This window comes from Camelus ferus, chromosome 3 (assembly GCF_009834535.1).
Source record: "Camelus ferus isolate YT-003-E chromosome 3, BCGSAC_Cfer_1.0, whole genome shotgun sequence".
NCBI classification, from domain to species: Eukaryota; Metazoa; Chordata; class Mammalia; order Artiodactyla; family Camelidae; genus Camelus; species Camelus ferus.
The window spans coordinates 7,099,104-7,220,999 of record NC_045698.1 but is presented as its reverse complement, the minus strand read 5'-3'; the positions used below and the strand labels follow the sequence as shown (position 1 = coordinate 7,220,999).

At 43.7% G+C, this 121,896-nt stretch overlaps 2 protein-coding genes and 1 long non-coding RNA gene across 4 annotated transcripts; 2 read left to right on the top strand and 1 right to left on the bottom strand.

Annotated features, from left to right (window-relative positions):
• Nucleotides 1-848: 848 nt before the first annotated feature.
• CCT5 (chaperonin containing TCP1 subunit 5) lies at nucleotides 849-12,761 on the bottom strand. Its single transcript, XM_006195256.3, has 11 exons — nucleotides 12,264-12,761; nucleotides 9,826-9,886; nucleotides 9,461-9,625; nucleotides 8,447-8,645; nucleotides 6,631-6,823; nucleotides 6,406-6,555; nucleotides 4,223-4,342; nucleotides 3,468-3,653; nucleotides 2,734-2,871; nucleotides 2,129-2,309; nucleotides 849-1,057 (listed from the first exon to the last, which is right to left on the bottom strand). The coding sequence occupies exons 1-11, from the start codon at nucleotides 12,366-12,368 to the stop codon at nucleotides 930-932; spliced, it is 1,626 nt and encodes a 541-aa protein (XP_006195318.1). The 5' UTR covers nucleotides 12,369-12,761; the 3' UTR covers nucleotides 849-929.
• ATPSCKMT (ATP synthase c subunit lysine N-methyltransferase) lies at nucleotides 12,664-28,405 on the top strand. Of its 2 annotated transcripts, none has more exons than XM_006195269.3 (5): nucleotides 12,664-12,814; nucleotides 16,945-17,234; nucleotides 19,360-19,497; nucleotides 20,807-20,857; nucleotides 27,441-28,405. In XM_006195269.3, exons 1-5 carry the CDS (start codon nucleotides 12,799-12,801, stop codon nucleotides 27,666-27,668), a joined length of 723 nt encoding a protein of 240 aa, XP_006195331.2. In that variant the 5' UTR covers nucleotides 12,664-12,798; the 3' UTR covers nucleotides 27,669-28,405. The 2 variants fall into 2 exon arrangements, with proteins under 2 accessions (XP_006195331.2, XP_032325830.1); XM_032469939.1 differs by having other exon boundaries at nucleotides 27,360-28,405.
• A 4,436-nt stretch (nucleotides 28,406-32,841) lies between these two features.
• On the top strand, nucleotides 32,842-79,089 carry LOC116660442. The gene is made up of 3 exons (XR_004315967.1): nucleotides 32,842-33,349; nucleotides 40,302-40,413; nucleotides 76,948-79,089. It is a non-coding gene; the product is annotated as an uncharacterized LOC116660442 (long non-coding RNA).
• The last annotated feature ends 42,807 nt before the right edge of the window (nucleotides 79,090-121,896 follow it).

The following is a 121,896-nucleotide window of genomic DNA, read 5'->3' as shown; positions in this document are numbered from 1 at the left end:
CAGGGAGACCTCAGGACACAGCGACGTGCACTGATCAAGGCCACCCTTCAGTGGGAGCAGCTTCTTAAGTAGGGGGAGGTGTTGAGGAACAGACTTAGCTGACTCGGGCTCGGGTGAGCTTTACCCTCACTGCTTCTGCACCATCAGTGCAACTGTCAACACGGCGAAAAAGGCAAATCAGCTCAGAGTGAGACTACCCCTGACCTCATGGCCCCTTGAAAGCCACCGCTGTCATCTACCCACATAAACACAACAGCTCTCAGGACATGACCCGCGTTCAACGGGCAGGACATCCCAGGACGGAGCCAGAATGGGGACAACGCACGGGGCCTCCGTGACAAGCACACTTAGGATGCTGGTACTCATCAGCACTGCACTCACACCGCAGCTTGTGCCGGTGTGACCTCACGGCAACGAGGACGTCCCACAACCCTGTGGTGGGAACAGGCAACTCTGACGGTGTCTACAATCAAAGATCCACCCACCGAGGCTGATGCAACACTTAAATACATTTAATAGGACCAAGCCCATATTCCTCTCAATGTTAAAATAAATCTTAAGAATGCAACATTTAAAGCAGTTAAAAATAGTTCCTACAGCTTATTAAAAAAAAATCAACTCAAACCCCTCCAATTAAGGCATTTGATGAAATGTTACAGTGAATGTTTCTTAAATTCGAAGAGCAGAATATAAAGGTTGTTCAAAGAGCTCCCTTTAATATAACGAATACAAAACCCGCGAGCCTGTGCCTCTGCAGCATCACGTCTCTGAACAAGTGAAACCACGGAAACCAAACAGCTATTAATGTTTTAGCATCTACAGTGTCTGAAAACAAACGGGATAATAAATAACTGCAGACGCACACGAGACACCATTTATTTAATCACAGCAGTGGATCTTACTCCGACATTTCATCCTAAAGTTTTTCCTTATTCTTCAGCTTCTCCAGGCTTACGGATGTCATCAATCTTCAAGATCATTCTAACCATTTGTGTTGCAAGAGATATCTGTTGCTTTTTGCCGATCAAGGTTTCTATGACATGTTGTTGCTTCATATCTGAAAAATACAAACAAATTAATTATCCCAAAACAGCATACACATTTTCTGCCAACACCTTGCTCTGATTTATGGAACCACAGTAAAACTTCATAAATACGAATTTGGGATTCATCAGACCCAGTTATATTTTCAGAGAAATCTACTTTCATCACTTCCCAGGACATTCTGGAATGTGGGGGGAAGGGTACCCCTCTCCAACGACAGGCTGAGTTTCTCAGGGACTTGCCAAAGGGAGAGTCGTTCAGCGACATCTCACCCACAGAGTGCTCAACACCGTACCTCAGTAAGCCCGAAGTGAGTAAAACCTGACTGTACCTGAAATGTAAAGTAACTCCAAGAAAGACCTAAGAATGGTATATTTTAGCAAACCAAGCATTCACGTTAAAGCAATTTAAATATCTGCCTGACAGAGTCACTACTGTTATTAAAATCTTTGGGGTGTTAACCTGAAAACCAGAACATACCTTTAAGAGTTCTAGATTTCTAAAAACAAAACCCAAAACAACCCGTTGGGAGACTCTGTGGTCAGGACTGACTGCAGAACCCCAGACACGCCTGGTGAGCACAGGAATCACCGGGACCACCTTCCCAACGAGCTCAGGCCGCACGCCCTGTCCAGCAGATGGACTAGTGAGAGCCACGGAGTCACAGGGCCCCTCGTGCATACGCACCCTTAATTACGGGCACAATCACTGAACCAGCTGTCAACCAGAAGTCAGCTTCAGAGCTGTTTTACATGACGTACAGGATCCACACTGACAAACGTGCACGAGAAAGTAAGATGGGGATTCTTTTCTAAAACTTGGGATTAAAATGGAAGTCACCTATAGAATAAACACCACACTGTAGTCTGTTATTACTAAAATTGGTTTTAGCTTGCCAAGACCAGCAGTGCAACAACTCCCAAGGTAATTAAATCAACCCTACAATCCAGGGCCTGAACACCTGAAGTGTGTACTAAAAAGACACGGTACTCAGGGCAGACACCACACACCACATGGCCACACAGCATGTGACTGCTCACTTTAAATCACACCACAGCCCCATGGAGCAGTGATGGCGCCTCACCGTTTGTTCCCTTGTGCAGACAGTCAATCCCAAGGGCAGGGTTCATCTCCTTCACTTGTCTGGCTCGGACTTCGGTCATGGTCTGGATGGGGTTCATGCCGCTGTTCTCAGAGAGGGCCATGGGGATGACCTCCAGGGCGTCGGCGAAGGCTCGCATGGCGTACTGCTCCAGGGTCGGGCACTGAGGGGACACGGGGTTGTTCACAGTCAGTGTACTTGAAAAAAACCCCAGCAGCTATTTGGAGTCATAATTAAATTACATGCTTTTAAAAGCTAACTTGTGAAGAATTCCAAGAACAGGCTGTCAATACAGGATCAGGCTGAAGAAGGTGTACGTATGAGAGCAAAGTCCAAACAAACCAGCACTTACTGCTTTATTCTCAGTTACAACGTTTAATTCTGAATTTCAAGTAACATTAAGAGTGTAGAGATTTACTGTCGAGGCCAGAGTGTCTGAGAAGGGCTGGGCTGGGCTGGTTCACAGTAACCTGCAGTGGCACACGGGCATGACACAGCGCACGAGCGCTTGCTCCCTGGGGGCCCCGCAGCCCGCCGGCCGGACGCCCCGCACAGCCCAGAGAGGGGAGCCTGCAAGTGCACCTCACCTTGTCGGCCTCCTGGCTGACGGCCAGAGCACAAGCGATCTCGGCAGCGCCGCCGCCGTACACCACGCGGTTGTCCCGGACGAGGTTCCGGATGACACACAGAGCGTCATGAAGAGACCGTTTTGCTTCCTCAATGATCTAGGGAAAAACAATTTTGCCTAAATTGACGTGGCCACACTTCAATCATTTCAGAGCCAAACACCGGGCACCTCTGGTTTAATCTCAGGGCTTGCTGGGTACTGGGAGTATTCCTACCCCGTCCCAGGAAAACCAAAACCCTTGGTTACAACAGAGGGCGAGGGCGTGCCGGAATACTTGTCAGACTGTTTCTTTATCTTCCTTTTCTTCCCTGTGACGCAGTTAGAAAAAAATAAAAAGACGCAGCCTCAACTCGTTCGGGCACACGAGCAAGTGAAGGGGTCAAACAAAACTGAAGGAGAATCCTCATGAGTCTCACCCACCACCACGCACTACACCCATCCTGGAGAAGGACGGGCGTCCAAGGTTACTGCCTGGGTTCCACTTCTGCCCAGGGATTGAGGAGAGGCAAGTGGGCCGTGCAGAACTGATCGTGGGCCGTGGTCTTCAGTCACTTCCACCACCATGTCACTGTCCCTCCAAAAAAGACGGCCCTGTCTCTTATGGTAACCATCTCTCAGTTAAATACACTATGGGAAAATCCAAATCACGTTCCCAAATCGGACAAAATGTAGGACAAACAGCTGAGTCCTCACCATCTTATTTCCTCCTCTGATGAAGATGGTGACCGCCCTGGAGTTCTTACACTGCTCAATGACCAGCATCTTGTCTTTAGTTGTCCCGAACGAGATCTCCTTCACTAGACCCGCGAAGCCCAGCTTCTCGGGCGTCAGCTCTGAGAACCGTGGGACGATACGCCCCCCGGTGGCGATGGCGATCAGCTGTGCAGAAGGCCGGGAAAGAGGCTAGTGAGTGCAGCCCAAGTTCCCACCATGATCAAGCCAAACCTGCCCTATAACCCGGTGTTCACTAGGACTGCTGCCCACTCTGGCCCAGAAGTTCCCGGGTCCACCCCAGAGGCCTTGTCCCATGACCAAGGTTCTGAAGAAATGGGCATTCTAGTCCCGCTCCAGTGGGCCTGGCACCCCACTCTGCCCGCCCGTCCTGGGCCGGGCCGCAGGGCAGAACAGCGAGGCTGGGACACTGGGGGACAGACCATGCCTGCAAAGGCTGTTAGTATTTCTGTGGCTGACAGAGGTGGGCAACCAGCCTTCTTGCCTGAGAGACCACGGAGACAGCCAGTGAGGACACAAGACAGGACTTCAAAATGCAATCAAACAGCAGAAATACATACAAAAACCTAAGAAAGGTCCCATATCCCCCCTCCCTAGCGCACCCTCCTGCCTCAGGAGCCCGGGCACAACGCGGTGATGTGCTCTGCCAGCACGCGGGCCCAGGAGCGCACCCCAGGCTCAGCCTGCGTTCAGTCTCTTCCCAGGGAGCTTCCTACCTCGATTTCAGGTCCTCCTACCCAGCGAACCGCAGGCAGGTTGTTCTGAAGAAGTAAATGGTTCGCTTCATCATCAAAGCCCCACTGGCAAATAGCCAGATTGGCGCCAGTTTCTTTAATCTGGGAAGACAAATGCCAGTCATGTTAATAAATATAAGTATTCTTTGTGCTCTAACGTTTGAAAAAGATTGAAAAAAGGCGTGAAACATAGTTGGGTGTGTAGGGCAGTGCGTTAAATAAAGCACAGAAAAGAAAAGGAAGCACCCACGTGTCTGCTCTCCGTCAGCTCTGAACATAAACATGAACACGCATCGCTGGGAAGCATCTCGTTTTTAAACAAGGCTTTAAAATTTAGCAGTTCGCGCGAACGCCCACTGCTGTCCCAGTGAAGCAACACAGGACGTGCCAACAGGGCTAGCGCCCTGCTCTGGGGAGACCAAGGTCAACAGCGCCGTCCCTCACAGAAACCTATGAAGCAGTTTATTTTTGTGTTTAACCAAAAACTGAATCTTACACTTTTCTGCAACTTGCTTTTCTCACCTGAGTGGACTATCCTCTGTGGGTCGAGACACAGGCTAATTCAGAGGCTGGCAGAGGCCCTCCTGCTTCTAGTCAGAACCCACCCCGGCAAATGGCTAAGCGACTTGTTCCAGGAGGGCGGCAGTGATCAGAACGGTCCATCCCTCCTCGCTGGCGATGACCACTGTACTCCTGTCTCTGCACTCTACACCCGGCTCTCTACCTCCTCCCTTCCTTCCTGACCCTCTGGAACCTACCAGGGGCCCCTGGAGCTCAGTCCATTATCAAACTCCTTCTGGGCAATGTTTCCTTTACATTCCTGCTGTCAACAAATGCTGGTTGTTCCCTGAAACACCAGCCTGCACTGGCATTCTCTCCAAGTGGCTGTTCTCCTCCCACAAGCTCAAAGTAGGAGGGGCCCTTCTTGCTCCTCTTGGTCACCCCGTGTGTCTCTGGGTCTGTCTCATTCTTCAAAATGTGAGCATCCATCCCCAGCACCATCCGTTACCATTCCTGGCAACCTGCACATCTATTGACACAATCCATCCAACCCTGTGAGCATCTGAATCCCTGTCATCTTTGCCTCCAGTGCACCTTGGTCAGTGATCCTGAAGCCCAGATGACAAGCTTTTATTTATACCACTCTTGCCAGCCCACTCAACCCCACCGCCTTGCTGTTCCCTGCCTATGCCAACCATGTTCTGGCCTCAGGGCCTTAGCACATGCTGCCCATGTCCACCTCACCTCAGCCTGGAGTGCTCCTCGCCCAAATATGCTGCTGTCACTTCTATGAGGCCTCTGCTCACATGTCACCTCCTTAGAGGCCTCTGTCCAGTGTCTTTAACACAGTCCTCACCCACCTGCCCCTTATTCTGCACCCCAAGATCAAGAGTTCTGCTTTATTTACTGCTGTATACCCAGTGCCTACAACAGGGCCTGGTATGGTTGGGCACAGAGAAGTATACCGTGAAACCACAAATGAAAACTCAACAACCCCCCTCCCCTCAAACACACTGAAAAAGCTTCCGGTTTGTTCACTGTGATAATGTTCTAACAGATGTCCACGTTCATGATCCTTGAGTCCTGGTGTTCTAAGCTCCCAAGAAGAGAGTCCTTGAAAGAGGAACTGCTCCTTCGGGGAGCAGGCACACGTGAAATGTTAACAGCCAGAGAAAGAGTTAATACGGTATTTATAAAATAATACTCTTGACCTGTTTAAGCAAAGAACTGGGATTACTATGACTGCATCCTGTTTGATTTCAGTTGTTCAGTAACTCTTGTCTAAATGTTTTATTTATAAATCTCAAACCTGTGCTAAGCCACATTAAACTTGTTCAAACCTTGAACGTACTGGCTTAAACGTGTCCAGAGCAAGTAAAATCAAAAGCACAGCTCCAGGTACCAAGCAACGCTGGGGCACCCCACACACGTTACCATTTGAAGACGCTCCTTCTCACGCCTTTCTGTGCCATTTGATTTTTCTCATTGTTTATCAATTTTATTAGTAAAAGTGAAGGAAAGAAGTATACATTGTTAATACCTTATTTGTAGCTACAAAAAATGTCAAGATAACACAGGTCGGCACCATGTGTATTCACTACCCACAGCTAACTACCGCACCCTCTGAGAGCTTAAACTTCACCAAGAGCCATGGTAAGACTTACTTGCCGAATCATCTCTTCAAACTTCTCCTTTTCATATTTCTGAAGGGCTTTAAAATCTTCTACAGAGGTCACATCCAGCTTATGCTTCGTCTTTGGTTTTGGTGGTTCAAAGGGACAGGTGAGAATTGCAATCTTGGCATCTTCCACTTGCTGTGGAGAGAAATAGAGCCCTGAAGTGCTGGGCCAACGAGTTAAAGGCCTGAAGCTGCGGGAGCCCCGACTTACTTTTGGCATCTGTGGGTGGCTGAAGTCCTTGTCTACGATCACGCCCTTGATCAGCTTAGTGTCCTCCAACCTCCCGCCCACTTTGCCTTCTACTTTAATGAGCTCAAAGTCAACGTCTCGGCGCTGCATGTCAGCCACAGTGAGGACAGCATTCACGGCAATCTCGGCCATCTGTCGGTGGCAGCTGTTAACCCTGAGGAAACACGAAACAAACCTTTTCCACTCTTCTTCAATGACGACCGCTGTCAGAAGACGTACACGCTAACTCGAACACGACCCAACATCCTGGAACTCACAGATGTACAAAACCATGTTCAGGGTCCTAGAGAAGAATGCCACCAAACTTGCACCTTCAATAGTCTGGGGAGGGATTACCAACAGTAACTGAAATGTACTATTTGTATCTATTATGAATGTTTCTAAGAGAACACTGAAGTATAGCAAGAACCAAAATTTTTCCAAGATTTGGTTACTTTTTAATACTATTAGCATTTCCAAATCTAAAATAGAATGGGAAAGACAGGAAACCCCCAGAGAGAAGCCAACCTTACCTACAGGAGGTGCTGCACTTAATGAGATACGGAAGGCCTGACCACATCAGTTACAGGGGGGGCTGGTACCTTTTTTTTGAAAGTTTTGAAACCTTTGAAAAGATTGCTCAATAATTTTACTTTTGATTCTGGAAAAACCAAAGGGAACTCTAGTACTTGAAATACAGTGCCTGAAATCTTGAGTCACCTGGAAAAGATAACCATGAAACTAAAATATTGTGTCCTAAGTGGCTGATTTATGTTTTATGCTGAATTTATTTGGCTCTTGTCAACCCATCTGAACGTTTTCTATGGTAAAGATCTACACATAATGGGGTTTTATAAAGACTTGCAAATAAAGCAGGGTCAACATACAAAGTCATTATAACATAGGATTTGTGCATCTCAGCGAAGTGTGATGCCCTCCTTCCAATAGCAAAACAGTGCCGTCCCTGTGCTGGAGGCCACCCGGGGGTCACCCTTGCACAGGAGCTAGTTTCAGCTCAGACCTGCAACAAGGGGACAGCTGGCGTCACTGAAGACCTCCTGGTTTAACACAGCACCGCAGGGGATGTCCTTGCCTGGGGAAGAAGGCAGCAGACATTTTTGTTGTACCTCCCCTGACCTCTGCGTTGAGACCACACCTTCCTTTTTGGCACAAATTAAAAAATTTCTCAAATTGGTATGAGTTAAGAACAATAGTGTAAAAAGGCACTGGATTGTTATGCCTCATTATGACAAGAGTCCATAAGTCTCTATTGTTCAAAGTGTGTCCCCTGGCAGAAGTTGCTTTGAGTTTCTAGGGGGCAAGAGCCTTGTGTCAAGACTTGGCCACAGGCCTGGCAAACAGTAGGTACTATGTAAACATGAAAATACCTGATGTAAGTCAATTGCAAGATTGACCTTCTACACAAATTAAAATTCTGATCATTAAGTTGCTTGTTAAATGGATAAGAACCCCCCCAACTCAGTGGATTCCTAGGAAAGAAATGATAGAAGGAATTTTATGAAAAATTAACATATCCCACAAGTAGGACTTTCTTCTAACACAGCTTATCCTGCTAAATTAAAGAACATACAGCTTACAAATATTATCAAGAGAACTTAATACTCAAAACTGGAAATTCAGCTTCCAACTAAAAACCAAGATGCAAATGTCTACACTTGCAGTCTTCTCATCAAATCAATACAAAACCACCACTGATAACTTTGAGGTGCCTTCAGAACAAGCACACGAACCCTGCCTCCCTGCAAACGCCAATCACAGCCCTGTACTGCACACGCACACTTTGGAGCCCAGCGTGGTCTTTGCGGTCTGGATCAGGGGCTCAGTGTCCTTTATGTCGACAAGGACGCTGTCACTGATCTTGTCTAGGTGCTCGATGGCGATGCGGGCAGCCTGCTCATAGCCGTCGGCGATCCTGATGGGGTGAATGCCACGGTCCAGCAGCTGCTCGGCCTCTTCCAACAGGGCGCCAGCCAGAACTGTGGATGAGACAGCACATAACTGGTTGAGGAAACTGCTAGAATGCAAAACCAATTAGATGCTGTCCTGGAAACATGAAGGTTCCAGAATTAAGCTGGAAGGATCTCAGAGGCTGAGGCCATCTAATCTATCTTTAAAAAGGGAGCCTCTTGTTTTGGTTCTAACAAACTTCTAACTGGTACCCCATATAGATAGATGTTCAATTCTCAGTGATGTACAGGATGTAACTAAAAAAAAAAAAAAAAAGAAAAAAAAGAATAAAAAGCATATAAAAAATTCCTCACAAGGGGAAAAAAACTTGTTTTCTGGACCAGGGACTTCTAGTCAATGAAATTTATGTTGGTGATAAGAGGATTAAAAAAATTCGTTTATCACTTCTCTCTCTGCCCCTCAACCTTCCCTTCTCCTCTCATTTCAGCATCACGACCACAGAGTTTGTTTTAATACTGCTGCACTCCAAGCACATCCAGAGCAGTGAGAACAGAGCTTGGTACCCAACAAATACTTGGCTGAATAAATGAATTCAAATCTCACCTACAAGAAAAGTAACATTACAGACACTAATCTCATCAACCTCCCTGGAACTTTTAATCTAGAACAGCTGCCTAACTCTACCCCAACCTGCTTCCTCTTTCATGATGGCGACAGTTTTGAAGAGTCTGGGCCACTTGTCTTGCACCGTGTCCTCCAGTTTGGATTTGTCCCACTGTCTCCTAATGACCTGATCCAGAGTAAATGTTCTGAGCAGAAGTGTCAGACCTGTAACAGTTAATAACACCTCCTAAATGAGAAAGCGTACTGTGCTCTTCCTTACCAACCACTCCAGTGGTTCCATCTCCGATTTCATCATCCTGTGACTTGGACAGCTCCACCATCAGCTTGGCGATCTGGTGATCGACATCCATCATACTTAAAATGGTGGCCCCATCATTGGTTACAGTCACATCGCCATCCTTATCCACCATCATTTTATCCAGCCCTAAAAGATACCAATGTTTAAAATGGCTCTGGGCAAAAAACCAAAACAAAACAGAAAACCTGTAAGAAAAAGTTACCTTGACCTCTTGACCCAGTTCCTATCTGGGAATTTATTATAAATAAAAGTCAAGAATACATCAAAAAGGACACTCCCCTTTCATTTCTTAACTTCTGTTAGAAAGTAGAATGTTAGTCTCTTACCATTTGGTCCAAGTGATGTTTTCATTGTATTTGCTACAGCCTTTGCTGCCATTATATGAGACTAAATGAAACAAACACAAATATATATAATTGTAAGTTACATATAATTGTAAGTTAAGAACATAGAGCTGATACGTTATAAAAATCACTTATGACAGATTCCATTCTCTAGAAGCTTCTACATTTAAGCAGCAGCAGACTGGTCCACATCTAACTGTGACAACTTCACAATTTTCCCTCCAAATGTCTGGTTTCCCGTCTTCCTATGTTACCATCGTCACCCCAACCCAGAGCAGGTCCACAGCACCTTACATATTTCCAGGGTCTCTTATCTCATCAATCCTTCAGATTTATCCTCCGTCCAGCTAAGCCATCCATTTTTCTCAAATGCGTTGCCAACCAGTCCCCAGACCTTAAATAACTCCCCAGTACCCCAACACTCAAGTCTGAAGCCGTTCTTCAAAGCCGTCCACGATCTGAGATCGAGCTCCCTCCCGGTGAGGACAGCCTATGCCTGTTCCCCTAACACACCCTCTGATCCCTGAAGCGCTGATGCACAGGAGACCCTCCTCTACCCATTGAAGCCCTGGCCAACTTCCAAAGCAGTTCAAACCCACACGTTCTCTGAAGCCTCCTTTCCCTTATAACCCCATCTACCAGGTAACAAGACAAAGCCCCTAGATTTGCGAAAGTATTGATAACCCTTAAAACACACTTTGATAAGTCTGTATAATGGAATTTTTAAAGGCTAATAACCATAGGAAGGTGGTTTTTAATCAGGGGCAGTTTTGACCCTCAGGAGAATCTGACAATGCCTGGAGACATCCTTGGCTGTCACCCTTAGAGAGGCGATCGTATTAGGGAGAGGGCAGGGATGCTGCCACACATCTTGCACAGGACAGACCCCATGACAAAGAAGGATCCAGCCCCAAGTATCAACAGTGCCAAGGCTAAGAAGTGGGCTTTAGACCACTGGCTGCCAAGTCAGACAGAGGTGGTCCTGGACCACGGCCCTGTTCTTTACTGGCTCTGTGACCTTAAGCAATTATTTAACTGCTTTGGGACCAAGCTTCCAATTCTATAAAATAATACCTGATTCAGAATGTGAGGACTACATGAGATGTGGCTGATGAAAAATAACCTGTAGCTTCGGTTACCTGGTTATTCTGGGTGCATGTACTGGGTGCTACTTTCTCTGCTGGTCCCATTAGTACGCAAGTGGCTTGACTGCCTACCATGGATCAAAGACTGGGTGGACACTCCCTAAGTTACCCCATTTAATTCTCATCCTCAGCTGATAGGGGTGTACTGCCCTCACTGAAAAAAGTCAGAGAGGTTGTGTTACTTGTCCTAAGTCAAACAAACAGCCCGGGGGAGAATTGAACTGCTTAATTTAAGTAAAACCCCAAGACACTAAGCAAAGAGGGACACCTCAGATCAGGGAACATGGTCTGTATACATCATGTCATAGATTCCACCCCAAATGCTACTTTCCTCTGGTATAGTTCTACTTAAATTGTGATTCTGTTCAAAACCCCTTCAAATGCGTGACTCCCCTCCTATCCCTTAGGATAACATCTTGATTGTGGGGCATTCAAGAACTTCCACTTTGGGAACTACTGTAACGTAAGGTAGACTGCTCTGTTAAAACCAGGCGGTTCCACTACGTGCCATGCATTCTCCTGCCCAGGTCTTTGCTTTTGCTGTTTTCTCTCCCTAAAATGCTAGCTCTCTCCCATTCAAAACCTTACTCCATCTCTGAACAAACGTCAACCTCTAGCGAATGTCTGAAGGACACCCTTCAACTTTTATCTGCATCCCATGACTGGTGGTGATTCCGGTCACACACTGCCTTGTATTGTGGTTATTAGTGACCAATTCTCACTCTTGCAGTAGTATTTTCTTCCTCAAAGGTGTACGTTTTCAATTTTTAAGATACTACATCCAGGAAAACGCCATGTAAAAAGATACTAAAAAAAAAATGAAACGCTGTAAATGACTAAGCCTTTAGGAAATGACAAAGAAAATGAACCTTATTTCTTCTGGGACTGTTGCAGGTACACCAACGGAAGATTAAGAATCAAGAGTCCTAACCCGCCAAGAGACCTGAGAATACCCTCTCCGCGTCTTACTGATGAAAACACTGTACGGAATGACTGCAGGCTGGAGAAATCAGCCGGGACGCGGGTGAACTGAAGCTGCCCCACCCAACTCTGTGAAGGGCGCTTGTGGCTCCAGCCTCACCCCAAATTGGGCCTAAAGGCTTGAACGGTGGCCTTTGCGGGCCCAAAGCGCCGGGTGCAGGACTGGAGGGGGGGGGGGTCCCCCGACCTTCCCCGGGAGCACATGGCAGAAGCGCTCCTAAGTTTGCGCAGGCGCAGTCACTGGGTTCGGCCGCCTCCCCTCATCCCGCTGCCTGTGTGTCCCCGTCCCGTTACCTTGAGGGCCTCAAGTCCCATAAGACGAGACTTGCGGTCCTGATCCTTGATGATGAGGAAAGGCCGGCCATATTCATCAAAGGCGAGGGTCCCCACAGACGTCATGGTGCAGCACCAGGCGTTACACTCCCTCAACCGCCGGCGTCCACTCCGGAACCGAGAGCACACCTTCCTCTCGCGGGACGGAGCGAGGGCTCGCGCATGCGCAGTACAGGCCGCCTGAGACTTATTTCTCACTTGGGACTAGTTTAACGCCAGAGAGTATCTTCTGGAATCGGCGGCCATCGGGAACGTCTATCATCCAGGAAGCTGTGGGGGGGGGAGTTTGAAGACATGGACGGGAACTTTAGAACCCACAAGTCAGGAGCAGATCGAGTCGAGACATTTATTAAAGCTACAAAGTGGAGAGTTTCTGGATAGTTGTCCCAATGAATAACTAATTTATTTAGAGCATTATTTTCTCTCTCCTTCCCACCCCCAGCTCCGAGGAGATGGTAGAATCCACTGCCTTTTCTTAACTGCGGGAAATCTCGCGATGGAGGGAGGAAGAGGTGAGGCCGGCGGCTCGTGGCGGGACTCTTTGGGCCTTCGGTGTGTGTGTGTAGCGTGGGGCTCGCGGCCGGTGTCCGCTGTGCAGCCGGTCCGTGTGGGGTGTCGGGAGGGGCGCCGCGGGTCGCTGCCCGGGCTCGAGGTCTGGCGTTCGGTGCCTCAGGGCTGCTGCCCACCCTTAGGCGCCTGCCGCGGGTGCGTGTGCTGCTCTTGGGATCCAGCCATTTTCACTGATAAAAAATACATATTTTATTGGATGGTGGTAGCAATATAGCCATATTTTGGACTTACATAGCAGCTTCAAAAGCTCGGACACATTTTTGTGAAGTGGGAAGCCTTGCAGGTGTAGAAATTTGGGGCAGAAATGTGTGTGGTAGCGTCAGGGAACACACTGCTGCTGGTGTTGCCTTTCTTAAACACAAATAATGTCGTGACTTCTCAAAAAGTTTCGTCTCCGTGCACACGAGTAAAACGCGTATTTAACCTGGCCCGCGAGGACTCCCTCCCTCCTTCCTGCTTTTCTGTCACCCTGAACGCAGCAAATGCTTCCCCTGCCTCCTGTGCCTGGGTTCCCAGGAGTCCTGAGAATGCTCCTTTTCCAGTACAGGTGTTACCAGCAAAAGGAAAATAAGAATTACCTCGGTTCTTAGTCACCCGAAAAAAATTTTTTGATGAGAGACAGAAAGCATGATACAAGCAAGATTTTTATTAGTGAAGTAAAAAAAAAAAATAGTGAAAGATGGTACACTCCCAAGAATTGGGAGCAGGCCAATCCAAGAGAGGAAAAATGGCGAAGCTCCTTTGTTTTTCTTGTTTTTATATCCTGGCTTCATGATTGATTGATTGATTGGTTGATTGGCTGACAATTCAGGTTGCCTGCGCTCAGGCACGCCCATCCCCTTTTGGGCAGGTTCACTGGGTCAAGTTATACTGGGTCCTTCTCTTATGGGCAGCTGCAGCGTTTTGATTTTGGCTGGCTTCTTTTGCTGGCCCTCATTTAGAGAAAGTATAAGTTTCTGGACTCCCTTATCCTAAGCGCAGAATACTGTTATTTTCTTGGTGGTTCCTTTGCCCTTCCTCTCCTGCCGAGTGCTCGTTTCTATCTAAACTGCCTAACATCCCAGGGGTCCTTCTGAGAAAGCTCTTTTTCCAGTACAGGTATCCTCATGTTTTTTGAAATTTCACTTTATACCACTTTGCTTTTATAAAAGACCTGCATTAGTACCTGTTTTCACAAACTGAGAGAAATCCAAAGAGGATTTTTAGGACAAAGAGAAGCTGTCCATCATCAGACACATGGATAAGCAAAATGTAGGCTATCTCCCTGATGGAATATTAGGCCATAAAAAAGAATAAAGTACTGATACATTGGACAGCATGGATGCGTCTTGAGAACATTATGCTGGGAGAGAGAAGCCAGTCACACGAAAACCACGTGCTAAGTGATTCCACCCATGAAAGTCTGCTCTGAACGGACAGAAAGTAGATTAGTGGTGCTTAGGGCTGGATGGTGAGGAGAAGGATGGGAGGGTGATAGCTAAAGCAGAAGTGGTTTCTTCTGGAAGTAATGAGAAAATTCTAAAGTTGACTGTGATGATGGTCTGTCTGAATATACTGAAGGCCTTTGAAGTGTACGTATTAGATGGGACATATGAATTAAGTCTCAATAAAGTTGCTAAAAATTATTGAGTCCCTCCTGCCTCCGTGATAGTCTTGAAAATAACAGTAGTGGCTAATAGTCATCACTTACTCTCTCAGGCCTGTGCTAAGGGCTTTGTATGCATTATTTGTTTAAATGTCCCGATAACCCTATGAAGATGTTATTTCTAAATCTTTTAGGTGAGGAAATCGAGCCTTAGAAACAACTTACCTAGTGTTACACCACTGTATATATACAACTGTATGCATGTATTTACACATAACTATATTGCTACCTCTGTTTCACAAAAATGTATTGCTTTTTCTTTTTTTATCAGTTCTGAGTCTTCAGAGCTGTGAGACTGAAATCTTCCTGACCACTATATGGTACAGTTGGAATGCCTGCGGGGTGATTTTACTCAAGGCATGAAAGATGTACCTTAACCTTTAAAAACAACTGATCTGATGCATGACTACTACTGTAGCCTGTATATTCCTCCGTACAATGCTGAGGTGTATAAATGAACATGTATCGAAAACTCTTTCTTCTTTGGGGGAGAGAGAGAAGTAATTTAGTTTATTTATTATTATTATTGTTTTTCTAATGGAGTTACTGGGGTTTGAACTGAGGACCTCGTGCATGCTAAGCACTGCACTCTACCACTGAGCTGTACCTTCCCTCCTGAAAACTCTTGCTTTCTATCAAACACCATCATCTTCCTAAACGACTTTTGTTTTACTCCCATCACCAGCACCAGCAGTAGACTTTCACTGTTGTTTCTAAGTTGGTTTTCCACCATGACACTAGTTTTTAAACTCACTTTAGAGGACCTTGGGCATCAGGAAGTACGAAGCCGCACTGAGCAGGAGATGCTGGGGTTGGTCAGCCGCCCTGGAGCAGTGACTCCCCACCGTGGGCCAGCTTCTGGTGTGCCCAGTGTTCACATTTGTGTCTCACCACAGTTGTAAAGGATTACCATGTTCCATGAGTGTGGTAGGCAGAAATAAGTCCATGCCCTGATCCTCGGAACCTGTGAGGACGTTACCTGAGCAACATTGCAGATGTGATTAAGGACTTTGAGATGGGGAAATTATGCTGGCTTGTCTGGGTGGCCAGTGTGCTCACAGGGACAGGATTCCTTTCCTGTAAAGGAAAGAGTTGGGTAGGGGTGTCAGAAGGTGTTATGATGGAAGCAGAGGTTGGAGGGATGTGGGGCCAAAGAATGCCTCTCAAAGTGGGAAAAGGCAATCAAACCCATCCTAGAGCTTCCAGAAGGAGCACAGCCTACACTTTCAGACCTGATCTCCCGAACTGTACGTTCATAAGTGTGTATTGTTTTAACTCACTAAGTTTGGGGTAATTTCTTACGGCAGCAAAAGGAAACTAATACAGTGGGCCTTTTGAGTGGCTTACAAATGCTGAAACTCTGATCACCAATGTCTTCGCGTGATAAGAATCTCTTGTCCTCCCTCCTCTTACTCTCCTTTTTCCTAGAGGTTGCTGTGGTTTTGGTCTTAGCCCCTCAGCTAGACCGTGAGCTAGTTCAGGGCGGGGTGGTCTTGTTCCTTGCGGGGTTCACGTGCTGGGCACCAAGTGCTCTGCCTGCTTCCCCTTGTTTCATCCTCACAACAACCCCACAGTCCCCACTTTGCAGAGGAGGAGCCAAGGTTTGGAGAGGTGAAGGGTCAGACATGGTTATGAGGCATGGAGCCAGAGTCATCATTAATCAGTTTCAAAATTAATTTCAAATCAGTTTCAACCTAAAAAACTTGAGATCCTATTAGGAATATATTCCAAATAAATAAAACTCAAGGGGAGGGTCTCTAAGGTACCCCTCATACCCTCTGTAATCAGTTGTTTGGAGTTTGCTCGCTTTATTCTGTATGTGTGGTAGGTAGCATTGAAATGATTATTTTATTTTTTTGTTCTTTGTTGATTTGCTTTAAAAATCTCCTTATTACTGTGATTATTTAAGATTTTTAGTAAAACCTGAATTTTGTCTCCTCTTTTACTTCAGAAATTGAATATATACAACTAAGGTATCGATGCCTGACCAATTTTGGTCTAGAATACTTTCATCCTGTTTGAAATAGGGTAATAACTAGACATTTTCATGGTTATTTGTTTGTGGGGCTCTGTTGGGAACCATAAAAATACGTGGTTCACATTTGTGTTAATGGATACTGCTTCATAAAATACCAAATAGATTTGAACAGGTTTTTTAAGGATGACTCTTAGAGAAAAAAAATCGTTGGAAAGAGAAGATTTTAGTCTTCCATCAGTATTGGGTAATTTTCTATAAAACACTTTAATTTAGTTGATGAAATTTAGAACTTATTTTGGGATTCTACATTTGTAATTTAGCTTGTACTGAGCTAAACCATGCTTCTTTAAAAAGCATGAGTTTATTTGTCAATAAGAATTGTAGGAAAAAACACTACTTTGGGTTTCAGCTTTGGGGCTATATGTCTTTTCTGCTTACTATCAATCCAGGGACACCCCCAGAAGCATTGAAAGAAGAAAGGCAGTCGGGATATGCTCTACCTGCAAGTCTTGAAGCCAACAGCCTGAAGAAAAGAAATTGGGGCTTCTTACTCACTGGCATCGTTGGCGGGACGCTGGTGGCCGTGTATGCTGTGGCCACACCGTTTATCACCCCAGCCCTCCGGCGTGTTTGTTTGCCTTTTGTACCTGCGACTTCAAAGCAGATTGAAAACGTCATGAAAGCGCTGCGGCGCAGAAGAGGGTCCCTGGTGGACGTCGGCAGCGGCGACGGGCGCATTGTGAGTTATGCTGAGACTGTTTTTTTAAAGGAAGAGATTTTCCATGGTTTATTCATTTTATTCCAGATGGTGTAGTGTTTTGTTTTGCAACATTCTTATAGTTTGTAATAGCTCCCATAACCTCATTCATCTGTTGAGGAAACCAGGTTGTATTTCTTTTGGTGACTTTTCGTTCCACGACTATTTTTAGTCATATCTTGTCAACAAGGTAGAGGAAGCCAGAATAGAAAGTCATCCAAAATATATTGAGGTCTTAGTCAATTTAAGCTTAAGCCCAAAAAAGTTCCAAAGATGCAATGCTGGGAATTTCTTTCTTCACATGCTCACACCACGGTGACCATGTTACTGGCAGCCTGGTGGCATCAGGTATAAATGGACTTCTAGGCTCTAAATTTTTTCTAAATTCTTTAAATTTCCCCAGGCCCTAATTGAAATATCTATTGGAATATGTTGGAATATATATGTGCATGTTAGAATATATATATATATATATATATATATATATACATATATATTTTATACACATTTATGCTGAGATGTTTTAAGGTTTACGTTTTTTAGGTTTTAAGGCTTAAAATTTCTGCTTCACATTTCTTATGAGGCTTGTGCAAAGACTTGCTAAATCTGACAGTTTAATAAAGTAGTCAGTTTGTTTGGCTGAACTATCGAGCCTTCCAGCAGGACTTTGGAATTTATTTTTTCTCAGATTTAATTTTTCTTAAAGGAGAAAGTGCTGTGTGGATCTACCAGGTAGAAAGGAATAGTAATTGGTAATTATGAGACTGTTCATTAAAAAACTTGGGCCAATAAAGGTGGCATATCCAGAGGAAACAACATATTAAGTCATAGTTTGACTGTTTTACATGTTTTGTACCATAAATATTAGCTTCTGAATTTACCTATATTTATATAAGTATGTCATGTATATATAAAGTATTGTAATTTCTGTGGGGTAATCTAGAGTGAAGATAGGGAAGGGCCAATGCATTAACCCCCACTTATCCAAAGGTCAGACTTTTGGTGGCCTCAGCTCACTTTGACCCCAGCTGGGAGCCTATAAACAAAGACTCACAGCCTCTGACTGGCCACCAGGGTCCCAGAGCAGGTTCCTCGCTGGGCAGGTGGCACCACCCTTAGACCTCCACCTGGAAGATGAGCGGAAAGTGAGGACAGCAGTAGTGAAGGCTTGTGTTCTGGAAACATTTCGTGTGAGACCAGCAGGGCACAGCACCTTTCACCAGCCCGCTGCAGATGTGGACCGTGCAGTCTTCTGGTGGTGACCCGGGATAATCAGGAAGAGATTAAAAAGCGACTTGTTTTGCTCTTAAGAAACCAGGAGATGTGTATGTTAACAAGGAGGATGTTTTAAAATCCAGATGTGGATGCTTTACATCTCTGGATGGTAGCTTTATGATTTCTAAGAAAATGGTTCCCTTCTCAAAGGGACGACACTACAGTTAATCGGGAAGTTGCGTAGATGGGACAGTTCCTTCAGGGGTGCTCGCTTGAAGAGTAGGGGCAGGACAGGCGAGCAGAGATCCTGGAGCAGCCCACCATCCCTGTCACCTTGGGAGGTGAGATGACAGTTCGGTAGTTGACTTTATTCTGACTCGTTCCATCGTACCTGTACCTGTTGTCAGGTTGGAGTGAGCGGTCTTTAAATACTGAGAAATACGTAATTAATGGCAGGTTATTCACCCACTGGTTGTTTTTTTATTATAATTACAACTGGTTCACAAAACGTCTTCCCAGGCACACTCGCTTCCTCTGAGGCTGTGTGTCCCAGTGGAGAGAGAACGCAGGTTTTCCGAAGCTTTTTGTTGGAGCTTCTGGAGGGTTGACCCATCCAGACTTAATTATGCAGTTGTCCAAAGCAAACCTGATCGTCTGTTCTGATGCTCAAGGTGAAATCTTTGACAAAAATGAGAAAACTGAGCTTAAATGGACTGGCATTATCTTGTCCACAAAGCCAGGTGACTTGAGAGCTCCACCTTTAAATGATGTTTTGAACAAACACCTTTTGATTAGATATTTTCTGTTTATAGACCACAAATAGGGAGTTTTCATATCACTTGACCATGTGAGTTGGTGTTTTTCTGATTTTGAGTACGGCCTCTCCCCACAGGTGATAGCAGCTGCAAAGGAGGGGTTCACCGCTGTTGGTTATGAATTAAACCCGTGGCTGGTCTGGTACTCCAGGTACCGCGCGTGGCGAGAAGGCGTGCAGGGCTCCGCCAGGTTTTACATCTCGGACCTGTGGAAGGTATGTGAGGCAGAGAGTGGGCCTAGAAAACTCCAACCCCCAAGCCTTTGTAATTCATAATTAGCATGACTGAAAACTGAATAACATATGAAAAGAAAAAAGAATTAAATACAAGTGTATATTTCAGCACAGTGAAATGAGAACAGCTTTTAAATGGATAGATTTTACAAATCAACTCTACGTTGGAAACTTAAGGTTTGTAACTTTTGGCCATGTGAATTCTAAGGATTTATTTGCTCAATTAAAAAAGTTCTCATTTCTATTTATTACACAGTGATAAGACTTTTATCTCATTTGGAAGTCTTATACATTGTCATATAGGTATTAACTTGCTAATGTCATTCCTGGTGAATAGTAGACTTTTGTGTGTACGTGTAAATGTGCGTGTGAGTGTGTGTATGTGTGTATGAATGTGTGTGAGTGAATGTGTATGTATGTGTGTGTGTGTGTGTATGTATCTAGAGCGAGACAGAGATGAGTGCAGGAGGAAAGAAACCGTCCACCAACCAGGCTGTCGTGGTTCCTTCGCATCCTCATAAAGTGTGAGATGTTTCCAAGTTTATTTGTTCTCTAAAAAATGTCCTGTAATTTTGCTTTAGGAATGCTCCATAAAATGCTTTTTCTTAAATAAGAATTTCCCGTTGTAATATTGTCATCAGTAGCTTATAAAAATTCACTTGAGTTTGCTTGCATTGTTTTTTATTCCATATATACATAAACGATCTCTCTCTAGAGTAAATAAGACTTTTATTGGGCAATAAGAATTTTGACTGGCAAAGCACTTTCCCCCCCCAGTTTTCCAACTAAAGACCATTTTATTGCAATTTTTACTTAGTATTTTAGAGGAGAGGAGGGGGACTAGAATTTTAAGGATGGCTCAACATAAAAAACAGGTGGTTCCGAAATCCCTTGAGCTCTCGCTGAGCTGGTGGTGTGTGCAGCAGCGTAGGAAGTGTGGACCCACAGTGCGCATGGCCCGCGGCCGGCTGGCCTCACTACCCGCTGCCCCTGGATCAGTCGCTGCCTTTCTTATAGATGCTCCCCGGGGCGGGTCCTGCATGGAGTGGCTGTGAGGATGAGATGGGATAACTTGTGAGGAAACTTCTGGAAAACTGTGACAGACTGAACTCACACAGATGAAGGTGTGAACATGGTGTTCTTTTCCTTGGGAAATCTTAAAAAGGGCCACTCTTTGTGAAAACCCGCCATTTGATGAAAGGGAAAATTGCCCCTCATTTTGAAATAAAAGTCAAGCTCATGTTTGGCTTTCAAAAATTAATCCATGCATGGTTTTCTCCCTCCCCTTTAGGTTACTTTTTCTGAATACTCAAACGTCGTGATTTTTGGGGTACCGCAGATGGTGAGTAGGCACCTCCCGTCCGCTGCTTGTTTGGGTTTGGTTGTGAGGGCACCTCCAGCCCTGACAGGCCGCCACTCTCTTGCCTGCCACCTATGTGCACAATGACAGCCTCCCAGAGATTCTGAGGGAACGTTGGACTTCAGATTATTGGTTTAACAAAATACCTCAGGGCCTTAAAAGTTTAATTGTAAAAGATTCAGTCACATTGTAGGACTTTTGCTTCACATGAAAGCCTCAATTGGCTACCTAAACCCTAAAAATTCCAGTCTAAAAACTGCCTTATGAGCTCCTGGTGTCTCGGGTGTTTGGAGACTTTCCCGCACAGTAGCTCGCATCCTGCCGGAATCACTTGGGAAGGTTAATGGGATGTTCCCTTTGAAGTGGTCATTCCTCGGATTTTGCAGTGAGATGATTTTCAGGGTGGACGAGCGCTGACTAGTTTCAGTTGACCTCAGTTGACTGATTTGTGTTGAACTTTGATTCCGTATCTTCAAAAGTGAAAATGCCGCAGCGTTGTACTTAAAATGGTCCTAAATTCAGCCTTTGGAAAGATGACTGGAATGGGATGCTTTCGTTGTAATTGCTGGTTTACAGATCATGGAAGGAAATCCCTCTTCACTTTTCAAAGTCTGTAATTGTAACCATAATAATCTTGGTAAAATTGGATGTTTGCTGAAATGCCACTATATAACTGATATGGTTTTTTTATTTTAAAAAAAAGAGAAATTTACTTTTTTATTGTTATGTTTTGTTATTCGTACTTGTCTAAGATGTCTCAGTACTTGAGAAATATATTCTTACTATTAGGACTTTCAGTGCAATGCCATTTTCTTTCTTTTTTTTAAAGTCTATTTAGGAATGCTTTTGTTAGATATTCTTGAATGTTACAGGATTCTGTACATTCATAATTCTCAGTAAGCCTAAAATTAAGATGAAACCTGGGTGTCTACACTTTTGTTATAGAAATTAAGAGAGATAGAAAGCCATCATCTCTGGTCATTAAAAAAAACCAATTTGGAATCATAGAATTGCTGTGGAGTTTGATGATTATTTACTACTTATTATGAAGTCTGGGCATTCTTTTGTAATAATTAGCATTTTAGGGCAAGTAACTTTAATTAGAAACCCATGCTTTATAAAAATAGAAAGTTGATATTTATTCCGTACTGTCTGGAGGGTGGGTGTCTGTGCGAGGCCGCAGCAGCTCTGCCCCAGCAGGGGGCAGCAGTGGTCTTTGCTGAGACCCAGGTCCTTGTGCTTCTAACCAGTCTGAAGTATAGTCAGTTCTTGGAACTGTTCACTCTAGGGAAATAAGTGTCCTGTGATTTTGATGAATGCTTTTGTGATCATTGTCCATTCCTCTGCACACAGAGGCATCTAAATAAGGAACTTGCAGCATTTCGCTGTTTCCAGCAAGAAGGGAAGCAGCTGAAATACACAGAGCACCTGCCTTCTCTGAATAAGAGGGGTTCAGCCAACTTGGAGTTTTCCAGGCTGGTGGATGGATCGGGGCGGGGATGGCCCAGATGGCTTCTGTTGGTCTGGAAGAGGCCAGATTTCATGGATGGGGAGCCTGCCTTCCCCCTCGTCAAGCTTCGCCTGCGTGGAGGCAGGGAGGGGAGAGAAGGTGCTGTTTGGGGGGTGAGGAGTCGAGTCTGCCCTCGGCGGGTTGCACGAGTCCTGGGAAGTCCTTTAGCCTGTCTGGGTGCAGTCCTGTGGTCTCCTGTTATGACTCCTGGCCCTTCTCCGAGCACTGGCCAGTATTCCGGCAGCGGCGGGGTGGCAGGAACCATTTCCCACAGCAGCTGGAGCACACACAGGCCGTGGGGGAGCCCAGGGGCACTCAGGGAGCTTCAGAGGTAGAGACCCTGGTGATGTCAGTCCTCTCTCTGCTTCTGGTACTGGACTCCTGACTCCTAACAGCTCTGTGCAGTGGTAGCTCGGAACTAGATCTGCCCTAACATTTCAGACAGGTCTGTGTCCAGTGGGGTAGGAATCAGGAGTCCCGCTTGGACCTGGTTGGTCCAGGGCGAGGATGGCAAATGTCCACGTTGAACACGAGCTTGTGCACCAAGAATGTCTTTTCAGGATGTGGGACAGATGAGTTGTGTCCTCGTTTAGGACCCCTCTGTGACCTCTTGCTGCTATAATGCAGGGAGGTTACTCCCAGCCATTGTCACGGCCCTGAGCGGCCCTGCTTCGCTCAGCTGTCTGCGCACCAGCTCTGTCCTCTCCGCCCCTGGACTGCACCGCGTGGGGCCGTGTCCTTCCCTGCGACCTCTGTCCCCCAGCTCTCGGCCTGGTTAGTGAAATCTTGACCACTCACAGGTCAGATGTCTCTTCCTCTGAGAAGCTGTCCCTGATTGCCCTGTGAGACAAGCCCCAACACCCCGAGCCCGTCCCCTTCTCTGGGGATGAGTGACTGCACTTTTCCTTGTGTGATGGCTTTGGTGGCGTCTGCCGTGTACACTGCACTGTGAGCTCAAGAATGAGGGCAGGCCCGTCGTCTCTGCAGCCAGGCCTGCAGCTCGACATGCCCAGCACAGAGTGATGGCCCAGGAAGTATTTGTTAGTGAATGAGCTAATGCGGTATAAGCGTACCCATTAAGTGCACTGTTCCCAGTGGGGAACTAAGTTTCATAACTTCAGAGAATGACTGATTTCATTTTCGTTACAAATTCTGTAATGAATTAATGAACAAAAATATTACCGTCGTGTGCTGATAAAGAAACATGACTCATAACCAAATCACTTATCCTTCCTTCATTCATTCAACAAGTGTTTTTTCAGGGCCCACTAAGTGCCAGACGCTGTTCTAATCAGTTGGAATACATTAGTGAATAAAAGAGAAAAAACCCCTGCCCTGAGGTACTTAATGCTAGTGGGGAGAGCAGACATTAAATGAGATATCTGTGTAAATTACGTCATACAGTGAAAGGGGCTGAGTGCTGTGGGGCCAACTAAAGCCAGAGTGGGATGGGGCAGACACAGTGTCCCTGAGAAGGAGACATGTGGAGGTGAGGGAGGGAGCTGTGTTGGGCAGAGTGGTCCAGGCAGGGGGAACAGCCACTGCAAAGGCAGAGGTGCTGAGGGTTTCCAGAGCAGCAAGGAGGTGGGCATGGTGGGAGCGGGTTGAGGAGGGGAGTGGAGGAGAGCTGAGATCAGAGAGGAAATAGGGCTGGGCGGGAAGGACACTGTGTCCCTGTGAGGTGGGAGCCCTTGCACTTGGGGCAGAGGAGTGGGGGACCCAGCTGTACGGGGAAGGCTTCCAGGCTGCTGTGTTGAGAGGAGATGGGTGGAGTAGGGTGGAAGGGTCGGGGAGGGAGAGGGGGTAGAAGCTGGGATGGAGCTCTTGCAGGCATACAGGCCATCGGTGTGGGAGGTTTGCCTCAGGCTGGAGAAGCTGGTGAGAAGTCATCAAATTCTGGAGGCATCATGAAGAGGGAACCAACACGGTGAGCCGCAGATCCAGTGTCAGCAGGAGAGGAAGAGGAGCCCAGGGCACCCCAGAGTGTTTGGCTTGAGCTGCTGGAAGTTGGGAGCTGCCGCTGCTGAGCTGGGGAAGCTGCAGGCAGAGCCGCCTGGGGGAAGATGAGGAATTCCACTGGCATGTGAATTCTGAGGCTTGTGGACGTGTCAGGTTGGAGGTGGTGGACTGAGGGAGTCTGGGGCTCAGGAGGGAGGGCGGGCGGGCGCAGGTGGAGTTTTTGGGCATCAGTGCCCAGGTTGAAGTCGAGGAGTGGCTGAGGTCACCTGGGGAGGGAGCGGAGCCTGGCAAGGCCTGAGCCCTGGCCTCCAGCAAATGAGGGGCCCCCAGCAGAGAACTCTGAGAGGAGGAGCTGGGGAGAAGGAAAGTGGGGTTTGGGTGGGGGTTACCCCACGAGCTGAGTGAAGCCAGTGTCTGGGGGAGGGGGTGATCCAGTGGCCCCAAGCTGCTGATGGGCATGGCTAGTCTGTCTTATGCCTTTGAACTGGTTTCAACTTCTATTTAAAAGCTTTGAAGACGTAATTAGAATGTGATGAGTTCAGTCACTTTGAAACATATAATTGTATGAATAATTTTGAATTTCATTAGGCAGACATGACACATCACTGCTTCTCTTTGTGTATGACATCAAGACCCAGGCTTGTTGCATATTTATGTGTAGTCAGTTAATTTCTTATGATTGAAATAGCGTCTTTCATTTGTAGGTTTATCTTGACTTAGCATATGACAGTCATTTGGAAATAAAAGATCTGAAAAAGAGAAAAGAGTGGTAATATGAATAAGTTTACAGTTACCCTTCTTATGAGCCAAATTACTGTAAGGAACCTGTGATATTTTGGGAAAACATATACTGTTTCATTCTTTCGCTTATTTAATTTTTCCCTCAAGGAGCAGAACTTTACCTTTTTTAAAAATAGTAATCTTTTACCAGCTGTTAAAAGAAAGGAATATTCCATCCTTAATGGAATTTATTCTTTGTCATCTTGGTATTGATTGCAATGAAGAAGCAGAATTTTGGCTCATTCCAGCCAAAGGTCATGTAGAGGAGTTTTTCCAAACCACTTTTCAAAGATGCACGTGAGGAGTAAAATCTTCACGAAAGCACTATTGGTTTGTTCACCTTGATTTAACTGGTTACTTTTAAAGGGGGAAGTTTTGCTCAGATCTTGGTTTCTAAATATCATTTCTCACTCAGAGGAACCAGGAATGTTTGAGAAATGACTTATCTGGGGCCGAGGAAGGGAAGATTCAAAAGCCTGGAACGACTTGTTGAGCCCACATTTAAGGAAGTGCTCAGAATGTTTGATGGGGCACATACACAGGAGAGAGAAGCCAGCCTGTGGAGGCTCCCAGGGGCCAAACCGGGCAATTAGAGTGTGAGAAGAAAGATGGACAATCATGGATTATAATCCATTGAATGAAATAAGTCTCCAGGAGTTCACACTTCCAATGGTAGAGACGGGAAAGTGCTTCCTTGAAGCTGAATGCTGACCACCAGTCTAGAAGGAATGATGGAAGTAGCGAATTGCCGCATTGCAATGCTTATTGTAAAAATCGAGTCCGGCAGAGCGACCAAGAATGCTACTTCTAGTGGGGAGACGATTTGCTGAGCAACAGGATTGTTTACATCTTCTCAAGCTCTCTCCCCACAATTACTTATTCATTATAAAGGAGAAATGTAACCACATTGTGGAGCGACCAGATCCCCTTTAACCAAGTGGTACATCCCCCTCAAAGCAGAAAACCCCATGGGGCTCAGGACTGTGGAGCCCTGCGAAGTCCCCAGCCCACTGCTGGGGGTTACTGGAGACACACAAGCTGAGTCCTCGTGACAAGACATCAGCGAGACCCCGGGTAAAGCAGCTGGCCTGTGTTCTTAAAGGATGTTCTTGTCATGAGAGACAAAGAAGGATCGAAGAACTGTTCCAGATTGAAGGAGACAGAGGAAACATTATAGCTAAATGCAGTGTGGGATTCTGATCTTGGGGACAATGGAAAGAACATTACTGGGACATTTGACAGAAGTGGGATGCTGCTGGAATTTTTATTGTTGGAATACAGTATTAAATTTCCTGAATTTGATTCGGTTGATATGGTTGTGCTGGGGCTCTTAGAAAACACTGAAGTACTAAGGAGTAAAAGGGGCATGTTGTATGCAGTCTATTCTTAGATGGTTTAGAAAAAATGTTCTTAGAGGAGGAGAGCGAGTTAGATAAAGCAAGTATGACAAACTTAAAAAAATTTGTGAATGTGGGTAAAGGCATATGGGAATTATTTGCTATATTCTTGCAACTTTTCTGTAAATTTGAAACTATTTCAAAACAAAGGAAGGAAGTAGAAAAATATTTTTAGGAGGTAAAGGTAGTAATATGTTTTTAGGACTGGAAGATAAAATTTTAAGTGGCTGTTAATTTGCCGATGTAATTACAGTATCAATACTTTTAGCGAAAAGTAAAACTCTTCACAGATTGGTAATAAAATTATGCAAAAGTGGTAAATAAGAGGATTTCACTTTTTATGTCGTATTAATTATCAGTATATCCTGGATATGCTTTTAAAAAGCTATGAAACATTTTATGTTTCAAGGTGGTAGAAGTGTATGTTTTTCATGGTCTAATTGTACCGTATTTAATTGACTCTAGATGCTAGTGATTTAAGATGTACCATTGTAATTGGGAAAGAAACATTGCCAATTATAGCTCTAAGGCCATGTCAATTGTAAGATGTATCCCGATTTCAGGGATATTAAGAAGGTGGACAAATCTGTGTTGGGGAGTTGAGGCGGGGGAGACTGAAGTGTTTAGGTTGGTAAGTAAGGCAAAACTGTGTCTCATTTTAATGACTGCCACATCATGACTTTAGTCAGAAAACTGGAAATGCGATACACCCCTGCTGAGAATGGCGCACTTTATAATTGATACCAGAAGGTATTCTTATAACTGTGGTTCACGTGACTTCTGTGTCTTAACAGATTGTGTGATGGTGTGTTTGTGCCCTGGGGTGGTCTTTTTACAGTCAGTGGACTCTGCAGGTATTCTCAGGGCCCCCTTGCCTCCGACTGCCCGCTCACCGAGGTGCTGCTGTCGCTCCCCGCAGATGCCGCAGCTGGAGAGGAAGCTCGAGCTGGAACTCCAGGACCACGCTAGAGTCATCGCCTGCCGGTTCCCCTTCCCGCACTGGAGCCCGGCCCAGGTCACCGGGGAGGGGGGTGACACCGTGTGGGCCTACGACGCCAGCTCTTTCCGGGCCGTGGAGAGAGGCCCTGAGGGTCGGTGTGCTTCAGTCGGTCACTCACGTAGAGACTTTATCGAGGATGGTTTCTGAAGCGTTGGGGTCTTTGATTTTATAGAGACTTAAGGCTGTGTCTTCAGCAAAGCATGTGTTTTTCCTTGCTGTGGAATGAGAAATTCTGATTGCTTTCCTTAACTTTTGGAGACAATAAACAGAAGTAAAAAACAGCAGGGAGATTTAAAGCCCCACTGTGTTGCATTCTGACAGACGTGCGTACGTGTTGGGAGCCCGCAGGTGTGTGGAGGTACCAGTGAGCGGCGGTCATGTCCATGGGTGGGAGGGACGTCAGCCGCCCTTCACATTGTGAAGAATCCGATTTGATGCCAAGATGAGAAGAGACAAATTTAAAGAGGGAATGCTTTTGTGCATGTTTGCAGCTTCCTGAAACTTTATTCATGCTTAAGATTTCTCTTTCTTTTCTGGACTTCATGGCAAAATTAATTTTCTAAAGGAGTTAGAGACACATTTATAACATTTATTAGGAATAATTTGTTCTGAGGCTAGTGGATTATTTTATTTTATTTTATTTTACTTTGTTTTGTTTTATTTTATTTGTTGTTTTGCTTTTTGGGAGGTGGGGAAGGAGGAAGTAATTTGGTTTATTTGTTTATTTTTAATGGCGTTACTGGGGATTGAATCCAGGACCTCGTGCATGCTAAGCATGGACTTTTACCACTGAGCTCTCCCCTCTCCCCTGATGACTGTATTTTATTGAATCTAAGACATATAGTGTATGTAAATGTGTGAGAATAAACAGACACATTTTAACATTTCTGACACTGCGAGTTGCCTTCCAGCTGATGGTGTTTTATGACTGGAATTGGCAGTGCCGTGCCTCATGACGTCCTAGCACATCAGCTGCCGTTGGTGGACCTCAGATCTGATGAACTGTGGTATTCAGAGAAGATGCATGGTGCAGTGGAGTAGTTGGTATTGATTTGACAGTAAAACAGTCATGAGCTTTGGAGTAAGCCAGACCTGGGTTCACATCCCTGCAGGAGGCTTTGGGCCAGTGGCTGACCCTCTCGAAGCCTTAGTTTCCTGAGCCTCCCTGTCACTGGGGTAATGAGACACTAAACAGGGGGCTGGGGACTGATTTGTAAAACTCAGCAGCACGAAGTTTTTGGTCTGTAAGCTGTGTTTATTATTTCAGGCACTTAAGAGAAGCTTGTTCGTAGAAGTTAAAGATTATTTCTGCTAGTCACTTCTTTATTTTATGAAAGCAGCCATTTATTTAATATTTCTCACTTATGAGAAGAGACTTGACTGATTCGGATAAAGACAAGTTAAGGAAAACCTTTAAATGTCAATAGACAAGCTCCATATATCTGAAAAATTAATATTGAGTGGTGGCTCGAATAATCCCTGCATGTCACAGAAGAGAATTAAACTCCCTATCATACGCCTGGAACCGAAATACCAAACCGTCGGAGCAGAGATGTGATGAAGGGAGGTGGTTTGCGTCTTTAACTGCACTGATAAAAGTGTGATCAATTTGCTAATCTTCATTTAAATGAGAAGCAACTGGGGACTCATTCATTCATTCAGCAATACTTACTGAGTGTCTGCTGTGTAACAAGCTTTCCTGATTCAGTGTGAATGATGTGCAAGGCCCCTAATCTTATGGGATTTATATTCTAGAAGAGCGACAAACAGGCGACTGAACGTCACTGTGTGTGAAGTTCTCTGGGAGAGATAAACAGAGTGATAGTAGAGAGAGAAACTGTGTGTTTGGGGTGAGGGGATGGCATGCTGTGACATCAGTCAGGTTTCACATCAGTCTGGCTGTCACCACTGATCCCCTTCCCCAAAGTCCCTGATTTCCTTATGAAGAATGAGTTCTCTCCCACTGTGTGGATTCTTGGTGCCTGCCCTTTGCTGCCTCCTTCCACCCCAGCCAGCCCTGGAATGTGGCTGAGCACGCCTGCAGAGGGACCCTTCATATGTAGCTCCCTGCCCAGAGGCGGGGTGGGCAGCGGCCGAGTTTTGTGGAACCTTGGAGGTATTCCCTAATTTCCTAGATGTATTCCTGCCAGATTTGCAGAGACATCAGGCTGTCTGCAGAGTCACATGCGACTTGCTGTGTTGGGGGGATGATGCTTGGTCCTGCAACCTCAGGAAAGAACAGCCCGTTTCATAGAAGTTCTGTGATTCATACAGCCTGCAGGTTCTTTAGTTACATTTTAAAACCGTGCCTGTAAGTGAAATGTACAGTGTGAGTTTTCCTGTAGAGGTTATTGTGGCTTCTCTGACTGACTGGTTTGAATTTTCATCAGTTACTAGGTTAAGGGACATTGATCAAATGTGCACACAGCACACAGCACACAGCAGGGAATGAGAGCTACTATGATTATGTCAAAAACAGGATTCAAGAACGTCTATACAGATTGAAATCAGGGGCAGCTTCTAACTTGATATAACTTAAAGTTGAAAAAAACAAGAATAGAAATACAGCTTAGGGGTATTGTAGCCTCATAGGTGCCGTTGTGAACAGACCTGGAAGTTCCATAGACACTCAGGTCAGTGACTTGAGCACGTTTCCACCTGAAAATGTCCTTCTCTGAAAGCGTGGCCCCAGGACTGCAATCCTTGCGTTCCCCAGATGTGCCAGGTGGGCACCTCGTCAGACCCTCGGCCAGCTGTGGCGTGGACTCCTTGAAACGCTTAGCTCCACCGAGTGCATGTGAAACCAAGTTTAGACGATGTTGGAAATGAGACTTTTCCACATACGCTGGTCAGCATTGCTGGGAGATACGTGCACCGTGACAGGTTATGGGCAGAACAGGAAGCACGCAGGGTTCCTGATACTTACCCCACACAGCTGGCACCACCCCACTGCCGAAGTGCTCTCCCTGAAGACCAGGGTATGAAGGACCTGCTGTGAAGAAGCAAATGTTCTCAAGCCCAGGTCTTCCGAGCTTGTGCGTAGCATGTATTTCCTGGCTTAGCTCTGGCTGAATGCATTCTAGGAAAGACCTCAAAGTCATTGCAGAGCACACTGCAGGAGTCTACTTAGTCTCGACAGACTGACAGACAGACAGACAGACAGACAAGAAGCACATCCCTTGGTTGTGTCTTGCTACTTACTGGTGCCATAGTGTGGTCAGCAGTTTGTTAAGATGTTGGAGTCCCCTGGGCCACAGTGGAGCGCTCCTGACCTGGCCTAGGCAGCAAAATGTGCAGGCCTCTGATCTGGGCAGCAGGGGCACCAGTGGGCCAGCCAAGGAGGTGCGCAGACTCATCTCAGTCCTGCCCAGCAGCCATCCCCCCTCTTCCTGGTGACACAGCCATAGGTCTTCAAGGTGTCAGGTGTCGATGTGTTCAGGCATAGTGGGCCCTGCCAGTTGTCTGATCCCATCCCCTGGGCATCAGGGTGGGCTGTGAGCAGGTAATCCAGGTCCCATCAGTGAGGTTGGAGGGGATGTGTGCTGGGAACTTCGGAAAAGGTTTTGTTGCAGTAATACTTGAAGTTTTAGCAGCCGTTTTGCAACCAGCAGGGGAAAAATGAAGATGAAACCCAAGATGCTGAGATTGGAGGAGCAGAAAGAAGGAAAGACGCTGGGTTTTTGATGATACACTAAGTTGCTGAACTGACCCAGAGCCTCTGACATCAAGACATAATAAACTTATGTTGTTTTTAAGCTACTTTTATGTGGGTGTTGTATTACTTGCACTTTCAACAGCCTGACGGAGATGGGAGGATGGAGGCTGCACTGGGGTAGGATGCCCAGCAGAGTGGAATGGCAGACCCGTGAGCCCACTCTCCACATCTGGAGGGCGCTAGAGGAGGGAGCACTTTCTAGCAAGGTTGGGCTCCCAGGGGCAGGGGGCCCCCCTCCCAGAGTAGCTCCCGGAGTGATGTTTGGGAATTGTACCAAGGCATGAGGGCTGTGAACTTGGACCTGGCCTTCACGGCTGACATCTCAGGAGAGCATCCTGTTCCTGGGGATGTGGGTAGGGGTGAGTAACAGCAGAGCCTCAGCTGTATCTCTGCACCAAGGGAGTCCTATAGAGGGAGAGATGGTTTCTCAGGATTAGAGAGGAATTAGGAAAAGGAAGGGAGGAGATCATCTCAGACTGCCCTCCTTGGCAGGTAGGGTTATCAAGTAGAGGACTGTGTTATGGGCAAAATTCCCATGTTGAAATCCTAACCCCCAGTGTGATGGTATCAGGAGGTGGGGCCTTGGCTTTAGGGCATGAGGGTGGGGCCCTCATCAGTGAGATTAGCGCCCTGATGAAAGAGATTCCAGCGAGCTCCCTTGCCCCTTCCACCACGTGAGGACATGTGAGGAGAGGGCCATCTATGAACCAGGAAGCCCTTACCAGACACTAGAGCTGCTAGCGCCTTGATCTTGGACTCCCCAGCCTTCAGAATTGTGAGAAATAGGTACTTGGTGTATGAGCCCCCCAGGCCATGGTGTTCTGCTCCGCTGACCGAGACAAGCTAGTAACTTAGGAGGGCTGCACCCTGCACTACCCAGACCTATCCGGGCTCTCGCCAGCACTTCCTTAGCCCTGGTGAGGAGAGGAAGTTAAAGGGGAGCCTAGAGGATTCTCCCATGTGCTGGCTGGCAAGTGCAGGGAACCATCCCACTGACCTGATGGTTGGGGCTGAAGAGGCTCCAGAAGTTCCCCTGGGCCTTTGGAGGGTGCGGTTGGCACCAACCTCCCGTAGGGAGGGGTCTCCTCGCCAGGTACCCCCCACCCTTTGCTCACAAAGAGGACACTTTTGGCATGACTTGTCCCTAAACTAACATGGGTGATGTAAAAACCTAGAACTGGAGAAAGGAACAGAAGAAACCGCATTGATAAGCAGAATGAATTCTAGATGGCAAAGGCTCTTGAAAGCATACCCTGAGAGTCACAGTTCAAGAGGTAGTGATGTTTACCCTGGATGAGAGAACGTTTGGAGGAAACAAAACAGAACTTTCAAATGTTGAAGGGTTGCCGAGCAGCAGCAGAAAGGAAAGTGATGACATGGCTGTGTGCCAGGGCTTCTGTGCGCTGGGGTCGTGTTCTCATTCTCAGGGGCGTGGCACCTGGCTTCGCTTATTTTTCTTTTTTAACAACGGGAGTCATCATGAACTTGCTCAGTTAATGGCATAAACTGACACTGGAGCACGAGGTTTTTACTACACTCAGTTGCTTCCCTGCAGTTCAGCCTGTTCTGTGGCTCTGGGGCGTGAGCGCGGGTCACGGGGTGGCTGTTAGAGAGACGTGGAGTTGACACTCAGGATGAAGGGACAGTCCTAATAAAGTCGTTTAAAGTCAGAGTGTGTTGCCTCTGGACACGGTGAGTCCCTTGTCACTGGAGACATTGGACCGAAGCTGGACGGCCACTTGGTGGGGCTGTTGCAGAAGGGATCCTTCCACAAGCAGGCTGGGTCCTAAAAGGACCTAAAATGACGATGAGTTTTCCAATCCCAGCAGGGCTGCTGCCTCCTCTCGGCTGATCCCCGGCTGATCCCCGTGGGTCTGTGAGGCATCAGAACAGCCTTCAGCAGTGAGGGCGTGTCACACAGCGAGCTCTGCATCCCCAAACACGGGAGGCTGTGATTCGCGGAACAAAGTAGCTAAGGAGAATTGGGGAGCTGATGAAATCAGAAAAGCAGTATGAGGACTTCAGCTGAGAAATGTGAATCATTGGAGAGGGAGGATGGAGTCTGTGAAACCCCAGAGGGCTCAGCTGCAGGGAGCACAGCTGTGTTCACCAGGTACTGATTAAACCAGGGGACCTTGAAGCGTCTGGTGGAAATAGGTCCCTAGTGATGCCTCCTCCCCTTCTGACACCACCTCACTCATCACTTTGTCAAGGGAGCAGCCTTATGAGGACCAGAAGCCCCCTGATCCTTCTCCGGTTTGTTGGATCACGGATGGGCATCTGAAGCAACTGGCAAATAGACCTGAGCTGAGCTATGTGATTCTATGTTGAGAATTTTAATTGGGGAACAGAAGGATTGGGGACAGTTAAGTGGGAGTTCAGGTCAGGAAGCTGAGGCCAGAGAAACTTGGAGGGCTGTGAGAGACCAGAGAGTGACAGGTTTCTCTCTGGGTCAAGGGCTCAGTGCTGGGAGCAGGCCACGGTACTAGAGGGTAAGACCCTGCCAGGCGCCTGCCCCCACCCACTGGGTGGCTAGAGCAGAGCTGTCACTGTCCCTGGAACATCTTAGCTGCCTCCTCATCGGATTCTGTTGAGAATCCCGTTTCTTGAAGATCTCCACTTAGGAACTAGGTTATTTTGTGATGAATGAAAAGACTTGTTATGGCAGGTATTAAATACGAGGACCTCATTTTTCCCAAAGATGGCACAGGCCATATACTTAAATATAAAAACGAATATTGATATAAAGACATCTCCATCTAAATAACACAGTACAATTGTTTAGCTAATGTTGATAATATTTTGTTAATAGACTTTCAGTCTTTTTTCTAACATCAAATTACATTAGTAAACTTTTGTGTCTAAAATGAATAAGTGGGGGGAGGGTATAGCTCAAGTGGCAGAGTGCATGCTTAGCATACACGAGGTCCCAGGTTCAGTCCCCAGTACCTCCTCCAAAAGATAAATAAGTAAACCTAATTACCTCCCCCCCAAATTTTTTTAAATTAAAAAAATAAAAATAAATCAGTAAATAACACAAAGTTTCTCACTCAGATAGAAAACTTCAGTCATCTGGAATCCTCTTAGGCAGAACTGCCCCCATTCGGAGTGAAGTGTTCCTGTAATAACAACGCATTATGGTTATATTGGAATTGGCACACTTGTGACCCAGTGGACGGATGCAAATTGAACATGAACAAAAAAGCACATAAATTTTATAGATGAGGGGAATTAGATGTCTTGCTTTTCTGAATTTAATATTGTGTGAACGTTATCCGAGAAGGATTGATAAAACAGTAGCTCGTCAATCCCTAGGTTTATTTCAAGGATACAGAGGAGGAATCAAGTTAGTTTTCTTCTCTGGGTATCATAGGATGAAAAATTGGGCAGCCGAATGTTTTTTTCTAAGAACGAATCCAGATGTCAGAATAATTTCACAAAATTCCATCTATAGCCCAAACCTGGTGGAGACGTTCGCGTGGTGAGGTCTTACAGGGTTTGCTCTAAATATAGCTTTGTGGTGGTGTTTGTGGGGAACGTAACAGCTGAAGAAGGGACAGTGTGTCACAAGACATTAGGCTGAATGCCAGGTACTCAATAGCTAGTAGTCAGCACGGTTGTAAGGCAAGTGAAGCTGCTACTGACTCAGTGATCTTCCCTTTCCGCTGCTCCTGCACCTGCCTTGTTCGAGTTCTCACCCTTTACCGTTTGATCTCAAAGCCCTTTTATTCACTCTTCTTGTTCATTCATCTCTGCTCATCTTTAAGTATAATATTTTTAAAGGCATTTGCATCTTATTAAGGAGTGTGTTAATATGAATTTGAATGGACTGAAAGAGATGAATTTGTACTGGAGAAGTGTCAGATTCCTTGTCTCCACCTGCCCTCACCCCAGTCCAAACTGCCCAGCTGGTGTGTCCACGCCAGCTCAGGAAGGCAAACTGCAGTCACCGGGAGTTTCTCTTGACCTGAACAGGTCAATTATGAATGGAAATCCAAAGACCAGAAACTATGACAGTAAGATGCTGCTCTATTGACTGTCTACTGTGTCATGGACCTTTTATATATGTTATTTTAAATTCTCATATTAGCTCTGCGGCATGGATATGATATTTTTTAGTGGGGTAAGCAGAGGCACTTAAAGAGTAATTTGTTTGCTAAGATCTGCACACTAATAAGCAAGCAAGGGAGCTGGTGCTCAGGCACAGGCCTGCCTGATGCTGAAACTGTGCAACTTTCCCCACTGCACTTGCTGGCTGGACGTGGGGAAGGCTCCGCTGCTCCGGAATCCATCCTGTCTACCCAGATGGCTCAGGTGTCAGCACCATCTGAGTAACTCTGAAGCGTGGGTTCCGTGTCTTTCTGAATCACAATAACTTTTTCCGTAGGCACAGGGTGGTCCTTGAGTAATAATACCTTCTAAGCAGAGCTGAATTATCTCCTGCCTGCCCCACCTACAGGTAGGCTGGTGCAGACATACCACCTATGTTTATGAATAAACAGCTTGTGAAAGTACACATTTGCCCTGGGCCACCATCACAGAAGACTGCAGACTGAGTGGCTGGAACAACAGACATTTATTTCGAGGTTGGACGTCCAAGATCAAGGTGCTGGCAGGGCGGGTGTCTCCTGAGGCCTCCCTCCTTGACTTGCAGTTGGATGTGTTCCCCCTGTGTCCTCACGTGGCCTTTCCTCTGTGCACGTGTGTCCTTGGTGTCTCTTCTTCTTCTTATAAGGACTCAGTCTTGTTGGATTAGGGCCCCACCCTAACAGCCTCATTTTAACTGAGTCACCTCTTCAGAGGCCCTGTCTCTGAGGTCCTGGAAGTTAGGACTTCAACATGTGAATTTGGGGAGGATGCAATTCAGTCCATAAGAACATCTTACCAAATTAATTACAGCATCATTTTTGTAAGTAAATAACTGGGCCCAGCCTAAACATGCATGAGTTAAGTCATTTTTGGTATATTTGTACGGAGCAGCTGTGAAACAGACTGCGGCAGAGTGACAGGTACCAATGCATGTGTGATTTCCAGACAGAGGTTCCAGCGCTATAACACGCGTTCTGCAATGGTGAACATTAAATGTAACCTGCCTGATGGAAAAGTAGGGTTAATGGGAGACCATTCAAAGCAGATGCAACTTTGAAATAGAGCATTAACAGAATCACTGGTACCTGGGGAGATTACCTGGACTGTCCAGACAGGCAGCTCAGTGGTGCTGGAGGCTGCCCCAGGGGATAATAATTTATAAAAATGGCGTGGGAATGCTGGTTTGGGGGAACGTCACAGCCTCAATGAGCCCTGGAGGGCTGATACCTGCCCAGGACTGTGCGAGGTGAGGGTGCCCCCTCAGGCGGTTTCTTAAAATACACAGAGAGCCACATCCCTTCCAGCTGAAGCTACCAATTCTATTATCATTCAAAGCTTAGCTTCCTCCCCTTGCAGGAAAAATCACATATGAACCAATGAGACTTCCAGGTTATTCTTTCCTCTGACCAATGGTATGCGAGCTAATTGGTGTTATAGCAGCAGGTGTTGTGACGGGGCCGTTGTCAGGTGCAAAGAGCAAGGGGCGGATGGTGATGTTTACTTCTGTTTATGTCGGCAAGGGGCAGACACGTGCTCACCACGCATTCTCTCTCTCTCTCATGTACACACACACTCACACACACGCTCACACACGTACCCTACCCAAAATAATCTATGAATGCATACCTGAAGTAATCTATGAATACACAAGAAACAGCTAATAGCTTTTGGATCTTGGGAGGGTGGCATTTGGGACTTAAGGTGAGAAGAGGACACCTTTCATTGCATAGTCTAGAATTTTTTTTTGCATTTTTTTACCCTTCATAATGACTTTGCAATGAGAAGTTTAACGTTTAAAAGTTCACATGCACTGATAGAAGATTAACTTTGACTCACATGAAATGCCCCTTTTTAAAGCACATTCAGGAGAGAGAACTACTCAGCGATGATCTGTGTGCTGGGCTGTCGCGACCGTGCACGCTGGTAAATGAGAGTGGGAGATCCGAGCGCTGGGTGTTTCAGCAGTCAGAGCTGAGCCCTGGTGAAGTTGGAGAGCTGAAATTCAGTGATCTGTATTGGATAAATATTGTTTGTGATTTTTTTTTTCACCTTCAAGTCTTTCCCTCTTTTCCCCAATATATATCTTTATCATAAAATGAAAGAGAGAAACACATGATTTGTGAGGTTTAACTTGACAGCTTAAAGAGCCCCAAAGTCTGAGGCTGGAATACGGGAGGTGGTGGGGGGGGGTGAGGTGGTGGATTCAGTGGGTTGGGGGATAGGAGGGCAGCTCTGGGCAGAGCATCCCTCCCTGGGTGAGACCTTGCTCTCCACCCTCCTTGCTGGCCTCTGAGGATCAGGGCCAGCCCCCGTCCCTCGCCTTCTCCCTCATTATCCTTTCTTGCCTTCTTTGGGAGATTGCCGCTAATTTTTAGAACTGGTTATGCCCAACACCAAATTTTGACAGCGAGTTAAAAGCCAAGATGCTTTCTCTTGCTTTTGTACTTTCTAAAAAAGGACACATCGGGTAGACTAGCAAGTGATGTACATGAAGCAGTGCTGATGGAGCTGTTCGGTTATTGATCCTAAATAACCATCAATCCTGCCTGAAACATTCCTTTGTGTCTAGGGAGCCCCTGGGCGAATGCTTCTGGGGACTGGCAGTTCACTCCCCGCCCTGCAGGCAGCGTGCCTACCTTGGGCACCCCTGTGAGAAATGCCTTCTGTAAACCCAGCTCACACCTGCTCCCTAGTGCTTCTCACCTACTGGTCTAATTTTACCCCCTGAGAACCCCCTGAACAAATCTAATGCTCCCTCCATGGCCTGGAACTTCAGAGATTTGAGGGGCTATCCCCTGTCCCCAGTGAAACTTCTGTTCTCGAAGTTCTTCATATAAACGAACATCCTGAGGCTAACTTCTCCTCTTAACAGAAGCTAGATCTTGTATAATCTTTCTAAAGTGTGGCTCCTGGACCTGGACACACCCCAGGTATGGCCCCACCAGCACAGAGTAGGATGGACCCCTCCCTCATCTTCAGGTTAGGACTGACATATGACACTCTCTCACGTGGAATTTTTAGTTAAGCTTGTAAGTCATCTGTTCCATATTATAATCTTAAATAAACCACTTGTGTGAATTTTTTTTGACCTAAGTAGGTTTTAGGTTTTTGAAACAAATAAAGAAACTTAAATATATTCCTTTTGAAATTTATCGTGTTTAATTTACCCCACTGCCAGGGGTTTTGAAAGGACTGCTGGATCCTAATCTCATCATCCAATCACTTGGTTGTCCCTGTGGACTTGATGCCACCCACAGCTGTAACAACCATGCTGTTAGTGTTCTCATCCACGTCGTTTGAAGGAACCAGCCACAAGCTTTGAATCAGGTGGAGCCCTGAGACTTCCCCACCTGTTATTTTGGGGGGAGGTACTTAGGTAATTAGGTGCTGGGGGTTGAGCCCAGGACGTTGTGCCTGCTGAGCAAGCACTCTGTCAACTGAGCCGTTCCCTTCCCCTGAGATCTTCCCACTGTAACCCATGTCTTTGCTCTTCCGGCCACACTCTTGGAGGCTGTTGGTCACTGAGTTTATTTTTTTATTTTTTATTTTCTTCTTCCCTTCCTTCTTTTCTCCCTTCCTTCCTTTCTCCCTTCCTTCCTTCCCCTCTCCCTCCTTCCCTCCCTTCCTCCCTTCCTTTCTTTATTTTTTATTGAAGTGTGGTTGATTTACAATGTTGTGTTAGTTTCAGATGTACAGCAAAGTGATTCAATTATACATATACATACATATAGATTTTCTTTTCATATTCTTTTCCGTTATATGTTATTACAAGATATTGAAACTAATTCCCTGTGCTATGCAGAAGATCCTTGTTGTTTATCTATTTTACATACAGTACTGTGTGTCTGTTAATCCCCAGTGCCTAATTTATCCCTCTCTGCCCTTTCCCCTTTGGTAACTGTAGTTTGTTTTCTGTGTCTGTGAGTCTGTTTTTGGTTTGTAAATAGAATTTGTATCATTTTTTTTAAGATTCCACACATAAGTGATACCATATGGTATTTGTCTTTCTTTGTCTGACTTACTTCACTCAGTGTGGTAGTGTCTAGGTCCATCCATGTTGCTGCGGATGCCATTATTTCATTCTTTTTTTATCCACTATAGGTTATTACAAGATACTGAATATAGTTCCCTGTGCTATACAGTAGGACCTTGTTGTTTATCTATTTTATATATAGTAATGTATATCTGTTAATCCCAAACTCCTAATTTACTCCTCCTCTCTTTCTCCTTTGGTAACCATGAGTTTGTTTTCTATGTCTATGCGTCTCTTTCTGTTTTGTGAATAAGTTCATTTGCATCACTTAAAAAATTCCACATATAGGTAATATTTGTCTTTCTCTGTCTGACTTATTTCACTTAGTATGATCATCTCTAGGTCCATTTCATGTTGCTGCAAATGGCACTATTTCATTCTTTTTTATGGCTGAGTAATATTCCATTGTATAAATATACCACAACTTTTTTAGCCAGTCATCTATCGATGGACATTTAGGTTGCTCCCATGTCTTGGCTATTGTAAGTAGTGCTGCTATGGACATTGGGGTTGTTCACTGAGTTTATACTCTGTCTACTCAGTGACACTCTCTTACAGCTTGTGTTTCTCTGTCTTGACTATAGGGACACATAGATGAGCATGTAGCCAGATTGTCACCTCCATGTGGCCTTTGTCACTGTATCCCAGCTTGGAGGACAGGGCCTGCGTGTCTTGGGAAGTCCTTAAGTATTTGTTGAATAAATGGGTGAAGGAAGGGTGTCGGGGGAGAGTTGGTCACATGTCTTACCTGAGTGCAGCTACACTACATTTTCCCTTTATTCCACACCCTGTGATGTTGGCTTTCTAGTTAAAAAAGAAAACTGTCCACCCTACCACGATTCATTCCTAGCCATCCATACTATCTCCTGTAGTCTCTGTTTATTTTTTTGACTCATTATTTATTACTTGCTTTCTCACATTTTTCTTTTCCTTTTAAAAACAGGTTTATTGAGGTCTAATTGAAATACAACCCCCAAGACCCTGGGCATATTTAATGTACAGTTTGATGAGTCTGGACACATCCACACACCTGTGAGACAACCACCGCCGTCTAGGTAATAAACATATCCATTACCTCCAAAGTTTCCTCCTGCTCTTTTGTTTTTTTCATTGCTATTGCTGTTTTGCTGGAAAGAGAACTTAATGTAAGGTCTCCCCTCTTAACAAACTGTGAAGTGTACAACCCTGAATTGTTCTCTAGTAGATCTCTAGAAGTTACTCTTCCCACACGACTGAAACTTTGCACCCACTGAACACAGCTCCCCATCCCCCTCCGCCCAGCCCTTGGCAGCCCCCGTTTCACTCTCTGCTTCTGTGGGTTTGACTGTTTTCGATTCCTCATGGCAGTGGAATCACGCAGTACGTGTGCCTCTGTGACCGGTTTACCTCACTCAGCGCAGTGTCCCCAGGTGCATCCCTGCTGTCACGTATGGCGGGAGTCTGTTCCATTTTGTGGGCGTGCAGAAACCTTCTGGGCCCGACTCTCTCCTGAGGTCCAGTTCTTGCTCACCCGCAGTTTCCAGAACTGCCCTTCCTCCTCTCTCCAGGACCAATATTTGCCACCACTCATAGCTCTCTGGCACCTCTCCTGTTCTACATGACGTCTGCAACATCCCCAGTAATCATTGCTGTCTCATTTACACAACGGCTCAACCTTCTGGACAGCATTTTATTCCGATGTGGATTCATTAAGAGCAGTTAACTGTCTCCTTGTAGATTCAAAAAGCCCAAAGTTGAATACACTTTTGCTATCCGTTCTGTTTTTTAAAATGACTATGAGATGCTCACAATGCTGGTTCCTTCCAGAGTAAATGAGTCTAAATTTGAAATTTCTAACGCAAAAGTTTTTCTTAGCATAATCACTGAGATACCATTTTTCTCTACTAACAGTTTTTCATTTATAATATTTTGATTAAAATCTAAGTATTTTGGGGGTGATGCGTTCTAAAAATGGACCAATGGATTTCATATTTACCATGTGTTTCTGCTTTTATTTACAATCTACAAATCATTTTCTATTTAATAGTTTTTTCCGTCCATCAGTTCAGCTGAGCTGACTTCTCCCCCCTCTGACATTCACCTTCATATTATTTTCCATCCTGTCTCTCTTGCATCTTGGGTCCTGGCATGTCCTGTGCGTTCTTTCTGTCCTTGATGGGGTCTCAGGTCTTTTCCTTGTACATTTTAATTTTTTCCAAATATAATTTTCAATTGGAAAATTCATGCCCTAATGAAGCCTCTTGTCATTTTGTCTTATTCACGTTTAACTAGGCTTCATCTTGGTTTTTTTTTTTTTTATGTTTTAGTTTGTAGCCTATCTGCTGATGCAGCATCACTTTTGTTTCCAGTAAATGAAAGGAAAACATTCCCATCCACTTAGTAGTTAGGCAAAAGGAAGAAAACAAGCTTGAGTGCTCAGCAATTCTCTGAGATGAGATAAGTTTGTGATGGCTTTACATTTTACTGTGTCTCACAATTTGATTCTCAGGTTGATGTTTTGAATCTTCAGTAGTTTGGTGATTATTTGTGAAGATTTTTACCTGATGCTTTTTAAGCCCTGAATTTTGATCCGATATAAAGAGTTTCCATTAAAAAAAGGTTCTGGGTTTTTTCAGGCGTAAAGAGTTTCTTTGCTACAGAGCATAGCGGGTCACGCTCAGACTGACGCAAACAGCGAATGTTTCATATTGTCCGCGTGACTATTGGTCAAATCCTACAAGCTGCTAGGAAACATGAAAATTGTTCAGACTGATTAGGATGAATTCTGTCCCAGAAGGAAATGAACTATTGCTGGAATTAAAACAAGAAAGAGGATCTTACTGCTCAATCTGTACATGGAGGGAAATGATGATGAAGGACAATGATTGGCTATTTAGTTTATTCCCCCGCAGCAGGAGAAAGTTTCAAAGGTTCAAAGTGGGCTTAATGTGTTTTTCTTTTGGTTTTCAACCCTTTGCTCAGAAAAACCAATATTCTGGCTTAAGGAAATAGAAATATCTTCCAAATGTAGGCCGATAATGATACCATATGTAAGTACCACGTAGAATGTTTTAACCGAATGCTTTAAAGTGTTAATGGTAAAGTATGAAAGCTATATGCTGTAAGAAAAATTGAGGTATAATTTACATACAGAAAAATAAATCCCTTTTTAGTTTACAAGGCTGTGAGTTTGGACAAGTGCATGCAGTCACTTAACTACCACACCGTCCAGATACGGAATAATCCCGTTAGCCACAAAATTCCCTTGTGCCCCTTTGTGGTCAGACCTTCCCCAGCTCCTACTCCCTGGCAGCTACTGACCTGTCTCTCTCTTGTCCCTAGATTTTCCAGAATATCATATAGATGGAGCATACAGAATGTTAACCTTTGAGTCTGGTTTTTCACTTAGCGTAATACATTTGAGATTCATCCGTGTTGTGTGTTTATTACTTTTCATTGTTGAGTGGGAGTCCATTGTATGGATATTCCTGACTGTGTTTCACCAGTAGAAAAACATTTGAATTTTCACCAGTAGAAAAACATTTGGATTTTTTTTTCCAGTTCTTGATGGTTATGAATGAAGTCACTGTAAACATTTGCAAAGTGTTTTTTTGTTTGTTTTTGTGAACACAAGTGTTTGCTGAAGTTGGGTACACACCTAGAAATAGAATTGCTGGGTGTATGTTAATGTTATAAGAAGCTGGTTATCAGCATACCCACCAGCAGGGTATGAGAGTTCCCGTTGCTGGACATCCTCGTCAGCACTTGGTTTTCTGAGTTTTCTCCCCTCATTCTAATAGGTTTGTACTGACTTCTTTTTTAAGGCATCATTTTGCGTTTTCCTAATGATGTAATGGGGAACATCTTTTCATAATTTTATTTGCTACCCATAGCAAATCACTTCTTTAGTGCCTGTTTTTAAAATTTTGTTAGCAGGGAAGGTAATTAGGTTTATTTATTTTTAATGGAGGTACTGGGGTTTGGAACCCAGGACCTCATGCATGTTAGGCATGCACTCTACCACTGAACTATACACTCTCCCATCTTTTGGCTGTTTTTAAAATTGGGTTGTTTGTTTACTTATTATTGAATTTTGATAGTTCTTTATATATTTAGTTTACAAATATATATCAGACATGTTTTGCCAATATTTTCTTCCAGTGTGTGGCTTTCTTTTTCCTTCATTAGCAGTATATTTTGCAAAGCTGAAGTTTTTAATTTTGATGAAGTCCAGCTTAATCAGTCTTTTACAAGTTGTACTTTCATGTCATGTCTAAGAAATCTTTGCCAAAGTCACCAAGATATTCTCCTATGTTTACTTTTAAATGTGTTATAGTTTTAGGTTTTACATTAAGGCCTATGATCCATTTTGGGTTAAATTTTATGGGGATGGGTATGGATTAAGTTTTATTTCTTTGCATATGGTCATCCAATTATTCATGCAGCATTTGTTGAAAAACCTGTTCTTTCTCTTTTGAATTGCCATCACATTTGTATTGAAAATCAATAGACAAAATGTATGTGAGTCTACTTCTGGATGATATATTTTGTTCCACATATCTATGTGTCTATCTTTTTTCAGTTCCTTACAGTCTCAAGTACTACAGCTTGATGTAAGTCTTAGCTTTGTTCTTTGTAAAAATTATTTTGGCTTTTGCAGTTCTTTTGCTTTTCCATGTATATTTTAGAATAAGCTCACCAATTTCTACAAAAATGAAGAGGTTTACATTAAGTCTATAGATTAATTAGCTTAGCAATACTGAGTCTTCCAATCCATGAACACAGTATATCTCACATATAACTCAAGTATTTACATTTTTTATCAGTATTTTGTAGCTTTCAGTATACAGATCTTACACATATTTTGTTGGATTTGTACCTAAGTATTTCATTTTGGGGGTCCTATTGTAAATAGTACTTTAAAAAACAGTACTTTTAAAAATCAATTTCCAATTTTTTTTTGCTGGTGTCTAGAAGTACAACTGATTTCTATGTATTGACCATGAACTTGCTAAACCCACTTATTAGCCCTTGTAGCTCCTTTTAAGATTCTTCGGGATTTTTAATGTGCAGAATCTTGTTGGTTGCATTTCATTTTTCACTTTCTCTTAAATACATGAAATGGACATATTAAAAATATGAAATGGAGATATTAATTTCTGATATCTACCTCCTTTTTATGGATTAGTGAGAGAATTCTGAAAAGCAAGCTTCCCATAAGAAAGATGTCATAACCATTATAATTGTAATGTATTTTAATTAAGAACTCTATTAAGATAACAGTTAATATATTTGATAATTATAATTCAAATCCAATATGGTCAGTGTCCTCTAAGATCTATTGCATATCCACAGTATCAGTGCCAGAATGATGTTAAACATAATGGAAATTTTATCCTCCAGTGTTTTAAACCTTCAGGAGCCTCTCTAGTTTTTAACATTACCATTTTATAAAGAATAATGGATTGATCTTTAGATTTGTGGGCCAATTTACATCAGCTGAGGTTATGAGATAATTGTCATAATTCTATAATTATCTTTTAAGAGTGATTTTTGTCTTAATGAGATTAGATTATGGTTAATTTCCTTGGCCTAGTTGCCATTTCTTTTCCAAAAATAAAAACACACATGCACGTACTGTTTTGAAAGGGACAATGGTGAAATTTTTGATGAATCAATGAGTAGTAAATGCAAAGTGGAAAAACTGGAGAATAAACCTCAGTGGTTGGAAATACTAGCCTTAACTTTGTGCTTTATTAAACTTCACTGATAAATTTTTTTTGTAAAATGGTAAACATGTTGAGGAAAGGGAGAAAGTGGAGCATTATCAGTGAATGAATGTGATTTACCTCCTACTGAAAAATAATCGTTGCAGAATATTTAATGACAATTATCCCAACAAAAGAAAGAGTGGGTGATTTTTGGTCATTTTATTAGCTATTATCCAATAGAAATATAGCTTTGATGTGATGTATTTTTACCTCTATGCTATGTAACATATAAAATTAATGACAAAATTATTTGTGTATTTAAGGAAAATAGATGCAACTTAAAGAAAAATATTATGATTTTTAGTGTTTTCATTTTTGTCTTAATTTCAGTAACTTTAATATAGTTTTTGAACATAATCAGATTTTCACATACCTTAGTGTTTTATCTGATGCTTTTTTTTTTTTTTTTAAAGGAACTAGTACTTTACTGTTAGGACAGATTTTTAAAAAAGTATACAATTCAGGGGGTTCTAGTATAGTCACAGAGTTGTGCAATCATTGCCACTATCTAAAGTCAGAACGTTTCCTATATCCCAGAAATAAACCCAATACCCACTAGCAGTAACCCCCTCTTCTACTTCCCCAGCCCTTGGAAACCATTAATCTATTCTGGAAACTTCATCTAAATGGACTCATACAGTATGTGGCCCTTTGTGCCTGGCTTCTTTCACTTAGCGTGTTTTCAGTGTTCATCTATGCTGTGTTATGGCTAAATAATATTCCACTGCATGGATATGCCAAATTTTATTATCCACTCATCAGTTGATGGACATCTAGACTGTTTCTGCTTTCTGGCTGTTATGAATAATACTGTTATAAACATTTGTGTAGAAGTTTTTTGAGGAACTGCCAAACTGTGTTCCAAAGTGGTTGCACTATTTTCCATTCGCACCAATGATGTTTGAGGGTTCCAGTTTCTCTGCATCCTCGCCAACACTTGTTATTGTCTATCTTTTTTTTAAAATAGCCATTCTAATGAGTATGAAGTGGTATCTCATGGTGGCTTTGATCTGCATTTCTTTAATGATGAATGATGTTGAGTTTCTTGTCATGTGTGTATTGGCCACATATATATTCTTTGGATAAGTGTCCATTCAGATCATTTGCCCACTTAATGCATTAGGTGAGTTGTAAGAGTTCTTTAATTGTTCTGGATACTAGACTTTTATCAGATATATGATTTATAAACATTTCCTCCCATTCTGTGGGTTATCTTTTCACTTTCTTGATAGTATCCTTTGAAGCCCAAATGATTTTAGCTTTGAAGAAGTCAAATTTATCTTTCATTGTCTTGTGTTTTTGGTGTCATATCTTAGAAACCACTGTCTAATTCATAGTCATGAATATTTACATTTATGGTTTCTTGTAGGAGTTTCATAGTTTTAGTTCTTACATTTGGGTCTTTGATTCCTTTGAAATAAATTTTTGTATATGGTGTGAGGTATATTTGCAACTTCATTCTGTTGTATACAGATACCCAGTTGTCCCAGCATCATTTGTTGAAAAGTCTTACTCTTTCCCTATTAAATTGTCATGGCACCTTTGTCAAACTCTATTGACCATACCATAAGTGGTTTAATTTCTGGACTCTCAATTCTATTTCATTGATCTATAAGTCTGTTTTTATGCCAGTACCACATAGTCTTTTTTGCTTTTAATTTATTTTTGTTTTTTTTTTTCAGTACCACACATTCTCGATTGCTGTAGCTTTGTAGTAAGTTCTGAAATGGAGAAGTATGAGTCTTCCAACTTTCTTCTTTTTCAAGACTGTCTTGGCAATTTCAGAGTCTTTTGCATTTCCACATGAATTTTAGGATCAGCTTGTCAATTTCTGTTAAAAAATAGTCATCTGGGGTTTTGATAAATATTTCACCAAATCTGAAGACCAGTTTGTGGAATATTGCCATCTTAACAATATTAAGTTATTCTTCATGAAAATGAGATATCATTCTATGTATTTAGATCTTTAATTTCTTTTAACTATGTTTTATAGTTTCCCATGTTACAAATCTTGCACTTCTTTTGTTAAGACTATATCTAAATATTTCATTCTTTTCTATGCTATTGTAAGTGATATTGTTTGCTTAATTTCCTTTCCAGATTGTTTATTGTTAGTGTATAGAAGTGCAGTTGATCCTTGTGTATTGATCTTGTATCTTGCAACCTTTCTGAACTCGTCTATTAGCTCCAATAGTGTATTTGTGAATCCCTTAGGTTTCTCTATGCACTATATCATATCATCTAATTTGGGTATTTCAATTTCTTTCTCTTGTCTAAGTGCCCTCCAGTACAGAAATGGTGAGAGTGAGCATCCTTGTCTTGTTCCTTAGGGGGAAAACTTTCAGTCTTTCAGCATTAAGTATGGTGTTATCTGTGGGCTTTTTTCATAGCTACCCTTTGTCAGAATGAGAAAGTTTCCTTCTATTCCTAGTTTATTGAGTGTTATGATGAAAGGTGTTAGGGTTTGTCAAATGCTTTTTCTGTATCTGTTCAGATGATCATGTGGTGTTTGTTTTTAATTCTATTAGTATGTTGTATTACTTTGATTGATTTTCATGTATTGAATCAACCTTGCTTTCCTGGGATAAATCTCATTTGGTTATGGTGAATGATTTTTTTCAAATATATATTTCTGGATTCAGTTTGCTCGTATTTTGTTGATGATTTTTGTGCCTATAGTCATAAGGAATGGCTTGGGGTTTTCTTTTCTAGTGAAGTCTTTATTTGGTTTCGGTATCAGGGTAATACTAAACTCATAGAATGAGTTGGGAAAAGTTCCCTCCTCTCTCTCTCTCTTTTTTTGTAAACTTTGTGAAGGAGTGATGTTAATCCTTCTTTAAACGTTTGGTAGAATTCATCAGTGAAGCCATATGGTTACCTGATGCTTTTGAAGAAAGCAAAATCTGTGTTTATTTTTACATGTATAGTATATTTAGTTTTACATATGTTAAGGACCAACGTATTAATAGTTTGTGTCATAGTTAGGTTATCACCTTAATAGTTTGCTTATTTAAATCTCTTTAGAAATAACTCATCTCCTCAAAAGAATTGTTAAAAAATCAGATCCACCATTACTTGATTAGTTGCAAATTTTACATCTTGGTCAGACCAGGGAGTTACGTTGGATAGACATAATTTTCTTTTAACTGATTAAAACCGTTAATTGAACATTCATTCAGTGGACATTTATTGCACACGTATTACGTGTTAGATTTAGAAGAAAGACTTTGACATGAGGATAATGTTCTAATTTGCTGCTGCTCATAATCAGCTGTAAAAGTGGAAGTTTCTGATCACCCAAAATAATTGTTTATTTGATAACGATCTTTTTTAAACTATGATTTTAATTTGCTCAACTCTTAATCCTGTTATTGGGCATTTAATTATTTATTCCTGTTTGAAAACCTGGCCACTGATTTCCACTTGATAGCCTCCTTGTTTGCCAAGATCTAATAAAAAACTACTTAAAATTTCTGTTCTTTCCAAGACTGTTACATATGATATTTTGTTCTTTCAGAAATTAATTATGAAATTATGATTCAACAAGGGTGAGTTGACCTCAGGACTTTAACTAAGAGACACTTGTTTTTAAGAGAATGCTTACCACCATGAATCAAGGAAGAGGAACATGAAAACAAGATCCTAAGAAAACTTGCTAATTTGATAGTTTCTTGTAGTTCACCTTATCATTGTCTCTCCTTTAAACAAAGCCAGCTACAAGAAAATATTCTTAGGTGAATAAAACATGTCCTTTCATGTTCTTAAAAAAATCAACTGAGGTTTAAAAAGTTTAATTTTAATTACCCCCAGTTCAGAGAATTTCAAAGCATTCCTCAGTCTGAAGGATATTCTCAGAGGTGGAAAAAAAAAAAAAAGGAAATTGTGTTACAGCAAAGCAAATGAAAGTCTCAAAGTGAAAAATCTGTAGTGAGATGAATCGTCAATCACTCTTCAAGGTCTAATTCTTCCTATTGAATTTTCTTCTTTTGGCCCGGTGACACATTCAGTGAAGGATCATGATTTTATATAATTAATTCCATGACTATAAGTACTGAAAAAAGAGAGGTTATTAAAACTCGGGAGACTTCTGAGTCCTAGTAAAACCATTAAGAAGGAACTAATGTGATAATAAAATGAAAAGCAATTCAAAACTTATCAGCCTAATAAAGAATATTACCAAATATCATATCATAATAAAAATCTTTGAAAATGAAACAAAGGAAAAAAAGCCCCACCAGCTCAGATTAACAATCTGTTATGATGGGTTTGGCCAGCATTAAACCAGCCATGGTACCTTGAAGAGGGTATTTAATTACCAAGTGATTTGCAACCATATTCACAGGAGAGTCATAAATACATATGAACAGTATACTGCACATTTTTTCAGTTTTCGTATATGTACTAATTATTGTTTCTAAGAACAGTAGATCTTCAGCTTTTTAAACTTACATAGTTATCAAAGGAATAAAGCCAACTACAAAATAAGAATCAATAGAATGTGGTAATCCAATCATAAATGACAGTCAAATGTACTCACCCATATTCAAGAAATCAAAGTAATAATTAGTTCATTTGTGTCCTTATTATTAATGTTATTATTTTTTAGATTTTTCATATAAATGATGTCATATGGCATTTTTCTTTCTCCTTCCGGCCCAGGACTTGTAAGCATCTTGACATCAACACCATACATGCAAAGTCTAGCCACAAATATTGTCTCTCCTCTGGTACTCACCTGCCTTTTCTGTGATCCAGTTAGAAGCAATTCTTTCCTCTGCAAGGCAGTGAGTTACCCATACAATGCATTGAAATAACACCATTCTGCCAAGAAGCACAGAATATTTCCTCTCTGTGAAGGGAGCTGGACATCAAGAAATGCTTTGTTGCAGTTGGCAATACATAAGGTCTGCCGCCCTCCATCTTTACAGTCCTGAAGGGAAGAGAGCATCGTGTCCAGCCTGGCCTCTAACTCCTTTCCCCTGAGGGGACCTGTGTGCATTCCAACTTGTTTCCACATGGGAGCACACAGCGATTCCATTTCACATGCACCAGAAAGCAGAAGATGAGCCACTGAGCAAATTCAGTGAATCAGAATCACAGAAACGTCAGGTGCTCTTTCCTACTCCGAGTGCCCGCTCTCACCATAACATCCCTCATCCATTCCTCTTCACACTCTTCCATTCCTGTTTTGCTTCCCTCTCCCTCATCTCCTTTCTTCAAGGCTCTCCTCCTCCCAGTGCCCATAAGTTACTTCTGGGTGCTGTCGACGGAAGAGAAATGCACAACCTAGAAGTTGAGAGTTATGTTTTATTCAGGGACCTTACTGAGAATGATAGCCCGGGAGACAGGCTCTCAGATCACTGTGGAACTGCTCCAAAGAGGTGAGGGGAGAGCCAGAATTTGTAGGAGATTTTGCTGAAAAGCAAAAAACAAAAAACAAAAAAACCACATAGTTGAACATCAAAATATTACTACTAATCACAGAAAACCCAGACATCTCAAGTTAATGATTTTAGTGCTTTACTATATATGGGATGATACAAGAGTCTGGGCTCACTGAAATCACTCCTTTGCTATGCATCTTAGCTGTCTAGGGCCAGGGTCCTTTTTTTTTTTCTCCATCCTGAGTTCCCCCAGGGCTCACCACTGGGATGGCAGCAGGGGCTGCTGGTTTGATGGCTGACAGACATTCTTTGTTTACTGAAATGGCAGGTGACATTCTTTGTCCACAGCACCCAACAAAGTCTTATGAATCTCACTGTTTTTGACTCCCCTCTCACAAAAACCGTGCTTATGAGGTTTCCCAGGATAATCTCCAGTAATTATAAAATTGGAATGGACTTTGAGAAAATTTAATCGAACTCCCTCAGGTTGGAAAAGCAGTGACTGAGAAAGTAATGTGCCCCAGGTCATGTAGGAGGCGGCTGGGCTGGCATGGGAACGCGGGTCCTTGGACCTTGCTCGATGCCTGATTAGTTAATTCACACCAGGCTGGTTAATAGCCAATGGTGGCAAGTTGTCAAGTCTCTAAAATGTTTTTCAGAATTGTATAGAGCCATTGGATGAATCAGTATGGTACATCTTCTTGAGCATCAATTCAGCTAGAGCTGATTTTGGAAAAAAAAATTGTACTGTGTTGATTAAGCTATTGTGTCTCAGCTCCCCCCACCTTTCCATGTTCAGGGTGGCAGTGTTGGGCTGAGACTCGGTGCTGCTTTGCAGCGGCTCCTTTTAAGGTTCTGCCAAAAAGGGGGCGCTAGAGGGTATCTGTGGGCTGGAGGAGGAAGAAGGGACCTCCTTCTTCCTGTTTGCTTCCTGTTAGGGACCACGCAGGGACTGACTGCCTGGTGACAGTTCCTTAGCTTGCAGCATCAGGTGTTCCAGTGGCAACGGTAGCTCTCGGTTTGCGGGTTTTCCCGCACACACAGAACCCGTCTCTTTGGTCCCTTAGAAACACCCCCACTGCTGTTCATGTCTCTGTGGCAGTGACCCGGATCCCCTTGGAGACTCTTCCTCTCTGCTTCTGGGTTTAATGATCCCAGCCTCTTCCTTTGTTCCTCAGCCCTGGGGTGTTAGTTGCTTTCTGCATTACAACCTCTGTGAACCTCAGTGCCCCCTATTTGCATTTTTTAGGTCACCAATGCTTGGTTATCAATGTTTTATGTTAAATTCTCAGTTAAAATAATGGGTGTGGTTTCTGTTTTCTGACCGTACTCTGACTGATACAAGTACTTTAATCAGTATTAACTATTATATTAAAATAATCATGAATATGTATGGGATAGACCACAAAATTAATTTACATTTAAAAGACAAAACAGGAACTGCTTCAGAGGAATTTGACACCTCTTAAGAAATGCCTCCTGCCTTCCCTTCCAAACACCTCCATTATCTTCTGTTGGGGTACCTTAGTGTGGAAGTTTAAGAAGCATGGGTTTGGGTTTAATGAGTTACTGCTGAGGGTGTAATAACACTGGAGTAGGGACTTCCAGAGACAATGCCTTCATTTAAAAAGATGGAGACGGCAGTATGGTTGGGAGGATAACTTTTGGCAGCTCTCCACAAACTTTACGTGTGAGCAAGTCAGAGATTAAAAGTGTGTGACTTTAAATGACACTATTCAAGTAATGATCAGAAAATGGCATTGGGTCTGTATCAGCAGCACTGTTTTCCTGAACTCTATAAAATTCTAACAGAAAGTTTCAGCCTGAGCTGAGTTGCCCACTCCATATGGACTGGGTAGTTCATGCATGAATCAGAGCTCTAACCAGCCCCTGGAGATGGCATAAGTTACAACTTGTGATTCGAGCTAGAGCTAAACCAGCAGCTGTGGTTTGTTCTGTTCACTGATCAGTGAAGCTTCTGTTTCACATTGGAACACCCGTGCATATGCTTGGCAGGCTGATGGAGTCTTGTTTGCAACTCCCAGAGAAGACATAACCACGGAGCATCACCCTTCTTGGGCAGGCTCCCAATGTTCTTCTTGAAGTAAACAATGCAAGAGAACAGCAAGAGAGGAAACTCATTCTTGAGAGCATATCAAACATTAATTCATGCATGATGCAGTTTAGTATCAGGAGATAAGTCAGTCTTGCATTTCTAAAGTTGTAAACACAGTGGTAACAGTATAAACAGGTACACAGCCTCTTGTCCTCCAAATAGAAAACCAGGGCATGGAAGTTATACTGTGGTCAAAAGCAAAGAACCCTCCAGTAACAGCTGGCTAAGACATGTGCAATAGGTTGGAATCAGTGAAGCTGCACATGTGAGTTTGAGTCAGACCCATGGAGGTTATGGGATGTAGGAGTACTTTCTTCTACTGTTAAATGAGTGAAATTGCAGTAATATGAATGACAAGATAATCTTTATGAGAAGGGAACTCCTGAAAGAGTGACCTGAGCCTAGAAGAGGACCCACCCTATCTTTTTGCCTGATTGATGGTCAGCAGTAGAGAGCAGAGAGAATCTGTGATAGGAGAATTACCTGTAAGAAAACATCTTCTTTCCATTCTAGCTGGCAGAAGCTTCCTTAAGTCATGGAAACACAGAATAGGAAATTCCAGCACACTGGAGCTGGTTCCATGGCAGAGATACTCTTACCTAATTACAGGTAACTTTTTGGATTCCATAGCTCATATCCTCAAAAATAACCAAGACTAATAGAGTTAATTCACTTGAGAAACAAAAACTTAAACACAACACAGAAATAATTCACTTACTGGGTTGTATTTTTAGAAATGAAAGCCATTTCTCCCCCAAAATGTATTTCAGTGTAGCCTAGTTCCATGAGGTGCTCCTGAGAAGTTCTGCAGTGAAGAAACCTGTTTAGCTCATGAAAATATGCTCAACATCACTAATTATCAGAGAAATGCAAATCAAAACTACGATGAGGTATCACCTCACACCAGTCAGAATGACCATCATTAAAAAGTCCACCAACAGTAAATGCTGAGGAAGGTGTGGAGAAAAGGGAACCCTCCTACACTGTTGGTGGGAATGTAAATTGGTGCAGCCACTACGGAAAACAGTATGGAGTTTCCTTAAAAAACTAAAAATAGACTTACCATATGATCCACCAATCCCACTCCTGGGCATATTTCTGGAAGAGATGAAAACTAATTTGAAAAGATACACACATGTAATGTTCATAGCAGCACTATTTACAATAGCCAAGACAAGAAAGCAACCTAAATGTTCATCAACGGATGATTGGATAAAGAAGATGCGGTATACACACACACACACACACACACACACACACACTTACACAACGGAATATTACTCACCCATAAAAAAGAATGAAATAATGCCATTTGCAGCAACATGGATGGACCTAGAGATGATCATACTAAGTGAAGTAACAATATAACTTGTCTTGTTTTTTCATAAGCCTCTATAACAAGAAAAGCCACATTCAGGACCAGTTTAGTCACTGAGTACCACCGCCTGCATGGACTGAATTGTGTCCACTGAAATCAAATGTTGGAGCCTTAATCCCCCAGGAGGCTACACCTGGAGGCTGGACCTTTAGAGAGGAGGTTAAGGCTAAACAGGATTATAAAGGTGAGGTGCTAATCCAACAGGATGGGTCTCCAGGGAAACTGTCTCTGCTGACCCCTTGATCTTGGCCTCCCAGCCTTCAGAACTGTGTGAAAGCAACTTCGGCTGTTTAAGCCTCTCCATCTGTGGTATTTTGTTACACCAGCCTGAGGAGACTAACACACCTCTGGATGAAGAGGCTAACATGCATACTGGAGCAGTGACTGACTGGGGTTTTTAAGTTGCATTTCTTGGGGAGGGAATAAGTGACTTTTGTTTAAAGGAAGAAAACTGAGCTGACTGGCCACTAGAGAGGCGGACTGCAGCCTTATGGTTAGGAGTCTTTAGAGCTGTTAAGATAGATTGTATTTCCATGGCCTCCCAAAGATCACATGGTCACGTGGCTCCTTTGGCCAATGAAACATGAGCAGAAGTGACAGGTGTTTTGTCCGTTAGGAGCTCATGCAGGATTTGCCATCTCGCCTTCCCTCTGCCACAGCATGTGACATTCCAGATGGTAGAGTGTCTGTCAACCTGTGTCCCTGAGTGCAGGTGACATGGAGCAGCGTCCCAGCCAATCTACAATAGTCACAAGCAGGGTGAGAGATAACATTTACAGCCATTGAGATTTTTGGGACCGTTTATTATCGTGACACAACCTGGTCTATCTCGATTGATCTAACCAATAATAAGGGTATGGAAAATTTCCAAAATTCTCATAGAAAGTTTGATTGTGAATATGATTAATTCAGTGTACTGGAGTTTGTCCTTCATGAGATGAAGTAGAGCATGTATCGGAAGATGTGGATCAATCACTGAGCTGTCCTTTGTACTCAAAGCCAATGCTATTGAATCATTGTGGGAAGACCTTGTTTTAAGTTAATTTGTCAGTAGTGGTAATGGAGTCTCAAAACCATTCACTCTCCTCCACTCCGCTGCCTCTAGTAAGGTGAGGGTTATACGTAATCATCCACCAGAGCCATCCTTGGCCTCAGACCCACAATGTCAGTTCTGTTCACTTTGTGCTGCAACAGATGGGCATGAACAGTTGAGAGCACCGAGGCAGAGTCATCAGTGCATCTTCAGGTCATGCTAGTTTCAACGTGAGCCACACATCAGGAGCAAGGAGTGGCCACCCACAGACTGCACGTTTGTAAGATCAAGGTATGGCGACCTGAGGAACACGTGTTGTGTACCTTCGTGAATAATGAGACTGGCAAGGAAGTTTTACCATGTGCAGTTTCAGTAACTCATTGATAAAATTCTAAGAATGTGGTCTGGTACACTGTTATAATAGGGAGTTAAGATGCTTAAAACATTCGATGGAATAGAATGCATGCTTGTCTGTTGTATAGTTGCATCTTTGTTCTTTAACAAGGTCTCAGAAAGCAGAATATATCAAGGCTGTGTGTGTGTGTGTGTGTGTGTGTGTGTGTGTGTGTGTATGTGAGAGAGACAGAGAGAGAGAGAAATCATGAAGAGGAAACTCTAGGGAAAGACTGCATATGAGAGAGAAGGTGGAGTTTCAGTGTTAAATCAAAGCAGTGTCCCTTTCTTCAGAAACTGTCTTCTGCCACATTTGCTTAGGAAGTCATTTTGTGCAGTGTGGCCCTGCTTTCCCTGCCACAACTGATTGCCCAAGGTGGGTCTTGACCCAAACCGGGCTCTTCTCTGGGCTTTTTTTTTTTTTAAACATTTTTTTATTGAGTTATAGTCATTTTACAATGTTGTGTCAAATTCCAGTGTAGAGCACAATTTTTCAGTTGTACATGAAAATATGTATATTCATTGTCACATTTTTTTTTCACTGTGAGCTACCACAGGGTCTTGTATATATTTCCCTGTGCTATACTGTGTAATCTTGTTTATCTATTCTGCATATGCCTGTCAGTATCTACAAATTTTGAACTCCCAGTCTATCCCTTCCTACCCCCAACCTTGGCAACCACAAGTTTGTATTCTAAGTCTATGAGTCTGTTTCTGTTTTGTATTTATGTTCTTCTTCTTCTTCTTTTTTTTTTTTTTAGATTCCACATATGAGCAATCTCATATGGTATTTTTCTTTCTCTTTCTGGCTTACTTCACTTAGAATGACATTCTCCAGGGACATCCATGTTGCTGCAAATGGCATTATGTTGTCATTTTTTATGGCTGAATACTATTCCATTGTATAAATATACCACAACTTCTTTATCCAGTCATCTGTTGATGGACATTTAGACTGTTTCCATATCTTGGCTATTGTAAATAGTGCCACTATGAACATTGGGGTGCAGGTATCTTTTTGAAGTAGGGTTCCTTCTGGATATATGCCCTTCCCTGGGCTTTTTGACTAAGGACCCAGAGTCTCTCTAGTGGCAGAAGTTGTAAGAGACAAAGCTTGGAGTTGCTGACAGGGTGGTCTTGCCCCTCTGGAAAGTCTGTGGTGAGAGAGGGAAGAGTAAAGCAGAGTGTGGAGGGGACAGGCTGCAGACAAAGACCCACAGGGCTCGAGGGCCTGGCTTCACGTGGTCCTGTCCTTGACTAGCACAAGACAATCCAGCATCCTTGTGTATTAGTTCCTCGTGGCTGCTGTAACAAAGTACCACAAACTAGGGGGCTGAAAACTGTGGAAATTTATTCTCTCAAAGTTCTGGAGGCCAGAAGACCAAGGTCAAGGTGTTGGCACGATTGGTTCCTTTTGAGGGCTCTGAGGGAGGGAATCCGTCCAGACCCCTCTGCTTGCTTCTGGTGATGGTTGGCAGTTCCTGGCATGCCTGCTGTGGGGCTGCATCACCCCGTCTCTGCCTCTGTTGTTGCATGCATGCTCTCACGTTGTCTCTGTGTGTGTCAGTCTCTGTCTCTTCTCCCTGTTTCATAAGGACATCAGTCATTTTGGACAAGGGCCACCCTAATGACCTCGTCTTAACTTGACCACATCTGCCAAAACCCCATTTTCAAACAAGGTCACATTTACGGGTACTACGGTGAAGACTTGGACACATCTTTTTTTGGTGGGGGACATAATTCAACCCATAACACCTTGTAATACGTCTTTTCCCTAAGCTTCCCGGAAGTGATCACTGTCTCTTGCAATTTCACTTGGATATGCAGGGGGGCCCACCTGAGGCAGAACTCGAGGGCCTGAAGGCAGAGTGAGTAGGAGGGAAGGAATGCTGAAGTGAGTTAAAGAAGGACTGATTCGTGTTGGGAGGGGATATTTGATTAGGATCTGAATTTGTAGAATGACTCAAAGGAGAGGTGTGTGAGGCTGCATATATTATATTATTGTCTCAGCAGAGGAGGTCAGACAGGATTAGAGCTGTTGGGAATCTTGTCTTTGGAAGAGAGAGAAACCCGGTTCAAAACTGCTTAAGTGAAAAAAAAAAGAGAAGTGGAATTAGTAACACATGTAACTGGGAAGACAGGAGATAATCTATATAAAGCAGAGTAGAACATAACCATTGCTCTTTTATGTGGAAATAGCAGAAAGAACCAGGAAATATCTTGTTACTTTGTTTAGAAATTAATAATAGCAATAAGAATATTTTAAAAAATGAGCACCCAACTATATTTGAATCTACGGGTGAATGGCTAACTTTTAAACTAAATAATTACTTAAATTATACATAATGTTACAGGAGTCTAAAAGAAAGAAGAAAGCTTTTTACTGAAATAGTTAGAAAAGGTTTCATGGAAGAGTTAAAATATCAACTATATTTGTCTGATGAATCACAGAAGATGTTTATCACAGGTCTGGGGTTGTAAATAAGTGATTGAAGGCTGGAATTTTTTTAGGGCTCATGATTTGAACTCCAGTTTCCATAGTGCTATTGGAATTCAGATAATCACCATTCAATGGGAGGGCATCCATTCAGACTTTTGATTTCTAGACAAAGATGAGAATGGTGAAAAAACTTAAAGAATGTGGATTTTATTCCTAGGTAGTCAAGGTACCTCGTTTTGTTTATTCTTCTTTGATGAGAGGTAAGATATGAGAACAATCAAACCAGTCTCTTAAATTCCTCAACCAAAAGACAGTAGGCACTTCAGCTCAGTCAGATAAAGTACATAGATTTGAAATTTAATTACTAATCCTATATTAGAATAAGACAAGGGAGCATTTAAGTCCCTTGGTTTAGTTTCTACCTCATTTTTGGGGGATAAGGAGAAAGCGTTAGAAAGTGTGAATGGATGCAGAAAATTAATCTCCTAAAAGGCAAATGGACATTATTCCAGAATAACAGGAAAGTCAAGTCCCCAGTTTGTTTTAAATTTCAGGGTAAAACCAAAAAACAGAGAAGGGAAGAAGGCACACTGTCCTGTTTGTTGATGCCTCACTAGCATTTCATGATGATTATGTCACCTGATTAACTAATTAATAGTTCCTTTTTTGAAATACATGCACATGATAGAACATTCTAGAGTAAAAAGGTAGTTGGGGTAATGTAGCTCTCCCTCCCACTCCTGATTCTTCAATGTTTCCTCAAAGGTACCCTTGGTCACTGGTTTCTTATGTATACACCTGGCAATCTACTTTGTATCTATTACACAAATGGTAGCATACACTGTAAACTAATTTGAATTTTTTTTATATTGAAGATCAGTCCAAAAGGATCCATGAAGCACTGTGCTTTTTAAATTTTTTTGTTTTTTACAGGAAATGGCACTCGATCATATAGATGTATCATGATATTTTTAATTATCCACCGTTGATATACTTTCAGGTTGTTTACAATCTTTTGCTATTAGAAATAATGACTTTTTTTTTTGTATATACATGATTTCATACATGTGTGAATTTACCTGTAGGATAAATTCGCAAAGATAAATGTGTCGGATGGGGGTTGGTCAGGACAGCAGAAGCCGGTCCACGTAGTTCTAGGGGTAAAGATTTTAATGAAGGGAATGAGGCAGATCCAGGTCAGCGAAGGTTAGGAAGATGCAAATACCAGTCTCAGGTTGAAACCCCTGAGTGGGTGGTCCTTGCAAACTCACTGCAAAACAGCTGTGGTTCCCAGGAAGCTCTCACCAAGATCTCACGGAGCAGTGCAATGTGGCAGCTCTCAAGAGCTTGCTGGGAGCAAGCGTCAAACTCATCCTCCATGCTTGGCTCCCCTGTTGTGGGAGGCAATGGTGGCGTCTCTCCTGTCTCTCATCTGCAGGGGCTTCTCATTGGAGGACGAGCTCAGAACCAACCTGGGAGGGGGTTCTGCGAATGTACCCCCTCCCTTTTCTTTTACAATTCAGAGACTTTAGAAGGGAGTGGGTGGTGATGAAGACAATGCAGTGCAAGCAGTGTGTAGGGAAGGGCTGGGTTGATGGGTATGTGAACTTCAAATTGTAATCGCTGCTGCCTAATTGCTGCTCAGAGAGGCTATACCAATTTACACCTCCAGCCAAGAGTGTAAGAGAGTATTTATAAGAATGCCTCTTTCCTTACACTCTTGCCAAGACAATGGATTATAAAAAAGTTTAGCTTTGTAAACCAAACATGGAAAATAATATTCTATTGTAGTTTCTGATTTGTATTTTTAAATGATGCGATTATTTTTCATAGTTTTAACAGCCGTTTTTATTTTTCTCCCTGTGACTAGTCTGTTCATGTCCTTTGCCCGTTTTTATATTACGTTGCTGCACTTTTTCCTATTGATCTATAGCGCCCTTTGTCATAGTGCCGCAAACGTCTACCAGCGCTGGCCTTTCGTTGGCCATGCATAACATTTTAATGTTTCTTACTCAGATTTAAAAAATCTTCCATTTATAGCTTTGGATTTTGTGTCATAGATCAGAGTCTTTCCCTACTTTGAGAACATGAGGAAATTCGCCCATCTTTTCTTCAACAATATTTGTGGATTTTTAAAAATGTAAATGACCCATTTGTGATTTATTTTGATAGGATGAGTGTGGTAGGTATTCAACTTGGTATTTTCCACCTGAGTTCAAGGAAAGCAGAGAGTTCTAGATTAAACTGTATTCTTCCTAGAAGTTACAAATTGCAGGCACTCCGCCTGTAGGCTCGAGTAGCCTCAGGCCAGGTTGGGCAGGCAGAGGACTGGGAAGGGCTTTCCAGGCTGGGGCAAAGCTGGAGACAAGTGAGCGTGGCACCTTCACAGCTGGGAGTAAGACGAGCGTAGGACGGAGAAGAGGGAGGGATAGGGTCGGTCCACCTGGAGGCAGCCAGACTGTGGAAACCCCTCAGGATCAGGCCCAGGTGGTGAGGAACCAGGCTGTGAGCAAGAATGGCAGTCACAGTGTTTTGGGAAGCCTGGCCCCACAGAGGACTGGGGAGGGCGGATGACCCAGCGGGGAGCCCGAGAGGAGGCGGCTGTCCCAGCCCCAGGCTGAGCCAACTCAGGGCTCCTTCCTCAGCGCTGAGTGAGCGGCTGAGGCAGAGGAGCTGCTTACTTGTCTGTTTCAAACCAGAATACACAGGAGTATCCCTGGGGTCCAAACAGAGCATCCTCAGGCGGCCTGGGGTTCCATTCTGCTCCAGCTCCAACCCTGAGAACTTCACATCAGACCAGGCATCCTTGTGGGATCCGTGGTTCAGTGATGAGACTTAACATTTGCACATGTCATCTCATTTAATCCTCACCTGTGATCATCCCCATTCTATAGATTAGGAAACTGAGGTTTAAATAAATCAGCCAACTCACTCAAAGTCACAGGGATTGAAAGTGGTGATGCCTGGCTTGAGAAGAGTTTTTCTGACTCCAGGACTGAGCTCTTCACTGCTCTGAAGTTCCCTCTGTGACTCAGGGTCAGCAAAAGGTTTTATCTGCTGTTGGTTATGAGCAAAGGGCAAAGATTCCTGTACATATGTAAATTGTTCCATTGTAATTAAAAACATACCTAGACATTGGGATGTACAAGAAAGTAATTCTGAATTGTTGACGTACATTCTGGTCTGAGCAGGTGGATGCCTACATAGATTTTTAGGAACTGCTTTGGGGAAGACATCCCCTGCCTCCCAAATTTCCTGTCCTGGCTTCTCACAGATGCCCGGTGTTCTTTCAAAAGGAGACAAGGGCTTTCATGGGAGATAAGGTTTGAACTAAAGCCCGGGCTGCTGTCTGTTCCTCTGTGCCCTTTACATTCTCTGCAGGGCATAGGAGGCAGAGATTTGACTTTTTTTTCTGGAACATGGGAGGAGAAAAGGTGGTTTTTAAAATAATGTTTGTCCTTCACATTCACTTGCTATTTTTGTGCAATTATTTGATAAGAAAACCAAAGTTATGGGGTTGGCCGTGTTTATATGAAAGGGAGGGAACTAAGTCTCTAAGCACAGCCTCTAAGCACTAAGCAGACGATGACGAAATCAGGTCTGGCTGTAGGGGCACCCGATCTGGGCGGTGGTTCAGGGTACTGCACCTAGAAAGGCCATGTGCTTCGTTTAATGCTCCACTGTCGTTGTCTTGGAATTCTTAAGAGTTTTTGAACAAGGAAACTTGCATTTTTGTTTTGTACTGAGTCCCACCAACTAGGTATGTGTTCCTGCCTGAAATAGTGTGGTGAGGAGCACTTGTAGAAACTTGGGAGAGAATACTTTATTGACGCCCAGTAATGTCCTGCATCTTAAGGATAGGTGATGAACTATCGGAGGCCCAGGTGCAGGGAGCAGACTGGTGAGGTTTTATATAGGGTTGCCACCCGCATCTCTCTGCAGGCGCCTCTGTAACGTTTTTGCGCTCTTCCGTGCTGTAACGATCCACAGCCCATAATTAAAGCAGCAGAGCTGTTATTGAGAGAAATGGGAGAACCAAGCTCGCAACAAGGACCTTTGCTCCAAACTCACGATTGTTTATCCTCCAAGATTCTGTGAGCCTGTCTCCTCGGGGCTCTTTGTATCTTGTGATATATGGTACCTGTCTATTAACATTGGAAGAATTTCCAGGTGGATCCTGTTTCTCCTGTCAGCCTGGTACCAAACATAGCACTTAGGTGAGTGGGTTTTGAACCTGGTTCATATTAAATCACTTGCTGAAGTCCAGGAAAGAAAACAAAATAAACTTGTGGTTGTTGAAGCAAAGATGCCTCAACGGCTGCATCCGCTTCCTTCCACCCTCCTTCCCTCCCACCTCTAGGGTCCTATGGAGCAAAGGTTTAAAAACTCCTGGCTTAGATCCATATATGGTTCTACCAATGTTGGTCCAGATCTAAGTTTACTTAAATCTGAAGCATTGCAGCTGAGAGCACAAAAATTACAAAAAGAGTGAAACTTCTCTATAGTAAAAGGTACTGCTGAGTATTAAAGTAGTTTAGAGGCACTGTTCAGCGGAACAAAGGAAGTGGAGAGAAGAGGGCAGAGCAGGCTGGCTGTGTCCTTGGGTGTTGCAGCTTAAATACCCATTACAGATTCCTCAGTTCTTCTTGAGTATCTACTTTTTCAATCTTGTCATTGTATTGCTTCATTCAGTTCTTTTTTTTTTTTTAATTTGAGGTAGTGGGGATTGAACCCAGGACTTCGTGCATGCTAAGCTGCCCTACACCCTCTCCTATTTCATTCAATTCTTGCAACAACCCTAGAAAGCAGGGTAGTGGGGTAGGTTGATCACATGAACGGGCTCAGTGAATGGCCCCGCCCCCTAACTTTTTAGACTCCTCCCACTCTGAGGCTGGGCTTGGCCACATGACTTGCTTTGACCAATGGGATGTATACGTAGATAGAGACAGAGATATAGAAGAGGAAATTTATTATAGAAATTGGCTCACATGGTTACAGAGGCTGAGAAATCCCCCAGTGTCTCTACAAACTGGAAACCCAGGAAAGCTGATGGTGTAATTCAGCCGCAGTCTGAAGGCCTGAGATTGCGGTGGTGGCGGTGGTGTAAGTCCCAGCCTGAGTCTGAAAGCCCAAGCGTCAGGAGTGCCTTCGTCCCAGGGCAGGAGAAGGTGGATGTGTCTGCTCAGGCAGAGGGTGAGGTCACCTTTCCTCCACCTTTTCGTTTCACTCAGGACCTCAGTGGCTTGGATGAAGGCCGCTGGCAGTGGTGAGGGCATCTTCCCTGCTCGGTCTGCTGATTCAAGTGCTGGTCTCTGCTGGAGACACCCTGACGGGAGCATCAGAGACCGTGTGTTACCAGCTCTCTGGGCATCCCTTAGCCCAGCCAGGTCGATACAGACGCCAAGAATCACAGCCTGGAACAGAAATTCTAGCCCTTTCCCCAGCCTTCCCATCTTCTGTCAGCACTTTCCACCCTTTTTGTCATTTTCTCATGGATTTCTCTCCATAACTCTAAATACAACACTTATACTGCGATTTCTTGACTTTCAGTTTTAGATTACAGTTTTATTACTGTTGAATTTATATTATGAAAAATCAGGATTTACCTGTAGTTCTCATGCGAATGTATTTCCCTCACATCTCCCCTTAAGATGCTGAACATATATAATCTGTATGTGTGTGTGTGTGTATGTGTGTGTATGTAATTCCCCTTTCTCCACATTCAAGATTTACCTGTCTAGTGTTTTCATTATTTTAGGTCTGAAATCTCATTTACAGATGAGACGAATTCCATTTTAGTGACTATATTTCATTTCCTGAGCATTTTTCGGTTCCTTCTATTGAAATTTGTTTTCTTCTTCTCCTCTTTCTCTCTTCATCCCTCTCTTTGACATTTTCTTTCCACACTTTCAACCAGCCATTTCTACCCCCAACTTTTATTCCAAGTTTCCACAAGGTCAAACCTCTCAGATAACCTCTCAGCTGTCTGTTTGAATAAGCTACTGAGATTTTGTGTTTTTCCTCCCAGCTTTATTGAGATATAATTGACATATCACATTGTGTAAATTTAAGGTGTACAGTGTGATGAGTTGATACACTTATATTTTGTAAAATGATACCACAAGGGGGTTCATTAATACCTCCATCACCTCACATAGTTGCCATCTTGTTGTGGTGAGAATGTTTAAGATCTACTTTCTTGGCAAATGTCACGTGTACATAGTACCAGCTGTATTTGACTACAGCCATCATGCTGTACGTTAGGTCCCCGGAACTGATTCATCTTATAACCGGACATTTGTATCCTTTAGTCAACGTCTCCTCATTTCCCCAACCCCACCCCGGCAACCACATTCTACTCTTTGTTTCTGTGAGTTCAGCTTTTTAGATTCCTCATGTAAGTGAGATCATACAATATTTATCTTTCTCTGTCTGACTTATCTCATTTAGCATAATGCCTTCAAGGTCCATCCATCCATCCATCCATCCATTTTATAGCAAAAGGCAGGATTTTCTTCTTTTTTAAGGGTGACTAACATTCCACTGTATGTGTGTGTATATGTATCTCACATCTTCTTTATCCATTCATCCAGAGATGGGCATTTAGGTTACTTCCATATCTTGGCTATTGTGAATAATGCTGCAATGAACATGAGGGTGCAGAGATCTCTTTAAGACACTGATTTCATTTCCTAAATATACACCCAGAAGTAGGATTGCTGGATCACATGGTAGTTCTATTTTTAATTTTTGAGGAATCTCCATATTGTTTTACATAAATTGGTTCTACCAACTTACATTCCTACCAACAGTGCACAAGGGTTCCTCTTTCCTCTACACCCTCGCCAACACTCTTCTAGGAATGTTACAGTTTCAGTTCTGTGTTTAAATCTTTAATCCGTTTTGAGTTAATTTGTGTGAGTGGTGTAAGACAGGGGTCCAATTTCATTCTTCTGCATGGGATCATCCAGTTCTCCCTACACCGTTTATTGGCGAGACTATCCTGTCCTTACTGAGTATCCTTGGCTCTCTTATCAGATGTTAGTTGACTGTATGTGTACAGGTTTACTTCTGGGCTCTTGATTCTGTTCCGCTGGTCTATGTGTATATTTTTATACATACTGTTTTGATTAGTATGACTATGTAATAAAGTTTGAAATCAGAAAGTGTGATGCCTCCAGCTTTGTTCTTTCTCAAGATGGCTTTGGCTATTTGAGGTCTTTTGTGGTTACAACAAATTTTAGGATTGCTTTTTCTATTTCTGTGAAAAATACCATTGGAATTTTGATAGAGATTGCATTGAATCTGTAGATTGCTTTGGGTAGTATGAATATTTTGAGAATATTAATTCTTCCAATCCATGAACACAGGATATCTTCCTATTTATTAGTGTCTTCTTCAATTTCTTTCATTAAAGTCTTGTCCTTTTCAGTGTACACCTCCCTGGTTAAGTTTATTCATAATTGTTTTTTTTAATGCTTTTGTTAAAGTATTATTGTTTTGTTTATTTTGCTGTTAGTGTATAGAAATGCAACTGATTTCTGATTTATAAAAAATTTTGTATCCTGCAACTTTACTAAATTTGTTTATTAATCGTAACAGTTTTTAGGTGATCTTTAGTATTATCTGTATGTAAGGTCACATCATCTGCAAAAAGAGACAATTTTACTTTTTCTTTTTCGATTTGGATGCATTTTGTTTCCTTTTCTTGCCTAATTGTCAGTCATGAGATTTTGTGGTTATTTGTCATGTAGGATTATTGTAGCAGTAGCTGAGTAATAAAGAGGCTTCCTTTATATGTCTAGATATCCTTGGCTGGTGGTTCACTTTGGGGAATGGAGCACTGAAAAGGTGCTCGAGACTGGGTGCATAGACGGGGCTTTTTGGCTGTATCGTGACTGTGCAGGGATATAGCCATTTGGTGGGGAGCCTTCAAATGTCAGTGTCTGCAGATCTTGCTATTGTGCCACCGCTTTTCCTGGATGTCCTTGTCCCTTTACTGGAATTTACGTCCACAACCTGGTGGATATCTATTATATCCTCGTATAGCAGAGAGTGAGAGGGAGAAAGAGGGAGAAAGCTCTTGGGTCTCTACTCATGAGGGCACTAATCCCATTCATGGAGGCTCCACCCTCAAGACCAGATCATCTCCTAAAGGTCTCACTTCCTAATTCCATCATATTTGGGGTTAAGATTTCAACATATGAATCTTGGGGAGGACACAAACATTAAGTCCATAATACATCATGAGATGAAGAGTCTGAAGTGGCTACTGCTGAACTCCAAGGGCCCTGATGCCGGCTTACCTCCCATACAAGTCAGCAGGTGCTTCCCTGATCTCCTTGCCTCTCCTGCTTGACCTGGAGGGGTCAGAAGCTGTGTTCAGCAAGCAGCGATAGAAGCACAAGCTTTGCTGTCCATCATTCCACTTAACAACACTGGTTTTAATTTTAGCAGACATTGCCTATGTTTTTTCCTCAGCATTTTTTTCCAGAGTACTTCATTTTTTTTTTAAACTCAACTCATCTGGCCTTCCCTGTTATATGCCCTCTTGGGACTTTCAGATCAGTGGTATTGCTATTTCTAACATTTTACAGGGATAACCAGTCCCACTGAATGCTCCGCACACTTCCCTTTTCCCTTTGCTCTTGCTAGGTATGTTCCATTTCCCATTTTATGACTTCTCACTTCTTCAAACTGCCCTTTATGGCTTGAAGTTCCACATTGTAATTTGAAAAGTAGAACACTAAAATCTCTGTTTCTGAATGATCTGCTAACTACTGGGCTGTAATTGTATTCAAAATTATTCAAAATTGGTAGTTCAGCCAAAACTTTAACAATTTTATTCAACTTGAGGGGTATTTTTGTAGCTGATTATTCTTGCTTATAGCTTTACCTAGAGCTTTTATTTCACAGTTATATTTTGTACCATGTTAAATATTTTTCCATCTATTTGCACAAAGCTAGATAAAAACATTAACAAGGACATAAAAGCCATATGTTAAACCAGGAATAGTATTGGAATCAGGAATGATATACTGCATCATCTTACTTTTATTTTTTTCTGAGATTTATTGCTATGGAGAAGATTCAACCTAAGAATATGATGGCTAATACAGTTATACCAAATTTCCAAACAGCTAAAATTATGAAGCTAAAACTTCTTTCGTATGCTGACTGGAAATGAAAAGGAAAATATGTTCAGATAAATGTCCTGGGGTAGAAAAAGCAAAACCAACCACACAGAGGAAACACGTCTTGCTTGTTGTATGTGTTAGATGGGGTGTGCTCCTGCTGAGAGCTGCTACATCATTTTAGTCCCTCTTGTGTGAGTGGTTTCCCGCAGCACACTTAACCCGAGGGGAGTTAGGAAGCCGTGTGGAGGACGGCAGCGCACCACTGCCATTCTGCTCTCTCCCCATCAGTGAAGGGCGGTGGCTGTTAACCTAGGATCCCTGGAGTCCCCGAGTCCCCGGGTCCCCGGGCTGGCTTTGTGTACAAGGGGGCAGGATGTGGGTTATGTGTGTATTTGTGGAAAGTGGGTCTGTATCTTTCATCACATTCTTCGAAGGGTCCGTGATCTTCCAAATGCCAAGAACGGCATGTAACAACTTCTCCGTTTTACGAAGGACTATTTTAGGAATTATTTTGACTATTATACAAAAGGGCTAATGGGTATTAAGCACATTATTAATAATAAATGTGTATGATTATGTGCAAGGACTGTTCTAAGCACTTGCTAAAAAATTTTTACGGATAATCTCAAATGGACACCAAGTAGGGGAAGCAGTAAAATGATTCTCCACGTGCTCGTCACCCAGCTTCAGTCTTCATCAGCATTTTGCTGGTTGTTCTTAGCCACTGAAATGTCGGGCCTGATACAACTGCCATAACGACCTGAAAGGCGGGCACCCTTGATAGCCCTTCTACAGGTGGGGACCCTCAGGCCTGGAAAGGCTCAGCCGCTGGCTGGCGGTGGCACAGCTAGTGAGTGGGTGGGTGTCAGGACTGGGACTTGAACCAGGGGCCGGCCAGCTCGCCCACCCTCAGCTCAGGCCACTAGGCGTCTCCCCTCTCCAGGAGCTGCCTCTTGTGGCGGATCTGTGGCCCATCACTCTAAGTTCCTACTCACTCCTGGGTCCTGTGCCTGGATTCCCTAGAAATACTTCCATCTGGGAAGCAGCTGCCATTTACTGAGCATCTCCTTAGCTTTACACATGGCTTTATTTGATTTTTTCTGCCTGTTTTTTTTTTTAATGTATTCTTCCTGCTTTTATTTTAATAAAGACTCTCGGAGAGAAGTATTTTATTCCCACTTTACAGGCGAGGAAACGTCAGAACAGAAGTTAGGTGACTTGACCAAAGTTACACCTAATGAGTGTTGGAGTTGGTGCTGGAATGCAGACTTCCCGTCGTCTCACCTCTCCAGCACACACTGGGCTCCAGGCTCAGTTAAATGCGGCATGAAATTTTAAAAGAAAAACATGTGCAGAGCATGTTTTCTAGAAGCGAGTTCATGTTCATGTGATCAACTAACGGGGACTAGAATTGGCCACCCAACCAGAAACTGCAGCCATTTCAGCAGAGGGGAGGGTGTGGGGCCGACTGAGTGACACCTCCTGCCCACGGGGCACTGGGGAGGCTCCCTGAGCCGCCCGGCCAGATTCTCAATGTCCAGGGCCGGCTCTTGACTCCCAGTGCCACGCCGGGCCCTTGGGCGTCGCAGTGCATGCTCCCCGGTGTTGTGCACTCTTTTAATAGGGGAACAAGAGTCTTCCTCGAACTGGCGGATATTAGGGCCTTCCCTCACCCCTAGACAGTGAGATCTGTTCTCTGGAACCAGATGTACCATCAGCTGTCGTCCGCTGGAAGGTACCACGGCTGTCATCTTGCTAAGACAAGCACCCGGGCGAGTGGGATTCCAGCATTCAGAAGACGCTCCCATTCTTCACACGGCGACTGGCCCAGCTTCATCTGTGTCATCCAAGCACCTCGTCCCAACACGTTACCTCTACCCACAGCGATGAGGGAACAAGGAGGATTTTGCTCCGCATGGACGTAGGTGGGAAAGCAAAAGCTATAGAGAAAATACCAGGAGCCAGAATGTTATTATAAAATTTGACCCTCCCTTCTATGTATGGTAATAATTAATTTGCATTTTCCATGTATTATGAGCCCATGTTACTGCTAGAATGTTAAGACACAATGATGGTTTGACTATACAGTTGATTAGAAAAGTCGTACATATTTATATATGTATAGAAAGCACTACGGGAAGTACATCCACCTGTTAAGGCTTTTTTGGTGAGGGAAGGGGCAGACTTTGGCAGCTTTCCACATTCTACTTCACTCACTTTTTATTTAATTTTTAAAATTCATAATAAGCATGAATTATTTTCTATCATTGGAAAAAAAAAAACCCAAAATAGAAAGGATAGACTAGAGAGGTTAATCCCTGGAGTCCACCCAGAGGTGGGATGCTGTCAAAAAACCCATGCATTCCTGTCTCCCTGCTCCCTCTCCCCATCACTGTGGGCACTGTTTCATTGCCCGAGTAACTCAGGGCACACCCAGAGTTACCCCTTGTCCTGACAGCACTCTGTAAGAGGTGCGGTGGAGAAGGCTTCACCCGCTCTGGACCCTGGTGTGTCAGCTTACTTGTGCAATCATTTGAGAATTTAGACAGCTTGCAGCTTGCAGCTTGCAGCCACCCCCTGCCCATCTCTGATGGGTGGACTTCATCAGGGAAGATGGCTGTGGTGGAGGATGCCAGAAGGACCACATTGTCCTCCTTTCTGACATCCCTCTGGGAAGGGACACCAGAGCGATCTGGGGAGGAGCAAAATTTGTCTTCCTTTTGGGAAGAGCGCAGTTCATAGAACCAAACAGCTCTGTTTGTACTCCCGGGAGGGAGAGAGGGTGGATGTAACTTCATGAAGTTGAGGGACACTTCTGAAAAATAGGAAGGAACATTGTCTTCGTTTCAGGTCATTTCTGAAGGTAGGACACTTGCCTCATGCCTCAGACCCACAGGCAAGAAGCTGGGGGCCTCACTGTCCCCATTCTCCAGGCCTCCAGAGCTGGAACAGGCCAGTTACTTAACCAGTCTGGGCCTCAGTTTCCTCATGTGGAAAAGTGGGAAATAACGATTGTTGTGAGGGTTAAATGCATGAATAGAGGTGTGCAGCTAGCCTTTGATAAATGTTAGCTGTTGCTTTTGTTATGTATGGTGGGAGGTCCCCACGGAGGATGGATGGTGTGGGTCACGGTCAGGACTGCTGCAGGCTCAGTGAGCCCAGGACGTGGGACGTGGACCATGGAACTGTAGTTGTGGTTCCGTATGTAGCACTGCCTAGACCCCCAACCCCAACCTCAGAATACAGAATGATGAATTCCGGGCTCCGAGCGTCTCTGTCCTGGTGGATTGCTCCTCCACGAAGGCTGCACTGACTGTTAAATTTTGGACCTGCCCCTTTGAGCATCTAGGAAAGCCATGGAGTGTTTTGTTCTCGTACATGTGACCTTACCGCAGGAATATCTTTCACACTGTTTGCTGTCTCAGTTGTATACTGACATGGACTGAATTCATGCTTTCAGTTCCAGTCAATATTAATACCCTGGCTAGACTCTGTGGTCTGGCCCAGCTCCCAAAACCGTGCCCAAATCAATCTCCATGGCTGAGGGGGTGGAATAATCTATTTGATTTTAGCCAGTCGGGCACAAGCCTTAAATGGGGTGGGGTTGGGAGGGTGGAGTCAGTTTTTTTCAATCACAGAGCTAAGTGGTGGGGGAGGTTTGTAAAGACTTCTGGAGTTCTGTGCCTTAAATAAAGGGAAATAATGCTGGGGGAGGAAAGAGCGGATGTCTGCTTCGTTTGTGAGCATTTTCTACATGTATGTACTGGTCAGGTGGCTGGGCCAGATACTTGCAGACTTCAGTGTTTTTATTTCTTTATGAACTTTTTTCTTCATAATGGGAAGTCTAAGTTTTATTTTGTTTTTCCAAGAAGTAGGAGCAATGCTGGATAGCTCTCCTTCACAAGTATAGGTGTTGCATTTGAGTTATTCGGTTAGTAACAGAGCCAGTCTCTGCACTGGAGACACAAAGATGGGAAAGTCTATTAATTGGGGTAACACAAGCTGCTGTAACAAAAAGACCTCAAACCAGAGAAGCTTAATGTGTCAGCCATTTGAAAGGTGTTCTGAGGGGCACCTTTCAGCTTGGCAGGTGCCTCTGCTCCATGAGGTCACTCAGGGACTGGGACTGACTGTGGGCTCTGCAGTTTTCAACACGTGGCTTTCAAGGTCACCCTCATCCTTGGCACTCCAGCCACTAGGAAGGGGGTAAGGAATGTGGCAGGGGGAGCACACAAGATTTCAGGAACCAGGTTTGGAAATAGCACCTATCACTCCTGCTCAATCAAGTTCCTTTCTTCCAGAAAGTTCCTGTCTACTCTCTTAGGACATGCTCAGTTTATGGATAATTTTTTCCCTCTTTCTAGCTTACTGTATTCTTCTTTTTTTTTTTTTTTACTTTATTTTTTTTGGGGGGTAGATAATTAGATTTTTACTTATTTATTTATTTTAATGGAGGTACTGGGGATTGAACCCATGACCTCGTGCATGCTAAGCACGCACTCTACCACTGAGCTCTACCAGGACGTGCTCAGTTTAATGGGGAAGATCAGCATGTGAGTCAGAGGCAGAGGAAGTATAGGTCTTCAGCAGTCGTTTTTCTACCTCACATCCTACACTTTACAGTTCCAGATTGTCCCAACCCTATGAACTACTCAAAAGAAAAGAACTTTTTTCTTTTCAGAAGATGGAAACACAATGCCTCCTGTTACATAGAACAAGGCCATATTAAAAATTTTTATTTCCCCCTTATATCTGTTTCTAATAAGCTATGTCTTATTATTAGTGATGCTGTTAAGTTTTATTTATCTTATTGTAGCTCCTGGTCATTCTTAGTCTCCATTCTTGGAAAAAAATCAAATAAATCCAAGCGTTTATTGAAGATTTATAATGTTCCAGGTTCATATTCCTGTTCCTTCCCCAACCTAATGACCACAACAAACCTGTAAAGGGGTATTAATATTTCCGTTTTACAGATGCGAACACTGAGGCTCAGAGAACTTAGGAAATGTCAAGATCATGCATCAGTAGGGATAAAGCTGTGTGTTCGTTAGGGCCACACTAGTTGCTGAATAAGCACACCTCTGCATTTCAGGACGTAACGTGTACACATTTATTTCTCACTCATGGGACAGTCCAGCTGGGGCTTCCCAGGTGATGAGTGGCTTTTGTCCCCTGGCTCCTTCTTTCCTGTGGTTCTGCTGTTTCTCTAGTAGGACCTCGGAGTGCTCAGCATCCAGCTGGCTTCCACCAAAACGCATGCCTTTTCATTATTCTGGAATCCCATCTTTCCCCATGAGTATACTGTGTCATGGTTTTGCTCGCATGTGGTGATTTTTATATTTTCATCTTGTCCTGGTAAATGGTGCCATTACCAGCATTTTCAAAACAAAGTGTGTAAAACTTAATGTAAGGTGTTTTTTTTTGTCTCCTAATTTTCTATTTCCAAAAAATAGCAGGGAAGCAATATATTTTTCAGACTCTCAAATATCAGCCTTATACTTTCCTTTAGCTTTTTGTCAGTAAAACTGTATTTCTTGACAGTGTCTGTTTTTTTTTGTTTGTTTGTTTGTTTGTTTTTGCATTTCTCCCCTTCACATATCCCACCTTAGGGGTTGCTTCTGTCGGTGTTTTGACAGATGCCTGGCTCAAACAGGCTCCCGTGGAGAATGGATGTGCCTTGGTTCTGTGTTACCGCTCAGGCTACTAACGGCTCCTTAAATGGATTCACCACAAGTCACCACTGGCCTTTCCAAGCTTGTCGGCCACAGGTGGGGATGTTTCCAGCACTTCCTAGAGCTCCCTGAACCTTGTTCCACATTTGGCTACTTCTCATGAAAATCCTAGATTTGTTAGGGAAAAAAAATTCTCCCTGGTTGTGGGGTCAAGACTTTGAGAAGAAATGTCTATAGCATATTGTTACGAATTCTTTCTCAGTGAGCCACTCTGGGGCCTGACATGAGGGGCCTGAGATCTCATAGCCGTGGAGGATGGATGAACAGGAGGATGAAAGGTTAAAGGTACCCGCCTATTTATTAGCTGTATCCCAGGACCAGGTCATCAGCGTACTTATTCTCTGGATACCTTCTTTCCGAGACCATCACTGTCAATCACTTGCTTCCAAGAAACATACCATTTTTGCCTGGTCATTCATGAAACTTGGTTGCCGAACAGGGAGGTGGCTGAGTTTTCTGCAGCACTGGACAGATGCTGTGACAAACCCGGGCGTGTGCAAATCTGACTCACTACCCTCACCGGCCCCACCAGAAGCAGAAGTCAGGGGTGGCCAGGAGCACTCCATTCTTAAAACCGAGGATTCCACATGGGCTAAGCTCAGAGGTTTCACTCTGCCCCTCTGTCTCGCTAGGTCTCTGAGTGTACCCTGAAAGTGATGAGAGCAGGCTGTTCCTGCCCACGTGAGCTTGGCCGGGAGGTCTACCTCGCAGGGGCTTAGGTGTAAAGTAGGTCTACTATCTCCCTGGAGATTCCAAAAGTTGAACCTCTGGGTCTCTGGGATGCAAACAAAAGGGCTGTGGTGACATGGATGTGTGTGCGGGAAGCAACGCTTAGCCTCTCACCTCAGTATTACGTTTCCAGTTGCTCTTTAAGATACCTCTTAAATCATGGTAATTACTGAATTTCCTAGATTCCAGGATATCACTGATTGTAAAACACATTATCAATTTAACAACAGTATATTTGGTGTGTTGAGGAGGAGAAGAAAATACAGCTGTTTAAAATGTGCAATTTGACTGCAAAACACATTCCAAATTTTAGAAATGATAAAATGTGATGGAATGGTAAAATGTTTTAGCTCAAGGAAATATATTAGAAAAGATTTCCTGCTTTAGACTAGAGCAAGACCAGCTCCTTGGATAGCTGGAGAGGCTTTTTCTTTTCTTCCAGATTAGCTATCCCTTTTCTAGCAGTGGTTTTGGGTTTGCAATTACAGGAATAGGCAGAAGCCAGGGGCTTTAGCACCATGACTCCTGCAGGGCGATTTGTGGTTGTAATTTCTTGCTGTTGTCTGTTCCACCGCCCACCTAGCTAGCACTGAAACCCTGCAGTGAGCCAGTGGACCCCTAGGGAGTGAATTTGCAGGAAGATAAATTCCCCTGTCCCTGCCTACATTTGAATGCTATCATGGAAATGGAATAGAATACAGATCATCCCCAAATTGAATTCTGTGTACCTGCTCTGCTAAGTAGAAAATTGCATATCAAATAGGTTCCTAGACTTTGCTCCGTCTAGACATAAAACTTGCTTCCAGTTTTTAAAGTTCTTGGGCATTCAGGCATGTGAAACCCGTTTGCCCTAATCATTTCAGGATCGCAGGCATTTTGTTTTGGAGGGAGTTTTTACTGCCTGCTGACAACTCCTATGCCCGTCCTCCCTACAGTGTTCTCAAAGATGCTGTGTTTACCTCTGTGACAGCATTGGCACCCCGAATTGGATCCGGGTCTCATTTTGTAATAAGCGTTTAGTATCAGAAGCAACACACATCGTTGCATAATAGATGTATATTCAATGCATGAGTGCAGGGAGAACTGGCTGGCATTAGAGCCTCTAAAGGTCCTTCTTGTGTGGACTGAGCCCTGGAAGGGAGTACGTTGCCCCTCTCCTATGTGTAGGGCACTTGGGGGAGATGGTAACTAGTGTCTGATTGGTGTCTGAGCATAATTTTCTCGTTGACATAACTTCTCATTAGGCCCCCTGTCTCTGCTTCTCTAGAGACTGGTGGATGCTGTGGGCTTGAGGAACCCGCAGAGGCTGGTTGTGCCATTGCAGCTGTGGCAGTTCTGTTCAGCCCCCAGGCAGCTGCACAATTTAGCAGAGCAGGAAGGGGGATGCCAATCACAAAGTGAAAATGCATAGACTTGAGGGTTCTATGTAGGATTCGTGCCAGTTGTTGGCAGAATGGGTTGCTCCAGGCAAAGGATTATTTGGGGATCATCAGAAAGACCAAAGACGGTTTCCTCACTCGTCCAACAGCACAACAGTTTTTACCATTAGTGCTCTGCTCCTTTGAGGTTGAAATCTTTTATTTTCAAGCATCCTAAGCAAAATAAAGCTTCATGACAGGGACTTGTGTCGGGGAGGGCATAAATTGAGTGTCAAAGAAATTAAAAAACAAGATCTGAATGTTGTCCTGAGATGACTTTGCCAAGGGGAAACTTTGCTCTCGTTCTGAGACTTGTGAGACGCTCCCCTGGGCAAGGGCCTGGGGGTGGGGCCTGAGCTGATCCATTGGCAGGGGAAAGAATCCCAGATTAGAGGCCCCACCCTTTGATTTTTCCGTCTGGGTCTCAGGGTTTAGATAGGCAAATCTCACTGCTTCCTGTAGGGGTGGTTTTCCCTGGGGGTGCTACATAAGAATCGGGGTGGGGGGCATTTTTGGTTGTGACAGTGGTGGGGGTGCTCTGCTAGCATTTAGTGAGCGTGGCCTGGGAACACTGTGCGTCCTGCGGTGCGTGGGGCAGTACTGCCCTCTGCAGGATTGCCCTGAGTCCTGCCAGACTCTCAGATGTCCCATGGGACTTTCTTATGGGTGAAAATACCTTCTGTTTTCCACATGCAGGGGTGTGAGGTACCCTAAGCTTTCGGAAGGCAGCCACCCTGTAAATAATTTTGCTTTGAACTTGACTAAGTTGGAGCTGGAAAGTCACTTGTGATGGTTGACTTACCAGTGTAGTCCATCTCTGTGCACTTGTTTCTGTGGCTTTCGTGTTTGTGAAGTTTCTAAGGTCAGCAGCGAGCATCTGGCTACTGTGCCACATCCTCCAGTGTTGCGTTCTCTGAGCATTTCTGTGTTGAAATATGTGTTCATTTTATTGCAAATTTATTTTCCCCTTTTTATTACGGTTAGGGCATTATGTTGATTTTTTTTTATGTTTGTGTTAGAAGTTATGTATTTATTATATGTGTATTTTTAAATCATCTTAACCACTTTAAAAGTGTACAGTTCAGAATTTTTTTATCTTGCAAAACTGAAGCTCTGTACCCAAACAACAACCCTCTCTCCCCAGCCCCAGTTAACTACCATTCTACTTTCTGTTTCTATGGATTTGACTACTTTATGTACCTCATATAAGTGGGATCATACAGAATTTGTCTTTTTGTAACTGACTTATTTCACTCAGTGTTCTCAAGGGTCATCCATGTTGTAACATGTAATATCTGTCTTTTTAAGGCAGAATAATACTCCATTGCATGTTCAGACCACATTTTGTCTTTCCATGTATCGTCAGTGGACACTTGAGTTGTTTCCACCTCTTGGCGGTTGTGAATAATACTGCTCTGGACACGAGAGCCTGCTTCCATTTCCTTTCGATGTGTACCCAGAGTGGGGCTGCGGGATCATATGGTAATTCTACTCTAATTTTTTGAGGAAACTCCATACTAGTTTTCCATAGTGGCTGCACCATTTACCATTACAACCAACAGTTCACAAGGGTTCCAGTTTCTCCACATCCTCTCCAACACTCATTATTTTCTGTTTTGTCTTGATAGTAGCCACCTTAATGAGTACTATTATATATTTTATAAGGATTCTATTTCAAGGTAGTAAAGGGGTAGATAAAAATATTTGTTATCAGAAGGGTGGGAGGCCAACTGCTCTAGTTATCTCCGTGCTATGACAACAGTCTTATTAACTTACTCTCTTCAGACATTGTTAGAAAACACCTTGCCCTTTGTCTTCTCTATTTTTTCTTTCTTGATGGAGGTGCTGGAGATTGCACCCAGGACCTTGTGCTTGCTGAGCATGCGCTCTACCACTGAGCTAGACCCCACCTCCCTTCCTCCTCTCTAGCAACACTCTGCTGCTCCCATTGCTGACCCTTGGCGCCAGCTTTGTCTAGTGCAGCCTCTGTGGCTTTCCTTTGTTCTGTGCAGAATTAGGCAGTTTTCAGTATTTTTTTTCCCCCTCTGCAGTAATTAATGATCTCTTTCTGTTAAACAGGAGAACAGAATCGCTCTTTCGGCATTGGGTACTTGAACTTACATACAACATCAATGAGTAACATTTTGATGACTGAGCAAGAGTGGATTTCCTGGTGGACACACGTCTCAAAGGCATGACAGAATAAACCACAGTTGGGGTTCTGGGGTTTTAACCTGTTGTATACGTGTTGGCCATATACGTTATGACAATGCAAGCTAATGTTATTTGGCATATTGAAAAGGTAGAGGATTTCATGTAGAACATTATGGGGTGAGGATGAGGAGTGACTGGACTTCCTGTTCTGTTTACAGATGTAGAAGCAACTTGGTTGGACTCTTTGCCCTTGGGATGCACCTGGTGAAGCCTTTTGTGCATTGGCCCTGGGCTCATTCAGAAGTTGTCTCCACCTCACCTTTGGCTGTCTTCCCCGTGCTCCCACATGGAAACCCATTACAAGAGGCTGACCTGGGATGCATTTTGTAGCGAATGTTTCCTTAATAACCTTCAGCATAGGTCCCCCAAAGAGATTTTCCTGTGATGTGTAAGGAACCAGAAATATATATAAAAGAAAATCATTGCAGTATTTCACTTGAGATGGTGCAGATGATGACAGGTCCCTTTTTTTCCTTAGTAGTATTTATGGCTATTCAATTAAACAGCCACCAAGCAACGGGGAACCCACCGCTATTTCCAAATGCGCTGTCCTGGTGTGTGTACTCACCATATGTTTGAAGTATGACATAATCCTTATGGAACACATTCAATTTGTTGCTTCCCAACTTCAGTGGAAGCAGTTAAGTCTGTCTGCCTTTAGACAAATTGTTAATGAAAAGGTAGCCGAGCAATCATTTTCTTGTAATACGCAATTCCGTCTCCTTAAATACAGGAGCCTGACAGGGCCGTCCAGCACTTAGCACTTTCTCTGCACAACTGAACTCTCTCTGACCCTCCGAAACGAACAACTGGAGCAAGAAGGGAGAAAGAGGGGGAAAAGTTAGCTAAAAATAAATACTTACCTGTAGCGCCTATAATCCTGAGAGTTGAATGGAGAGTATATTTTACCTTATTGTTTTCGGATAACGTATGAATAACCGCCTGCTGCCGCCAAAGCTATTTTTATTGATTTTAAAGTTTTTCATGATGTTGATGCAATGTTTGGAAAATGGAGGGACTGTCTGAAAGATTCAGAATTTAGAGCCCTGAGTTTTACTCTCTTTTAGCAACGAGTCACCGCCGCTGACTGTGGCACAGACGTGCCGTGCTCCCTTCTTTTTAGAGAGAGAGCCACGGAGGGGAAAACAGAGATTGGCCATCTGTCTGAAGCAAGTGTGTGTTTGTTTTATTTTAATTTTATTTATTTTGTTTATTTTTTACAATTTCCCCAAGAGTTTCTTGCATAGAATTGAACAAAGACAGCTTTACATCTCATTTTAAAATACAAATAAAATATTCTAACAATGTCTTTAGGATGAAATGTGGAGTTGGAATAGCTGGCATTAATTGAGTGTTTTCTCCGTGACGTCCCATACCCAGGTTATCTGTGTACCTCACCAGTTAACGGTGGTTGGGCCGTGATGATCATCCCCATTTGATAGATGCAGAAATGTGGGTCAGAGAAGTTAGTTAATTTGCCTAAGATCACCCAGCAAATTTTGTGGTAGTGGTAACTCTTACGCTCCAGAAGGCAAACTCTGTTTGTTTGTTTGTTTTTTTTAAATGGAGGTACTGGGGATTGAACCCAGGACCTCTTGTGTGTATGTGTGTGTGTGTGTACGTGAGTGTGTGTGTTTTAATGGAGCAGAAACCAAACTCTGAAGTTAAGACACTTAACTCCTACATGATGCCAACTGAAGATCGTGTCACAGTAAAACCTCATCAGTTCAGCCTGCTTTGAAGATCTGGGGGAGGAGCAGTATAAATGACAGAATGTTTGAAAAGAAATGCCATCTTACACCTCCAAGGAGATCTGTGTTGAGTAAATTAAGTATGGATTTTAAAATTAGGCATGCAGCCTTGACAATTTCATTTTATTGTAAAGGAAAATATTTGGTTTTTAAAATAATAAAGCATTTAATTTTAAGGGCCTTGCTGTCATGATTCGAATCCATGTGTTTTCATAGTACAAATCTAAACTATTTGCACTTTGATTAAACAAACATTGTGCGGTGCAGACTGTGTCAGTGCCTTGGGAAGGCAGTTACGTGTGGTGGAATCTTTGAAAGTGTGGACCACAGGCTCAGGGCTGGGTTCGAAGGCTTGCACGCCGTCCCAGGGCTGAGGACTAGATGGACCAGTCGGGATTCAGCAGCCCTTAGTGCGGTGCCTGGAGCAGAGAAGGGGCTCGGCTGTCATCACTAGCACCACGGAAACGAGAAGTCAGGGTTCACGGAGCGAGCGGGCGGCAGGGATGCAAGGACGACCTTCTGTAGTGAATCGGGTGTGCAATTACGCAGGAGATGAGTCTGGAAAGGCGGGATGTGGCCTGATCCCAGCAGCCTCGTGGCAGCATTTGGACTCCATTCTGTTGTCTTTGGGAGCACGGGGGCTTCTTGGGGCTGGAGTGAGTAATAGGGCAGGATTTAGGGTATGATTTGGTGGAGAGAGAACAGAGACCTTGTCAGGAGGGGAACAAAGAGTGAGACAGATGCTCACGGTGCCACATCAGGCAGGAGCAGGTGGGAGGACCTGGCGGCTGCGGGCACACCAGACCCCCAGCCTGCCCCAGCTGCACAGGAGGCCACGTAGCTCACGTGGGCTGACTCCCTGCCCGCCAGCTAACCACTCATCGGATTTCTCCCCAGTTTGCTCATAGCGCGGGAATGCAAGGGCCACATGGAACAGAGGCTTGAGGCCACTTGACAGCTGGGTTTCTCCTCGTGGGTGGTAAGCCTGGGACTAGTTGTTCACCCCGTTGCTTTGTTAGCGTGAGTCAGCCTGCCAGCTCCAGCCCCTCTGACACTCTGCACAGGTCAAGCTTCTGGGCCTCCCAGCCAGAGGCCAGCCCACGACCGTGGAGAATTCATCAAGGTAAATGCCACCCACAGGCCTTCCTGGGGCCGAGCTGCCTTCCCTTGGTGACACGGCGTTGTGTCTGGCGCATTGTGCCTTTTCTTCAATTACTTCAATGACCTGCTGAGGTCATCCCTGCTCCTCGGACTTCTCTCCTGGATTCTAGACCCGCGTGTCCACTTGCCCTTTGGGGGTCCGCCTTGTTGACGCATCTTCAGCTGAGCTCATACCACCCACACCCCAACCCCAGGGCCTTCACCCCCACTGTGACAGGCCCCAGCACCTCCTCTCTTCACTTGTGACCTTGTTTTTATCCCCTTTAGGGACAGTCCGGTTCCGCCAAGGCCCATGGCCCCTGCTGCTTTCTCCTGGGTTCAGCCCTTGGCCGGCAGCACTTGACTTTCGTAGGTTTTGTCTCCAGGTGATCCCTTAGGTCTTTAACCTGATCTCCTGCTGTGGGGGTTAGGGGGTGGGTCTCAGCTTCGGCTTCCTCTGGTAAGACCCCCGCCGCAGTGTTGTGTCCTCCCCACCCTCCCCTGGGACCCATGCAGATCCCACATTTGCAGCCTAGTTTGCCTCCGTGTGACCTTTGGACCCCTTCACGTGACTGTCCAAAAGTCAGGTCCAAAGTCAAAATTACTCTGACTTCCCTCAAGTAATATTTTTTCTTTGACATTCCTGAATTTGAAAAAATGACATTAGCTTCTGTCTGTTTACTCAAGGTAGAAACTTGTGGCCATTTTTCACTCTTCTCCTTCCTCACATCCATTGTCCAAGCCTTTGGTGAATCATCTTCTTCAGTACCACTCACAGCCCCGGATCCCTGTCCTCCTGCCATCACCTCAGCTCACAGCTTGGGCTTTGTGCCCAGTGCGGTGATGGCCGTTAAGTGGCCTCAGAGCCGCTGTCCGTCTCTTTTCCACCCGGTCACAGTCGTGCTCCTGGTTGCTCTAGAAAATGCACTTCTTACCGTCTCTTCCTCCCCCACAAGGAAACAACAACAGCAACAAATAACCAACCAATAAAGCCAATAAAACCCCTTTCGTGGCCCTCGGCTGCCCACAGGGTGAGCTCCTGGATTCATATTGAAGGATGTTCATCATTGGTCTCTAACTTTGCGTCCCCTTCCCCTGTCTTACAGTTCAGCCCCACCACCTGCCGCCACACCCCTATTTCCAGGGAAAGTTGGGCATTTGTGAGTTTGTTTTGCTATTAAGTGCACCGGTGTGCGTCTACACCTGCTGGGAGTGTCACTCTCACCCCCCGTCCCGTTGTGTGCTTATTGTACTCATGTTCACAGAGGCTTGTTTCAAAGGGACGGTGGCAGACGTCCCTTTCCATGTTTTCGCAGCAACTGGGATGCACCAGTGTTCACGTTGTGTTGCACCTGCTTGTCTCCCGGTTGGTCGGCCTACCTGGTCTCTGAGCTGCTGGAGGGGAGGCCTGTGCATGGCTGTGTTTGTGCCGGTGTCCAGCCCTGTACATGGCCCCGGTGATCACCGAGCAAGGAAGGGGGACGGAAGGAAGGAGCAGTGGCAAGGCTTGGGAAATGGGATGGGTGGCAGTATGGATTGGGGGAGCTATTAAAAAACTTAAAGAACAGCCACAATCAATGAACTGTAACAGCTCAGAACTTTGTGATTGACTTTTATGCGCCGTAGAACCTTGCCCTGTTGCCAAACACTGTTGGGAAAAGCCACAGCCTTAATGCTTTAAGCACATTGCTGTAATTCGACTCCCCATAAAGTGGTCTTTAAATTGTGTTTTGGGGCTGGGAAGTGCACATCAGTGACATGCTTAACTGTACAGCCGCAGCTAAACGGGAATCTAGACCGATCTGTATGCAAATACAATGCTTCAAGTTCATTATTGCTATTAGGAAATGGAAATACAGCCAGAACAGAAACAGCAGTATATTTCCCTCTGCCTGTGTTGTATTTTTGTCAATGGGGCTTCTGAAGGACTACGTGTTTACTAACCGATTAGAATGAGCGATTTTATATCCTAATGTAAAATTAAAGGAATTTAAGGATCTGCCTAGGAGATACACTTGTTTAAGCCTATATTAATGTCTCTATTGGTTATGTTGGCTAGGTTTGTGGTATATGATTGAAGAAGAAAATGTCTCAGTCATGTGTATACTTTCTAAATCTCAATGGATTTATTTTCTGACAAGATAGAGAGCTGATTTTCTTCTCTTTTGTCCAAAATATAAGACGTAGGGACAATATAACTATTCTCAAATGCAAAGCGTGCCATCAGTTCTTTCTTTCTATATTTAAGTCTCATCCCTGTGATCGCATTCTTTATTTTCTTTCTGATGCACACTCTTGGCTTCTCCCACTTCTCATCTCTGAGCTCATTAATGTCTTTTCCTTAGGCCCATCAAGCAGTATTTACTGTGGTGTTTACCAGGGCCTCCCCTAAGTTGTGTGGGGTCCTGGGCAGATATTCTTTTGTGGGGCCTCCGTCCATATTAACAATTTGATTGAAAATGTCAAAAAAATGTAGGGGCCCATTGAGATGTACTGATTTACAACAAAGCCTTAGAATGTGGGTAGAGAAGAGACCCTCCAATCAGCACACATGAAGGTGCTTCCTCCTGTCCAGGCACATCTCTTCCTGTTCCAGTCTACGAACCATCTCTTCATTGTGTTTATTGCCAAAGACACCACTCCTTGATGATTCCATGTCCCTCACCTTGTTGTCACTCATAGCACGTGGCTCTTTGGAACCTATTTGTTTCAGAACAATACAGCTCATCTTACCTCTGCAGTCCCGGGTCCATTTACTGAGGGCTGGCTACACTGTATTCCTCATGAAGTACATCATCTCTCAAGTTGTCCAGGAACACTGGCTTCCAGGGACAACCTCAGGGGTTGGGTTACTGTGCTTTGTCAGTGGTGGTTACAAATACAGCCTTTGCCCAGAGAATGCAGTAACACTTGAATGATAATTTGTGGTCAGGTTAAATGTACTAATTTTATAGCATAAAGGTAGACTAGCACATCTTCCAACCTGCATCTTGAACTCTTTAGACACTCATCACCGTGTCCTTAGTATGTTCTCTCTCTCTCTTCGGGGCAGGGCAGGATGAGAAGAGTGGTCCACTGGTGCAGGGAACATCCATCCTTCATCTTGCAGGGATTATCCATCCCTCATGCTTCAGGGCTCAACACTCACATAGGAAAGTACAACTGTAAAGGATTCCCACTAGATTTACTGTTACTTCTGTAAAAATGTTAACCTGAAGGTTTGCAGACTGCCTCCTTGAGTTATCCCAGAGACAGTCCACTAGGTATTCTCAGATAACTGGGAACCTTGACAAATCCTGAGCTGTCCAAGAACGGAATAGTTGGTAAAAACGGCGTTGTGCATCCCAGCCATTGTGCAAGTGCGTGTGTGTATGTATGTGAATTATTGTAAGTGCTTAGTGGCTCTCATAATTTTCTGCATCCAGTTGTGAAGTGTACCTTGATGTTGACTTTATTTTTCCTTTGTGAAAAAGTATAATAATAGGCATAAACATTTTCAAAAGGAATGTTGATGGCGGGGGAGGCTGTGTATGTCGGGGGACAGGGAGTATGTGGGAACACTCAGTATTTTTTGCTTAATTTTGCTGTCAACCTAAAACTGCTAAAAAAACACCCCTATTTAATAGGAAAAAAATTAAAAAAGGGACTGATCTCACACACTGGGAGAGTGTGATGTGGCCACGTTGATTGGAGGTGGGAGAGGATGTCTGAGAATCCCCATGGTGTTATGGGGCAGAGGTCCGGAAAGCCTGAGAGGAGATGGGTGTAGCCACCTCGTAGGACTGGAGACTGCGGAAGTGTTGGGGTGCCAGGGTAAAGGACACCTGCCACCACCCCAGCTGTCCCTGGGTGCTGTGGACTAAAGGCAGCACTGTGGTTGGAACCCACATGAACAAGAGCCAATCCACAGACCTGCACACTTGGCTCAAGTCCAAGGGTCAGCAGTGACTCTGTGGGAACTCAGAGCCCTGAACTTGTCCTGTGTCTGACATGAATGAGAATCTCCAAAATCAGCATTTCGACACCACCTGGCAGCCTGATGTCTTGCAAACTTTTGAAACCAATATGGCACCACCTGGTGGGAGTTATCTGCTGGCCAGGCTGTCCTCCTGGAACCAGAGCCCAGCCAGGGCCCAAGACAACCCCACAGGCATGAGGCTGATTGCTCCTTGGGGCACCTGGTCGACCCTGTGGTCTGTAAATTAGACATATTTGTCTCTCTGCTGGTGTGCTTCACTCCCTGTATCTTTTCTCCACCAGCAGTTAAAATACGAGGGGTTGATACTCCACAGGTCCTTCCTGAGATCCCCTCACACATTTGGACCCTGCTTTCCAGATTGGCCTGGCCACTGCTGCTCATCTGGTCTCACCATCAACACTCAGAGCTGTTCTGCACACTTGTGCAGGTTGTGCGTTGCACAGTGGTGCCTGTACCCAGAGGGCGCCACTCACATCACGTGGCAAATTTGTGTATTTTACTACAGCAGAGGGCCGTGAACTGTCTTGTTCGAACAAAGTTGGGTGTATTATGATGCTTTTTTGATAGATGGAAGTCTTGAAGAAGGGAGGGCCTTCTAAGAACTTGCAGGAAATCCCCGCTCCGGCTAGCAGTGCCTTGGGCTGCACCTGACCACTCTCTGCTGCCCAGCCTGTGGAGGTATCTTCATTTCCCCCCAGTTAACTTCATTCATTCATGCATTCATTTACTTATTGAAAATTATGCAGTGCTAACTATGTGCCAAAACCCTGAGAGTTTTGAAGGTTTTGTAAATAGTTTCCCTACATGTGGGGAGGTGGCCCCAGGCCCCTTGCATATGTCTAGTTCCAGCCAGTGGGTGTGAACAGGAAATGCAGCCTGTCACTTTGTGTGCTGCTCCCACCCCTGTGTGAGGCTCTCTGTGTGCTGCTCCCACCCCTGTGTGAGGCTCCCTGGAGCTCGTGCTGCCTCGTGCAGTAACTCCACTATAGTGGCTTCCCCAGGGCAGGGGCAATGCCTGCCTCACCTCCTCGAGTCTGTGCCCCCACACTCTGCCGGGCCCACAGCAGGTGCTCAATAAATGTTTATGGAGGAACAGCTGGACACACAGTCTGCTTGTGTTTAGGATATCAGGTCCTTGAGTGTGCAGGGGGGAGCATGGAGACCAGGAAGACCAGGGGAGGGGGTGGAAGAACCCAGCAGATCTGCCCCCGAGAGCAGGGAAGGTTTTGGAGGCACTGCCATCTTGGTCTGCGTGGGCTTGGGGCTGGAGGAGTCCCCCGGAGAAGAGGCAGGGACTCAGGGCCAGCTGGAGGGAGTGCAGAAGGGGCTGGGGGCAGGGAAGCTGCACCCTGTGGTTATCTGGAGGGCTTGGGATAGAGGCTTAGCCAAGTGGAAGGGTACCACTGAACCTCATAGTCTGCTGGTGAAGCATGCACTTCCGGCAAAGCAGTGTTCACGGAGAGATGGGCCTGAGCAGTGCTTGACTTTTTAAGCATCATGAAACCTGGAGGGAAGAAGACAGCCACCTGACCAGTGCTGCTGGTTCTGGACCTTTGGGTGATGCTTGGGCCCTCGATGATTCCCCGCATCGAATCAGCCCATCCAGCTGCCCTGGCACCTCCCCTCCCTCCCCGCTCTCCTCCCCACGGGGGTTCCTCCCAAATTCCCCAAGGCTCTCTCACATCCTCCTCAGGCCCTTTTGAGAAAAGGTCAGTACAAGCATCATGAAGTCTGGGAGGGGGCCAGAGGGTGCCTGGCAGGAAGGCGCCCTCCTCGCTGAGAGCCCGAGGGTGAGGATTGTGTCCCAGAGGCCACAGCCTGGGACTGCAGGACACAGTCGTGGGTTTGTAACTTCAGATAAAACCAGGACTGGGTTTCAGGCTTGGGGGTAGGGGGACTGGACAAAGAGCCCACCAGACCTGGGAGATGGATCAGTGCAGACAAAGAGCAAAACAGAATGTGACGTGGGGCGAGTCCTTTCTTTTGGGACCATCTACCCTACCAGGTGTGATCTTTCAGTGTCTTTGCTGTTTACCTCAGATCCTTAGGGAAGCTGTAGCTCATGTAACAAATAAAACATCATTTCAGTGGCTGGACCTGATGGAATTTGCTTTTCTGTAAAAGTCCAGCGAGTGGTTGGACTGAATCACCAAGATCCGCGTGGTGATTCAGGGACCCAGGCTCCTCCCTGCGTGGAGTCCAAGGCCCTGACTGCCTCTGCATCCAGACAGGGGGCAGGAGGGCAGAATGGATAAAGATAGGCCTTTTCACTCCCATGCAGGGGGCGAGAACAAGGCCTCTTGCCCTCCTCAGTGTCCCCAGAGCTCTGGGGGAGTGCTCTTCTGAGAGGAGGCACAGGGACCTGCCAGCACTATGTCCCAATGAGTCTAGGGGTGGGAGGGGCCATTCTTCAGGAGACCTGGATTCTGTTAGAAAGGGGATTAATGCTTAATTGGTTCAAATGACAAATGTCCATCCCAGGGGTGCACGACATGAGTCCCCATGGAAGGAGATGGGTGGTAAATTCTTGGGGTCAGGGTGAAGGCGTGGCTTTCCCTGGGAGGCAGAGGTGGGTGGACACCACTGAGCAGACTAGGGGCAGCAGGAGGGCATGCCTGGGTCCTGGTCAAGGAGGAGGAGGGTGTGGACATGTAGAAAGAATAGGAGACATCAGAGCAGCCTTACCTCCCATAGAGGTTTGGGGAACGTGCTGGAAGGACCTAGCGCACTGGTGGGAGCAGCACTGTGCAGCTTTAGCTCCTTGCTCCTTGAAGACAGAGGCATCTAGAAGCCTTTACCCGCTCCCCTCTGTCCCTTGCAGAGAGTTCCTGGGGTGAGATGGACAGTCCATTGCAAGAAGCACCTGCTCTTGTCCTCGTGCTTGGATGACACAGGTGGCCTCCCCCTTGGTCACGCAGCTGGGGATACTGGTCCCAAGAAAGGTCCTTCTCCGGGCCGTTGAGGGAGCTGGGGTGACAGGTGGGGACTAGAGCCCTCCTGGGCCCCATTCTTTTCCCCATGGCCCTTACGCATCCCCCATGGCCCTTACTCATCCCCCACAGAGGCACCAGGTCTCTGGGTGAAGGAGGTCGGGTAAGGTCTAATCACCCTACTGAGCTTTCCTCCCGGCAGTTCTGAATTTGTGGATGCCCAGTGACCTGTTTACAGAAACTAGTTGGTAGAGTGATTTAAACCCCACACCTGAGGATGCGTTCTGGGAAAGTGCAGGGTGAGGATGTCTTTCCACCTAGTTTATGGCTTCCCTCGCTGGGCGGTGCTGCCTCCGCCCTTGGCCTTGCCGAGGTTTTATAACTGGCTCTCATTTTGGGTCAGCAGGGCCCCTTCCAGAGTTGTAGGAGGGAGGAAGCCAGCCCTGCTTTCTGTGGGAGCCAGATCTGTTCTCTTGCCTGGATACAACAGTCATAAGCAAGACTCCAGTAAATAAATAGTTCAGTTCCCCCCGAAATTGCCTCTGCTGGAATTTGTGCCTTTAGAAGAAGCATGAATAATGACTGGGACAGAGCATTCTTTTATCTGAACCCGGAAGATGCTAACATAGATAGTAGAAATGTGAGAAGCCTCAGCTAAGTGTATTCTCTGGGTTATAAATTCCTTTTCTCTCTAATGCCTCTGCCTCATCTTAGAGATTCTCTTGGCTGCACTTTCGTCTTTCATTTCTGTCTTCTTTATCCACTGTGTTCCTTCTTTTCTCGGATTTTACTAGCTCTGCAGCTGCAGCTGAATCGAGCCAAGAATATTTGCTTGGGGTGGTGGAGAGAGGAGCTCACTTTGCCTCCGTGGCCCCTCTCTCTTCGGCACACTGGTGCCCCTCTGTAACTCTGTCCTTTTCAAAGTCAACTCTGCCTGAGCTTGGTTAAAAAAAAAAAAAAATAAGTGAGTGGATGACAAAACAATTTCGAATGACGGGGTTTGTTCGGCTTTCATTAGCTGCCTTTAAAACCGAGCCCTATTCATAGCTAACTCTCAAAGTGTGTTCTTTGGCTATGTCCACAGGATACTTTGAAACGTGTTATTATTTTTCGACAAAAGAACAGTGTGACCTGATGCATTTTAAAATAGCGAGAGCACTTGAAATATTGCACAAGAGGTTCCGTTGCTGGGGCCGTGGAAAATCATGGTGGGGTTCTGACAGAAAGGGAAAGTAACTGGTCATCACACAGTTCTCAGAACGCCTGCTTGAAAGAAGTGTGGCATGCTCTTCTGGGACAGTTACAGCATTCTTCATGTAAGTCGTGCCTACCCCGGAAGTTGTCACTGAACTTGGAGACACCTGAGGCTGTGGTGTCAGCTGCACAGGGCGGGTACGTAGAAGTCAGATTTAGGGAGGACAGGGTCCAAAGAGAAAGCAGGGTGAAGAGAACAGATACTGTTGTATTGGCAGCGATAAGCCCAAATCAGCCATGGTGATATAAAATCAGGCTGAAACAAAATGACTCTGAAAGTTTTAAAATTAATTTAAAAAGATAATGAGCAATATTCATACAGGTAAATTAGAACTCAAAATGAGAACTATTAAGAAGGACAGAGACAGACATTTTATATTAATAAAAATGAAAATGCACCAAGGAGATACAATAGTTTTGACATGATATGCATCTAATACCACATTTTCCAAATAGTTACAGCTAAACTTCTTTGAATTGTAAGGAGAAGTTGACAGACATGGAATTGAAGCGATTGTAACCAACCCCTCTGGTAGCAGGCTGAATTGCCCTAAGATATGTTTAGATACTAATCCCCAGAGCCTCTAAATATTACCTTACTTGTAAAGAGCCTTTGCAAATGTAATTAAGTTAAGAATCTTGAGATGAGATCATCCTGGGTTATCCAGGTGGGCTCCAAACACCATCACAAGTATTTTTTTTCTTCGATTTTAGTTTTTATTAAATTATAGTCAGTTTACAACGTTTTGTCGATTTCTGGTGTACAGCATAATAGTTCAGTCATACATATACATATGTATATTCATTTTCATATTCTTTTTCATTATACTACAAGATATTGAATATAGTTCCCTGTGCTATAGAGTAGAAACTCGTTGTTTATCTATTTTTATATATAGTAGTCAGTATCTGCAAATCTTAAACTCCGAATTTATCCCTTCCCACACCCTTCCCCCTGGTAACCATGAGTTTATTTTCTATGTCTGTGAGTCTGTTTCTGTTTTGTAAACAAGTTTGTCTCTTTTTTTAGATTCCACATGTAAGTGATACCATATGGTATTTTTCTTTCTCTGTCTGACTTATTTCACTTAGAATGATGATCTTCAGGTCCATCCATGTTGCTGCAAATGGCATTATTTTATTAAGAGAGAGGCAGAGGGAGACTAGACACAAGAGGAGTGGGAGAGACGGGAGTGGGGTGGCCTCCAGCCAAGAAATGTGGGTGGGCAGAAGCCACCTGAAGATGGAAGAGGCAGAGAAGAGATCTGTCTCTTGGGGCCTTGGGAGTGGGTGTGGTCCCACTGACACCTTGATTTTGGACTTCTGGTCTCTGGAACTGTGAGAGAATACACTTCTGTTGTTTTAAACCACTAAGTTTGAGGTAGTTTGTTATGGCAGCCACAGGGAACAAATACAATTCTCAAAAACAAACAGATCAAGTGAAAGAATAATTAATAAGAATAGCAAGGTTTTGAAAATTTTAATTAACACGCAACTGAGTATGATCATTTAAGAAATATACAGGAAAATTTATTAAAATTAACCATGTCTTAGGCCACAAGAAAAATGTGCAGTGTCCCAAGGTTGAAGTTATTGAGTCCTTATTCTTTGGAGGCAATGCAGTAAAAACAGTAACCACCAATAAAAAGATAGACAGAATATCCCTTGTGTACATTGGATTAAAAAAATACCTTCTAAATAATTCACGTTTTAACGAGAAAATCAAAACGGAAGTTACAGTACTTAAAACCAAATGACTGTGAAAGTTGTGCATATAAAGTTGTGAGATAAAGCCAAAGTGTTACTCACATGGGAATTTAGAGCCAGAAGTGCACTTATTAGAAAACAAGAAGGATTGAAAAGAAATTAGCTAAGCTTCCTTAGCTGTTAAAAAAAAAAAAAAAGAAAACCCTGCAAAAAAGGAGAACAGAACAAATCCAAAGAAAGTGGAAAGAAGGAAATAATATAGACTAGAGCAGAAATTAGTGAAATAGAAAGCCAGAAAGTCCAGGAGAGTCAATCAACCAAACCAGAAGCAAGTTCTTTAAAGTGGTTAATGAAATCAGTAGGCTTTAGGCAGGTATAATCAATAAAAAAGAAAGACAGCATAAATAAATATCATAAGGGAAAAAAAAAGGATCTGTATAGCTGTTGATATATTTGCTCTTTAAAATTTTTTGGATAATTAAATATCTTTATACGTTTGAAAGTATACATTAAGAAAGTAACTGATACTGAAAAGTTCCTAAGATAATACAAGTAATCAAGATCAACCCAAGAACAAGTAGAGAAACAATCATAAAATAAATGGAAACGATCGACAAACGTCAATAAGCAAGAGACACCAAGTCCATGCAGTTTAGTAGATGAATTCTACCAACTATTCAAGGAGAAGATAACCTAGATTTGGTGAAGTTTTTCTGAAATGTAGAAAAAGATTGAACGCCAACCAACCCATTTTATGAAATTGGTAAAAACCATATTATCAAAACCACACAAGGAAAGAATAAAAAGAGAAATCTGAGAGCTCAGTACACTTCTGAATGTGCATGCAAAAACCATAAAGAAAATATTAGCAAGTTGAATCCTACAGTTTATTAATAAGATAGTACGTCTTAAGCCAGTTGGGTTGCTTCAGCAAAGAATATTTATCAGTCTGGTTAACTACCTGAAATGAAAAAAAAAACAAAAACAAAAAAAACCAAACAAAAAAACAAACCCCAAACCTCCGTGATTTCCATACTAGATGCTATCCATGGTGTGTGGTCTCCGTCCTCACAGAGGAATAAATGCAACTTGTTCACTTGCAAATGTATTTCTGTGGCTTTGGCTGGAGGACATTGACAGTACATAATATATGAAATAGAAATTAAAAATGAGCTAAAGATAAAATACACAATATTTAAAAAATAACATTTCTGTTTATTAATGGTACTGAAATTTTCTATACCATTTCTTTCCATTCTCATCAAAGTACATTAAGAACTTTTAATCAAAATATATGTTATTAAAAAATCTTGTTTACTATATTGTGATACAGGGATCTGAAGCTAGATTCTAAGTTCAGTTTGTTTTGATACGGCTTTTAATACTCTCTTAACTGAGAGCGAGACTTCACAAATATATGTAGATCCAAACAGTTGTGCTCACTAAACAATGAAATTCATTTTTTTCTTGACAGCGAAATCTTTTATTGAACTCTGTCTATCTAATCATGCCAGTAAAATTTTTAAAAAATAAAAATTACAGTAGAAAAGGAAAAAGTTATGGATTCATACTTTAAAAATTCCATTAATATATTTGTAGGAAAAAGAGAAAAAAGCTTATAAGTATGCACATAATAGTTTTTTTTTTTCCAGTGGAGATGCTGGGGATTGAAACCAGGACCTTGTGCATGCTAAGCACGTGCTCTATCAAAGTACACTCACACCCCGGGGTTTTTTGTTTTTTTGTGTTTTGTTTGCAATGACAAATAGTACCATTAAATTTTCTGTTCTTAAGTCTTAATTTTAGCAAATTTGTCAATGACTTTTTCCAAATTTGATCTTGGTGTATTTATATGCAATTCACAGTATACCAGCTTTGTTAATCTCCTTTCATTTGTAGTTGAATAACGCCTCTATATCATTTAATTACATGGAGAAGAAAAAGTCATGTTTAAGATTTAAAGAAATAAATTTGGCAAAGATTCATAAAAATCCCAGTTTACAATAAATTCCAGAAACTGACTTCATGTCTTTGATGAAACTCATTTTTAAAATCCCATCTACCAGTTATGCAGTTTAAAACATATGGAATCAAAAGTCGTTGAAAATATTCATTTGGAAGTCTTTTAAACAGATTAGAAAATTTTGCTTTAAGTGTGCAGATATGAGAGTTTAGGAGATGATGTGTTGTCTTGTTTTGGGCAACAAAGTCGTATAATATGAAAACATTTCCATGTATCTGTATTCAGAAGCTCTGTATAGTGTTACTCCTTTTTTTCATACTCATTTTAATGTGTTATTTTTACTTTGAAGGGACAGGTGGAGGGTGTATTTTTTCAAAAGTATTTGGATGATATCTGACTACTTACTAGTCATCTTTTTAAAAAAGCAAAGCCAGTTTGGGAAACTTATTTTTTTGGTGCAAGTAACATGTAACTAACTCTTTATGTGTGACACCTGTTATAAGCACTTTGCCTTCACTGATAAATCTCTGAGAGGTAACAAGCAGTATTCGTGGTCCCTTATTTGATTGTCCCTTATCTGCTCTCTGGAGGACTATAATCTGCACACCTCTAATTGGGCAGGTGTGGCTGCATTGGCCCACCAGACCCTGAATGGGAACCCTGACATGGGGGCATCGCCATAACCTCCCCAGAGTGACCACCCCCTCCCCTCACTCCAGGTGACCTTGGGACTGGTTGTTCATGGACCCAGTAGGCACCCCAGGGTTCACCTGTATTTCAGTCTGGTGGTGTGGCCTTGAACAAGTTGCTCATTCTCTGGCCTCAGTTCTATAAGATGAGGACAGTCAGTCATAGTGCTTCATGGAGCTGCTGAGTGGGTGAAATGGAGCCGCCATGGAGATAACTCATCAAGGAAGTGCATCCTGAATGTTGGGCTTTCGTGATTTGTTAGAGACAAGAGAATATGGTAAGTACTGTGGCAGAGAGTGCAGAGCACAGGGGAGCTCAGAGGACGTGAAATTAGCGCTGGGCTGGGTGATGGAGCCTTTTTGCTTCTCAGGGGATGTGGCATTTGACCGAGTCCTAAAGGGTAGGTTTGACTTAGTTGCAGGAGTTGAGGAGAGATGCCTTCCTGGTGGTGGGGCAAAGCAGATGAAGGAATTAAGGTGGAGAGGCAGGCTGCCCTTGGCAACGGGAGGGGGAAGACTAACTAGACCGGGGTTTGCAGTGGGGGAGGCTATTTAGACTAGGGGTTAGAGTGGGGGAGGCTGTCTAGACCGAGGGTTGCAGTGGGGGAGGATGTCTAGACTGAGGGTTGCAGTGGGAAAGGGCTGGATGTGGCCATGGTCTCTTTATTAGCAGAGTCTCAGATCACCCAGAGAGGTCATAGTCCCCTGGCAATCCCCATCCTTCCCTTTCTCCCACAGCATCCTTGGGCCTCTTGGATTTTGGTGATTGGGTTAAACTCTTCCGTGTCCTGAGTAGGGGGGCAGTTGGCCCAGCCCATTTCTCCCTCCTCTTGCGCCTGCCCTTTAGCTGTGCCCTTGCACTTGTCTGGTTTGTCTGCAAGGGTTTAGCAGACTTGGTTACTTAGAAAGGATGCTGAATGATGATCTTTAAATTATTAATGATTTCAGTATTTTGTAATTAAAATGCTCATTTTCTCCATGAATTTTAAGCACACATATATCACAAATAAGACAGAATCTATTTTAATGAATAACATTAAAACACTCAATTCCAAGTAATGAGATTATTTCCATGTCTTGGCTGATAGTCTATTTGATTCATTCATTTATTTATCCTTTCACCCACTCACTAAATATTTTTGCCCCCCTACTATGGGTTAAGTATTAATACAGCTTTGCAGATGTGGTGTCCATAGATTACAGTGAAACAATTTCTGTAAGCCTGAGTAGCACACAATCAATGTTATGGAAGATATTTCTTTTGGCTAGATATTTCATGGTAAGACCCAAATTTGAGCACCTGCATGCTGTTAAATAGTGCTGACTATTTAGGAAAATAGTCTGGTATTTAGGAAAATACTCTGGTGTGAAAGGGGAAGTTTCCCGGGGCAGAGGCAGGAGAGACAAAGGGAGCAATGAATTGCTTTGTGTAATCAAGTTCAAGGGATTTTGAGGCTTCTGGGAGCCTGAGAAGCATGGAGGAGATGAGATGGGAAACGTCAGGAGGTTTTATGGAAGACTGTATTTTCCAGAGATGGAAGCATCTCCCATCATGCAGGCTATTCTGTCAAAAACTGGAGGCCACGCCGTCCTCCCCTGCACCCGGGGCAGGCCTTTGTGATTGCCTCCATCAGTGGAGTACAGCAGAAGTGTCACCATATGACTTGCAAGGCTAGGTCATAAAAGTGCCGTGTATTTCTACTGTGTTCTCCTGGGACGCTTGCTCTTGGAACACAGCAGCCATATTGTGAGGAAGCCCAGGCAGAGAGACCACATGGAGAGACCACAGGTGGAGGCTTTATGGTTGCCAGTCTGCTCAAGTTCTCAGCCAGTTATCAACCGTAACCACCAGGCATGTGAGTGAAGATGTCTCAAGAAAATTTCAGTCCCCAGATATTAGATCACACCCAGCCTGTGAGTCCCCCCAGGGAGATCCCAGAAATCACAGAGCAGAAAGAAGTTGTCCCTATTGTGCCCTGTCTGATTCCTGATCCCCGGAACCTGTTGATATAATGCATTAAAAATATTTTAATATTCTCTATAGTAGTTCTAGATTCACAGCAGAATTGAGAGGAGGGTAAAGGGATTTCCCATATTTTCCCTGCCATAAAAATCTTCTGTGCTTCACCTACTCATCTCTTCCTGCATCCCCTCCCCAACTCCTGACAACCACTTTTTACTATCTGCATAGTTTTGCCTTTTTTAAGAATGTTATATAGTCGGAATCATACAGTATTTGGTCTTTTCACATTGGCTTCTTTCACTTTGTAGTATACATTTAAGATTCCCCTGTGTCTTTTCATGGCTTGAGAGCTCATTTCTTTTTAGTCCTGAATCATATTCCATTGTCTGGATGAACCATGGTTTATTTATCCATTTACCTACTGAAGGACATCTTGGTCGCTTGTAAGTTTTGGTATTTGTGAATAAAGCTTCCACAAACATCTGTATGAAGGTTTTTGTGTGGACATGTATTTTCAGCTCCTCTGGGTAAATACCAAGGAGCGTGATTGCTGAACTGTGCAGTAAGATGATATGTAATTTTGCAAGAACCCATCAAACTGTCTTCCAAAGCAGGTGTACCATTTTGTATTCCCACCAGCACTAAGTGAGGGTTCCTGTTGCTCCACATCCTCACCAGCATTTGGTATTGTCAGTGTTCTGGATTTTGGCCTTTCTAATAGGTACAGAATAGAAAATGCATTTTACCTTTTAGACCAGGGTGGTTTGTTGAATAGCAGTAGTGACAGGAAAAAGTCTCAAGGCCTCAGAGAGACAGAATTGCAGTAGGAGGCCTGGGGGATCTGGGAGGAATTTTGGCTTTTATTTCCTCAAATCAGAATGACTCTCCTTTTAAAATCAGAAATGTCTGCTATTTAATTTATCTTCTGTAATATAACTTTTCACCATCACCTCGAGTCTTCAGTAAATCTGCTACTTTGGGGGAGGTGTTTTTGGGGAAATAAAGGAATAGTTCTGTGTTCCGTGGGTGCTTTATAGCCAAGGGAGCTAGAACACACAAGTCCAGAAGTATCTGCACAGAGATGATGGAATCTGTGAGAGGAAGAAAGAGAAAAGGGGGACTGGAAACCCTGTGAGCCCCAGAGAATCCCCAATCTTATGGGGAAGATGGGAGCTGCCCATTTAGGGGTAAAGAGGATTCAACCATTCTATTTACATATTAAAGAAAAGGTGAGCTCATGGGTCTCCCAGCCCACAAACATTTGGATTATATTCACGACAAAATTGGTTCTTTGTCTCAGCATCCTTTCAGCTGAGTACGTCTGAGGGTCACAACCACACATCTTGTTAAATATGGGGCTGGTCTGTTCTAGTGTGTGTGTCTGTGTCTGTGGCACAGTGTGTGCGGGGAGTTGGTGTGTGGCTGGCGGTGCACAGAAATCGGCTGGGTCCTGGTTGATGGAGGGGGCAGACAAGGTGCTTTCTCCTGGCCTAGCACCTTTCTCCAGTCTTTGGAAACAGCCTCTCCCACTGCAGTCTCAGCCGGAGGCGGTCCCATTGGCTTCAGCTTTAGTGACTGCAAGACAGGAGGCCTCCCCTCCCTTCCTCTCTCTGTCCCTCCCTCCCTCCCTCCTTCCCCCTCTTTCTCCCTCTTTCTTTAGTGTAGAAAAAAGGGTTTCAAGCACAGGATTAGGAAACTAAATAGTACAGAGGGCCATAAAATGAAAAGGGACAGCCCTTTGCTCTGCCTCTCCTCATCCCAGTCGAGTTCTCCAAACAGAACTGCCTTAAAGGGTCTCTGTGTTTCAGCCTTCTGGCAGTTACCACGTGTCTAAACAAAGCAGTTACCCGTCTCTCTCTTGATGTATCAACTCCGAACAGCATCTATTGGCTTCCTGCTGAGACAGATGAGGATTCAGCATCACACCTGTCCCTCCTTCCCCACCCCAATAGCTACCTCACTTATTTCATTCCACCCTGGTTTAACTGTGTAATGCGAAGTAATACATTTAAACATCTAATTCTTGTTATTTCAGCTTGAGAAAGCCACACACTGTCTCTCCCTCCCTTTCTCTTTCTCTCACCACAGATGTTTTATTATCTGAATTCAAAAGGAAGGTTAAAACCATGTATGTACAGACTCCTCTGCCAGGGCCTCTGCCAAGCGTCACTCCTTCCACTGAGATTTATGGTGGAGGCACCACTGGCTGCCAGATGTCATAGGCTGGCAGCCTCTGCTTTCCTGGGGGTTTCCTTCCAGCTTGGTATTTTGGGGCCTTATTTCATTGTATTTCATTCCATTTTCAGTGGCCCCTCCCCAGACACTCCAGCTTTGGGCAGGTCCTGTGCTCATGGCTGCCAGAGACTTATGACTGATCATTCCCTTCTCGGCAGCAACGCAGAGTCTCCCTTGCCCATCACCCTTCTGGAGGCCCCAACCCCTGCTCCAGCTGCGCCTTCCTCTCCAGATGTGCCATCCGCTGTCCCCAGGGCCCTTCCCTCTCCATTGTCCTGGTGGAGGACTCTATATCCTAGCCCTGCCTCTTTCCCCTTTCTTTGTTTACATCCTCTTTTTGCTAGAGCACATCCTTGGGCAGTTTTCTAAGAAAAGCTGCATGGGAGAGAAATTTTCATAATCCTCTGTGGTTTTTTTTTTTTTGCTGCCATAACAGGTACCACAAACTCAGCATTTATTATCTCACAGTTCTGGAGGGATGAGGAGCTAGGAGGGGATGCCAGTGCACTTCCTGCAGGGTTGTACAGAGCCTGGTCTCATGTCACTGCCCCTCCCTACCAGCTCCCAGACCCACGATCCTACACATGGTATTTAAACTTGAGTATTGGTTAGCGTCCCTATGGGGTAACAGATAGCATGTTCTGTTAGGATAAATTGGAGAGGTTTTATTTATAAAGGAACTCATTACAAAGGTATGGCAGGTATCAGGAACCCGTCACATAGTGAAGGAACCAGAGCTAGCTATGCTGGGGCCATTGCCACCATTGGAAGAGGGAAGGGAGAGATTACGGAAACCCAGAAGGGGCATGAGTGGCTGGAGCAAGCGACCTTGAGAGGAGCATTCTGTGGAAGGACTTAACAGCCCAAGGTGACCTCAGTGGAGGAACCAGAGAATAAGTACCTTGATTCACTCTCTTCCCCACCTCCTTCTCCCACTGGGGCTCTCACTGGCTGAGCCCAACTGGAAGCCACAGTTCTTTGGGGACCTCTTGTAGAGTTTAATCAGCCTGGAGTCCTGGGGCAGGGACCAGGGTGGAGAAGGGTGGAGACAGATCCAGAAGAGCACGTGGAAGGATCTGGGCCAGGTGATCCCTTTGCCTTTAGCATCTGTTCTTGTCCTTCTGGATGAAGAGCTCATGTCCCATCAGAGGAAAGGTGTGAAGTCCACCAGCTACTCCCATTGCAAAATGAAATTAGTTTGCTCATATTTCCATGTGAAACCTAAATTGTTGGCCAAGCCCATGTCCTTTATTTAAAGAAACAGACGTGGGACAGTGATCAGCAGCCAGGTTTGTCACCCGCCTCCCAGCCTGGTAGCTTCTTGGGAGGACTAGAGGGACGTCTTTCCCCACCATTTACTCTTTAGTCTCTTTGTCACGTGCAAACCCTGTGTTGGATGGATTCTTTACTGGTGAGAGGACCCTCACCTTCATTCTTGCAGGATATGAGATCTTGGTGATATTTCCACAGTCTTTTTTTGGCCAGGAAGTGGGGCAATGGAGAACAAAGAGGTATCCCAACAGATCCTCTAGGCTTCAGATTACTTGACACCCACCCTTTCCACTGGACCCCTACTCTAGCTAATGGCTCACTGATGTAAGGAGGCCAAAATAGACTCATGGGAGATGGGGGAGAAAGTGTCTCGGCTTCCCGTTGATCTGAACCATGCATGTTTTCTGCTTTGGCCCTGGACCTCCAAGCTCACTGAACCCAAGGTCATGGGCACAGGAAGAAAATCTTCTAGGGTGTTAAGAGATAGAATAGTAAACACTTCTGTCTCTACCCCTTGTTTCTCTGGCTTGTGCTCCTGGCTTTGGGGGAAGGTTGCTCCATATATTGATCATTGGTTTAACTCTTCAACTTTAAGGCAGGCATCCTACCCTATAACCTTATAGGATGTTTGCTTCCAGCTGGTGTTATAATTGGGCTTTAAGCAGACCCATCCTATTATCTACTGCTTCTGGGCAATAGGTAAGCCCAGGGAACTCTACAGGCATGATCCCACTGAGTCACTTCCTTTATTGTAGGTGTCCCTTAGTGGATGCTATGTGGGACACCAGGGTGCTGGCTCAGGCATTCTGTAAATCCATTAATGATGAGGCTGACAGAAGTGTTGAGGGCAGGAAAAGAAAATTCATACTTGTAATATGTGCTACCCTATGAGGACAAAGACTTGTCTCCTCTATAAGGAGAGGGGTCCAGTGTAATTCACCCATGACAAGGTAACCAGCTGGTCCCCTGGGGATGGATCCATAGTGGAGGCTCAGTGTTGTCCTCTGCTGTTGGAAGACTGGATACTCAGCAGCAGCTGTGACCACATTTAACTTGGTGAAGGCAGCCATGTAGTTGGGCTTTTGAGTCCATGTGTGACTTCCATCCTGGCCTGATGCCCAAGTCTTCTTGCCCACCTGATGAAGAGTGCCTCTTCCACTGTGACTGTCCACCAGTGGACATTTGCATGGCATATGAATGTGTCCACATTCTCAGAAGTCCTTCCACATAGCTCTCCTCAACCTCATTACTACCAGTTTTTCAACTTTGTTCTCTCAAAGCCCCTGACTAGTTGGCCAACTCATTGGCCCCTGGTGACCAGTCAGGGTATAGTCACATCTTTAGCCATTTTCCCCTCTACGTGAAAAGCAGATGTGCCCCCAGAGAATCTAATTTGAAAGAAGAGCTCCCTTCCACTGTCTTTCAGAGATGCTCCTGAGTGCTGCAATCACCTCTTCCAAGGTGTTCAGGTGACTGTGCAATCCCATCCCTGAATCAAGCTCATACTCTTTCCTCCTTCATTAACTGGCCATAGGGAATCCCCAGGAGGCCATAGTGCAGGATGATGGAGTGGGCAAGCAGACACTCCAAGAAGGCACCTTGGGGATCTAAACCACCTGCTCTTGCCGTTCATCTGTGTTTCCTATACATCTACTTGGATATGATCTCCAGGCACCATTTCCATTTTGTAATGGAATGCTTTTGTGCCCGTCCAGTTGTGCTTCCTGGTGGTTTGGTATATAAGACATCCAGTTCTTGATGGGTACTTGAGCTCACATTGCGTCTGTGCCTTATGGTTAGTCTGTCTGCTTCTACCAGGGCCGGGTAAGAAAGGAGCTCTTGCCCAGTGGAGATGATTATTGGCAGAGGGAGGTGGCATCTTACTTCTGCACCCTGGGGGCCTGTGCTGTGGACTCCTGTTGGAGCCCGTAAGGGGCTTCACATAGCACCCACTAGCTGCAGACACTTCCAGTATCATTGGGTCTAGTGGTCACAAGGTCCAAGTCCAGGGCAATGCTCCCTGCAGTCTCAGCCCTCCTCAGAGCCCTTCCTTGCTCCAGACTCTGCTTGAAACTGGCACCATCTGGGTTGATGGGGTTACTCTGTGGGTGATAAGTCTGGAGAAGCATTTTCAAAATGTGGTTTATCTTGCCTCTCAAATCCAAAGAAGCCTGCAAAGATTGTGCCTCTTTCTTCGTGGTGAGCAGCACAAGGGCAGCAACTTGTCTTATGTTACAGAGAAGGAATCTTGACCCCTGAACCCCTAGGACCTTCCAGGATGTGCTAGGCCCCTGAACTCTTGAAAGTTTATCTTTACTCTGTGGCACCCTTGTAAGAACTAAGACTTGTAGACTTGGCAGAATGCTAAGTGCCAGGATAAATGGGGAGGCCGTGCTGGAGTTGGAAGATTATCATCTTATAACCATTAAAGATTGGTTCAGGCAAAAGTCCTCAATGGTTGCTAAACTGAGGAGGAAATTTTGAAGAGAAGCAAAATATTTGCATGGTCTTACAGTGTCTCCCTGCAGACTGCCTGCTGTTTACAAGGGGAAAAATAGCAACTACACAGTGGAAAAATTGGACATTAATGTGACCAGGAGATAAAAATGAACATCCCCAGTGAGAAGCAGATGGATAACAAGGGCTTCCAGCAGGAAGGACTGGCGTCAATCATGACATGTTATGTCCTCGAAAAGCACAACCTGAATCCAGCCATGAGGGACCATAGAACAAACCCCAGGTGAAGGAGAGGCTACTATAAATAAATTGTATTCCTTAAGTGTGCTTTTGTCTGTGCTGCTTTAACAAAATGCCATAAACTGGGCAGCTTAAGCAACAGACATTTATTTCTCACAGCTCTGGAGGCTGGAAGCCTGAGACCAGGGTGCCAGCATGATCATGTTCTGGTGAGAACCCTTCTCCAAATTGCAGACTTCAGACCTCTTGTTGTGTCCTCACATGGTGGGAAGAGATGAGAGAGCTCTGCGGGGGCTCTTTATGAGGGTGCCAGTCCCACTCATGAGCGCTCCACCCTCATGACCTAATCACCTCCCACAGGCCGTCACCCTGGGGGTTCTTATTTCAACATATGAATTTTGGGAGGACACAAACATTCATTCCACAACAGTGTCAATATCATAAGAGACAAAGAAAAGCTGTGGGAAATGTTACAGACTGACAGAGACTAAAAAATCATGGCAACTAAGTATAATTCCTGAGCTAAGCTGTATTTTGTAGTGGAGGAAAAATTCTCAAAGGACATTTAGTTTTGGTCAATTGATACAACTGGAATAGGGAAGATAGATTGGATAAAAGTACTGTTTCCATGATACATTTACTGAGGTTGATAATAGTTGTGATGATGTAAGACAGTATCTTTACATTTAGGAAATACACATTGAAGCCATTGGGATTAAAAAGCTATAATGTGATCAGTCTTTTTTCAAAGGGTTGAGAGAGGCTGAGAGAGAAAAAGTTGAAGATTGTAAAACAAATGAAGCAACAAAGCTACAGTAATCAAAACAGCATGGGATTGGCACAAAAACAGACACATGGGTCAATGGAACAGAATAGAGAGCCCAGAAATAAGCCTATATACCTATGATCAATTAATCTTTGACAAACGAGGCAAGAATATACAATAGAGAAAGACAGCCTCTTCAGGAGGTGGTGTTGGGAAAGCTGGACAGCTGCATGTAAATAAATGAAGTTAGAACACTCCCCGACACCTTACATAAAAATAAACTCAAAATGGCTTAAAGACATAAATATAGGACATGACACCATAAAACTCCTAGAAGAGAACATAGGCAGAACATTCTCTGACATAAATCATAGCAACATTTTCTTAGGTCAGTCTCCCAAGGCAAAAGAAATGAAAGTAAAAATAAACAAACAAGACCTTATTAAACTTACAAGCTTTTGCACAGCAAAGAAAACCACAAACAAAAATGAAAGAACAACTTACAGAATGGGAGAAAATATTTGCAAATGATGTGACTGACAAGGGACTAATTTCCAAAATATACAAATAGCTCAAACAACTCAATAACAAAAACCCCCCCAAACAATCCAATCAAAAAATGGGCAGGAAACCTAAGTAGATGTTTCTCCAAAGAAGACATCCAGATGGCTAATAAGCACATGAAAAGATGCTCAACATCGCTAATTGTTAGAGAAATGCAAATCAAAACTACAATGAGGTGTCACCTCACACCAGTCAGAATGACCATCATCAAAAAGTCTACAAATAATAAATGCTGGAGAGGATGTGGAGAAAAGAGAACCCTCCTACCCTGTTGGTGGAAATGTAGTTTGGTGCAGCTACTATAGAGAACAGTATGGAGGTTCCTTAAAAAACTGAAAGTAGAGTTACCATATGATCCAGCAATCCCACTCCTGGGCATGTATCTGGAAAAGACCAAAACTCTAATTTGAAAAGATACATGCACACCAGTGTTCATGGCAGCACTATTTGCAATTGCCATGACATGGAAACAACCTAAGTGTCCATCCACAGATTAATGGATAAAGAACATGTGATGTGTGTATATATATGTGTGTGTGTGTGTGTGTCTGTTTGTATATATATATATATATATATACACACACACGTGTATATTATACATATATACTGGAATATTAGTTACAAGGAAGGGTGAATTAATGCCATATGTAGCAACATTTACGAACCTATAGATTATCATGCTAAGTGAAATAAGTCAGACAGAGAAAGACAAATATTATACGATAACACTTATATGTGGAATCTAAAAAATAGTACAAATGAACTTATTTACAAAACAGAAACAGAGTCATAGACATAGAAAATAAATTATGGTTACCAAAGGGGAAGAGGAGGGAGGGATAAATTGGGAGTATGGGATTAATAGATACACACTACCATGTATAAAATAGATAAACAACAAGGATTTACTATATAGCACAGGGAACTATATTTAATATCTTGTAATAATCTATAATGGAAAAGAATTGAAAAAAAACGGAATCACTTTGCTGTACACTGGAAACTTACACAATATTTCACATCAACTCTACTTAGGTAAAATGAAGCAAAATGTTAACAGTGAGAGATTCCGGGTAAGTGGTACATGAGCATGCTACGTACTATTTTCATTATTGCCACTTTTCTGTAAGTTTGAATTATTTTCAAATAAAAATTAAGAATAAACAAACAAGGAACAGAAAAATGCTGCAGGAAACATCCTTATGCACGGCTCTGAGCACTGGTGTCATTATTTTGGGGGGAAATTTTCTAGATCCTTGGACGTGGAATTACTGGATCAAAAAACAGTCACATGAAAAAAGTTTGGTTGATATTGCTGAATTACCAGGCAGTTTTTGCTGCACCACATTTCTTAAGATACAAATGGTTAAAATTAGCATCACTAATGGAGACTGACAATAGAACCGCCAGAGGGACGTGTTGGAGGCTGGTGGGGCCTGGGTCTCATTTTCAAAGGCCCCCTAAGTGCCCCCCATGTGCCTTGTAAGTTGAGCAGGGGCTGCAGGGACAGGCATCACAGGCCTGTTAGTGTGCTTGGGCTGCCGTGACGAAGTGCCACACGCTGGGGGCTTAAACAACAGAACTTCATTGTCTCACAGTTTCAGGGGCCAAACTCTGAGATCAAGGTGTCTGCAGGGTTGGTTCTTTCTGAGGGCCGTGAGGGAAGCGTCTGTTCTTCCAGGCCTCTCTCCGTGGCTTGTAGACGGCCGTCTTCTGTTTATTCACATCATCTCCCCTCTGTGTGTTTCTGTGTCCGAATTTCCCCCTTTTATAGGGACACCAGTCGTACTGGATCAAGGCCACCCTGATGATCTCACTTTAACTTGATTACCTCTGTAAGGACTCTGTCTCCAAATAAGGTCACATTCTGAGCTGCTGGGGACTGGGACTCTAATATATGAATCGGAGGAGGAGGGGTGGGCTCAGTGACCCACAGGCGGTTGGGGTGTGTCTGCTTGTGAGCAGTCCTGAGCTCCTCCCGGCTTACCTCCCATCTGCTTTGCGCCCTGTATCTGGGCTCCATCACTTTTGGCTGCATGCCTTAGCTTCCTTTTTATCTAGTTCTGCTCACGTTGGCAGCCTGGCTTGGGGTTTGTTCTCCTGGCTCTTACGAGGCATTCACTTCTGGTAGTCGCCCTCAGAAACACTGAAGAGGTCCTGCAGGCTGAGAAAGAGCTGAGGGCTGCACAGCTCAGCTGGTGGCCAGAGCTGGGAGAGAGAGACGAAACCTGCATCTCAACGGCACCTCTTTTCTCTGCATCCTCTCTGCTGCCCAACATCCATCACTTGTCACTATTTGTGAATCCAGTGCACGCTGAATATTGTTTTCTGTTCCTGAATACAGCCCCACCAGCAGATCATATCCCGTCTGTTCATTGCACCCCATTTACTCAGCCCCTGCTGGGAGTAAGGCACCATGGCAGGAACTCTGTTGAGGGCTGTAAGAGACAAAAAGGGAATCAGACTCAGGACAGCATCAAGCATAAAGATGATGGCAGACAAGGGAAAAGATGTGTGTGCAGATACGACATCAAATCAGCAGCGGTGAGGGTGTGCTCTAGGCTAGACCACAGACTGGGAGATGCAGTGGCCATCCTATTAAGAAGAATCAGTGAAAAAAGAGCAGAAGCCTCTGAAACAGCCCAAGCCAGCCCAGTCAAAGCTCTCCCCTTGAATCACGTTGGTAAATTTGCAACCAGTGATTTATGCATGTCACCGCTCTGTTGCCTCTTCCCTCTTAACTTTGCATTAAACTTTGCATTAAAACAAGCCGCGCTGAATCAGAGGAACGCAGTGCAGGTACTCAAAGGCTTTCTTTCCTTTGGGGCCTGTTACTTTATACCAGAATTCTGATTAAAACTCTTCCACTCAACTACATCTCCCTCTGGGCTAACTAGTGAGTCAACAAGTGGGTTTTAGGTGACATATCTGTACACGGACTCACACTCCACCACCTCCCAGGACGCTCCAAGTGTCCTTTAACACAGCTTGGCCTCGAGCCATCCTGTGGGCGTTGCTGTATCAAAGTATTTTCTTTCCAGCTGAAAATCCCAGTAGCTCAAAAATCATCAAAATGTAATGAACCAGATGAAAGTCTGATTTAATATCCATCTCTGCAAACTGAACACCTAGGTGAGGAGGGCAGGGGCTGGGGGATTCCTTCAGGATGGAAGGAAGCCAGTGACCCAAGGCAGCCACTCATCCTTGGACAGCAGAGGATGGAGGGCTGACACAGCAAAGGCCCAGACGTCACTCAGGATGTCGAGGGGGGTTCTCCTGGGGGAGTCTTAGCAGCTGAGGAAATGAAGCTATAGAAACTGGAATCACCCTTCTGTCCATCCTAGTCGCAATCCTTTTTTCCTGCCGCTCACCTTCCCCTCTGTACTGGGTTGAATCGTGTCCCCTCCAAGTTCATGTCCACCCAGAGCCTCAGAAGGTGACCTTATTTGGAAATTTGCAGATAGTTATGATGAGGTCTCACTGGAGTAGGGCTGGAGCAGGGACGCCCAGTGGCTGGTGTCCTTATAAGAAGAGAAAGTGGGTGCCCAGACACGCAGGGAGAAGGCCGTGGGATGATGGGGGCAGAGACTGGAGGGACACATCTATGAGCCAGGAGTGCTAAGGGCTGCTGGCAACACCGTCACATGCCAGGGAGAGGCAAAGAAGGATTCTCTCCAGACCTCTAGCTGGTGCACGACCCCGCTGACATCTTAATTTTGGATGCCTGGCCTCCAGGACTATGAGAGGACTATGTTGTTTCCAGCCACTCAGGTGGTTGTCATTTGTGTTGGCCACCGTGGGAAAATCATACAGCCTCTTAGAAGAGGTGCAGCTGTTTGGGGATAGTTTAAAAGATCCGAAATCTCCTTTTTCTCTTGGGTGGCCGTGGGAGGTCTCTTGGCTTGACCTTGTTTGCACTTACAGGTGAGTTGTGTCGCGGATCACAGGCCGGTTTGGGGACTGAGGCTGTGGAACTGTCGGGTTTATCTCAGAGGCGGTGGGTTAGTTTGTGTTTCTGTTGTCTGTGGGCCTCGCCGGAGCTGAGGCTCAAACGGATCCCGTGACAGAAGCAGCTACTCAAGGACTTAATGAAGTCCTTGGCCCCGTGTCTGGTGCCACGTCCTCATCCCTGCTGTTGGGATGAGGAGGGTTTGGGTGGGCGGAGATGTGCCGAGCAGAGGTAGGAGTGTCGAGGTGAGCAGGGACTCTCCACGTTAGGAGGAGGGAAACACCATCGGTGATGGGAGGCCAGGATGCGCGGGAGGGCGGAGGGCCTGGGGAGTCAGGAAAGATGCCGGAAGAGATACTGAAGACTTGTCTTAGCATCACTTTGCAGGCAGGTGAGGGGGAAGCCTGCAGACAGGGAGAAAGAAAAATCCACGCAGACAGCTGATTCCCCCAAGTTCTGTGACGCAGCTCCGTCGGCTCCTGGGAACATCACCCACAAGACAGTCCCAGCTGGAGAAAGGCAAACGGGGCCCAGGACCTTGCCGCTCAGGGTTCCGAGTTCTAGTTCTTGGTCTGTTGTTTCAGCAAGTCACGCCGACCTTTCCATGCCTTTGTTTCCTTCCTCAGAATAACAAATAAGCCACTATCAGTCCAGTTTCAAGCGGTGCATAAATGATTGTAAAGCAGGCTGGAAATGGAAATTACTCAGAAATGATAAATGGTGGTTCCCACGATCCTGCCAGCCTGGCCCTATCTTCCTGCTGCAAAGCTCTCCACTGGCTTTTCTCTGAATATTTGACAACAAATAGGTTTCACTTTTTTTTATTTGATTAAACACAAGGTTGATCTCTACGTGGAAGTAAAGATCCCGGTTTATTTTTCCCTCTTCACTTCCTTCCCAGCTCTCTCTTTGAGGACACACCTTCTACCGCTATCAGCCTCTCGGAAGTGGCAGGGAGTGTAGCAGTGGCGTACACACATAGTTGTGATATTTTGCAGAAATCAGATGCTACAAAGCTCTGCGGTCACGGGAAGGTGTGGAAAGACAAACTTGGACTCTGTGGGGCTGGATCTTGCTTGGGGATCGTGCCGTGGGTGTTATCATTAGATTGGTCTTATGCCAGCTGCCTCACTTAATTTTTGTTGTTGTTGACAGTTCTTTTATTATTTTCATTTTTAAAAATGGATGTGAGATTCACATAACATAAAGTGAACCATTTTAAAGTGAACAGTTCCGGGGCATTTAGTATATTCATGGTGCCGGGCAACCACCACCTCTGTCTTGTTCCAAAACATTCACACCCTAACCTTGCATATTAAGCTGTGGCTCCCACCCCTTCTCCCCTGCTGCTAGCATCCCCCAGTCTGCTTTCTTTCTCTATGGATTTACCTCTTCTTGACATTTCATGTAATTGGAGTCATACAAACTGTTGTGTCAGTGTCCTTTCTCTCAGCATAACGTTTTTGAAGTTCATCCACAGTGTGCCGTGTATCAGTACAGGCAGACCTCAGAGATATTGGGGATCTGGTTCCAGAACACCACAAAATGTGACTGTCACAGCAAAGTGAGGCACACAAGGGTTTTGGTTTCCCAGGGCATATAAAAGTTATGTTTGCAGTATAGATAATCTACACTGTAATTATACTATCGTATAATAATGTATGCAATAGCACTATGTCTAAAAAAAAGGTGCATACTTCAACGAAAAAATACTTTATTGTGAAAAATGCTAAGCGTCATCCGAGCCTTCAGCGAGTTGTAACATCAATGATCACCGATCACAGGCCACCGTAACAACCATAATAATAATGGAGAAGTGTGAATATTGAGAAAATTGCCAAAGTGTGACACAGAGACACAAAGTGAGTAAACGCTGCTGGGGAAGTGGTGCTGATGGGCTTGCTCGACACGGGGATGCCACAAACCTTCGGTTTGTAGGAAACCCGGTATCTGCGAAAGGCAGAAGGTGACGCACAGCAGAGCGAGGGGTGCCGTGCCCCCTGCCTGTCTGGGGCTGAGGACGGCTGCTTCGTGTAGCTCTGCCGCGTTTGGTTTACCTGTTCTTCCCATGTCGGACATTTGGGCTGTTCCTGCCTTCTGCTATTGGGACTACTGTCGCTGTGAATATGTGTGTGTGTGTTTGTGTGTGTGTGTATTTATTTCAGCGCCAGGTGTCAGTTTTGGGGGGGATAGACCTAGAAGTGGAATTTCTGGGTCGTATGGTAATTTTCCGTGTAACTTTTTGAGGACCCACTGAACGGCTTCCCGCGGGGCGGCACCGTTTTACACGCCTACCGGCAACACACAGGTGCTCAGTCTCAAGGCAGCATTTACTCTCAGGGTCAGGCAAGTGCCAACTCTGCACTTGAAAGACCCCAGAGCGAGCGCGTCCTTAAACCCACAGCCTCCGGTGCCTCGCTCTCCTCGCCCCAGGCCTGCCCTGTGCCTGCGGCCGCTCAGGCCTGTTCTCTCCATGAAGGGCCATTGTCCATGATTGAGGTGAGGCCCAAGAACCCTTTTGGTGCCTAGGAGGAGGTCTTTTTAATTTCCCACGCGGGTGTCCAAGCACCTACAGGGTTTACACAAAGGCTCCGGGTGTCAGAGTGTACCAGTGGGTCACCTAGTGACAGGGAGGCCCACCCTGAAGTGGCCAGGCTGGGGCTTCTCGGACTTCAGCGTGTGCCCAGCCACCTGGGGATCTTGTTAAAATGCAGTGTCTGGTCCACTGGGCCTGAGGTTGGGCTGAGATTCTGCATTTCTAACAGGCTTCCAGGAGGTCCTAAAGCTGATGCGCTTAGGACCACGCTTTGAGTAGCAAAGACCTAGGAAACAGGGAAAAAAATCACTGGCAACCTCATGTCACCATGAGAAGACTGAGATGCAGCTGGGTCTCCAGGTCTGACTGTCTTTTTAACTCTCTTTGCTTCCTACAGAATCCCCGACTCCCGTCTGTCACATTGTTGCTGTCACGCGGTGGGGAGGCCCCTCCGACAGCCCGAGCCTCCCTGTCATGTGTCTGCCCTCCCCGTCCACTCCCCCACCCCGGGACCAGGCTCAGGTTGGCCAGGGAGGCCCTGGATTTGCCCATTGTGGGTTAGGTACCCTCTGCGGAACAGTCAGCACGGACAGGAGGTGGGGTCTGTAGGCAGTTGACATCCCCCCCTGGAAACATGTGGTTGGAGTGAGGGGAAGCATCTTCCAGAATAAAGGAAGAACTTTCTCAGTGGAAGCGTGGAGGAGTGACGGGAAGACAAAACAATGAGCGTCCATCAAGTGGGGGAAGGCCCTCTAACCGTCGTTCCAGGCCCTGGACAGCCTAAGGCAGGCAGTCTTAGCGTGCCTGCTGCAAGGAGGGAAACAGGAAAACCTACTGCCTATTGGGAGCGTCTTAGCTTTGACAATTTGCTTAAGAGCATTTCTGTTTTCTATACAATTGACATGGGAATTTCCTCGGCTTATGTTATATTGCAACAGTGCTTCGTAAGCTCTTTCCACATCATGGCGAATGCAGAAGGTGACAGCGCTTGTACAGGCACTGAGGTAGTTGGAGGCGGCTGCCCATGGCCAGGGTGAGGGGTCTGGGCTCTGCGTGTTCTGGGACTGAGGGGATCCGGCCCCACAACCACCTTTAACCCATCTGCCAAATGCCACTGAGCTGTGGCCCCCCCACTTGGGAAGTTCTGTTTTCAAGGGCTGTTTCAGGTTCAAAATCTTTAGCTTTATTAAGAAAATCTGCACCATAGTATCAAATATTATTTACTAGTAAGGCAGTAATGCACGCAGTCCAAGTCTATATCCTTATGGAAAAAGTCATTATCATTGAGAAAGATGGTAACCTGCCTGCTCAAAGAAGTGTAATGACTAGACACAATATTTTGTGTTAATTTTTCAGATTTGTCATGGATCCAAACACACAATCTCCTATGGCTTTAATTTCCACTGAATCTAGTTCATCTGAGCAAGAGTTACCCTATAATGAAACGGTGTCTCCTCCTTACCTCAGTCACTTATTGCTTCTAAATGGCATATTAAATGAAGAATGTTGCCCACACTGCAGCCACCAGAGATGGGGAGATGATTCCTGTGGTTAGATGTAATGTCTGTTCACTGGTTTATAGATCCAGGGCACCACAGAGAGTTCCATGAATCCACGTGATCTGGGGGGCCTGGCGTCTGTATAATAAATCACAACTAACTGGAGAGGTTTTCAAAGCATCCCTCCCACCCCCATCACTGGCACTGGATTATTATCTCTGCTGCAGAGAACATTTCCTCTTTGGAAAAGGCACGGTAGATCTCCTTAGCAAACCCTTTTGTTTTTAGTGAATGAAGAGATAGAAAAGGATGGGGAGTCAGGTGCCAACACCATGAACCCCAACTTCTACAAAGTCCTGGGAGCAGGACAGGCTTTGATCTTTGTAAATCTTGGGTAAAGTTAGCTTATTGGGAAGGTGGGGGGACCCATGGAATAGTCACTAAGTCATCATCCCAAACCAGGGAGCAGGAGTCATCTGATTTGGAATCATGGCCATAGGGTATATGGAGTGAATAATAAAACAGCAAAGACTTGGGGAAAGTCTACTTGGGGAAAGTCTAAATAAAATAAAAGGCAAAATAAAAAAGTAACAGGTAACTCTTTGTTCTTATTCCCTAATATCCCTAGCATTGGAAAGAGTATGTGGAACCTGGTGAGGGCTCAAGGAACGTTTGCTGAACAGATCAATGAATGAACTCAAGCATTCCTCTCTGCCCCTTGTCCACAGCTTGGAAAAACATCCCACAAAACAGAGGCCAAAAATCTAACTCAATTCAAATCCAAGAACAAAATTGTGTGTTAAAAATGTGAAATATTTTAAAACTCTAGGAAAAGACAGCATCTAGATCAAAGGTAATTGAATAACAACTTGGTAAGGTAGTGGAATGATCACCAGGCTGGGAATCAGGAAGTCTGGGTTCTATGTGACATATTTTCCATGATACATTGATACATGATATATGATACTTTCCTCAAGGATGCATTGAACTCAGTAGGGAAGAGAAAGAATATTGAATAAATGGGGTGGGAAAAATTGGTAAGGAAATAGGAAAAATATCATAATAAGACATCAAGTCATACCATACAACAAAACAAATTCCAGTTGTATTAAAAAGTCAAACGAGAAAGTGATAAAAGTGGTAAGATGTAAGAAAATAGTGTGTACTTATTGAGCTCTTGGGAGGAAAATTTTGTTCAAACTTTATTTTGGAGTAGTTTGGTTTTAAGAGCTCTGGAACCTTATTTTCATATTTTTGTTCAAACTGTTTTTTTTTTTTTTTGGATTAGTGAGGAAATTGTACCTGTAAGATAAATTGAAAAACACACAGAAAAGACACAGGCTAATGTCCATCTGGACCAGGGTCCCCCAGCTCCCGTGCCCCTTTCCTGCCTTCAGAGGAGCCCTTTCTAAAGTCTTTTGGTATAAAAGATGTCACATCTTATAAATTACTTAGAGACTTGCAGTTTTCATTCAGCGTGGTGCCTTGGAGAGCTATCCATTTTTGTACCTACTGATCTGCTGCTTTTTTCTAGCCTGCTCCATGCAGAATATGAAGATAAACAGGGCAGCACCTTGAAAATCCTGAGGGAAAGTGACTTGCACCAGAACCACAATGGAATTCTATGCTGAAAATATCCATCGGTATCCACCCGCTTACAGGCATTTTCAGACACGCAAGAACACAGCATACTTTCCTGTGTTAGGAGTTAGTAAAGGGTGTGCTCCAAGAGTAATGAACAAGCAGGCAACAAAGTGGGAGGGAAACACAGGAGGAGGTGGAGCCGCCCAGGGGCTTAACCTGCCCTCTCGTTATATTGTTATTGTTCTGTCTCTCTGTCTCTGTCTCTCTCTCCCCTCTCATATTTCCTGTTTCCTCTCCTCTTCACAACCCTCACTCCTCATCTGAGGGTCCCCACAATGTCCCCTCACTTTACTATACAAAGCAATCCAGTCCTCTCTGTGTCTCCCTGGCCTGCCCTGGTTCCTCTCTGGGAACTTCCCCTTTACTTTCCTGAGTAGTCAGTTCCCTCTATTGGAAATTCTTTCCTGTCCCCACTGCACTGGATGGTCATTTAACATCGTGCAGGCATTTAAGTCCAAGCACTACTATAAAAAATGACTCAGCCACAGGAAGCTCTTCTCTGAGCAAAACCAGCTTTCAGATTTATTTTTCTATTGTTTTTCTGTCTTCTGATTTATTATTTTCTGCTTTTTAAAATAATTCTCCATGTAACTTTTTTAGGTTGCTTTGCATTCCTCTCCCTTTGTGGGTTGGATGCCTACTTCGTTTCCTTTCATTCTTCATTTTTCTTCTCTTTTTAATGGATAGAATTGAAGTGTTTTCTGCTGAGCTTTGCTTAGCTCTTTCCTATGGATTCTTACTTGTGTCTTACCTGGGACCATTTCATTATTGTTTTCCACATGTTATATACATCTGTTTGTCATTCTCTTTGACTCAAGGAGAACTTAAGAGCATTTTTTTCCCCTTCCAGATGGAGAGTTTTTTGTGTGTTTTGATTTGTTCTGGTGTTCCTGCATTGTGATCATAGAAAGTTTTCTGCCCTGTTTTTGCTTTCTGGGGATATTCTTTTTGGCCTGAGTCCAGTTTTTATGATAATTTCATGAGCACTTGAAGATATTTTCTTAATTTGCAAGTGTGAATGTATTTGTGTATATGTAAACCAGACTTACTTTATTATTTACTTAATTAATTTATTAATTATGCTGTTTTGGTCTTTGTAACTTATTTATTCACCCGCTTTATGTATCAAGAACAGACAGTTGTGCACAGATGTTTAGAACAGTTACACCTTTATTGCAAAATTGCACCATTTAATTTAATAAAGTGCTCATTTTTGTTTTTTAAAAAACACTTTGGGGTCTTCAGCCTGTCTTGAGTGATATTAAGATCACAACCCTTACTCTTTCTTAATTTGTACTTGAGCTTTGGAAACCTTTTATTCAAAAGTCAAAAGACTTTTCAGTCTTTGTGAAGTATTTTGTTTCTGGAATGGCTCCGTGTACAGCTTAGAGTTGGGTTTTGCTTTTGTCATCCAATTTCTTCTCTTCTTCCCTTTATTCCTCCCTTCCAACCTCTTCTTCCCTTTCTCCCTCCCTTCCATCCCTTCTTCCCTCATAGTTGAGTTAAGCTCCTTTACTGTCTCTTAAAAGATAGATTTGATCTTACTTTTTCACATTATTTTATATTGTTTTCAATTTTGATGCCTTGGTGGTCTGCTTCCTTTGAAAATATTCTTGAGGATTGTGATTTTATTCTGACAGTTACTTTTAACATTTCATTGGAAGTTTATACCCTTGGTCCTCTACTTTTCACACAGTATATGTTTGTTACCCAGAATAAAGTACAGTTGTTCCTCTGAATCCGCTGAGGATTGGTTCCAGGAGCCTGGGAAGATATGAAAATCCACCGATGCTCAAGTCACTTACGTAAGACGGCCGAAGACGTGGAACACAGTCAGCCTCCCGTGTCCGTGGGCTTGGCTTCGGTATCCATTTGTGGTTGGTTGGACCCTGGATACAAAACCCATGGATACAGAGGGCTGACGGTAACAATAGAGTTAGTATCTTTACTTTTTTCTCCTTCCCGTATACCCAGTTTTAGTCAGTAGTACCCATCTGTCTTAGTATTTATCCTTGTAAGGTAGATATGTTTATATTTCTACCATTTCATTTGTCAGCTGCAATGAGTGTTTGTCGTCTTCCAGCTCTTTCAAATGAGGCGACTGGCAAGCTTACTCTGCCTTTCACCTTCTCATCCTTTCCCGCCCAGGACTGTGTCTGTGTCCTTTCCTCACTGTGGTGGCATGTAGCACTTCATTCCGCGCTGTGGCCCTAGTCTGCACGTGTTTCGGTTTATTTTACAATTAAATATGTCCAATGCTCACCACCAGGTTCTCTGCCTGTTATTTTCTAATCGCCTTCTGGTTGGCTAAAGTTTGTTTTTCTAGGAGCTTTCTCAAGAAGGATTTATGATAATGATGTTTTCTAACTTCTTGCAATTAAAAAAAAAAGTACCCTTTATACTTGAAAGACAGGTCAAATTTTCCCTTTGAGTACCTTATAAATGCTGCTCCTTTATCTTCTGGTTTTAAGTGAATAAATCTAAAGACAGATTGATTTCTTAGTCTAGAATATTTTTCTTTTTCTAAAGTCCAGAAATTTTACTATGATTAAGTTTCGGTAGTAACACTCCTAGATCAACTTTTTCCCTAGTACACAGTGTACCCTTTCAATTTTGCAGATTACATTCTTCTTTTTTAATTTCATGAACATTTAGTGGATTATGTCATTAAACATTAGCTTTGTTACATTGCTTTGGGTTTCTTTAGGATTCCAATTACATACATGTTGAATCTCCTTTACCTGTTTTCCAGATCTATCATTTTTAACAAAAAAAAAAATCTTTTCTATAACTTTGTTTTATAATATTCATGTTTCTCATTATGATGTTTCTTCTTGAGTTTCCAAAGTATCAAGACTCATTTCTGCTCCTTCCAATATTTATCCATTTCTTCTTTCTTGGAGTATGCCAGCCCCTATTTTCTTTCTTTCTGTCTAATAATCACATCTTCCCTAGGTCCCTGTGTTTCTGGTCTTCCTTGTAGAGATAACTGCCACATTGAATATTTTAAAATTTGGTGAAACACTTTCTTGAAATTTTTATCTGTTCGATGGCAACATTTTTCTGGTGAGCATTCTTCATGTTTGATACATTTTGTTTCTCTTTTCCCCATTATCTCCCAGCTCATCTTTGTATTAGTGTTACGCTAATTCCACTTTCACTATTTATCATTGAATGATATTTTCCTTGACCAGCTGGTAAGTGGTTCCTTTTTGACGGTGGGTTACTGAGGCTAAGGTGACTTTTCAGAGACAGATTGTTTCTTGCAAATGTGGCTTTTTGTGTGATTCTTTACACCCACTCTTCTGTTCTGCCTCTTTCAATCAACTATGCTTCTGCCACTGACTCTGCTCACCTCCCATCTTTCACAACTACTGCTGTAGACAAGGAACATGTCTGATAATAAAGTGTCAGTGCTTCATCTTCAGGAAGTGCATCTTGGTGGCATTTTCTGAGTTCTGGCCAAGCTAGGTCCTCTTTCCATTCTCTGTGCTTTTCTTTTTATTTCCTTCTGTGTAACTTCTGCTCAGTTTCAGTTGCATTTACCAGTCTTTACATATATTTTAAAGTCTGTTGATGATACTTTCAGTGAAGTTTTTGCATTGTTTTGGTAATGCTTCTTGTTTTATGATTTTGAGGAGGACAGTGAGAGGGATATAGACTTAAACAACCATGTTTACACTTGAAGTCTATCCATGTTTTTGTAAATAAATCTTTGATTTCATTTTTCACATGTAACTAAGCCATAGGCATTTACATTTTTTTTGTAAAATATGAGCTTAAGGTCTGATGTATATTTTTTCTAGTTGTCCCAATATCTTTTATTGAATAATCTGATCCTTGTTCCTTGTTTTGAATGGTATATTTATCATATGCCACAATCTTGTATTTACTCTTTTTGGGATGTCTGTTCTTTCAGTTACTATTACCACAATATCTTAACACTGAATATTTATAATCTGCCTTTTGTGCCTACCTTTTCAGAATTTGCTATTTTTGCTATTCTTCTAGATTTAATTCAGTAAGGTATATTTCGAATCTCCAAAATGGGAATACAATATGTATTATATACTGTGTTTTTTGAAATATGGAGTTCTTTCAATAGGAGAATAAAAATTTCTCTCTTTTGAAGCTGATATTCTATAAAGCGTAGTTTGAGAAATGCTGCTATAGTATTTTAATGGTAAACATCCTGCTGGCTATTGGTTGGAAAGAAGTCATTTAATATGTTAAAGAAGTATTGGTCTATTCCTATTTTTCTAAATCTTTAAAAAAATCAGAAAGAAGATTAAATTTAACATCTATTGAGAAGAGTAATTTTCTTTCCTTGACCTGTGAATATAATGTATTACGTCCAGAATTTAATTCTCACTATGAACCATCTATATTTATACCCCTATTGTAAATGACATGTGTTCAGGGCATATTATTATTTCAATATATTTCTAGATTTGATATAATAGGATTTTTTGCATCTATATTTGTGAGGTTTAGTTTGCAGTTATCTTTGTCATGTTTTGATTTAAGGTGGTTCAAGCTTCTTAAAACAAAATGAAACACTTCTTTCTTCATTATTTTCTGAAACAGTTTAAGTCCGTGGATATTATCAGTTACTCAAGAGTTTGAAATAGCCTGCTGGGGAAGTCGCACTGCCCCCGTGCGTCCTTGGGGCTGCTCTTTGACATAATGTTCAATATCTTCCACACTGCAAAGGTAACAACAGTGCCAGCCACCGAACTGCCAGGGTCAAGATGCACCAATTCCAGTAATTAGGAGGTGGGAAGCTTCTTAATTTTTCTTAAATTCTCTGTCTTTATCTGAACAAACAGGCATAATGACAAGACCTACATCACAAGGTTGATGAGCAGATTGATTGAGACAGTACAAACTGAAGACAGCCAAAGAGTGTCTGACACCAGCAATGCTGGATAAATGTTAGCTGCTTCCTTATTCTTGATGTATTCAGATTTGCTTCCCTTTCAAGAGTCAGTTTTAGGAAATAGACTATTTCTAGACAATTAACCGCTTCACTGAGAGTTAAACATTTATTACAATACAGTGGTTCATAGTGTTTGCTTATGATTTTAAAAATCAGTTTTTACATCGTGGTTGTGGTTCCTTTCCAATTCTTAATAATGTGTATTTGTGCTTTTTACTCGCTTTCCTTGATTAGCTTTGTCTGGGGTTTGTTTTACTGGTCTTTTCAAATATTGGATATGTTTATCAATGCTATTGTCTTTCTGTCTTTCATTTCATTGATTTCTGTTTTTAGAGTCATTATATTTTTCGTCTTGCTTTTTCTGTTTTGCTGTTGTTGATGTTCTTCTGGTTTCTCGAGTACATTACTTATTTCATTGATTTCTATTCCTTCTTGTTTAGCAATAAAAACATGTAAAGTTAGGAATTTGTCTCTAAGTGCTTAACATTAAATTAATATAAAGAAGCGTTGGTAAACTAAGGTTACAAGCCAAATCCAGCCTGCTGCCTGTTTTTGTAAATAAACTTTTGCTGGAACACACACACCCCCATTCATTTGTGTGCTGTGTGTGGCTGCCTCACACCACCACCACAGAACTGACAGTTGCACAGACGCCTGTAGCCCATAAAACCTAACGTATTGACTGTGTAGCCCTTTACAGAAAGAGTTTGCTGACCCCTAATAGGAAGCATTCCATAGCTGTTGATATATAATCTTGTCATTATTTTTTTCCTAAGTAGTCTATAACTATAGACCCCACAATTTATCTATGAAAGTGTTTTAATTTCCATGTGGTTTGAATTTTCTTGCTTATAGTTTTGTTAATTTCCAGCTTTATTGCATTTGGCCAGAGAATATTGCCTGTACAACTTCTTTTTCTTTTCTTTTTTTCAGCTTGACTGAACTTTCCTTTTATCGCCTACAAGTATGGCCAAATTTTGTAAATATTCCAAAGACGTTGACAGAGGAAGCATATTCTCTATAGAGAACAAAATTTGATATTTGGTGGCCTTATTCATTATACTCTTCGAATCCTAATTCTTTCGTCTATGTAAAAATTAAGAACTCAGGAGAAAGCCATGGTTGTGTTTTTTGTTTCTTCTTATATTTTTGGATAGCTCTAGTTTGGCTTATTTTGATGCTGTGTTATTTACAAACATTCTTGGGTGCAAATATGGCAGAAGCACAGGCTTAAAAGCACCAGCCCCCCTGGAAGTTTGCTCTCTTGCGGCTCTGGGGACTCCTGCCACCACTGCCACATGGCAGTTCCTGGCTAGCCTGCTGGATGAGGACATACATGGGGCCCATCCCCAGTGCCCTGCTGACAGTCAGCCAACCCCCGCTGCAGACCATGGCAGCTGATTACAAATGCAGAGTGAGCTTAGTTGAGACCCTCAGAAGAACTACCCCGCTGAGCCCAACCCAAATCAGCAATTCACAGAATCGTGAGCTAAATGAATGATTGTTGCACTGAATTTTAGCATAGTTGGCTACATAGCAAAGACTAACGTCTTCACTGTGAATTTTTCTTCTCCTTAACATAAACTGACTCTCTGTCCAATGATAAATCTACCTATGTATTCAATTTTAACCATACTGCTTCACTTTCATAAAATTTTGAATTATATTTTAATTTTTTTTGTTGTTGGCATCATCATTTTAAAAATTAAAGTCTGAAAAAATTAAAATCTGCTTGATTTAGCTTTTTAAACATTTTTCTGAAAAAATTATACTTTTGTGTGTGTATATATATATATATATAAGGTGTACAACATGGTGATTTGATATACATATACATAATGAAACAAAAACTACTGTTGAGCTAGTTAACACGTCATCTCATAGAGTTACCTTCACCTTTTTTGGTTTTGGGTTACTTATTTACTTGTATTTTTGGTGATGAGTACACCTGAGATCTATGGTGGATGGTCTCTGAGAGCTGAGGGTCTCAGTCATCTAACCACAAGCAGCTTAATTCTGACAACGACAACCAGTGAGTTTGGAGAAGCCCCCAAGCCTCAGCTGAGATCACAGCCTTGGCTGACACCTTAATTTAGCCTAACGTGAGACTGAGCATAGGACCCATGGAAACTGAGACAGTAAGTGTGTGCCATTTTAAACAGCAAGTTTGTAGCCTTTGTCACACAGAAATAGAGAGCAATGACATCTCTCTGCTTCTAAATAATATGCTTTTGTTGCTCCATATGGGCTTGCTAATTTTAGGCATCATCCAGGGCTTCTTTCTCTGATGGGTGAAGAGTGGTTCACTTATAACACTCATCTCATCTCCCTATTTCTTCCTCATTAGAGTTTGAACAATGGGCTAAGCAGGCTACTTGATTTCTTCTTTGCCCCAAGAATGAGTCTTAACTGGGTTTTGTAGCCCAAGGCCTTCTCAGGTTTATCTTTTCCTGGTGGGAGATGAGAAACGGTTCTATTTTCTAACCTGCAAATCCTGGAATTTATGGCCTCTCCAAACTCTCTTTCCATTCTGCTTGCAAAAATGGCCATTTCTTCTATGAGCTTATTTCTTTCTTATTGTGCCTTGTCAAAAGCAGCCATTAGCAAATATCCAGTGTTACCAACCTTCTGCCTTCCCATTTTGCTAAAACCACAAGTTCATCAGTGACACTCTCTGCCTCCTGGATTATCTCAGGTGAGAGTTTTATCAAATGCATAAAAATTCTCTAATATCAGCTTTTTTTTTGGTCACTTGCCACTGCACCCATGCACATACATTTTGTGTTTTATTACAGTGGCACCTAACTTCCAGTATCAGTCTCTGAATTGTTATAAGAATCAACACCAAAACCAAATAATCAAACCTGTGGCTTATAATCATAAAGGTTAATGTCTGCAGAGGTGACTGTGGGCTGGTAGGGGGTCTGCTCCATGGGTCTCCTTCATTCTAGGATCCAGGCCCAAAGGGCAGCCCCTCTCTGAGAGCTAAGTACACAGTGGTTTCATGCCATGACTCTTAAAGCTTTACTTGAAAAGGTCACGTGTCACCTCTGCTTACATTTTATTGCCCAAAGTAAGCCACATGGCCAAGTTTGTTCTCAGTGGGTCAGGCATGCATAATCTCCCCTTGGGGAGAGGCAACACATACCTACCCCAACATCATAGCCAGCGTTGACAAACTGAGAGAAGACATTTGTGAAACACACAATCAATGAATGATTAGTTGTTAGAGTATTTAAGGAACACCTGTAATTCAACCAGGAAAGGCAGGAAACCAACAGAAACACAGCAAAGGGTGAGGAGAGGCAATGCAGGGCCGAGAAACCAAAGGCCTGTAGGCCGTCTCATCAGCAATCAGAGAAATGGAGATTAAATCAAGGTGCCCATCCCACTATCAAAAGCTATGGAGTTGGAAAATATCGAGTTTTTTTTTTAATTGAAATATAGTCAGTTTCTGGTGTACAGCATAATGTTTCAGTCATACATATACATATATACATATATATATATTTGTTTTCATATTCTTTTTCATTATAGGTTACTGCAAGATACTGAATATAGTTCCTTGTGCTATACAGAAGAGATTTGTTTTTTTTATCTGTTTTATATATAGCAGTTAGTATTTGCACATCTCGAACTCCCAACTTATTCCTTCCCACCCCCTTTCCTCCTGGTTAACCATAAGTTTGTTTTCTATGTCTGTGAATCTGTTTCTGTTCTGTAAATAAGTTCATTTGTCTTTTTTCTTTTAGATTCCACGTGTAAGTGATATCATATGGTATTTTTCTTTCTCTTTCTGGCTTACTTCACTTAGAATGATGGTCACCAGATCCATCCATGTTTCTGCAAATGGCATTATTTCATTATTTTTTATGGCTGAGTAGTATTCCATTGTATGTATATATGACAGGTTTTTTATCCAGTCAACTGTCAACGGACATTTAGGTTGTTTCCATGTCTTGGCTATTGTAAATAGTGCTGCTATGGACATTGGGGTGCATGTATCTGGAAAATATTGAGTACTGACTTGAAAGCAAGGAACTCTCTGTGTCCTGCTGGTGAGAGTGTAGACTGGGGCAGCTGTGAGGCAGATTAACTGGGAGGTAATAAGTGAAATGGGCACAGAGTGAAATGATGCATGCATTCCGATTGGAAAGGTCTAGCTCTGTGGGGTTATCATCACATCATCTTTCTACTTTCACTCCTCCCTCTACATATGGTCCTTGGCTGAGAAGCAGAGTTCATTCCACCAGATCGTAAGATCTGAAGGGGTGGGGCCATGTCTGGTTTTCTCACCACTGCATCCCCTGCACCTGGTACAGAGCTTGTCAGAGGTGGACACTTTATATGTGTTTGGTAAATAGAAGCATGTTTTTTTAAACATTTAAACTGAGGTCTTTCCTCCTCTAGGGCAGGAAGGCAAGGATTTGCCATAGTACCCTTGTGCTGTCTGAGTACTCCTTTGGGATCTGCTTCAGACTGTGTTTTCCCCTCCTCCCCCAATTAATATATTAAAACCCTGAGCGTCAATGTGACTGTATTGGAGATGGGGCCTTTAGAGAGGTATCTAAGGTTAAATGAGGTTGTAAGGATGAGGCCCTAATCCAATGGGGCTGGTGTCTTTATAAGAAGAGGACAAGACACTGGTGAGCTCTCTCCTTCTCTCTGCACAGACGCACAGGGAAGAGACCAGGTGAGGACACAGTGGGAAGGGGGCTGTCTGCAGATCAGAAAGGAAGGCCTCACCGGACACCAACCCTGACAGCACCTTGTCCTTGGATTTCCTGCCTCCAGAACTGTGTGCAAATAAATTTCTAGTGTGTAAGCCACCCAGCGTGCAGCAGCTTGTCACGGCAGCCCCAGCTGACTAACAGAGGATCCAGTGTGTTGTCCCATAGGAACCTGCCTCTTCTGGTGTGATGTGCACTTCCTGACAGTGACCGTACCCAGGTGGAAAGACATCCAGCTGCCCGGGTCTCTCCTCTGGATCAGAATTTGCTAAAATGGAAATATATTTTTGGAAGCTTCCTATTGGAGGTGAATGGGAACTTGATAGCACAAAGCCCACCAACCTGTCTTAGCAATGGTTTGAAGTGGTTGAATGATTTCAGGGTATGTAGGATGGGATAGGGAAGTCTCGGATCACCCACTTCTTGGCGGTTGGAGTCACGGCTGAATTGAGCAAACATATTCAGAAAGTCTCAAAGCCAATCTGAGAACAAAGCATTAAGTATTTTTAACATTATCTTAAAAAGTAGCACTGAGTGTGCCAGGCCCATGGTCCAGTGTTTCTTTGCCTGATTTGGGGGTTGGGCTCTTTTTGGTCAGGGGCAGCTG

What these genes read in the sequence shown, in the direction of transcription:
- CCT5 (XM_006195256.3), bottom strand. Translation starts at nt 12,368, where the DNA reads ATGACGTCTGTGGGGACCCTCGCCTTTGATGAATATGGCCGGCCTTTC. An exon ending in GCCACCCACAGATGCCAAAA is followed by an intron (nt 6,556 to 6,630) that starts GTAAGTCGGGGC and finishes TTCTCTCCACAG; the next exon opens with CAAGTGGAAGATGCCAAGAT. An exon ending in TTGAAGAGATGATTCGGCAA is followed by an intron (nt 4,343 to 6,405) that starts GTAAGTCTTACC and finishes TTGTCTTCCCAG; the next exon opens with ATTAAAGAAACTGGCGCCAA.
- ATPSCKMT (XM_032469939.1), top strand. An exon ending in GCAGCGGCGACGGGCGCATT is followed by an intron (nt 17,235 to 19,359) that starts GTGAGTTATGCT and finishes CTCTCCCCACAG; the next exon opens with GTGATAGCAGCTGCAAAGGA. An exon ending in TTTTTGGGGTACCGCAGATG is followed by an intron (nt 20,858 to 27,359) that starts GTGAGTAGGCAC and finishes GTCTTTTTACAG; the next exon opens with TCAGTGGACTCTGCAGGTAT.